This window comes from Xiphophorus maculatus, chromosome 3, assembly GCF_002775205.1.
Source record: "Xiphophorus maculatus strain JP 163 A chromosome 3, X_maculatus-5.0-male, whole genome shotgun sequence".
In the NCBI taxonomy this organism is placed as follows: Eukaryota; Metazoa; Chordata; class Actinopteri; order Cyprinodontiformes; family Poeciliidae; genus Xiphophorus; species Xiphophorus maculatus.
The window spans coordinates 8,501,386-8,631,200 of NC_036445.1; the positions used below are offsets into that span (position 1 = coordinate 8,501,386).

Genomic DNA, 129,815 nt, shown 5'->3' on the forward strand with positions numbered 1-129,815 from the left:
TTCGTTTTGCTTAGTTTAGTGTATTAGTTTATTTAAAACATTAATAAAAGTTGCTTTGCACCAGATTTAGTTTAAGCTAGTTTCCATTTGTAGTACTTTAGCAGGTGAGTTAATGAAAAATAGCAAACAAATATAAAGTGCTACAATAATTTCATTTAAACATGCTGCCACTTCAAGTTCATAACTTGTAAAATAACATTGTTGTTATTATCATCTGAGTGACACTTTGCTGCAGCGAGGCAGAGCGGGCCTCCGTCGCCGCGGCGGCGCGATGGGCGCCGGCGCGATGGGCGCCAGCACGTTCTGGTGGCCGTGCAACAGTATTTTACAGGCTGCCATCCTTCTGTTCGCAGAGCATCTGAAGAAAGCAAACTGCACTGTTGCTCACACTCCCCGATCCCGTTGTTGTCATTGGCCGGCAGCCACCAGTCGCGAGCCAACTGAGTTAACAGACACTTCCGCTCAGCACATAAGGAACCATCTGTTTTAAAAAGCCAGAAAGAAAGAAATAAAGAGCCTCTCTTTTTCGCTGTCGCTGTTTTTCTCTCCCCCCGTTACTCTTTGTACCGCAGGTCTTCAATATAGGGCTCCACTATTATCTTTCACCTTGCTCGCCGTGATTTGCAATCTACAGCTAGCCAGCAAAATTACTGCTGTGACTACTCTCAATCTCTACTAGGCTTTATTGGCCTCTCAAATTGAGTCAAAATGGAAAAGTAACCAATTTCTTATTTCAGAAAACTATTTTATTTCATCAGTTTTCCTGGTAAATAATAAACCTGTTGATTTGTTTTCTGCTCTGACTACCAGCTCATAATGCTTCATCAGAAGCGGCACTGGAGCAGTCATTACAGAGACACACAACTCATTTGCGATTTATTGGATATTAGCAAGGTCAGCATCATATTGGAGCCTGATGTTTGCAACATCTTGAAAATCACGCTTGCATGCACCGTCTTGGCTGCGCGGGCTCCTCAGACGTGCCAGCTTGTAGCTAAATAAAAATTGGCGGAGGGACGTTTGAAAAAACATATTGTCCTGGCTCAGCGCTCGCTCCCCCTGCACTCTGTTTGCCAAAACAAGACGCCAGGGGTCCGGAGTGAATCTCCTCGCACATGAGCGGTTTGGTGGTGGTCAGCTTGCTGCCACGGCCTGACCCTGCAGCCTTTGTGTCTCTGCATTAGCTCAGATTGTAGCTCATTTCCTCGACTCGTCCTTGCAGCCGATGCTGGAAGCGAGCCACTTGCGCTATCACACTACGCCTTTGTTTCTCAGGAGGCTTATGAGGAAAAAGGAGCGCTTGTTTTGCAGGTTTTGTGGAGTGACAGAGATATCTTTGTCACTCCTATTTATTACATGTTTGGAAAGGCAGATCTAAATATGACTGTTTACCGCAGCAAGGTCTATTTTTTTCTTTCTGGAAAACAGTTTTCTTTTTGTTGTTGTTTGGTTTGATTGAAAGCCGCAGTACGTAACTTAAAATTATCACAATGTCCTGATAGTGAGAAAATCAATCTCCTCTGCCTTTTCTCTTTGGTCTGATATGAACAAATACTCAGCTCTGTCAGAAACAATCAGAGCCAGGAGGAGGGGCTTAGTGCTGTCAATCATGCTCTTGTACAGCTTCCTCCTTTCTTTTTGTGAACATTATTTTTATTTGAATTTTCACACATTTGTTATATTCTTAATGATTGAGATAAAAAGCAGACATATTACACACACATATTTGTACCTGAATAAACGTATGATCTAAATATTTAGTCAGGAAAAGTTGCTAACATTCGTCTAATCCAGCCTCCTTCGTTCTTTCTGCCATGCTACAGCTAGCGTCAGGCTAGTTACCATGACCACCAATGATGGCGGATAAAGTTTTCCTGCAACAGTGAGTTGATCAGCGCATACACTATCATGACTGACAGTACTAAGCCGCTTCTCCTGGATCTGATTGGTTGTTTTTTAATAATTTCTGCAGACTGAAATAACAGCACTGGGAGGTGCAGGATCTCGATCTTTTCACAGATTATCTGCCTCATATCAAACTGTCACAACATAAAATCAGTTTTAATATGTAAAAAACAATTTTTTTGCAAAAGTTATAGACTTACTGCTTTTACAGTATTATTAAAACAACTTTTCCCAGAAGCTTTTCATGTGGATCCAAATATTAAAAATGTTTTGATAAAGATGTAACAAAAATGCTAATGTTAGCATGCTACAGCTAACAAGCTACCATTATACCATTGCTACTTTCTGTGATTCCCTCATTATTTTAACTCTTAAGCAACCGCTCTCCTCCCCCTTTTAGATGACAACTGTTAACGATTCTTTTCTTAATATTAGCTTAATTTAAGATTGGCAAGATTATCAGGAACAAACTACAATAATGCTTAAACTCTGTTTGATACATTTATAGTCTTGAGAGTAAACATGAACAAAGTGCAATTACATGTTATTACAATGCTACTACATGTCATTACAATAAAACAAAGTAAGGATATTTTTAACCAAACATGAATTATTTGCAAAACTTCTTCTGGAAATGATTTGTGTATGAATACTGATGAGCTAATGCTAACAGTCGTAGCTAATTTGTCCTATTCATTCACATTCACACAGCAAGTTGTGATGCTCAATTCTGACTTTTTGCTGAAATATTTTCTCTTATTTTTGCATGATTGTCTCAGATTCTCATTTGATTTATTATCATTTATGAAAATGACACAAATCTGATTTGTTTTGGGTGGTTGAAGAGATAACTGGGCCGTTCAGACTACCATGATAAAAAACAGATATGGGTCAAAAATGGCGGCTTTTTTAACGTAGCCTATTTACTTAAAACCATATTTTAGCATTTTTTAAGTTTACTCTTCAAACATTTCAAAGGCATTGAAAGATGACACATGCTACGACTGAGAAAACTTACAGTAAGCCTTAAATATTGAATAGCTTTTATGGGAATAATCTGATTTAATATAATTACTGCTGCAGGCCATAAATGTGTATATGGTTACAGAGCAAAAACATGCGTAAAAATTAATGTTGTGTCATCCAATTTAATGTGTTATCTGATTTTATCCCTCCAGCAGCCATATTGGATTTCTAAGTCAGGGTTTGTGAGAAACCTTCAGCTCCTTGGTTTATTATTCTGATTTCAAGAGCTTAGGAAGTTCAAGCTGTTTTTTTTTATTTACTTGAAACTCAAAATGTCATAAAGCAACCACAATGTGAAAGTAGAGCGACTTTATAATCCAACTGCAGTGGACTTTATAACTTTATAATCCAAAAACACCCCAAACATTTCAGAATAAATGAGTGAATAGTTGCATCCCAAACAATTCTTGCTAATCTCATTTATAATCACACAACTCTTTTGCATACTTTCAACCTTTATTAACTTGTGCAGGGAGACACAATACCACAAAACAAACTATAACAGGAATAAATGATATATATATATTAATATACATAACTGCCTGTTTTAAATAAACCAGCAAGAACTTAGTGAATTTCCCTTTCCTTATGAAATTAAGGTGTGCAGTAACAGGTGCATTATTTAGTAGATTTGACATGGCTGCCACATATTCGCAGAGAAGGAATTAATATGCCTGTGGAAAGGAAAGCAAGGAAAAAAGGATCTTCTGCAAGTAATTAATTATTAGATACTATTTCTAGTCTTCTTCTTAAGCCTATTTAAAGGGCATTAGGTATTATGAATGTGAGGTAGTCTAAATTTACCCTGTGATATCTGTCTTCATCTACATTGGTATTCTTCTTATTTAAACCTCATTTGCTTTTCTTTCCCTCCATTTTGCACATTTTTCTTCTAATCTAGAATAATCTAACACAGCAGCAAACCTTAAAGAATATAAACTCAAGTATTTGCTAAGCTGTAAGTGACAAATAGTTAGAGATAAATTATGTATATATGCCAAAGAGAACTCATTTGGGAATTAAGTAGGATAAGTAGGGGTCCATTTTGTGCCTGTGAGGGACCCGTTTGGAGCGTCGTTGGCTGCATTAGGGAGAGCTAATGGGCTCCAGGAGGGGGTTGAAGGGGCGGCTGGGTGGGGCGGGGTTGGGCCCTCTTTCGCCGCACAAGGTTTCTGGGCCCTGGCGACAGATGGTTGGCCAGCTCTCTGGGTGGCTGTGGCTATGAGGTCTGTGGTGAGGCTGATCCGTGGCGCCGACAGCAATCGGCGAGATCAAACGACATTGTGGAAGGTGAAGAGACGGGTGGTGTGGTGGCGTGCCAGACCAGAAGTCCAGGAGCAGAGCTGGGGCTCGGACATTAGCTTAATGCTTAAAAAATATGTTTTTAGAGTGCAGTGAATCACTTCAAAACGTTTTCTATGAAAAGAATGGCATTTATCATGCAGAATTGGACTGGAAAATATAAAAAATAAAAAAGTAAAATGAAAATGACGCACCAAAATATCCCCACAACTAACGTTTCAAGAGGACCTTTTATGCTAAATTCACATTTTGCACTTTTTCATATTTCCATTTGGATCTCTACTGCTTCTAAAAACAGACACCCAGATGTTATTTTCATATTGAGTTCATGTTTTTTGCTGTCTGGAAAATGAGCTGTTTCAAAAACCTCGGGAATCTAACATCACATTTGTCTGGCCTGTGCCGTTACCTAGCAACCGCAGTGGAGTTCCATCTGTTACCTAGCAACCGCAGTGGAGTTCCATCTCTTCCCTAGCAACCGTTCGCTGCCGAGTGTGAAGCGGCCGGGATAAGGATCGGTGCATCCAAATCCGAGGCCATGGTCTTGAGCCGGAAAAGGGTAGAGTGCCTTCTCCGGGTCGGGGGGTGGGGGTGGGGGGGGTGGGGGGGTGGGGGGTGGGGGGGGTGGGGGGTGGGGGGGGGGGTGTCCTGCCCCAAGTGGAGGAGTTCAAGTATCTCGGGGTCTTGTTCACGAATGAGGGAAGAAGGGAGCGGGAGGTCGCCAGGCGGATTGGCGCAAAGTCTGCCATCAAGCGGGCGCTGCACCGGTAAAGAGAGAGCTGAGCCAAAAAGCGAAGCTCTCGATTTACCGGTCGATCTACGTTCCCACCCTCATCCTTGTCATGAGCTTTGGGTCGTGACCGAAAGAATGAGATCGCGGATACAAGCGGCCGAAATGGGTTTTCTCCGTAGGGTGTATGGGCTCTCCCTTAAAGATAGGGTGAGAAGCTCAGTCATCCGGGAGTCACTAAGAGTCGAGCCGCTCCTCCTTCACGTTGAGAGGAGCCAGTTGAGGGGCATCTGGTCAGGATGCCTCCTGGACGCCTCCCTGGTGAGGTGCTCCGGGCACGTCCCACCGGGAGGAGGCCCTGGGGAAGACCCAGGACACGCTGGAGGGACTATGTCTCGGCTGGCCTGGGAACGCCTCGGGATTCCCCCGGAAGAGCTGGAAGAAGTGGCCGGGGAGAGGGAAGTCTGGGCCTCCCTTCTGAAGCTGCTACCCCCGCGACCCGACCTCGGATAGGCGGAAGAAGATGGATGGATGGACCTAGCAACCCAAGCTGAATTCCAGGATGTTGGCTCATTTTACCACTGTATGTGCTGTACAATAATTAATTTTAGTTGTTGCTTTGATTATTTATGTTGGTTATTTAAAATGCTTTCCAGCTCCAATGTTAAATATTTGTTAGTATTTAAAGTTTATTGATCTTTGAGAATGTGTTCTTGCATTACTATTAGCATTATATTACTTAAAAATGGTCTCAAAACAACAATGTTATTGTTTATTGCCATAACTTCTTCTGGGACAGTTTATTGTCCAGCAAAGTTTGCTATCATGACAGACCTAATTGTGCTATTATGACCCAGATATATTAATATTTGGAGAAGGATGATGTATTAATATGTTCCAGTGAGTCTGGGTGTAACTAAGGACCCGTTCATAAAAGAACCTGGCATCAGCTCCTACGCCGGCCAGTGGGTAAAAGAGACGCGGCCTGTTAGGCGATTAGCCCATCTAACATTCCCGGTGATCGGATTAGACGATTCCCACAGTCTAGTCTGAAGCTACTCCCGACCCGCAGCTCCGGAGAGCATCTCAATATCCAATTTCACAGCTTTCTAAACCTGGACCAGAGAGGCTATTTATTACTGTCACTGTCTGTGTTGAGAAGGAGGGAAAGCAAAATAAAGTATGATTCAGAACAACTGGTACCACCTTAAACCTTAAAAAAACCCAAAGTTATTCAAACACTGGCAGATTTAGATGGAAAATTTATTTAATTCAAGAAAGAAGAGGCAGGTAGCCATGAAAAGATGAATAAACAAATAATTTTGGTCTAGTTTCTGGTGCAAATATCTTACTACACTTGAAATCAGACAAAACTAGCTTACAAATAATTTTTCAACAAAATATTGGATCCTGTTTTAAGTCAATAATCACTTAATATTGATTAATAAGTGCTTGTTTCATTGGTGGATTATTTCACCTTAATAAAAACATTTTCCCATGTTATAAGTGAAATAATGAACCAATTGAACAAGTGCTTTTTGATCAGTATTAAGGAATAATTTACGTAAGACAAGCTCTTGCGTCTTGCTGACAAGTTACTTATGAGTTAGCTTAGTTTTATTTTAAGTGAACTGAGATATTTGCGCTAGAAACTGCTTGGCAAGAATTTGTGTTTTTGCAGTTAATTTAGTTTTTTCTTAAATCTGCAAAAAATGCAAGCTACTTTAATCTTTAGCTCCTTCCACAGAGAAACATTAATACTTCAGAAGAAAAAAGATGAAAGATTATTAAAAGAAGCTTTTAATAAACCTTGGGTTTAACTACTAGGTAAACTTTAATCAGTTTTTGCTGCAGTAGGCTGACCTGAGCTAGCTTTGAAATTTCAGTCTAACCATCAAAAAGAAGAGATGAAAAAGGGAAACGTGTTGAACATAGGTATACGTCTGGAAGTTTTTCATTACAGAGGCGCATTTTGTCAGATTTCGCAAACATAGAGCGTTGTAAATTATAAAAATCATTCCCCTCTCCATCTTAAACTGGAGCAGCAGCAGCAGTAATAGGCGCCTCCATTATCGTAGCGTTATAATTTCCCTGCTCTTGCCTCCTGGAAGCCATGTTGTTTCTCTGAATTACCTCTGAATGATTTATGCCCACTGGCCCGGCCACTGATAAACCCCGGCAACGCAGATAGAAACACACTCAGGGCTTTTTGGTGTGTAAACACGGAGCTCAAAAAAGGCGACTTATTTCAAACAGCCAAACACATTTGGGGCAGCGCGGACGGCTTGGTGTGGTTTTGCCTGTCAAACACCGCCGTGTCACAGCCAATCAGGGGACACCGAGGGCAACACAAGCCATTTAACCCGAGCAAACACAGTGTGTCACAAAGCCCGAGGATGACTTAAGAGCCTGAGCAAACACTGGCGAGGGCCATCGGGCACGAATCAGGGCGGCCTGGCCGAGGACGAGTCGCTCTCGTAATGGGTTTGTGATGACTCAAGAATCGAGTGGCCATCTGTTTGCTACAGTGGGGGAGAACCACAATTCACAGCTACAGATACACAGAATATTAGCTGGGAGTGCAGAAGAGGTGGGAAGGGTTTGGCCGGTGGCGCAGGATGTAAAACATATGTCCATAAATGGTGAATATGTTGAAGGCCTAGGCCCTGATTTCCTGAGCGGGGGCCAGATAACAGGATTTGCATGGTGATTTTCGGCCTTGGCGACAGATCGCCTTTAAAAGGTGTAAGACAAGTAATCCTGCAAGTGACCTTCAGGCTGTTCGGCGCGCTGCAGAGGTGGCCGGGGCGGCAGCTCACACGGAGAAGCCACCGCATATTTAAAGCACCGACATATTTGCATCAGATTTCAATGACTGGCATTTGAATTTATACCACAGTCATTTGTGTCTGGTCCGAAACCGTGAAGCTCATTTAAACAGCAGACGTCAAACCGCAGGCAAGCCTCCGAGGCAAACAGTGAAAGATCCTCCAGTAAAACATTTCTATCTGTTCTTAACAAAAAAGGGACTCATAAAAACTACTGACATTTGAAAACATATCAGGAAAATCTCTTTGAGGGTCAATTCACAGATAAACATTTTTAATAAACAATTTGAAACTAATTTATTATTGTTTTAGGTATTATTAAAGTAGGTTTAAAAATAGTCAAAGAAGATAAAAACAGGAAAAAGCTGTAAAATACAGATTTGGATGAAGTGTACTCCATTTACAGTTAGATGGATGTTTAAATTTTTAATTTTATGTTACAGTTTAGGTTTTAAAACGCAATTTAGTTCCGAAATCACTAAAATATTCTCCCTGTAAATATTTTACAATTCCTTATCAGACAACTTTAAAAACATCTAAAACAGTAAAAAGTCTTGAAAAAGAAATCCCATCCATTTTGAAATATAACACAAACCACCTGGGAAATTATTATCTTTTACTCAAGGTAGTCTAATTTAAAATAAAAACTTATCATTTGGAGTTTCTTTTATTTTATTCCATAAAAATATTCATTTTGTGGGTGAATTCACAGAGGTAATGTAAAACTAAAATAAATGTCTGATTTAATTTAATGCATCTTGAAAATTGTGCAAAAAAATTACACTGCATTGTTAATTCTTATAAAACAAGTGCTATCTGTCAAATTATCAGTCAATTAATTCTACGTTTTGTTTTTATATAACACATATATACTGTTATTTTTTATACTACAGTTTTTTTTATCTAGATTATTGTATTTTTTAAGGGAAAAAAATCACATTGATCATATTAAAAGCTGCTCAGCTGTTTTCTTGTGTGTATATGTCAGATTAGATGTTAAATATCCTGAGGGAAGCAATCAGGTGTTTAAGTTAAGGCCAATTCCCAACACTACAGACAATCAATAAATAAGTCCAAGAGAAGAGACTGTAATGGGGTTGGCTTGTAACCTGCTCTGACAAATTAAGGCAAGTAGGTTTTTTTCATTACTTACACATCCGTTTTCATTTTTCCCATCAGTGGAAGCAATTAAACAATGCTTCCTTAAATTAGTCATTGATTTTTAGCAATAGTGACACTTTCAAGAAGGAAATAATAACTTTAAGGCAGTGTTTTTGTGTGTGTGTGTGAGAAACAAAAGACAGAAACAATTCACCTACATGAAAAAGTGGTGTCTTAAATTAGGCATTGATTTTCTTCAGGTGTCATTTTGGTTAAATGCTTTGTGCTTTTTATTTATTTTTCCTCCCAGACTAAATTAGAAATTAGGAAAGAAGCCGTGATCTGTTAGTCGTCACATTTTAGTTTCCTTCACAATGAAACTCGGAAACCCAAACTTTATTTTGTAAGTCATTAATAATTGTTAATGAGAGATAAAATGTCTTAACAAACTTAAATCTTATTTGATATACATAAAATCCTTCTGTTTTTAATCTCTGTGAAGCATTTTGCGTTACTCCATGTTATATAATATGATTTAATTAATTATTAAATACAAAACATTTAACATTCAAGTAAGCACAAGTTTGTGTTTTCAGCAGTTCCCATGTGTAAAGCTTACATGTGACTGCTAAATGAAGTTAGTTGCTACTAGCTTTAAAGCACAGAAGCTAATGCTAACGCACTAACTTCAGTTCAAATTATGCCCTTGAAAGACTACATGAATTTATTTTAACATAATTAACCTTTTCTACGGTATTAATGTTTATATATTGTGCATGTTTTATTTTGTTGTTGTATTTTTATTGTTTGAAATAAAGTTGTTAGGGAAAAAGAAACGGAGAGAACGTGAGAGGAGGAAATGGAACTGGGGTGTAAATCGCCACTTCAAAATAAGAGCATGAACATAAACGTCTAACTACGTGGCAACCGAAACTTCAACAGAAAAATTATTTATTTGACTGAATGTTTACAAAACAGCCAAGTAAATTATTACTTTAAATACTTTTAGTTTTTCCAGACATACTTTTGAAGTTATTTAAGGGAAAGTAACTGCATTAAAAGTTTTCAAAGTTAGCAAAAAACCATTATCGTATTAGTTAATTAGCATTAGCTAATATTTGTTTTCAGAAGACTTTGTCCTTATCTAAAAGTGAATTTTAAGCAGTAATTTATCCAGTTTTCCCCCTAAACAAATTTTCTGGATGACATGGGGAGGGCAGGCAGGTAAATTTCCTTGATTTGGTCAGTGTAGTTTTGTAGGAATTCAAATCACAGAAACAGTATGATGGAAAAATTTACTTTTAAATCATATCCTTTAAAACTGTGACATATTTTAAAACCAGAAACCAAATGATGCCTATATCAAACAAAGCACAAAAATCTTTTGACAAAACCTTTCATGTGATTGTTTAATTATGTAAGCATTAACAAGTGGACATAATTGAGTTTTTTTTTTACTATTTTATTACAGAACATTCCTATTGCCAATCTCATCCCACATATGTAAATCTGTAAAACAGACAGACCAGACGTTTTTTTTCTGGATGCATGGATGTAAAAAAAAACAACAAATAAAAAAAAAACAAACAAAAAAACAAAACAAATCCAGAGCAGCAGGCCAAAGTTGCGAAACGCTTTCAGTTTTTTGATTTCCTTTTACCTTGACTAGAAAATACACTTACAATTTGAAGCAGCAACAAAATGTGCATGTACCTGATTATACAACATTATAATATAACACGACTTCCTTTATTTCACCACATTATAAACTTCTAAATAGCTCTTTTTGTTTTACCAAAAAGCAAACTAATGATGGCAAAGCAACTTTTATTTTATTTTTTCAGAAACAAAGACATTGCGTTCACCTGGAACTGAACTGAAAAAATGTAAAGGAAAATATTTAAAAAATGTTTTTCTTTTGCTGATTAAATCCACTTATTGAAATTTGGGGATGCAATAGGTATTCTGAATTAATTTTAACTGTACATAGAAGTCACCTGTTTTTCACTGAAAAACTGAACACCTGAATGAAAAATGAATACAAATCAGTTTTTTTTTCTCTTTTTCTTTTACACAGCGACCGAGTTCTCTGATGATTATCCTAAAAGATTCCAGTGCATCCTTGTAGCTGTGACCCACAAGGTTTTTTTTTTTTAGTTGATGAGGAACTTATGTTGTTACAGCAAAAACATCTACATGATGAAGATCTACAGTTTGGTTGGAGTCATGGCAGAGAGCTGGGTCAGCCTGGAGGGGAGCAAGTTCCCACCTAAACGGCTAAAAATGTCCTTTTTTTCACCACTGCGTCAGTCTTTCAAAGAACAATCTCGTCTCCGTGGAAGCATTGTTAGATTTCCAGTACAAGATGTTTGCATTAGGACAAAACAAGAGTTTTTCCTTCTTCTATTTGCTTCACATGTGCAGAGACGAGTTCCTTTTGCAGGAAACCGAAGTTCCAGCCTCATGCTCAAAATGATAATAAAAAATAAAGATAAACAGAATGCGTTCAGCTGTAATGTACAAACATAAACGGGTAAATCGCCAAACACACAGACTCTGGTGCTGTTCCTGTCCATAAAGTGCACTCTCTGGACGCCAGAAAGACAAGAGCAAAGATGAGTGAGTGTGTTGATGTTGGGCAGATTGAGGGAAGTGCCACTCTGTGTGTGTTCAGTCTTTTTCCCCGAGCGACTGTGAATCAGAGGACATGACAGTCTCAGGTGTACGGAGGAGGGGGGCGGCACGGCGGAGTGAAGGTGCGCGTGTCGCTAATAAACATAGCCTTCGCTGTAGGGGTGCGGCTGGCAGTAGGGCCCCTCCTGAACGTACGCCATGTTTTCGTCAAAGTGCGACAGCGGCACAGTGTCCTCCTCGTTGATCTGACGCTCCATGTCCGTCTTCAGCACCGGCCGCTGGTTGTCGGGGAACGCCATCGAGAACAAGGCCTCCGGGTCGCACACAAACTTGTAGACGTATCTCTCCCCGGCAACCTGGTCGATCAAAAAACACAAGCGTTTTTTTCCCTGTTTGATGTCGAGACAAATGCTTGTGTTACACTGCAAAACACAAAATCCTACCAATTATATTTGTCTCGTTTCTAGAACTAATATTTTAGTACACTTGAAATAAGACAAAAACTAACTTAAATGTAACTTACTCAGCATGATATAGCAGCTTGTTTTAAATCAATAAATCCTCAATATTGATTTAAAAAAGTCTTGGTTCCACTGGCAGGTTATTTCACTTACGGGTTATAATTAAATAATTACAACTGAGACATTTTTTTCATTTTCTTTAATACTCACTCACCCAATTCTCTTCAAAATGGGAATAACAAGGGTACATGCCAACTGAGTGGTGATATCAATATATCAGGAAAAGGTTACGAAAAAAATAAAAATAGTGGAATTTATAATTAGTTGGGGTATCAATGAGTTTGATAGTTAAATTAAAGGTAAAACATTCTACAGATTATCATTAAAAAAAAAAAAAAATATATATATATATATATATATATATATATATATATATATATATATATATTCTCTGCATATGAAGACTTTCTTTTACCTTTTGCATGATTCCCTTTTCGTAGTAATAGCGAAGCGACCGGCTGAGTTTGTCATAATTCATCGCTGGCCGGTTCTTCTGGATCCCCCACCGACGCGCCACCTTTACCAAGCAAGAAACCAAAACAAAAATAAACAGTCTGAACGCCAAAATGAAAACAATCCCAGACATTCAGAGATGGTTTCCCTCACATGAAGCCAGCAGCAGCAGCAGCGGCAGCGGCTGAAATGTTAAACAAACTTATTAATCTGTATTGTCCTAATAATGGTAATTATTCTGCGTCCAGACTGAGCAGACCTGACCAGGGATGTGTTCATTAGCAGCCTGTCAACACGGCCAGCTGAGGAGGCAGCAGATGTTACAGCACCTGTCTAGCAGACCACCCACCATCCGGCATCGCGTCCAAACTCACACCACCACTCGCTCCATCTTCTCTCATTCCAGCTTTACTGCTCTCAAAATATTACCAGGTATTTTTGGTCTAGTTTCTAGTGAAAATGTCTTAATACACTTAAAATAAAACAAAACTAACTTATAAGTAACTTATCAGCAATATATAGCAGCTTGTTCAGAGCCAATAATTCCTTTAATATTGATGAAAAACGAATAGTTCCATTTACTTCACAATCAACCTGCATTGCGCCGTTACCTAGCAACCCCAGCCAAGCCCAACCCGTTACCTAGCAACCCAGTGTTAGTTCCACTGGCAGATTATAACCTGGTGAAAATGTCTTATTATAAGTGAAATAATCTGCCAATGGAACTAGTACGTTTATAAAATAAATATTAAGGAATTATTGACTTAAAAGAAGCTCATAATTCTCGCTGAAGATTTACATATGAGTTAATTTTATTTTATTTAAACTGTTCTAAGTATTCACACTAGAAGCCATACCAATAGTACTTGGTAAGATTTTGTGTTTTGCACAAAAACATAAAAATCTTACCAAGTATTATTGGTTCTTTGTACCAATAACACCATACCAAGTTCTAGTTGCTAGATTATTTTACTTTTAACATGAGAAAAATGTCTTGTTAAGAAATTATTGACTTTTCTTGCTGAAAAGTTGCCTGCAAGTCAGTTTGGTCTTATTTCAAGTGAACTAAGATATTTGCATTAGAAACCAAAAATAGTTGGTAAGATTTCTGCGGTGCTCCATGTATCTGTTTTTATCCTACACCTGTAAAGCCAGGTGCTATTAGCTAGCGTTTGTCTGCTACGTCACCTGATGGTATGAATGGACCCCCTGGTGGCTGCGGCTGGCCCGCACCTCCACACACTGCCGGGCTCCGTGGACCGCTGCCACCTGCTCATCTGTCTCCTGCTTCCTACACTCCCACCCGCTGATCAACCCCCCACAGCAGTAACTGAGGCCCACTGTGGGCAAGCACAGATCCAGACTTAACCACCAGCTAGAGCTGCGCCTTTAGGAAAATGTCTTTTGAAAATTGACTGATTTATAATTTAATATTGTCTGATTTTGCTTTTAAATTCTCATTTTGACCTTATGATATTATAACAAAACATCTTGGGCAGCTATTATTCTATTTCACAAAAGCCGTTACACAAAAGAAGAGAAACAAGTGAATACGTCTGTCACAATAACAAATTTTGCTAGATGATAAATTGTCCCTATAGTTATTGTGATAAATGATAATATTGCTTGTTTTGAGACAATTTTCTGTATAATGGCAATAATGACATAATAATGTAAGAACAAAGATCAATAGACTTTAAATTCTAATGAACATTTAACACTGGAACTGGAAGACATTTTAAATATCCAAAATAAATAAACAGAACAACAGAAATGACAAATAAAATTAATTATGAAGTCTCTGTAAAGAGAACTGGCCTAGTTGAGACCAAAATACTAGACTGAAGACTTTTGACATCCAGTTTTTGGAAAAAAGAGAAAAACAATAAATCTTGCAAATGGAAATTAGAGTAAAGAGGTTTACATAAACGTAGACAGACTTTGTTGTCTATGTCTATGTTTAGACATAGACATTTAAAAACCACATATCTACATTTAAAACCTACATATCAAGTGAGATTTAACTTAAACTACCATGAATTCTTGTCGCTTCAAATCCAAATAAGCTCCTTCTGGTCAGGCCTCCCAACTCAATTTTTACACTCGCATATGAAAATGGCTGCAACCATATGTCACTGAAAAGCAGAAGTGGATCCTCCTACACAACCAACAAGAACACAGCAAGTGGTTTCTGAACAGTAAATCAACAACAAAACACTTGTCTTTTCCAGCAGCCATTGTACAGCGCATACAGTGGAAAAACTAGCTGAACAAACATGCTGGAGCTCCACTAGGGCTCCACTTGCCTGGGGTTGCTAGGTAACAGGAAGTGCCCCTCAATTCTGACTTAACAATCAGGACGTTTTTGAAATGGCTCATTTTCTAGGCATTAATAAACATGAGGTTATTGCTAAAATAAAATGTGTTTTTTTAAGCACTTTGCCTGTTTTGGATGGAGTTGTGACCCAAATGGAAATATAAAAATGTGCAAAATGTGAATTTTGCATAAAATGTCAATTTAAGGTCAACAAGGCCAATCTTTTGGAGTGGCCACCACTTAATCTCAGGCCCTCAGGAAATTGATAGGCAGTGGTAAAAATGTGTGTGAATAATTTGACCTAAAAATCTGGCTCAGTTACATCACGTCTGTCAGGAGGAAAGGAACCAAATTACAGCAAACTATTGAGAGAAGCTTGAGGAAGGAAACCCAAAACATATGACCAAAGTTATACAACTTAAAAAACAATTCTAGAAAATACTGAGAAAATGTGTGTTAACTTAAAGAGTAAAAATCCTGTAATCCTGACATAAAACAGAGAAAATTCAGCTTAATTTAATGTCAGACATGAGAAAAGACGGTAATATGTCTTTTTATATGATGTATGTAAATATCTGGTTTGAAAATACATCCAATACACAAATTAGAAAAAACCATCAGTCATTTCCATAAAAGACAAAATAACCAATAAAAAAACCTTCAGTTCTCAGTAATTTATTACAAAATGTTATGTACTTATGTAGACTGGCAGTTTAAACACTATAAAAAATGTAAACATTTTGCAACATTAAAGTTTGAGCATCTTTCAAATTTCTACGAACTGTATGAACCCAGAAGATTCCTCAACTGATTCATAAAAAATATTAAAGTCTCAGACCTTTAATTTCACAGCAAAATCACAATTATTGTCCGAAAATCAGATTTTTCATTCAAACACATAAACCTGTTTTATATAATATTAGAAATGTATTAAATTATGCTAAATAACAAATAATCCAGTTGCTTTATTAAGTGACAAAGTAAACATTTTATTGTATAAAATGCAATAAGACAACATTCCTTTCACGAACGATTGATCATTTGTTGCAAACGATGCGTCTGCAGTCAGCAAATGGCCTTTTTATGAGTCTGTATACTCAAGTTAACAACTAATCGATTACTAAATTAGTTGATGATTATTTCAATAATCAAAATTAATCATTTCAGGCCTAAATCAGAGCAAAGTGTGCTTCCTGTCACAAGGAGTAAATAAATATTAGTGGCAAAAATCTCAGTTTTCAACCATAATGTTTAGTAAAATCTACTAAAAACCTTATGAAGAAACCATTTCCTATCAAATATAACATAAATATTTAGTATTTCTGAGGTTTTTACCTCTTCTGGCTCGATGAGTTTGAACTCCATGCCACGGCCGGTCCAGGCGATGAAGTGTGAGTTGGACGGATCGTCCAGAAGAGCCACCAGGAACTGCCAGAGCTGCAGCGAGCCTCGGCGCTGATAGGACGGGCCCTCGCGGTACAGGGCCGCCTCCTGCTTGATGTCACCTACGGAAAACAGAATAAATTCACCATTTTACACACCTTAACACTAAAAACAGATCAGATATGCTAAGAAATGTCCACTGACTCACCTTCGACTTTTTCAGGTACGACGCAGGTGTCGTCGTAGAAGTGCCTCACCACTTTGTCAAACATACAACCTTAAATAAAAACAGATATTAGATCAATTTAATGTAACATTGAGAGGGGAAACGTCACATGAAGCAGCATTACGACATCAGCAGGCGTCTTTGTTAGTACCTTCAGTCCTGTTAGTGTGAGCCAGATAGCCGTCTTGCCGTAAGTAGACAGAATGGCAGCTAGGCACTTCTGCTGAAAGCCAGGCAAGAACAAGAGCGGGTGTTAAAGGGCCCAAAGGCTGCAATAAGAACACGATCTCAGCTTTCTGAGAGCAGCCTGTTCCATCAATGCACCAGCGGCACTGATTAAAGAAAATGCCCTCCAGCAGCGGCATTGTAACGCCTTGCAGCCACAGGCGAGCGAACTGTATCTCCCTGTGAATGCTGGCCCTGGGCCTCTCCACTGGTTCATCACACAATATCCAAACACGTGTTGATATGATGTAAGGTTTTCATAACGTGGGGACAGAAAATGCCGCTACAGTTTTATTTTATTTGGAACAAACCTGCTGGTGCTAGCGTCTGTTTTTTACTAAACGAAACCTGTGCAATGGCGGACATTAACCGAAGAAAATGGTTGAAGAAAAGCCACTTCACATCGTCAGCTGCTTTCTGATATTGTTTCCACGTTTTACTTTATAACCACTTATCAGGACTGCAGGTGTTTCTTTCTTTAACAACAATTGTACCATGTAAGCTAAAGCTAATATGATATTTGTTGGTCACATACCTTCTGAAAATCATTTGATATCATTTTTTCATATTTGACTCTCACAAACACCTCCACCCCATTTAAAGAACAAAAAAAGCAAGATGACCTGGTGAAAGGTCGGATTTTACAAAACATCGTACTATGGTAGCAGATGAGCTAAAGTTTGAGCTAACAGCTAACTCACCAGACCATGAGTGGCCATTTTATTTGAAAGCTAAATATAATTAATGTTTATTATTCTAAAACTATTTCTAACCAGTTTAATCAAATTTGATTAATAGAAGTTAGTTTATTTCTTTTACAGAAAATTATTTTAGCACTTCTTTTGCCAAAGCTAACGTAGCAACACAGTGATTCAAAAAAAAAAAAAAAAACTGTGTGAAATTACTCATTAATTTATTATAAATGCCATTCCACAATCTTATTTGGACAAAATAAGCTATCAGATCACATTGTATTATATTCTGTATTTTCCTGATGCAGCAAGTTAGCTAAGGCGCTACACTAGCTGAAGCTGAAGTTAGTTAAATCTACCATTACATAACATGGATAGATTAAATTTTTATTTATCCAGTTTAACACATTTATTATTTCACTGTCCTATTGAGAAAATATTCAAAAACTGGTCCAAGATAAACATTGCACTGTTGCAATAATGTTCTAGTTATTACACATCAAACCCAGAAAAGTTAAAGAATGTTTCAAGGTAAATGACTACATAGAAATTACTTATAATTATCCTTTTTATATATAAAACCACAAAATTAAAGCAGCATTTTCATTTAAACTGGTCTTATCTTAGCATATTTGACATCAAAAGCAAACAAAACAGTGTATTTATCTATTGCGATGTATTGTATCTCTATTTAGTAGAGACAACCTGATAACAATGAATTCTTCTTTTATCCATCCACACAAGATAAGGAAGCAAATATACTAACAAATGGGAACATTTTGACTTTTACATTTGCTTAAGACTTATCTTTTCAGAACAAACTTTGTAAAATGTTTCACAAATACCCATGACCATCTTTAGTTTCCAAACCAAAACCATGTTTTCAATGTATTTTAGTGATTTGAAATAAATGCCAAAAGGCTAAATAGTGAATAGTGAAACACTCACATGTTAGCTGAAGCTGTAAACTACGGCTCCTCTGATCTACATTAATAATAAAAATTTACCTAATCAGTAACTTTAATGCTCCTGCTTTCAACATGAGAAGGAAAATATAACAAAACTTAGAAATCCAAATATTTTATTAGCAATAACTGGGATATAACACAATATATCTTTGCATTTAATATTTAGTATATTAGTAGTATTTTTCTAGTTTCTTGTGCAAACATATTAGTACACTTGAAATAAGACAAAACTAACTTACAAGTAACTTTTCAAAAAGAAATATGAGCTTATTTTAAGTCAATAATTCCTTAATATCGATAAAAAACACAGGAAAAATGTTATAAGTGAAGTAATCTGTCAGTGGAAATAGTACGTTTTCATCAATATTACTAAAGACAAGCTCCTACTTCTTGCTGAAAAGCTACTTGTGAGTTAATTTGGTCTTATTTCAAGAAAAAGATGTTTGCAGCAGAAACTAGACCAAAAACATTTGGTAAACTTTTGTGTTTTTGCAGTGAAGCTGTTGTTTAAGTTTCAAACACACTTTTAATACGTAGTAAAATAAAAGCCGAGCATGAAAAAAAAATCAGAAATGTTATATTTGATATCTTCAACAAAAATCAAATGTTCCAAACGACAACAATGTAATCACAAAATATTTCTGTATCAAACACTTTCAAAATGTTTTATCCATTTTCTAAAGTTGCTGCGCTGAAGAAAGCAGCCGAACATGCAGCAGAGCGAATGTTCAATAAACGCACTGAGGCCCTTCATTTAGGCCCATAAACATTTCTCTGAGCTCCATCAAAGTAATGGGCCTGTAGAGGAAATTGCTGCTAATGAAATTACAATTCCCCTCCCATCCTCTCCGACAGGCCTGCTGCTGTCAACATGCTGAACGGCGGCTGCTAATAAACACACCCTCATCCTCCATCCTGCCTCTGCACTGCAGCTGGAGACGTTTTTACACCAAAATTACGCTTTCAATGGGTTTATTTTTATTCATCATGTGATGTTTGATGTTGTTTGACTGTACTATTACAAGTTTTTTTTATTGTTTTTACCATTTACAAAGTAAAAGGAATGTAGAAAGTTGTTGGGAAATCTAGCAATTTGTAGTCCTGGGAATTGATTCAAATTGCTCAAAAATTGATTTAAAAATATGTTTAAGTTTTGTTCTTACTGCTTCATTTGCATATCGCTATCGCTATCAATAATGCATATTGGACCCACCCTGGGTCCAATCACCCAGGGTGGGTATTTTTAAACATTTCTTTATGTAATACAATTTATTTGCTTTTTAGCTCAGTGTATTGAACAGGCACACTAACATTATAACAAGGTTTTAATTACAAAGTTTTGATAATTATTGAGTCAGTAAGTTATATATTTAATTAAACTGAGATAAGAAGTAGGATTAAATAAGTGTGGTAAGTAGTAGTAAATAAATTATTTTGTTCTTGGTTATGTGTGCACATGTTTTCTCTGTTCTGATTGCTTTTTTTCTTCTTTTCAAAAATTTGTTTGAAAAAAAATTGTTTGGTATTTTTTTAATTTAAGAAAAAGGCAGGCGGCTAAACTAACCTAATACTAGTAATTTAATTTCATTTTATGCACAACCTATTTTTCTTTAAATACAGTTTATTTTCCTTTTTTAATTTAAACAGAATCTGTAAACTGCTAGAATAGAACAATTGGTTTTTGATTGAAAAATATTTTCTGGATCAAGATTTGAATCGTGACCCTAAAAATCAGAACCAACATTAAAAAATTAGCATCTCTAGCAGATGGAGATCTGTAGTTTTAGGTAATTTTAGGTACTTTAGTAAGTAGGAATGCACCGATCCACTTTTAAAATTTCTGATACCGATACAGATATCTGAGGTTTAGTATTGACCAGAACTGATCCGATACAGAAAAACATTGCTGCATTGATTTAAAATGTTTCCTTTTTTTAAAACAAAGACATAAATATTCTGAATTTGTTAACTCTACACCAGTACACCTCAATTAAACTCACCAATAGCTTCACAAACCTGGTGAAACTTGTAAAAACAACTTTAATTTGTTCAATAAAGCGAGTGAAACTCACATAAACAATTGGTCAAACGTCTAAAAATAAATCTTCTTTCAAATGGTTCAGAGAGTGTAATTAGAAATCCTAAAGATAATGTAAAATAAATAATAAAGAATGACGTCACTGCATAGATCGGGCACATTGTCAATATCAGAACCGATACAGATATTAATATCAGATCGGTTCATCTCTAATTATTATTTAATGTTTTTGTTTGTTTTTTAAGTTTTTATATGTGATCCAGACTTCTTTCATTATGTTGTTAAATTTAAGAAAAATAATTGATTAAAAGATTCAGATCAGTTGATTGTGAGAATAACAGCGCTGACAACGGGCCAGAAACAACCAAGTAGCTACTAAGAGAGTGTCTGTCGAGACGTAGGACGTCTTAGCAGAGCAGCCATGTGTTTCTTCTGGCATTATCCAGTGGTGTTAATTGGTATTTAGAAGCCACACAGTTGTGAAACCTGGTGAGCGCATCTATTGTACCGAGGAGCGAGAAAACACCAAGAATTCACAGTTATCTGGTTTTTCAATAAAAAGAAAAACAGCTACTGCGGCTGGTCGACACACAGATGGAGTCGCAGCAGAGAAGATATGAGTTTCTTTTCTTGAACTCATCTCATCGATGTTTTTTTCTCCTGACTGGACACAGCTCTGTCTCTCCTTGTGAATGAACCCAACGGTCCAGCAGATGTTCATTCATGGTGTGGTGCCGCCTCCTGACCAGCTCCCTTTAGTGTCCAACCAGAAGGAGCTAACATGAGTGGGAGGACTGAAACCAACCCTTCTGAAACCAACCAAAGAATCTTCTTTCCTTTTCTCCATTAAAGCTCTACAGGAAGTGGTGAACAACGCGGACCCCGACCAGAACCCCGCCTCTACTGTAATAGCAGGCAAACTCAATAGACGACGCCCCCTCTCATAACGTCTCCTCTCAGCAGGGTTAGGACAGCTTTTGGGTTTCATTAAAGGTTTCATTTGTTTTGTTTGTCTAATTCAGTTAGTTTTTAAAATGTTAAATGTTTAGTTTAGTTTTTAGTAGTTACAGTAGTGATTTTAGTTTTTTCATACTTTGGTTGATTTATAGGTGCAAAATTGAAACGATCAAACTATTGGTATTGGATTTAGGTAATAAATCAATTAATCGATAAATTAAAATGAGCTCAATAATTTAAATTTGCATGATTTATTGTCTCTTTTTACCAAAAACCGAATGATAAAATTCTTCACTGGTCACTTGGTCTCAACTAATTTTCTTTGCAGAGACTTCATAATTAATTTTATTTGCTGTTTTGGTTGTTTCCTTTATTTATTTTGGATATTTAAAATGTCTTCCAGCTCCAGTGTTAAATGTTTATTGATCTTTGAGGATGGATTCTTCCATTATTATGCCATTAAATTACCTGGAAACGCTCTAAAAACAACAATAGTATCGTTTATCGCGATAACTTCTGGGACAATTTATCATCCAGCACAATCTGTTATTGTGACAGGCCTAATTGTATTGTGATTATGCATTGGGAAATCAATACTCAACACAAGATAGCATTTTAAAAATGTTTTCAATTATCGCTGATCAACCAGCTGACTGGTGTTTTATCACAACGTTCGCTGTCACCATTTGACAGACTGGCGTTAGCGCCGTAATTTGCCGACAGCTGAAGTAAACTGTTTGTGTGAGGGGAAGAAAAAAATCTTTTTCACATCAGTTTGAAATTCTAATAAATAGATTCATGAACAAAAACAAAGGATATTATGCCAATTTCAACATGTTAGTAGTTACTTTAATAAACACTCAATGTAATTCCAGTTAGCTATAGTTTCTCCCCATTAATTACCCTTAATTATTTATTACTAATTCATTTATTTAAACAAAAATACAAAAATATTTAGTCAATTTCTTCCCTCTCACTGAACCTGTCATGATAACAAATCTTGCTGGATGATCAATTGTCCCAAAAGTTATTGCGATAAACAATAAAATTTGTTTTTTAAAGACCATTTTCAAGTAACGTAAAGGTGATGACATAATAATGTCCAAATAAAATTGTTTTAACCTTTTTGAAATCTGCACCTTTAAATCAACTTACGTGTGAAAAACTGAAACTACCACTATAACTAAATAAAAACTAATCTGAAACTAAACATTTAACATTTAAAAACCAGCAAACACACACTCAAAGAACTAATAAAAACTAACTGAATTACACAAACAATGAGAAACGCAAATTAATTGATCAATTGATTTATTGCTTATTACCTCTCACCGCTAAAATGAATCTTCTGCAGGTGAAAAAAGTGAAATCAAATCGTTAACTTGTTCTCGCCTCTCACCTGAGTCGTAGGTGAAGTCCCTGGGCTCCTGCTTGATCATCATGCTGGCTGGGTAGGCGTGGGGCAGCGGCGCTCCCATCATGGCCGGGTGTTCGAACAGGGGGTCCGGGTACTCCTGCTTGAAGCCTTGAGGGGGGAAGGGGATGCTGGGCTCCGACAGCTGCCGGTGGTAGATGGGCCGGCTGTCCCGGGCCATCGTCGGCGGGGAGGGAAACGAGTGACACGGCTCAGAGAGCTGACGTCGAAATCTGGAAAAGCAGTCACCAGACACATTAGGCACACAATAATAGAATAAGGAAATGGGAGAAATAATAAAAGAGAAAGGAAAATAACACTTTTTCTATAAGCAATTAATTATTTTAGGTATTTTTCAACACTGTTAAGTTGTAGGGGGGTAAGAAAGCCAAAAGTACTCAAATTCAAAGATACTAAACCCAAATTAACTCATATTCTTAGTGATAGTGATGGCTGTTGGCAGGAAAGATGTCCTGTAGCTGCCTATTGCATGGATATGTGGCTGTAATGCAGCAAATTTGAAGAAGCCTCTGACTGAAGATGCTGCTAGAAGTTTGACCAAAAACAGCAAATTTTTCCCTCAGAAAGGCAGGAATGAAAGTTTGTAAAAGCAAAAATCTCAGTGAAAGTACAGAGCAACTCCAAAATGCTCCCATTTTTAAGGGCTTCTTTTTAAAGTATCTTTTTACACTTCAAAAACACAGAATCTTAACAGGTTCCTTAATATTGACGAAAAATAGTTTCACAGTCAGATTATTTCACTTACAACAAGACAACGTCACCATGTTATAAGTGAAATAATCTGCCAATGGAATTAATACTGGGATGCTAGGTAACGGCCTGGGCTTGGCTGGGGTTGCTAGGCAACGGCGCAATTAATGGAGCTAGTACGTTTTCATGAAAACCAAGGAATTATTTACATAACACAAGGTTCTATATTTTCCTGATAAGTTACTTTTATGTTAGTTTTGTCTTAATTCAAGTGTAGTAACATATTTGCAGTAGAAACTAGAAAACAAATACTTCCTAAATTTGTGTGTTTTGCTATTAACTAGTGTTAATAGTAAAATAATGTTCTGCCAAAGTTGTTTTCCCCTCTGGCCAATTAATAAATTCATAAACACACTGGCACCATTACAGTCAGTTGTCAGGGCAACCAGTGAGTTAATGGTGACGTTGCGGCGGTACCTGTGGTCCATGGAGTAGGCGCTGTCCGGGAGAGGCTGCGAGGGCGGGATGTGGGCGTAAGTCCGGTCCGGTTTGGGTGTGGGCGAGCCATGGTGAAGGGGGGACACCGGGGTGCTGCAGGGGGGCGTCACTGGGCTGGAGGGCTTCATTCCTGTGTGGTGCTTCTGCTCATAGGCACTGCGGCAACAAAACAATCCAGATGTCAGGGTACTGAGTCTAGAGCGACACAAATGAGTTGAAATAGGTTAATGTAGCCAAGCTGGGTAAGTTACAACAATACATGTTTTGGTGACACTTTATTTGAAAAGATGTGCAAAAGATATAACACCTTTTTATAAACATGAAGGAGTTTTTATGAACGTATATGACGGTTGCCATGAAGTGTCAATCAGTAAATAATGACACCTTTAATGCAAAGTTGCATTAAAAAATGCATTAAAATCAAAGGTGGGCAGAGTACCCAAACATTGTACTCAGGTAAATAGTAGCCATCCAAGAAATTACTCAGAGTAAAAAAGTATTTTGTATAAAGTCTGATCAAACTATCAATCATTTAATATATAAAAATTACATCATTAGACGACTAAAATGGAAAGTTAAGTGAAAATGTTGGTATTTTAAAGACAAAAATAACAATAGTTTATAGAAGTAACAAAAACCCCTCCAACAAAATCAAGCAAAAGAAATATATATTTATATATATATTTTTTAAAAGTTATTCAAATGTAATTGATTAAATGTAACTATTTATCACTAAGTCTGTCGTGATAAAAAATTTTGCTGGATGATAAATAATCTCAGAAATTATCGCAATAAATGATAATGTTGTTGTTTTGTGACCATTTTCAGGTAATATAGCGGTAATAACGCAAGAACAAAACTTCAAATTCTAATGAACATTTAACCCAATTTAAATATCCGAAATAAATAAACAAAACAGCAGAAACAACAACTAAAATGAATCATGAAGTTTCTGTAAACAAAATTTTCTAGTTCAGACCGAAACATCAGACTGAAGACGTCAGTCAAAAATATTTAGGTAGAAACAGAGAAAAACATGCAAATGGAAATTATTGAGCTAATCTTAATGTATCATACGAGTAACTGATTTATTGTCATTACTACCCAACTCTGATTAAAAGTTAATTAAAAGTGTAAACTCTGCATTACGAGTGTCATTATTCACCAAATAATAACTCTTTATTTGGTAATTTTACTAAATAAAGTGTTAGTATTTGGTTTGTTTACCAAATAACAGTTGGTAAATATTCATAACAGCAGTCACAAACATCCATGAACACTCCTCCATGTTAGTAACGGTTTTCATCTCAGCGTCTTGTGCACAGCCCTTCAGATGAAGCGTCGGCCATGTTTTAACCGGGCCCGGTGAAGCGCGCGGCAGGCCACCTGATGCTGTACGGACACTTCTCTCCATACTGGAGCTTGAAGGGCCGCTCCTGACTGCAGTTGGAGCTCAGCTCTGAGCACGGGCTGTGCAGCTCCCGCTTGATCTTCAGCTGCAGTCCGTGGAAAGCCACTGCAGCGCCGAGACAAAGAGACAAACACACCTGAATCACCCCGGGGTCCAATGACACATTTCACATCAACTTTAATATTAAAGGTACATCTCTAAGGAAAAATAAACTCATGCACTGCAAAAACACAAGATCTTGCCAACTAAGTTTGGCCTAGTTTCTAGTGCAGATATCTTGTTTCATTTAAAATAAGACAAATGAACTTAAAAGTAACTTTTCAGCAAGATATAGAAGCTTGTTTTAACTAAATAATTCTTTAATATTGATGGAAAAAGTTTTTGTTCTATTGGCAGATAAAATAACTTCAAACATGGGAAAAATTTATTGTTAGAAGCTAAATAATCTGCCAATAGAACTAGCACTTTTTCATCAATATTAAGGAATTATTTACTTAGAACAAGCTTCTACACCTTACAAAAAAGTTACTAGTAAGTTAGTTTTGTCTTATTTGCACAGGAAACTAGACCTAAATTACTTGGTAAGATTTTGTGTTTTTGCAGTGTAATTTACACACAGAACAAAACAAAAACAAACAATTATTACGTTATTTTTCTAGATTCTAGTGCAAATATCTGATTAAGACAAAACTCATGTAAAAGTAACTCATCAGCAAGATGTAGGAGCTTATTTTAAGTAAATAATTCCTTAACATTGGTGAAAAAGTTAAAGTTCCACTGGTAGAATATTTCACTTATAACACAGGAAAAATATCTTGCTACAAGTAAATTTATCTGCCAATGGAACCAGAACTTTTTAATCAATATTAAATAACTATTGACCTAAAACAAAGACAATAAATTCTTGATTAAAGTCTTAATTATGATTGTAAAAAAACCCATAAACTCCCAGTATTACGGACTGGAAAGACAGAATTAAATTAAGATTTAATTATGAAAAAAACAACTTTAATTTCGATCTAAATGGATCCATATTGAAACACCTGTATTTACTTATATATCTTTTCAATTTATTTTGTACAATTGGTATTACTGTTACTTTCATTTTAATTTTTCCTATGTCTATTGTCGTTATTCTCACCCTAATTATGTTCATGGACGTATTTGATGAATATTACACTGCAAAAAAGAATCTGTAAAATTTATGGTAAAATACCAACAGTCATGACAGCTGCCAGTAAATTTTACAGATTTTTTTTTTTTTACAGTGTAGCCTTTCTTAATGGGATAAATGTTTATCTGAGAGAAATGTATTTTTGTTTTCTTTTTCCTTCATCAGAAAAATAAACATCTTTTCACCAATTTACGGTAATTTATTGTTAAAGTGATATATAAATAAGTTTGACTCGGACATCGGTCGTCTCCAGATTTAAACAACATCTATACTTATCGCAGGTTAAATGTCTAAAATGAAGGTTTGTATGAATAAAATGTCAATGAACTGGGACAAAGTTGGACCTGTGTTTACGTCTGTATCAGACCGTTATTGGGAAATAAATAAAACGATACTTTTGAGTTAGTTTTGTCTTATTTTGTGCGTCGAAAGGTAAGATTTTGTGTTTTTGCAGTGAAATACACCAACACCGACTCCATCTGTCCTCCATTTTGACGTCTCAGGCCGTCACTGACACAAACAGCTCACTTCAAATCTCATTTGTTTTTCCTGGTGGGGGCTCTGCTGGTGAAATATGACAATCATAAAACGGGCTCCTGTAAATACTTTATCTGCTTTCAGCAGGCTGTCAATACGTTCCAGACGACAACAACGGGCGCATTGATCCGACGGGCCGGGCGGGGCCGGGGGGCCTGCAGCCCCCACCGTGAGCCCGGTCCATCTGAGAGGCTGTTAAGTGCCTGATCAGTCCTGATTAACATCCCATCATCTCGAGTCGTGATCAACGCTAATCTAATCGACTGCGTCTCTGAAGGAAAGCCCAGTCGGTCGGTCAGAATGAAGCCGGGCTCGGGTTGCCTGGCCGATCGGCGTCTCGCTGCGAGTCGGCCCACGCTGCGCTGACAGGGGATCGGTTCTGACTCTGGAGTTGAGAGCAAAAATGAAGGACTCTTCAAAAAATAACACAAATCATACCAAGTATTTTGGTATTTTGAGGTTAAAGTCATAATTATGAGAAAAGAAAGTCAAAATTCTGAGATTAAACTCAGAATTATGAGAAAGAGGTTCAGTTCTGACTCTTTAGTTGAAAGCAAACGCAACACGTTGCAAAAAAAACAAAACAAAATCATACCAAGTATTTTTGGTATTTTGAGATTAATGTCAAAATTATAATAAAAAGTCAGAATTCTGATAGTAAAGACAGAATAAAAGAGTAAAGTAAAGAGATCTGAGATTAAACATAATTCAAGAAAATAATCTGAGATTAAACCCCAGAATTCTCAGAAAATAATTAAAATTTTGAGATTAAATTCAGAACTATGAGGAAGGGGATCGGTTCTGACTCTTGAGTTGAACCGATCCCACACTTAAAAAAAAAAGACAAAATCATACCAAGCATTTTGAGATTAAAGTTGAAATAATGAGAAAAATTTCAGAATTCTAAGATTAAGATCAGAATTCTGAGAAACAAAATATGAGATTAAAGTTAAAATTCTCTGAAAATAATCACAATTTTGATATTAAAGTGAGACCGCAGAGAAAAAAATCTGAGATTAAATTCAGAATTTTGAGATTAAATTCAGAATTCTGAGATTAAACTGAGATTTCTGAGAAAGGGAATTGATTCTGACTCGAGTTTAAGCAAACACAACACACGTTAAAACACACTATGTCATACTAAGAATCTTTTTAGTATTTTGAGATTAAATTCAGAATCCTAACGGTTTTTGGTATTTCGGTCTTCGTCAATGGTCCAAACGTTTTGGCCTGGGGGTCAAAAATGTCGAGTTGAAAGAACCACAAAGTTTTAACAGCAAACTATTTTCTTTTATTATTCTTACTTCTTAAATAAACTAAACACACATTAAAGCAGTCAGATTTATGTAAATTGTATATTTAAAACATGGTTTGCCAGAAACAGCAAACCATGCACTAACCTAAAATATTTTAACTAATCTTTATTATTAAAAGAAATTAAATTCAAAGCAAAAACCCAGATGAATGTTTTGTTTTGCATCAGTGAAAACGTCCCTGATGTTTTTAAATCTGCATCAACAGCCTGAACGGTGATCCAGGGCCGCACAGAATTGTTCCGAGGGCCGCAAATGGCTCCCAAGCCACACTTTGGACACCCCTGCGCTACGTTTTAGTATAAATATCTTAATACACCTGAAATAAAGCAAAACTAACTTAGAGAAAGTTTTCAGGAGCTTGTTTTAAGTTACAAATCCTTAATATTGATTTTCTTAACAGTACTAATTCCATTAGCAGATTATTTTATTTATTACAAAACATTTTTCCAGTTAATCCTAAATAATCCAGGTATTCCAGGCAGGTTCAGAGGTTACCTGCCTCCATCCGTTCAGGCTCCTCCCATCTGGATGAAGACATTTCATCCAAAAATGTAAAAATAACTAGAATTATAAAATCAGTTTCCAGTTGCCATAAGCTTCCAAAATTGAACTTAGCATAGTATTAATATTATTTTATTTTATTAATATTTTTAAAATGTCCTAATAAGGATACCGTATTTAAAGATCCTCTTTTTTTATTTCTTTATTGTTTTTATGGTTTCTAATATTTATTAGTGTTGGAATTTGAATCATGTAATATTTATATTTATTGTTGTTTCGATGTAAAGTTTCTTGCCTGGAAACAAAGCTGACACTGTAACCAAATCTACCCAGAGTTATTAATAAAGCTGATTGATTGATTGATTGAATTCTATGTTATAATGTAATAAGTACTTAATTATCAATGTTAAGGAATTATTGACTTTATAATCTCCTATATGTTGGTGAAAAGTTGCTTGTAAGCTCGTTTTGTCTTATTTAAAGTGCACTAGGATATTTTAACTACAAACTAAACAGAAAATACTTGGTAAGATTTTGTATTTTTTCAGCATTAACAGATTTTAGTGAAGAAAATTTATAATTTTGTTTGATTATTGAGAACATTCTGGAAGGTTCAGTTGGTAAAGATAAAACTGACTGAGACTTTGAGTTTTTGCAGTGTTATGCTGGCACACAGGTGGAGTTAATTAACTAATTAAGTGACTTCTAAAAGCAATTTGGTTTCAGTGGATTTTAAATTGGGATATTAGGAAAAAAACAGGGAAACTAGACAAAAGCACTTGGTGATATTTTGTGTTTTTGCAGTGCAGAATGCATGAGCAGACAGAGAGATGAAAACTTGATGAACTGTCAGTGAATCTGCAGATCAAACATTGAAATCCAGCAGCTGTTTTGGGTTTTTCTCTCCACCGACTGACATCTGCTGCGTGTGCAGGGGTCTGTCCGCCGAACGCCTGGGGGCCCAGCCGCACGGCCCCGCATGCCGGCGGGCCCCAGGGGTTGTTCGCAGCCCTCGCTGGGGGTCTGACCTTTCCAGGTCATCGATCGGAGGTCAAAAAGACACTTCCTGAGGAGAGACCTTTTGACGGTGCTCGTTTAGACGTTACAGAGTCAGAATGACATCTGAGTTTCGATCGTAACGATTAAAATCGTTATCGGTTTGATTATCAACCGATACGGAAGACGATTGCAGCCACTTGGGAAAAAAAAGAAATCTAATTGTGAGAAAGAGTCTGATATAAAAGTCAGAATTTGTTTATTTTCAGTCACCTAACGGTTTGAGAAAAATAAATATATATACATTTAACTCAGTTTTAATTTTCACACAACGACTGTATGGTTGTTTATTGAGACCAAAAATGTACCTCAGCTGCTGAATTTGCTTTTCTTCAACACATAGAAAAAGCAGTAGGCTCCTCCCAGCCAGCTGACCCGCAATGTGCAGCAACAGGTGGAGGAGGGGAAGGACGGGACCCACAATTCTACGCTACAAACATTCAGGGAAACATGTTGGACATGTCTGTAATCTCATTTAAAGGATTTTAATCTGTATAACAGAAACCTTTTAGTCGTTTTGGTGGAAAATACAAGTTGTGAGTTGAACTGGAGTAAATAATCCTCTCAGTTTAATTTACATAAAGATAAAAAAACTATTAAATCTGTTTTATAGGTCATGACAGAAAAGCTAAACAGCTAAATGACATCAGTGCTAGTTGCTAACACAGAAGCTAAACTTTAAAGCACTACCACTGAGGAAGATGAACAAAATGTCTCCAAAAGAAATCTATAAAGTAATTTCTAATACTATGGATCAAACAATGTGTAAATGTGACACAAGATATTAAAAATGAAAGCAAATAAACAAAATAAGTTAGACAAATATTTAGATTACACAGGAGTTTGTAATTTAAATGATAATTCAAAATGAAAGGATAGTCAACTGATAAAATAAAATACCTTGTAAGTATAATGTAGTTCAGACACAACGGCAAAAATCTAAACACTGCAGTATTATTAATCTAGTATTTCTAGTATTTTAGATCTAGTTTCTACTGCAAATATCTTCGCTCACTTAAAATAAGACAAAACTAATTTACAGCTACTAATTTAAATTTCAGTAAGAAATAGGAGTTTGTTTTAAGCGAAAAATCCTGAATATTAAAGAAAAGTTCTAGTTCCATATGCAGATTATTTCACTTATAACAAAACATTTTTACCATGTTACAAGTGAAACAACGTATCTAATACTGGGTTGCCAGGTAACGGGCTGGGCTTGGCTGGGGTTGCTAGGTAACGGCGCAACACCCGTTGATTATGAAATAAATGGAACAAGAACTTTTTCATCAATATTAACAAACTATTGTCTCAAAACAAGCTGCTGTATTTTGCTAAAGTTACTCATAAGTTAGTTTTGTTTTATTACCAGTGAACTGAGAAATGGTAATTTTTCCACTAGAAACTAGACCAAAAATACTTGGTAAGATTTTGTGTTTTTGCAGTGTATGTACTGAAATTTAAAAAGTAATAGAAAACAATGTAAATTTAATAAGGTTTTATATTTTTTGTGATCTAAAATCTTCTGATATGATCGTTTATCTTGTCTGTCATTATATTTGAGCACTGAAATGCTTATTTTACGCTTTTATTGTATCAAACTCTGCAGACGTTGAAACCATAAGTGGATTTTCCCAAAACAGGACGTGAGCAGCAAACACAAAAAATAAACAATTTAGCAATTTCCAACCCAGCAGGGGCCAAAACTCTATTTCTAATTTCTTCATTTAATTAAAGTTAAGTGGTCAAAGTCACTCAGTTTAAGCGTGAGAGTCCCTGAGAAAAAACTCGGCTGAGCGCCGCATCAGGTCGTAACAATGGCTTCACATGTGCAGCAGCACAGGGTCTTAAATTAGAAATGGAAATGTCACAATAGATTTCGTCAGCAGGGTGCCAAGGTACACAAATCAATAGCGAGGGCATCGCCTCTGACTGAAGCAGAGACTTCCTTTTTAGTCCAGAATGTCATGCCCATCATGGCTTGATTGCTCTCATTATCTACATATTGATTAATCAAGATGGAAAGGAGAGAGGTAGTTAGAGCAATTATCAGGCCTATTTTTAATGCAAATGTTTTTGTGCCATTCTCTTAAACATTTATTAGTTTTCTCAGATCTTTGCTGTGTGGATAGTAATCAGGTTTTAAAAACATTTATTGTCAAAAACCCTTAAGCCTCTTTGATCCAGTTCATGTTGTTCTGAACAGTATTTTGTACTGATTAGTAGATATCATTTTACACAATTTGATGTATTTTTTTTATCATAAGAAGCATTCATTTATGTTTTGCTTTTAAATATTTGGTAATAATAGTAAAATATATTGGTAGTATTGCAAGTAAACATCATTACCAAATAAACTTGATGTTCTAATAGTTAGATAAAAAGTGTGAGTTATAAAATCTCCTTTACACAGCTTTTATCATTTTTATTATTTTTCACAACTATTTACATTTCTTTATCTGGATTTTGCTTTTCTATAGAGAATGTTTGAATATAAATGCAAAAACAAATTATGCTGGACAATAAATTGTCCCAGAAATTATTGTAATTATATTAATGAACAATAATATTGTTGTTTTGAGACCATTTTCAAGAAATACAATGGCATAAATAATGCAGGAACACATTCTCAAAGATCAATAAACTTTAAATTCTAACAAACGTTTGACAAAACATCCAAAATAAATAAACAAAACAACAAAGAAAAATGAGTTAAAAAGGGACCAAAGTGAAGATCAGTTTTGGTAGAAAGAAAAACTCTAATTGATGCAAATAGAAATTATTGAGCTTGTTTTAATCGAACTGATTGATTTACTGTTTATTTTTCACAACTACCTACATTTCTTAACGTGGATCTTGCTTTCCTGTGGAGAATGTTTAAATAAAAACACAAGTGAACCTGCCACAAAGAGGAAAAACGAGAGACGGGAATTACTGAGCTCGTTTTAGTCAACCACTTCATGGTGACGGATCTGTTGGCCCAAACTGCTGTGAACTCTTAGGAGCAAATTGTGAATTTTGGCAGAACCGGAGCCGACGTTTGGCAGATATTTCTCCGGTCCATTCATAAAAAAGTTCAGGTCTTTTGGCAGCGGTGAAAAACCTCCCATTCCATTTTCACCTGCTGCAGGCGCTCGGCTCTGCTGTTAAATGATGGCGGCTCGTTTGTGCCGGCAACGTGTGGCCTCATTTTACACCTCCTCTCCTCCTTCGTTCCCTGCTAAGTTATGCTAATGGTAAGCATCTGTGTTGGAGTTTGAGACAAAGAAATTTCTCCCGATTCTCCTTCAGCTTTGTGACACTTTTGCTTCGCATGCTGGTTGATCGGCGGAGAGCAGAAAGTTGACATTGAGGAAGGCCGTCCTGCTTGTTCGACATGCAAAGGTCATGAAATTAAAGGTGGAAAAACACAAAATGAACCAAAAGTTTACTGGATCGTTTAGGACATTATTACAATTTACACCAATGCAAACTGGTTCAATCAATCAATCAATTCAGTTGATCACAAATTAAATCAAGCTCAATAATTATATTTATATTTTGACTTATAGTTTTTCCTCTTTTTTTCTTTCTAAGCTGATCTGCAATCTTTTATTTTGGTCTCAACTATACCTTTTTGTGAAGGACAATTTTGTTTATAATGAATTCTTTAGTTGTTTCTGTTGTTTTGTTTGTTTATTTTGGATATTTAGTGTTAAATGTTCATTAGAAAATAAAGTTTATTGACCTTTGAGAATGTGTTCTTTCATTATTTACGGCATAAACTTTACATTACTTCAAAATGGTCTCAAAACAATATTATCGTTTATCGCAATATCTTCTGGAACCATTTATCGTCCAGCAAAATTTGTTTATCTGACTGGTTTATTTGTACGTTTATTTACACATTCTCTATAGAAAAGCAAAATCCAGAGTAAGAAATCTTATAAAAGTGGTAACCGCAGTTTAAATGTGATTTCTTTTTAATTCTTATTTTTGATGGTCATTAACTAACTGAAAAAGGCTGATGTGTCAAATATGATACAAATACAAACAACAGAAAGCCAGGTGATATTTGACATTCACAGAAATCAAAAAACAGTTTAATTTTGAGATAATATGATTTTTTTCTTTTAACAGTTGAACAAATCACAAAAATCACTGATTGTCAAATTTCTGATCAAGACGTCTTGATATGAACAAATATCCAAACTGTAATCCAATTGTTGTGGATTTTATTCCATATTTAGTTATCTAACTTTAATGATAACCTTTTAAAAATTAGTAAAAGTGCATAATTTCTTAATGACTGTTGATGAGAATCAGTAATTGCCAGGCATTATTTCTTATAAAAACGTTGAAACCAAACTTAAGTATCAATAGCTGTTCTATCAATTTAAACATTTTCATCACTCAGTTCGTCTGTCACAAAGAAACAGATTAACGTGGCTTTCTATGTCTAAAACCATGTTCACCGGTCATTGATTTTAAGTTGACCATTTTCAGGACTTCATAGGAATATTGTTTTTAATATTCATACACATTAAACCCCCATTTAGCTTTTGACTTTCAATAGGCAACAACAAACCAAAATGGTTAAAGTGAGATAATACTTCGATTTCAATTCTGATGTTTCCCAAATTAACATGTATGACGAAACTTTCAGGTGATGGAAATGTTAATTATTAATTGTTATTTTTATACATTCTTTTAAAGAAAAAGGTGGCTAATAAACTGCGAAAGACTGGAGTTTTACCATTATTGTCAAATATCCAAAAGCAAAATTTAAATTAATGCTTCTTATGATAAAACACATCACATTGTGTAAAATTATATCAACTAAGCTGTACAAAATACTTTTATAAACTCATTTGTTCTTTGAGTTTATTTGTTCTTTTATAAACTCCTTTGTTCGTTGCTATTGCTAACTGATTTGCATATGCGGTATGTAGCTAGCCACGTAGCAAGCTAGCCAAATATTCATCTTATATTTTCAGACAAACTAAACACTAGTTTATTTATTTTATGTATCGATCAATAGTACACAGATTTTTCTAATGTTAATGTTTCATACTAGCAAAAATGATTAGCATTAGCTACTAGTTTGCCACATACCAAGCTAGCAAAAGAAATGTTTAACAATCCCGTCACAATCTAAATTTCAGACAAAATTAATGAGTAGATCGTATTTTTATACTGTAAAACAAATTTTCCCCTTAGAAACGCTAATAATTTTTAGCAACAAGCTAGAAACGTAGCTAGCCAGCTAATTAAGTATTTATTCAAACATGAATATTTTCAGAATAAATGTGTCGCTGTCATTTGGATTTATGGAATCTAATATATTTATTCATACTTTAAATCTAAACCAAAAAAATGTTTTGAGTCGACATGTTCTGTCATAAAGAACAGATTGACAGGACAGCGAATAAACTGTTGCTAATGGTTTTCAAATACGTGACATAAAACGGGTACGTGAGTTTTAACTGAGTCAAAACATTTAAAGCCTTTATATGGATGGCTAAACCACATCAACAGAGGGCAAAGTTATCTTTTCTATGTATTTTAGAATATATTTTCTCACAGTTCTATCATTTGAATGTTGGATTACTGAAAAAATAAATACATTTGATTTCACTGCAAAACCACAAAATCTTATCAAGTATTTTTGTCCTAGTTTCTAGTGCGAATTTCTTGTTACACTTGAAATAAGACAAAAATAATTAACTTTTTAGCAAGATATAGAAGCTTGTTTTAGGTAAATAATTCCTTAATATTGATGATAAAGAACTTGCTCTATTGGCAGATAAATTAACTCATAACATAGGAAAAATGTCTTGTTATAAGTTAAGTAATTTGCCAAAGGAACTGGAACCTTTTCGTCAATATTAAGCAATTGTAAAACAAGCTCCTGTATCTTGCAGAAAAGTTACTTTTAATTTAATTTGACTTATTTCAAGTGAACTAAGATTACAAACTAGACCAAAAATACTTGGTAAGATTTTGTGTTGTTGCAGTGGAATAAAAAAATCTGCACTATTCAGTCTCATTGAGTGTTTATGGACGTCACCAACAAAGACACCTACTGGGTATTTTTACAAACAAAATGGCCGCTTTCCTTCCAGTTCATTCTGTTCAGTGTCTCCACCTCCACCTCAGCGGCCGCGCCTCCGTCTCTCGGACCGGTGAAACCCATATGGGATCGCTGCCGGCTGGGATGCCTGCTCAAGCGCCCGGCCCCGCGCGGCGCCCTCACCCCCCCGCCATCTGTTAGTGCCCCTCCAGTCTGCGGCAGGTTTGCCAACAGGACAATTCAGATGGTCAGCAGCCTCCTGCCATCATGGCCGCCCACCCCAGCTACCTCTGAAGGACAACGGGACAGTTTTGGTGACCTCTGGTTCTGAACTCATCATTGGGTAATTTACACACACGACTTTGAAATGCTTTTTTTTCTTTCTTTCAAAGCAAAAACACAAAATCAAAAAAGATTCTAGTGGAAATATATCAGTTCACTTAAAATAAGACTAAAATAACTCACAAGTAACTTTTCAGTAAGATATATTTAGAGTTAATAATTCCTTTAATATTGATGAAGAAGTTCTAGTTCCATTTAGTTCACAATCATCCGGCGTGGCGCCGTTACCTAGCAACCCCATCCAAGCCCAGCCCGTTACCTAGCAACGCAGTGTTGATACATTGGCAGATTATTTAGCTTATAACATGGGAAAAACAGCTCATTGTAAGTGAAATAATCTGCCAGTAGAGGTAGTACATTTTCTTTAATATTAAAGAATTATTTATAGGCCTGTTAGATAAATAATAAATCAATAAATCACATGATAAATTAGAACGAGCTCAATAATTTCAATTGATCTTTTCTCTAGTTTTATTGTTTATTTGTGCAGCACGTTTCAGCACCAAGGCATTTCACATCACAAAAAACACACAAATCCAAAGTCATAGAGCAACAATTGAAACGTTAAATTTACCAAAAACTGGATGATAAAAATCTTTAGTCTCAACTGGAGAATTTAGTTTACAGAGATTTTATAATTCGTTTTATTTGTTGTTTCTGTTTATTTATTTTGGAAATTTAAAATCCAGTTCCAGTATTAAATGTTCATTTGAATTTGAAGTTTATTGATCTTTCACGGTGTTATTTTTACAATATTATTGTGATATTACTTGAAAAGTGTCTCAAATCAACAATATTATCGTTTATCGCGATAATTTATCGTCCAGGATCATCTGTTAATGTGACAGGTCTTATTATTTACGGAAAAAAGGCTACTTCTTGCTGAAAAGTTACTTTAAAGACATTTACACTAAAAACTAGACTAAAATAACTTGGTAACATTTTGTTTTTGCAGTGCAGCTGCTCACACTATTTGCAAATTAGGTAAAAGTGACGATTTTCTATGCAACTTATTATATAAAATGAGGTTCTGAAAATATGTATTATCAAAATTGATGATGAAATTTCCAACTTAACCATGTTTAACACCTTTAAACCTACAAACTTTGTTCAGATGTTGCTCTTGAGGTTAAAGGGTGATGGAAATCATGGCGTGGGCGCACACTTTTGTGCTTTTTCTCACAGTTTCATGCGTATTTTGGCTCATCTGAAAGACATGTGCTCGATCCGAGTCCCACTGAGCTCCACTCTCTCAATTTCTGTCCCCACCTTGGCTTCACTTCCTCCAGAGACGGAGCGTGCCAAGCCTCCATGTGAAACCAACGTTCACAACCAGGTGATGTTTATGCGCTCTCCTTATCGCTGAGTGCACAAAATCAGACATCAGCAACACTTCTGCAAGTATTATTAGAAACTTTATTTAATATTCAATGGGACAAATTGTGTAAAAAAAAAAAAAAAGGGTTGCAGCTGTTTTTATTCTGCAAGACGAGCCGACCCTCCAGTAAAAAAGATAAATGTAGTAACTAATTTTACCGTGCCTTATTTAGAAAACGTAACCACACTGGATGGTTTATGCAGAAGCCCTTTGAGAAAAGGTTACCGTGGGAGATTTAAAAAAAGAAAACGTCACTTAAAAGGCGTTTGGGAGATAAAAATATCAGCTTAAAAAAAGTCTGCCTCAAGATTTTGATGTTTTCCTTATGCAAATTAACCACCAAGAGAAAGAGGTAAACAGATCGTGAAAAACTCTAGTTTCCGTACGTCTATCTGTTGCAAATAAAAAGCAAAGACGAACGAACCGAGAGACACACAATGTTTAAAATAAATTTAAAAGAAAGAGGTGGATTTTCACACCAACTACGAGACAGAGCGGCGATGTTTCTTACTTACAGTTTTCTGTCTGGAAGTCTGGGACAAACTGCTCGTCATTGTCGGGAACTTGAGCTAAACACACAAAGAGAAGAGAAAAAACGGAGCAGAGGATTTTTCTCTCACGTTCAGACGGATCTCTGCAAAACCGAGTCGCTTTATATCCACTTCTTCTGGTTACATTTCAAACTCATGAAGAAAATCTATGAAATATATTTTAATCCTCATGCCCACCATAAGCATTTTTTAAAAATGTAACAATCATTAAACCAATTTCTGTAAAATCTGCTTGATTCTTTTAAAAAAATGTTGGCAGATAATTGAATTGTAGTTTTTACTCTTAAATATACATTTTACAAACTTAACTTGTTTTATGTTATTGATGTTGAAATGTATTAAAAACTGTGATTATATCATCATATATCTGTTTTTTCTAAATCTCAATTAATTGCAGTTTTATTGGCAAAAATATTTGTAAAATTGAGGCGATCATATGATTTTAAACAAAAAAAAGAATTACTTTTAAAATATTTTTTGCATTTTTAATGTTTAAATGTTAGTTCTGTTGCATTTATTATCAAACCTAAATTGTTTTTTAAAGAATTTGTTCTCATTTTGATGATTATTTAATCAAATCTAAATATATGTATATATATATATATATATACAGCTCTGGAAAAACATAAGAGACCACTTAAAATGATCAAATTCTCTGATTTTACTGTTTATTGGTATATTTTTGAGTAAAATGAACATTGTTCTTTTATTCTACGAGCTACTGACAACATGTGTGAAATTCAAAGCAAAAATTTTGTATTTATTTAAGGAAATGGTCAAAATAAGGACAAAGATGCAGAGCTTTCAAACCTCAAATAATGCAAAGAGAACAAGTTCATGTTCATTTAGAAACAACAATATTGATGTTTTAACTCAGGAAGAGTTCAGGAATAAATATTTGGTGGAATAACCAGGAGGTTTTCAATGGAGTGAGCTCTTCATTTTTTCCATAGCTGTGTATAAAATGATTTTTGATTCAAATTAAGATATAAATCGACCCTAACTGACTTGCACTGACATGCTTGCTGCAGATTTTTCCATTTTTTTCCGTCTGGCTCCCTCTCCGCCTCCCAGATCCACTTCCGGAGGACGCCCCGTCCATTGACTGCGCCGCATCCTCGGCTTTCCCATCGTTTGCCAGCAGCCAATCACTCATTGTTACCAGTATCTAATTGGCTTCCTCCCCACTGGTAGATCCACCTGTACCTACCGAGTCAGGTCTGTTCCAACCCAAACCCAGCGAACGCCTCACCTGCACCCGGCTAATGCTAAAATAATGAAGCCTGCTCCGCTCCAGCTCCAATTAGGCATGCACATATTTATCTCCAGAGTGTTTACACTCGCTGACAGCTTCCCCGCAACCCTCAAGTTTGACTCTCTGCAGCAAAAAGACATATTAAATGTGTCATTAGCACTTCTATTTATACCCACAAAGAGGTGAATCCTCATTATCACACGACCAGTAGCGTGTCTTGACGTGTCTGGAGGTCTTCGAAATGAAAAAAAACAGACATTTTTCCACTTTTATCACTCTTGATGTGGTCAGGGTCTGTTATTCCCTCTCATCAGAAGTGTGAACAGAGGAGAGTAAACAATTAACAGATAAAGAGGAGAAAATGCACATGCAATAAAATCTTAAAAACATAAAAAAAAAGCATAAAAAAAAGGGTTAAAAGTTGGTTTGTAGCATGAAAAAGGGTAGCAGCACGCGGTGGAGTGTGGGGGTTTGAAAGGAAGTAGAGGATGGGTGAGTCAGTCTGTGAATGGGCCAACAAACTCCCGGGGAGAACGGCAGAGCTGGAAATCATTCACAAAAACCAGAACAGCAAACAGGCTGCAAAACTAAACCCAGAAACTATTTAAAGGGATTTTAAAACTGCCGAGGATTTACTAAAACTAGAGATGAGTGAAATAGGAGGGAAAAAGCTATAAAAATGTATATGTTTCTTTTGTTGTTTTGTTTTAAATAAAGAGCTTCTGGACGAGTTACAGAGGAAGTAGAGGGACAGGTGGAGGTGGCGGAGGGGGTCAGGCGTTTATCCGTCATTTGACAAACCTTCAACTTCTCCGTCTTCGGAGTCGGAAATTTAACCCGCCCCTCATAATTCCACATCTTCTTCCCATTACCTGAACCGATAAATCTTAAAAATGGGAAGGTATTCCTTTTCATCTTAATGGACAGGAAGTCATTCATTAAATCCACAGTCCTGAACCGTACATCATCACATCGGCCCATGACAGGCAGAACTGTAATCCTGAACACGAACACCTTTTTTCTGCGGCCGCCGTTTCATTCCATCACTTTGGTTATTAAATATTAAAAACACGTCTTTTACTCTTTTACTGCTAATTCTGCCTCAGAGTCGTTTAAATATCCCAGGATCCGTAACAAAGAATACTTCCCATTTTTTAAAAGATTCTGGTTGAAGAATAAATGGGACTCTATAAATGATTGAGTCCATTTTGTCGAGAGAATTTACTTTTCTACGACTCAATCGGGTTTTAAAAAAGACTGAGAGTAAACGCAGGTTTCCACTGGAGTTAAATCTGCGCAACTTAGAAAAATATTGGAGCAGAAATCACAAACTTTTAGGTTTTTAACTAAAAATATAATAAATATATAATCATATTCTATTTTTATATTCTGAAATAAAACACTTTAATAATTAATTTGAACCTTAAATGTACTTTTAAACAAAATTTAAATACAAATAAAATTTATTAAACAATGCATTGCACAATTTGCCGCAATCTCAAAAATATTTGTGCTTTTTTATATTATTTTATGGTGAATATTAATGCAGAACTGCCGTTTAGAAATTTAGCATTTTTACACTAAATTTTTGTTTTTTACAAAATATATTTAGTTTAATTTTGGAATAAATCTGAAAGTACAGCAACTCTTATGTTGCAAAACATTTTCAATAATTCAGCTCCTAAAGATGGAACTTTTTCTCTAACTACGACAAAAACTGAGATAAAATTATTATGTTGCATCTTAAAGTCCAACATGCACAAATAGAAATAAAATCTTTACCAAAAGTTCGGTGCTGCAGACACGACGGAAAGAGGACGCTCGCGCTTAAATCCTGAAGCATCCCGTCTCAGTTAGACCACCATGAGCAAGTGTTGCCATTAGAAAAAAAAATAAAAATATGCAAAAAGACGATTAAAAAAAAAACAAACTTATTGCCTCTCTGAGAGACGGGTTTGTTTGGGAAGTTTGAGAGAAAAAAAAAATTATAGATCCATTTTTTTTTCTTTTTCTATGCCACCAAGAAGTGAAATTCAAGAAGACAAGGTGATAGTAAAGTACAGCTGTAGAAGATAAAGAGACGAGTGCTGAGAGGAAGCAACGGGGAGAGAAAAAGAGAGAGAGAGAGAGAAGCAGAGAGAGAGAGAGAGTTGGTGGGCTGCAGCGGAGCTGTGGCGGCGGCGGCTGGCGCGCAGCGTGTTGGCTGCTGCCAAAAGCAGGAGAGACAGCGAGCGTCTCCTTCTCCTGGTAATCTGTGATGACACTCTCCGGGTAGCGCCTCCTCGGTCTCCCTCCAGACCCCTCGCTCGCTCACAGTCTCTAATGTATGCATGACACACAAGGTGCCTCTTCCACACAGGCTTTTAATTGGACTGCGACGCAAGGCATGCAACTCTAGCCTGCTTCCTTTCTTTCTTTCTCCTCACTGTATCACCACCACAACCTCTCAACCTCTCCTGCTTCCCTCCTTGAGGGCTGAAGCACTCACCTTCTGCCAGCCATGCCTCCTGCAGCTGACGGAGGTCCTGGAAAAGCTCTGAGGGGAGAAAAGGCAGAAGAAAGACAAAACAAAGTGTCAGAAACAACCGAGTTCATTATGACTGGCTGCAGCTCAGAGTGTGCAGCTAATAACGAGTCAATTTGTGAGTCTGACCGCTGACAGAGGCTTGTGAGGACCATCACAGGCCGCTGTGCTGTAATTGAGATTCTGTAGTTAGCGGCGGCGCAGGTGGCCGCGAGCCAATTGAATTTTGCTAAATGTTTAGAAGCCGTGAAATTAACTTCTCCCTCCGTCTTGCACCCACCTTCAGTGTCCAGAGCCAGGTCGGACTTAATGAATTTTCTTTTTCTGTCGTCTGCTGGACTCTCATGGCAAGATGTCTTCTTCTGCAGCGTCTGGTGGGGAAAAAAAGAGATTTTTATTTATTTTGTGAGTAAAAGCAACTGAATTGGTCATTCACTGAAGCCTCACTGCTTCACTGCTACTTCACAGGGTGAAATCTTTGGATTATTGATTTTAAACACTTATATTACTAGAAATTCTCAATTCTCAGGTAATTTTCTGGACAACTTTTCCACCTAAAATTGTCTGAGCAATAATGTGTTTGTTCAATATTGCTTATTTACAAAATGTAATTTAAATGAAAATGCAACAAATAGCATCACATCACTGAAGCAAAGCTGCAGCGACCAATACAGTCTCTCTGTCTCTGAATTCATCTTAAATGTTGCAAAAGCTTTTAGTTTGTTTTGAAAAATACAAATTTTGAAGAGAATATCCAAATATTTATAAATGAATTCAACAAAATTCCAGGTTTAGATGAACAGATTGCAGAAGTCGAACAAGGAAAGTGGCAAAAAATCATGCATATAATTGTTTTTTTTTGATACATCTGAAATTAAAACAAAAATACACATTTGATTACTTGCACAACTGTAGTTAGATGCATAATTTTTAATTTCTTAAGAGTGAAAAGTTTGAAAAGAAACAAAAATCATAAATCTAATCTGAAAGCTGCTCAAATCAAGATAAAACTGCATTTACTAACTGAGTAGTTTGGGCCAGTGGGAACAGAAGAGTTAGTTTTATATGAACTTTTTAAAGTTTAGTTCTGGTTACTTACTGTAGAGTTACAGTAAGGCACTTGCTGGTCGTGATTTCCATCCATTCTCCACGATCTCAGGTCTGCAAAGCGTCGCTTAAAATAAAAGAGACAGAAAGACAGAAGTTAATTACATTCCTGCTTCAGCCTCTTTCTAAAACGCAGTTTCTCTAAAGAATAATCGAATATTCGGTGTTAATAGAAAGTAACGGTATCAATCAGAAAGCAGGAAAAGGGAGCGCACGGAGCTAGAGGGCGCGCCAAAAAGCAGGAGGAGACGCGGGGGAGATTTGCTCACCTTTCCCCTTCGCGTCGTGTTCATCCGCGCACAGAAAGCCACGCAGCGGCCGGCAGGATCGGCTCCAGCTCCGGCGACTGTCTGCGCCTCTCCCCGCGCACTGGGCTTCTTCCTGGCGGCTTGGCATCGCCTCCCGGGGCCTCCCATGGAAACGAGACGCGCTCCTCCGCCTCCTATTGGATGTCAAAGCCTTTCAGTGGATCAGATAGCTGCTGGCAGTCAAACGGCGCGTACGCGGCTCCGGTATCAGCAGTACGTAAGTAAGTAAGTAAGTAAGTAAGTAAGTAAGTAAGTAAGTAAGTAAGTAAGTAAGTAAGTAAGTAAGTAAGTAAGTAAGTGAGTGAGTAAGTGAGTAAGTGAGTGAGTAAGTGAGTGAGTGAGTGAGTGAGTGAGTGAGTGAGTGAGTGAGTGAGTGAGTGAGTGAGTGAGTGAGTGAGTGAGTGAGTGAGTGAGTGAGTAAGTAAGTAAGTAAGTAAGTAAGTAAGTAAGTAAGTATGGCCTTTTTTCAGATTATCTGGAATAACTTCGCTCCAGACTTGGATAATATTTCAAAAACAGACATTCTGCACCTCTCCTCTGGTCTCACTCACAGTTTTCATTCCTCCTGGGCTCCATTCACATACAGTGTGTCCACACAAACACGCCACTCACTTCTCTACCCGGTCCAGTTCGTGGCCATGGTAACGGTGTTTTGAAGAGCCTCCAGAGAGACTCGCTTTAGCGCCAGCGCGTCCCTCTCCTGTAAAGGGATACATTGTTGAGAGCGCCGGAGACTCAGGAGGCGCTGACCTGGAAGTGATGCGCAGGTCACCGGGTAAAACTGCTCCAGGAACTCAGTGGGACGATTTTATTTTCATTTATTTTATGGGCAAATTCAGCAACAATGTTCTGCAGGAATAAAAGTACGGGTTTAAACATGTAATCTGAGGTTTTAGCAAGTTTAATCCACGGTGGATTACAGTACCTCAGAAAGTCAGACATTTTCTAGAAAAAAAAAAATCCAAGTTCTGTGAAAAGTAGAAAATTTCCAAGAAAAATGGCTGAATTTGCTAATATGTTATTGCTGATTTTACCCAAATCTCCCCTGATAAATCTTTGAGGAAATACTAATTTAGAAAGTGTGAGATTAATCTCAGATATTTTTCAGAAAAAAACTTAGAAATTTCAGAGAAAATAAATTCAGTGAAATTCTGAGATTGAGCTCAGAAATTTCCTACAAAAAGTCATAAGGTTCTGAGTTAGAAAAGTCAAAAATTTCTCATAAAATCTCCGAAGTTTTTTCTCAAAAATTATTTTCCAATATCACGTTCAACAAATTTATGTGGAAAACTAAAAAAAAAATCACAGATTGATCTCAGAAATTCACCAGAAAAAAGTTCAAATTTCTGACTTTGAAAAGTTGAAAATTTCTGAGAAAAAGCTTTCGAGTTTTTTTTCTTAGAAATTATAATTGCTGAAATTGCCTTCTTACACACATTTCTGAAAGAAAAATAACAGAAATTATGAGATTAATCTGAGAATTTCTGAGTTTTTTTCTCAGAAGTTTACTCCTCTTTTTTTCTACAATGGCCCCAACACGTCGTTATGCTAGTTTAATGGAAAACAAATGTCTGTGGGTTACTTTAATAGTTAGTTGTTATACTTGCAAAAATGGCGCCTGGAGCCAAATTTGCATTTTGATTGTTGTCCTCAATGAGACAATCAACATACAAAAAATCTCATTTAGCATATTTTGTGCAGCAGCTTTTCTATCTTCTTGTTGATGCTAGCTGTGCTGGATTTGTAACATCTTGGTAGATAAACATCAACACATTTATATTTTATTTATATATATTCTCCTGTAAAAATGCTACAGTTAAGTCAACGTTCTGAAAACAAAATAAAAGGAAAAATTTACTGCAGCTTTTCTATAAGGGCACATTTTTCTTCTGTTGGTAAAATATAATGTTTAATTTTTATTATATTTATGCTTATTTAAACCGACTTAAGAAATGTGCTGCTTGGTTTCTAGAACTAACTAAAAGAAATTACTAGTATTTAATATATTACTGCCTTTCCTCCCAACATTCAAAGAGCATACATTGAAATTTAATCTAATAGAAACTTCTTCTTTTTTTTGCATAATTTGTCCTTTCCCGTTTATTTTGCCTGTAAACTTCCAGTTGAACTAACAGAATAGTTTGAGGTGAAATCCCTGAAAGTAAAGTTTACCACTGAGGGAAACTCTTGACAGAAAGACGGACGTGTCGGCCGTCAGCAGCGGTCACGCCGGTGCCATCTTGGATCCATTACCAGGCAGGTGAAGCTGATGTGAAGAGAAACGCGGTGCCACTCCTGCTGAACTCCACCGACGACGGAGAAACGCAGGTCAAGTGCTGCTGCCCACCCGGCTGGCTCCCAGAAGTGGCTCATATCTCTGAGAAAACGCTGGCGGGAGAACGCAGATTACAGCAAAACTACCAGAAAACAGCAATAACGTCTGTGACACCTGGGAATAGTTGATGGTTTTTACAATCAAGACGCAGCGATAAAAATCCGAGCTGCGTTTTCACACCAAATCCTGCAGCCCAGATAAAACCAGATACCAACTTTGGAAGCTCAGCAGCTGTTAAATTTGTTTTTTAGTCTTTAATGTAATTTTCATCACCAGTTTTCAGTATTTTTTTATATTTTCCTCAGTAATGTAATGCCAAATAACCAAAAATAATAAATGGTTAATATTAACAAAAAAATAAACACTACACTGAGCTGCTGCTTTTCTATCTTCCTGTTGATGCTAGCTGTGCTGCATTTTGACATATTTGTACATCAACAGGAACACATTTAATGATATATTTTAGTTACATATGTCCTCCTATAAAAGTTAAAGGTGCAGTTTGTAACTTTTATTTGAAAAAAAAATGTGACAGTAAAATGTGAGATAATTTGAAAACATCGATCCCTCCCTCTTTTCTGAGCTATTATTGCCGTCAGAAGAAATACGCCACTCCTGATCAAAGACAACCAATCAGAGCCAGGAGGAGGGTCTTAGCACTGTCAATCAACCTCATGTACTCACTGCTACATGTACTAATGACAGAGAAACAATTTATGGTTATAGGAAAACCGTTTATGACCTCATGCTACCTAGCCTGAACAATCATAACAGGCTGTGCTGGCTACAGAGTAGCAGAGATCAAGGGGCAGAAGCACCACACAGAGGGTGATTGACAGCGCCAAGAACCGCCTCCTGGCTCTGATTGGTTGTTTCTACTTAGCACTGGGAGAGGGCATATTTTTTTCATATTATCAGTCTCATACCATATTGTGATGACATAGTGACAGTTTCAACAAATATGTAAATAAATATATTTATATCTAAGTTAAATACTGCAGCTTTAAGAACCTTTTTTTGTTTTTATGATGCATCGACAGCCACAGCTAAAATCTGTAAGACTCCCTCTGAAAATGCTTACGACTGGCTAATCTAATAGTTCAAACACCAAATGTATCTTAATACGCATTAAAATGTCCAGTGGAAACCCTTTGGCATTATTAGGAGTACAGCCAATCAGTGCATTAAAATGAATGGCACGCCTGGATTGACTGCTGTGCAAACGCCAGTCAATAGTGTGCTAAGTAGCATTGCACCGACTAGGTATTTATTTGCAATATTTTAGGTATTTGCTACAATATTCCATAAATTGTGCAAAAACGCAACTTTTCTATGAATAATTTGGAAGATTCAATGAACTCTGAACTGGTTCCACTGCATTCCTTCTGAATGCCTAACAGTGTTTGTCTCAAGATCTCCAAAAATGTTTACAAAATAAAAATTTTAACTATCAACAATCAAATTGTCACATATTGTTTTGCAGAACATAAAAGAGTAAAAATGGTACTTTTACTGCAAAATACAAGACAAACAGAAGACTGTGTCAAACAGCTAAAGCCTTTAATTGTTTCTATCGCTTTTCTCGGTCAGTGCTAGCAGACGTAAGTTGTTTGTGGGCAACAACAACAGAGCGAGAGAGCCAGAGTGAAGCAGGAGGCGGAAAAATAAATCATACTGTGTACAAAAATACAACCTCACTGTACAAATGCTGCACTTTACAAAGCACAAGAAAGTAGTGAGACTCTGATCTCAGTCTCCACATCACGGATGGCACTTTTAGAGGAACAGCCAGTCCAAAGGTCATTCTCAGAAAAACATGCATTTTTAAAAAAACAAGGCTCTTACAGTAAATCAGAAAAACATCCAGAACAGTTTATGCTTTTGGTGCAAGTGAAGGCGATACGCAGAAATGAATAACTATCAGTGCCAGTAAGAGTGCTTTTATGGATTAAATGGCTCAAACACGGCAAAAACACAAAATTATGCCAAGTATTTTTTTGGTTTAGTTTCCAGAGCAAATATTTATTAAACTTAAAATAAGACAAAACTAACTCATGAGTAACTTTTCAGCAAGATATAGCATCTTGTTTAGAGTAAATAATTCCTTTAACATTGATGAAAAAGTTCTATTACCGTGTACTTCATAATCAGGTTACCTAGCAACCCCAGCCAAGCCCAACCCGTTACCTAGCAACCCAGTTTTAGATGCACTGGTTGATTATTTCACTTATAACTTGGTGAAAATGTCTTATAAGTTAAATTAATCTGCCCAATGGAACTAGTATATTTATTAAATAAATATTAAGGAATTACTGACTTAAAAAAGCTCATAATTCCAGCTGAAGAGTTACTTATGAGTTAGTTTTATTTTATTTAAACTGTATTCGCATTAGAAACTAGACCAATAATACTTGGTAAGATTTTGTGTTTTTGGCAGAATATAATAGCAAATCACAAAGACATAGTTACCGTTTTTAGCTGAAACATAACAAATTGTGAGTGAAAGTTATAAGTTTACATGGCGTGATTATTTTAGCAAGCAACTGTGTCATGAAAGTCCAGGCAAATTTTACTACACTGCAAAAGACAAAATACTCACAAGTAGTTTTGGTCTAGTTTCTAGTGAAAATGTTTTATTACACTTGAAATAAGACAAAATTAACATGGGGAAAATGTCTCGTTATGAGTGAAATCATCTGCCAGTGGAACAAGTATTTTTTCATCAATATTAAAAAATAATCTACTTAAAAAAACACCTATATCTTGCTTAAAACTTATTTGTAAGTAAGTTTGGTCTCATTTTAAGTGTAATAACATATTTGCACCAGAATCTAGACCAAAAATATTTGGTAATATTTTGTGTTTTTGCATGAAAGACAATTTAAAAAGCCTCTGGACAACTGTAAATGTTGGCTGTACGAATGTAACGCACTATAAACACAGTAAGTAATCTTATTTTGAGACCTTGGTGTTTAATTCATGCTTCCAAGAGAACCAAACATGTTGTTGTGATTTTACACACTTGGCTGTTGTATTTGCTCTATGATTTATGGCAAGTTTCTACCAAAATTCATTCATCTCAATGATAAAACTAAAGATGAGTGCTTCAAAGCCTAGATTTAAAAAATGCCCACAATATTTTCAAACTTGTAGCTTTTCTCATGCAACAGCAAATGTACACAGAATTGGCGAAACTTCCTTGAAATCTCCCAGCATACAACAAAAAGGAGCATGCATGTTTTATGAATAACCAATAAGTGTTTCCCACTTAAAGAGTAGCATAAAAACCGGACAACTCATAAGGAAAATATTGCAAATGAATCTGAAGCATTCATGAGTGAAATACAGATTTTACACCTTACAGTCATTAGCAACCGTTTTTACTTTCCATGGTGCATCAGGTGAATGCAGAAATACATGAAAATAAGCATAAATAACAAAAAATTATTAAATTAATAAATGCATAATTTATCCATTTGGTTGTTCAAATTGGCACAGTGGACAACAGCAAAAAAATAAAATACATTTTTACAGAAAATAGAACAAGAACAGAGGTGGACTTCCAGAAATAACTGGGGTATTTTTGGAGCTCACTGAAGATCAAACTCTGTTCGGATCACAGCTTATTTTGGATTCAATCTCAGAGACATCTTCATGCTGCAGGCAACACAAACCGAAGCTACAGCGCGCTACCGGCCGCTGGGCTATCAAACAGAGTCCCTTCCTCAACTGGACCACTGGGTCTTGATGAAACTTTCCCACAGCTGCTTCTGCAGGAGCTTGAAACGACTTGGATCCGACGACGGTTTAGTCTTTGCTTTCAGAGCGCGTTCGTCTGAGGATTGAAGAGAAGAAGCTGCGGCCTTGCGGCGCTCCCATCAGCATGTGAGCCTGGTTCTTATGGACGATCTGAATCTGGAAGAAGAGGAAAGGAGAGAGAAAGCTCGTTTGGGCAGCCTCGAAAACACAGAAATTAATTTTAAAGCGCAGCAGGTCTGGATGTTCAATCTGATTTTTTCAGATTTCAGACTTCAGTATCAACGGTTTACGACACCGAAGCGACTCGCATCTGCAGAAGAAGAACGCAGACGTCACAGAGCAGCGCAAAAACTGCGCGCGGTCTGGCTTAAACTGGAGTGAATCAGGCTTGAGATTTAAATAAAATAGTTTTTACAGGACTTGAGCAAAGTTTCCCTCCACACAACCGTCTTCAAATTAAACAAAACTGGTGTCAACGTTTGTGCAGCAAATTATTTTGCTGGTACTGCAATCATTTCAAAGATATTACTAAATATTCCAGCAGGTCAAAGGTCAACCAGCCAGTCCAAGTTTACAAAATCAAACAAATTATGGTGACAATCCAATGTGCTATCTGTGCTGCAATTATTTCAAAGATATTAAGAAATGTTTCAAAGGTCAAGAAGACAGTCCACATTTTCAAAATGAAAGAAAATATAGTGTCACACAACCATGCTTCACTTGTGCAGCAAAAATTATACTTTGTGCCGCTATCATTTTTAAGATTGAAAAAAAAACAAGATTATCCTGCCCCCCGCTTCACATTAAAAAATATAAATACATTTTATGACGTTTGTGCAGCTAAAATTTTAGTATCACCGTTGTTTGACACCAAATTTGTTTGGTTTTCTAAATGTGTGGGGAACTGGTTGACCTTTGATGACCTCTGAAGGCACCTATAAAATGATAGCGGCACAAGCAATAATTTCTACTGCACAAATGTTTGACACCGGTTTTGTTTAATTTGGATTATTACTCAAAACTGGGGGTTATAAGTTGTAAGGATCATTTTGTTGGCAGTGAAAGCAGAAATTTGTTGCAGCAGAAAAACACAAACCTCCTGATATACCTGGTAGTAAAATCCTCAAAAATGGTATCGCAGACAAACTTCCACTCTTCTGCACAGAAAAAGAAGCTGTAGCCAAAAATGCCACATTCCTATTTTTTCCCAAACTTAGAAGTTTAACAAAAATTTTTACTGGCAACAAAAGTCTCAAATATTTTAATAGCAATATTCACACCAGTTTGCAGAAGATCTTACAATGTTTCCAAAGCAGACAAATAATACTTTAAAGTGAATTTCTACTTTTCTTTTAAACGCATCGCTTATCTTGATATATAACAACCTATGCTTCATTTCATACACTGTCATCTACATGCAGATATGAATTCAGTAATGCATCACCAACAGAAGCAATCTCCCATATGGGTTCTTGTCAAATGGTTTATAAATGCACATCTATGAGCTTTAATACGACACAGTTTGAGAATCGCTCGGATGCATGACTCTGACATCAAATGGTAACATATGTGCATCATAATTTATAGTAAAATTTTGGCTTCATAGACCAACAAAGTCTGAATTAGCAATGATGCTACATGATCTTATGAAATTTTTGATGGAGCAACTCGGATCAACCATCAAGGGTTATCGGCTTCGGAGCATCATTAGAGACTCAATGCGAAGCTTCCATCTGCATTTAAAGGAGCGCCTCACCTTCAAAGGGAAGCTGCCATTTATTAGAGTTGAACTCTGACTTTGTGGTCGCTACGGGCCTTTTATAGACTCACTTTCATCGTTAAACAAGAACTTGGCGCTTCTGATTTTCCTTACGATGCACCTTTTGACGCAAGACACTGGCCACAAAAGGAGGGGAGGATCAGAAGGAAGAACTCAAATGAAGTCATACTGAATTAAAGATGCAACATGAAAGTTTTAAAAACATAACAGCATTGATAGATAATAAGAAATGACTGGAGTCAATACTCCCATCAGAAACAAACACCGGAAATAAAGCAGAAATTTACATTTATGACGGTTATGTCAGAGCTAGATATCAGTGATACATGTTGTATGTGGCATCAAAATGCAAATGAACCGATGGTGTAAATATATCATGCATGCAGAAGAACTGAGGTGTGTTTGCATACATGCTGTTGTTGTTAATAATTAGTGAAATTCAAGCGAAACTGAGATGTTTTTAAAAGTATTTCACAGGTTGAAGGGTTGAAGTCACCTCCGACAGGATGAAAAAGCTGCTGTTTATTTGTGATACCCCATTAATTAAGGTGGAGCAAAGCGAAATCTTTGTGCTTGAGAAATAGTGAATACATGTCATGACTTACAGTGCAGGGAGTCTGCATCCACGGCTCACCATCAATCTGCATCGGTAGGGACTTAGTGGTTCTGCAGGTTACAAACACAGCACTGTAAAAAGTCCTGTTGCACCTGATAGGCTTTTAAATTAACAAATAATCAAAGATTTATGTAGTACCTCTAACAGAGGTGGGTAGAGTATCCAAAAATGTACTCCAGAGTACATATTTTCATTCAAATAAAAGTAAAAAGTAACCATCCAGGAAATTACTCAGTAAAAAAGTCTACTTTTTACACCAAAAAGTAAAATAGAATATAAAATGTAATTATATTATAACCTTCTCAGTTTTTTTTTTCATAGATTTAAATCAGGAAGAGGATTAGGGACACTGAAATAAAGCTGAATTTCATCATATAATTCTGAGTTCATAGTAAAAAAACAAAATGTTTAATCTCAAAATTCTGAATTTTTTTCAGAATTCTGGCTTTAAATTTTAGAATTTTGAGTTTTTCTCAGAATTAAACTTTTAAAGTTAAAAAAATATCTGAGTTTAACCTCAAAATACTGACTTCAGAGTTTTGAATTAAAACATATTTCTGACTTTTTCTCAAACTATTGTTGAAAAACAAAAACCTGTTTTTTTTTTTCTTAAATTATTAGCTTGAACCAAAATTCAAAAACAATTTCTGATTTTCATTGTTAAATTTTATTATTGCTTTATTTCAGTGACCATTGTGGGTTTTTGGTCATCAACATGAGGCACGCCAACAATTTTGTCCATGTTGTCAACAAATATATTCCATTTAAAAGTAAACCAGAAAGTCAGCAACTGCTTTACTTTCTCTTCTGTAACTCAGAATATAAACACATCGCTCCCAGGACTCTGAATGTTATTCTCTAATATTACGCCTCCATTTCCTGTCAAAGTGGTTCTTTCTTGCTCGGAGTTGGTGCTGACAAAAACAAAACATTTTTCTAGAGGCCAGAGTTTCCTTTGGTGAACTAGCTTTGGTTTGATGGAAAAACTGCAATTGGATCACTTTAATAAAAAATAAAAGATATATATTTTTTACAAGGTTACGAATAAGTACAGCGTGTGAAATACTGACCTGATGGTTACAGAGGAGCACTGGGCCAGCCGTCTACCGGCGCTCTTCAGGCCCGTGTAGATCTGACCCATTTCCATGGCTCCTTCAAGCCCCACCACCTCCAGAAGCTGGTCAGACAGGTCTGACACACAGAAAGGAAAAGCTCAAAAAGGTCACAGGAATATCCTGCAAACTGTTTTCTATAAATAAATACAGAGCAGAGATTGTAGGAATGAAGACGTGAGAGAGGAAAGAGGAAGCAGGTGAAGGCTAATAAAAGAGACGCCGAGTTCCTCACTTCATGTTTTTGCTTCCGAAACGCGCAACATTCACAGTTTCCCATGAAAAAAATGAAAAAAGGAAAAGAGGCAACAAGCTACAAACAAAACAGCAATTAATTAGATTGCACCGGCAATGCAGAGCAATCTTGTGATAATATAATTATTAATTTCTGTGCTGTTTTTCAGTTATGAGCATTGATTTTGACCCTGCTGGAAGCTCAGCGTCACGCAGGGCCCATCTGTTCTAGGGGCCCGCTCCGTCGACTCGTCCCTCCACAGATTAGGAAGCCGCTGCAGCGCTGTTGGGAGGATCCAGATACTAATTGAAACAAAGAGCCGTTTTCAGGCGCGCGGTGTGTGAGAGCGCGTTAGCTCGCTGTCACGCCGCGGAGCTCGGCGGCTGTCGTGTTCGCGGGAGTCGGGTTGGTTTCCTGGAGGAGTGTCGCAGCCGATGTCGCTGCTCGGGTGAGATGTTGATGCTGCTGCCGAGCTCTGGTGTCCAGTTGTCACCATGGTGATGGACAGGCGTCTGCCCCGATCTGAGAGCGCAGCGGTGAGTGCGGAGCTTTCTAGGGTCAGAGTGGGAGAGTTTGTGTACACACAGTCCACGGCAGGTTGACCTCCTGGCTCTGGGCTTTACGGCCGATCCTCCCATTGAGACTCAAACTCAAAGCGTAGAATGGAAAGCATCACCATACAGTCACAGAACACGCAAATTTGACCCAAATCTGCTTTTCTTTTTTTCAAAACGCGACATATAATCTGCTTTTTTGTGGCAGTCTTAACGGCCCAGTTCCGATCTTTTTCCCGAAAAACTCCCCAAGTCTCATACCGATAGATGTCAAAGATCGCAAAGACTTTTCTTTTCATCTGTTCTTAAATTTCTGTTAGACCAGTGCATGATTTGTAGTGTTTTTAAATGTTTTAGCTTCTTTTACTTCATGTTGTCAGACAGGTTTGCGCCTCCCCACTCAGCTCCTTCAGACTAGCCAGCAGCAATTAGCAAACACCAGGTGGAACTGTGCATCTGCTGAGCTCATTATAGGAGCTACTTCTCAGTGAAACAGTGATAAAAACACTGTTAAAGGGTTAATAGAGGAGCCATGTTGTGATAACTTCCTGAATGTGGACCTTCAGAAAGAGGAGTGTAAATGTCTTTTAAGTCATATTTGCGATATAAAGCACTTTATAACATCTGTAGGTAACATAGTTACTTGATTGTGTTATAAAATGGCATTACATTTCTTGACTCCACAGGTCAGGCAGCAATCAGGCCAAATTAAATGGATCCAAAACAATGTAGGTTATGACATGATTTAGTAAAAACGCCAATTACTTTTTCACATAGAACCTGGTTGGACTTGCTGCAAAAACACAAAATCTTACCAAGTATCTTTGGTCTAGTTTCTAGTGCAAATATCTTTTTTCACTTACAATAAGACAAAATTAGCTTAAAAGTAAATTTTTAGCAAGATATTGATGAAAACGTACTTGTTTCATTGGCAGAAAAATTAACTTATAACATGGGAAAAATGCTTTGTTGTAAGACAAATAATCTGCCGGTGGAACTAGAACTGGGTTGCTAGGTGATGGACTGGGCTTCGCTGGCGTTGCTAGGTAACAATTATGAAATAAGGGAAATAATGTGCCTGGGGAAGTACTTTTTAGTCAATATTAAGCACCTATGTCTTGCTTAGAAGTTATTTGTAATGTTAGTTTTGTCTTATTTCAGGTGAACTAAGATATTTGTACCAGAAGATTTTGAGTTTTTGCAGTGTTGTTTTGCCCTTTTCCCCTTTAATAAATAAAAAGTGTTACAAAAGTTTTACATTTGCTGTATACGAAGATAATCAGATCTTACATTATATGCCTCATTCAACTCCTGATTATCTGCATGGGCAAAAATAAAACAGATTTAGCGTGAGTAGAGACGGAGTTCTTGTCGGTGGCGGCTCTGACACATGTGGAGCGACGGGCTGGGGGCAGCGGTGGAGCGGCGCTGGACCAGATCAGCTGAACGTAAAACTAAAGAGGAGTGGCGGGACGAAGAGGGAGGGGGCGATCCTCCGACGCAAGCTTCATGAGGGTTGTCAGGGGGGATCAGTCCTCGACGTCAACCCCCTTCCACCCACACATGAACCCTCCCTCCCTTTTCGCGAAACCTCAGTCCCATTCTAAATAATTCACTCTGCAGCCATTCCCTTCCACCTGAGGGGCTTGTCTCCTGGCGTCACCAGCGGGACGATTTAACAGCTCCCGAAAGGTCACATTTTATTTATTTATTTATTTATTTTTAGCCACCCACCAGTCGCCAATCCACACACACACACACGCCGTTTCACCAGATAAAATCCCTCCCAACAGTTTGATCTGTGGATGGTGCTCGGCGGGGCCCCAGTGGGCCGAGCCGCTCCTTTGTTTACCTATAAATACGGCGTTCTCTTGATCTGACAAGTTAGGCCGCTCTCCTTGAGGGCACCTTCCACAAGGGCATCCATTCTCACATATGAAGCACAAGTGGATAAATACACACATCAATAGACTCAGACAGAGCGAAACAAACACAGCTTTGAACGCAGAGCAAATACACACACTCCTCGCTCACGCTAAGAGCCTTCCCAGGTTCGGACTCCTCCAACGCTGCAACGATTGATTTTTATTCAAGATTTAATGGAGTGTTCATTGTTGCAGGTTTGGCCTTGAACTGATCAAACTTACAGAAAAAAACCCCATATTAAATAAAGAAGAAGCAACCCAACACTTTGTTACTAATACATGGAAGCTAATGCTAACACGCTAACACCAGGTCAAATTATATCTGCGCTTTAAAGTCTACAAACCTCGAGCATGAATTTAATTTATACATCAATAACTTACATGTTTGATGAACGTTTGTGTATAAATAATTGTACATGTAAGGATGAGAAAGTGAGATTTACGTGTCATAAAATGTGGAAATAATTAAAGTTTATCTGGAGATTTAAATGTTTGTGGATTGATGAGTATGAGAAGAGCAGGAAATCATAAGATCGTGTTTCTTCTACCTGCTCCTTCTCGAACAGATAATGTAAAATTATATGTCAACTGGGCATTTTTTCATGTTTTTAATTTTTGTCTGTTTGAATTTAACTGAAAGTTTACAAAACAGCCAAGTTAATTTGTGCTTTTGAATTTATCTGGGGAAGCTAAGTGTGCTAAATGTTTCCAGAGTTAGTGTAAGTGCTAGATGAAAAATTAGCTCCAATTATTCGCCAACTATCGGTACACTGCCTTCAAAAACTGATCAAACCCCTAAATGTTTGTCATATTTTGTCCTTAGTGTATTTATTTGTGATTTAGAGGTTAAACTCTATTCAATTAAAAGAATATATAATTTTCAGACTTTTAACTGTTTGCCACAAAATATGACAGAAAACATCTGGAAGGTCAGATTAGACTAAAACAGAAGCTTTAAATTGTTAAATGTACCTGAAAAAATAGATTATCTAGGTGTGCAAAACCAGCCCAAAAACCGGCAGCGATAATTGTAGCTAAAGTTGATTTTAAAAAGAAGTGTTGATCCTTAAAGGCGTAATCCAAACACAAGCCACACTTTTCAGATTTTTAACTGTAAAGGACTTGGAGCCGTTTCATTTTCCTAACTTGTGTTGATCTATCATTTAAAATCTCACTAAAATACATTGTTTGGCACAAAAAGTGGAAAAATTACAGGGCTATAAATAGTTCTCTACATGTTTCCTGTTTCATCAGTTTCTGCTTTGATTTAGAGCATTTTATATTTTTCTGTAAGCTTGTTTATTGATATTTGATAGTGCAGCTGCTGAAATGCACATATTTTAGCAAGCTCTGAAGGCACAATACCACCAGAGAAATCAAAGATAATAATCCAAAAACTCAACGGAAAACAAACAAAAACATGGGAATAAAGGTTCGTAGGCGTCTTCACAGAGATCAGTTTCTCTACCAATCATGTTCGGACCAGTGAAGTCTCACTGGGGATCACCTGCAGCCATGTTTGCAGAGCCTCGCCGACTCGTCAGCGCTGATTTTAACATCCACAACCAGACACACCCAGCACAGCAGGAAGCCTTCACAACATGCAGCACATCACTTTCACACCAGCCATCAGAGATGAACACAAAACAAACAACCAAATATAAAATGTATTAAACTGGTAAATTAAAAAGAAAAACCTCCATAAGTGATGAGTGATGGAAAATGAATCAAATGTATTCCATCCATGAGTGATGGAAAATGAATCAGGATTTCTTCCACTGATAAAGCATTAAAATAAACAGTTCATCCCTCTTTTCTTAGTGTTAAGCGCATTTTATTCTCCTACTGTCTGCTTGACTAAAAATTTTATTTTATTATCAGTATATTCAGTAACTGCCCACCAAATATGATTTACACAGTAAAAAGATAAGAAATAAAAGATAACTTTTGTTACCTATTCCAAAAATCAGGACATAATTTAAGTCAAAATCCTGCTGAGAAACCACTCAAACTTCATTTTTTTGCTTTTGAAACTAGAGTTGGCAATCATCATTCTCACCTTGTATTGGACAGCAGTGGGAAAATGTCCACACATAATCCAAAGGTGGCAAAGTTAAAATACCCAGAATACTGATGAGGACAGACATAGGCCAGTAAGGGGCTCTTCGAAGGAAATATGTTGAAGTTTTATGTTTATAATGAGCGTTAAAGTCACCATGCACAAATGTTTGATTTCACTCTTGAATTTAAATGAACTGAACTCAAATCTTGCTTGAAATGTGGCATTTTCCATGAGATCAAGGCTCTAGAAACCAGACCACAAATACTTGGTAAGATTTTGTGTTTTAGAAATAAAAGAGCTAAATTCCTACTTATCTCTTTCCCAATAACTCCCTTTGGTGATTGTAGCCATTTCTCCACCTAACACAGAGTGGCTGACTCTTTCTGTTTTGTTCATTCATATGTTATCGTTGATGGGTTTCCTTTTGACGTAAATGGATTCAAGGGTTTGCCCAACACCTTACTCAGTCCGCTCCCATTAGCTGCGCCTGTCCACTGCCGCCTACACAGGCCATTAATACCCAAGTGACAGTTCCACACAGTGACATGGTTGTACCTTTTCTTTGCAAACAAAACCTGCTGTCTGTGATTCAACTTGTCATGGGTGAAATATTAATGTACAATGGAAAAGTTTAGCTAAAAGTTTAGTCTTTGATCTATTTGAAAGGAGCAAGGACACAAACTGACTGAGTCTGAAGGAGGATACTGCGGAAAAGACAAACATTTTAGCTCCACTACCACAATAAGTAGTGGCAGCGACTTTTATTTTTCCAGATTTGTGTGTGATTTTGTGCCAGTGAGCTTTTTATTTGCAGAATTTAACTAAGAAGCCTCTGAGACAAATAAATGTATGACGTTGAAAAGCTACCTTGAACAGCAAACATGAGCTCTTTGGGGTCGACCACTGGTGTCCGTTTTTCTTGACTCTTCTTTCCCGCCTTGCGCTGACCTCGCCTCTTCTTGCTCTCGCCCCAAAGATTGGAGCCGCCATGCATGCTGGGAATGTTGAGGATAGCAATGCCTTCTAAGGAGATACTGCTGAGGTCCAGGGTGACGCCATCACACTGTTGCAGACGAGAAGGAAAACAGAAGGGAAGATGAAATTAGCATGTTATGTATAACTGCTAACTTATTAGTAATGGACCAATAAGGAAAATGTTTCTTACTGGTGTATATTTTTTTTCCACTTGTGAAAAGTGGCTGATACAGCAAAGTTTGATCTAATATGACATACTGTAAAGTGTCATTAGATCCAGTATAATTATTTCAGAGAATCACAAAGTTTGTCCAGTGCTTATGAATGCTAATGCTAACATAAACATGCTAACGCCCAGAATAGTTAGTTTGCTAATGCTAACTTCAGCAAGCTGATGAGCAACTATAGGCGCTTTTCCACTGGCAAGTCAAGCTCTAACCGGTTAATGTGCGGTTCGGTTCTGTAGAAATCTTTGCTGGCCCAAACACAATGCTAAAGGTTCAAGTCAGCTGATTATTTCACAATTACTTTCCAGCACTTTATGTTTTAAAAGATGTAAACCAACAGTCATGCATTAACTTCATTATTATTTTTTAATCCAAATGAAAAAAATTTAATTCACATCACAAGTTAATATTATGTAGTTCTGGTGTTTCACACAGTCGATGCAAACAGCAGCTCGGTCAGAAAACTGACCACAGCGGCACGGTTTCTCTCTTCGTTATTGCTGTCTGCATGTCAGAGCATGTCAGTTAGCTGCTAGCAGCGCTGCTAATTCACTATCATTCTGCTGCAAAAGTTACCACATGCAATCCTGCGCTGCTCCTGATTATTCTCATAATAAAACGAAATGTTGTTTTTTTGTAGTTTTCTCTGACATAATTTGCGAGCCAATCAATGAATGTGATAAGCTGTCGATCAAATCGTTTCAGTGGCTGCCAAGTACGACTCTGTATAATTCATGTTATGTGACACTGATGTTCACAGTTTATTATCATGCCGCTTCAAAACTTTAGCAATGCTGACAAACCTCACTAGCTAACAACTGTGTTAACTAATTAACTTGGTAATGTAAATATTAGCTTATCCTAGCATCCACAGATAATAAGCTTTTCTGGTTATACTGACCAACTCATAGAGCATCACACTAATGTGTAAAGTACTTCAAGTGGTCAGTATGGCTAGAAAAGTGTTATATAAATTAAATTTACCATTTAAAGCCACATTATAAGCTAAGTTAAGCTAAGAAAAGAGCATTGTAAGTGTCCTCTGTTAAGTCTAAAAAGCAGAATCCTGCAGAGTGGATTTTAACACATCTGATCGGCTCTCATCTACTTACTTGCAGCTCAATAGTATTGCAGTTACTTATAGAGCGCTAATTGATGAAGACCTCTACACTGTGTGGATAGCTCTGTGAAGATGGAAGATGAATTGTATAGACACCAGCTTCATTATCACTCAATATCGCACACAGCAGGGTCACGTTGGGCTAATTACCTGAGTGTTGAACTGGGGATCTATGAAAAGCAGGCGGGGAGCTGCAGAGATAGCCCTCGCACGTCAACACATTTTCTGAAGCTGAAACTAGCATATTTATGGAACAGAGGATGACCAGAATATTCTTTAGCTGTGCAATCATTCTTACCTTAAGGCCAGTTTAATATTTCCATTAATGCAGAGAAGATTAGTTTTTCAATTCAGAGTTCATAAAAAAGGAAGATAAAAGCAGGAACTTTTATGATGTTTTTCTTTGCTTTTGTTCCTTTTCTAGCATGGCACAAACAGAATAGTTTGATTTACCTCCACCTCCAAGAAGTCATGGAGCTTCTTACACGTGGCCGAAAACGTCTCCGAAGTGCCGAACTCAAAGTACCACAGCTTATTCTTTGTTCTGAAAAAAAAGAAAAGAAGCAGGAACTGTAAAGGGACCAGGAATAAAAGGTAAGCGGAAACATGGGGGTGTTTTCTTCACATCAAAATCTCAACCTTATGCACTTTACTGTCTCAAGTCTACTGTATATGAAGAAAAATACATACCGGTGCATCAATATTGATTCCAACTTTAAACGGATTTGGATTTGCACCTTTAAACCACTGACTCATCGTTCTGAAGGATGCATAATGTGTTTCAGTAATTACATATTGAATCATAATGATAATCTGTGGTTAAGGGGGCATTTGACACATTATGCAAACCTAGAGATGCAGGCCCAACAATGAGGCACAGGGTGGAGCATGAGAGTTTAATCTACCTGCTCCAGCAATTAACAGAGGACTGGGGTGCTGCACCCCGGGCTTCCTGCAGCACACACTCCCAGCTGCTAATGCTGATGATCAATGACCTTGCAGGGGTGAGCCACCATCTGTCTGCATGCTGGTGTGATGCTTTCTCATGACACCAATCAAATGTCAGGACTTGAGCTTTTTAAAATGATTTTCTTATACACAACTTACTCCACTCCTTAAAACATTTTTAATGTTACCCTTGTTATCTTTTGACATACGTTTGATGTACATTATCTCCAAAAAATCTACAACAGTCCAGACATATAGGACTCAACAGTAAAAAATAGCTTTCTCTTAGTTGGATTTAAAGCACTACAAGCAAAACGTATTAGTATACGCAGAGTAACAATCATTGAACTATTGATTTCCTCATTAGGACTTTTGTCAGAACCATTTAGCCACTTTATAAATGAGTTTTCATTAGGGTACTTGCAAGGTAGCCCCACTCTGGGTTGATTTATAACATGCAACATGGTCAATATCAGTGGGGGTGTGGGGAACACAAACTGAAGTGGTTAAAAGCCAGAGAGTGACGATGGATGTCACTGTACCATCCGTATAATCTTAACAATCAAAAGAAAGCCAGGAGAGGCAGGAACACAGGCTGGAGCAGGTTTGCAAATAAGCAAATGAAGGTGACTGCTCTGAAAAACATATTCAAAGCTAGTGGTTAACAGCAAGAAGAAAGGCGAACACATTACAAGCACTTTTTGTCTTCGGTTGAAGCCGACCCGATGCGTTTAAGGGCTGATGAAGATATGATGATTGTGGTAAATTCACTAGTTTTCAATTTGTGGTGGAGTTCAGAACAAGTGGTGATTATATGTTCTTCAAAAAGAAACACTCTTCATATGACCTAGCGCATCATTTTTGGGTTTGATTACAGGCTTTGCTTCATTATTTTTCATAACACAAGTCGATGAAAATCTTAGCCATAATTCCTTTCAATTACACAAGATCTAAACCTTTTCACTTCTCAAAACATTTCAGTGTGAAAAAACTGAGGTATTACGGTTAAGTAGCCTATGTGGATTCAAAATTGTTTATTCATGGAAACAAAATTAACTTGGGTTGGGTCTAACTGACAATGTATTTGTAAGAAATGGGTTTATAATCTGAAGCAGGATCATCCAGAAGCTTTAGATATTAATAAACCAGAACGTAGAGAGGGTGACTTTAAAAAATAAATGTTTTATTTTTATTTTATCTACTTATTTTTTGTAGTATTTTTTCTCTCTTTTCATCAACATATCCTATTGTGTTATCGTTTGTGACCAGCACTTTGGTGCAGTTTTAAACCTGCTTCTAAAATAAATGTAAAATTTATGGATAAATTTGACATTGACATTTATATTAGCCTTTCTGGATATTCCTTCACTTTATGCTTTACAATATCAAGTGAAGGCTGGTGCCTTAAGTAAAGCATAAAAACATTTTTTTTATTCCTGTGCACAACCTGCTGCTGGCAGGGAGTTTGCAAATGTAAACTAGAAGATTTAAACAATACATTAACACTTTCTAACCCTTCTAACACTTTTCCCCAACCATTATAGTTGGACAATGCAGTTGTTATAATTTCTACTTAATTTGAGTTATATGATTTCCAACTTTGTCTTCTGACGTATTTAAAAAGAATCAGAGTTGGTGCACCAATCTTATGGTTCTTTAAAAGTTTTAAGAATTTAAAATGTATTCTTAATCAGCTGCCTTTTAGTCATAATTGTAATGAAACTATAGGGAAAAAAATATGTCAATCAGTTTCATTGAGAGTTAGGCTAAGTTGAAATGCAGTACTTGAGAGCAAACAGGAGAGAAATAAACTGATGTAGATACAGTTAGCAAAGGCTGCTGCATGTTCTTTGATGCGCTTTGTTTTCATAACTCAAATAAAACTAACTTCATATCAACCACTAAAAGTCTGACTGGAGCATCTCTATTTATAGGTTTTTTATATGTTTTTTTTATTTATATGAAAACCTGTATCAGAAGAAACTGGGTTGGGATGTGAGATTGCTGCGTCTCCTGAGCTACACATATTTTAACCAATTAATTTAATAAACTAGATGTGACTGTGTTGTATAATAACTTGGAATGTTTCAATCTGTTCCTATAATTGGATTGCAAAGATTAATTTAATTTAATGCTTCTGGTATGAATTGGGTCTGTTTGTCAGGTAAATTGTCCTAAGACAGCATTTGTTGCAAATTAGTCCCAAATAAACAAATTGAGTTTGAAATTGTTAAATAGAACAAAATAGCCACCAAGTGCATGACCACACTATAAATTTCACGCAGAGGACATAAAATTTCTTTATTTGCAGTCAAATGATTTTATTTTAGCAAAGTCAGAATAATATAAAGGTCGTCTCATGACTCTCAAATGTTGGTACAAATTTGAGCCAAATCTCGGTGTAAGAAGAAATGCAGTGAAAGACAACAACGGACCATCCTATTGATTCTCACCACTTAACCTAACAAGGACACCATGGCAACAAATCACTCCATGTGCATGTTCATTAGGTAATTAGGAGCATCTCATTGGCTGGATCAGATTGTCGTTTGTTTTCTGTCGACTGATGCCAAACACCGGACTCATCTGATTTGAGAGAGAGGAGAGTCTTCGACAGTGGCCGGCTTGTCTTTGTGGGACAGATTAATAGGGAGGCAATTAGAGTCAGATGATACTTTTAAGGTGGATTAGGAGGCCCCTATTTTATGGTAGGTGTAATGAAGGTGAACATAAAGTGTCCATTTACTTAAACCGCTGGCAGACATTAGAGTCCTGCATCTTTCCAGGACATTTCAAAAGTTTATTTGTTATTTTGCTTTCTGAGAACAACTGAGCGAAGACATGAGAAGCGTAACGTGTGTTTCCAATTGTCAGAGTGGCCTCTGTGTCTTTGTTGTGATTATATCTGCAGAGTATCGATGCAAAGCATGCTGCAGTAATAACTTTAGCGGTCTGCATGCGAGATCAGATGGAGTCGGCCCCAAACACAACAGTGACTCGGGTTTCCAGCGACAGTGAGGTGTTATTTATTTGCACAAACAAATTTGTAAAACAAAACCGAAAAAGAGAGGGATAAATTCAAACTTTGTGGCTCGGATAAAACAACAGAAAGCTCATAAGAGGATATCAAGCTTTAGGGAAAACGGCAGCATACAAGAAACAGGAGAGCTGTTTAAGAGAAGGAAGATGTTCTTCAGGCTTATGGTGCTTGGTCACCATATTAAAGGATGTCAGAGACAATAAACTCCAGTGTAGCATCGCTGTCCTGCGGCCACAGCACCTTCAGATGTACTTTCCACTGGCCACTCCAACCAAGCAGGACATACCCATTGATTTATTTCCCCCTCTGACACTTAATCTAACCCACAGTGATCTACGACCTTATTTTCACACTAATTTCTTCTTGATCAGAGGTGATAAATATCGCATTGACATAACCAAGTCTTTGTGCATTGCATCAATGCACCGTTTTGTTTAACATGACACCGCCTAGAGCTCTCTGACTCGAATGGCAGTTTGAGAAATGACTTGAGCTGTGTTGTCTTGCCTTAAGAGATTCAGCAAGCATCTTGAAAAATGTAGTTCTCGCTGTTGCACTGCAATGATTACGACACTTTCTTAAACAAACAATACATAAATTCTTTAGAAGGCTTAGGGAACTTCTTTATCTTTGCAAAATCAGCCAAGGAAGAATTTTCTTGGGCAATAAACAGTTTAAGGCAGAACAACAGCAAACCATATTTTGAAGATGCAGATTGAGGTTAATGCTGATCATTGTGAACATAATTCTCCAGTGGTTTGGTGAAACTAAAATTGAAGTATTTGAACGTAATGACAGTTTCAACACTGACTGGAAAAGGGGAGAAACTTTAGCACCATGGAATAAATTGTTTCATGAGAAAACAACCAAGTTAAACATTGGACACAAACTGATCTTCCTAATGAACGATGGCGATAGGTATTGCAACCAAATTCGCCAGGTCAGACAAGGTCAACATTTGGGATCCATCTCAAAGCTCTGATCTAAGTCCCACAAAAAAAAAGGGTTGAAATATGACCCGGTTTCACCAGTTTGGTCAGGAGAAACGGCCCAGAAACCCAGCAAACTGTTGTGAGAAATTTGAGGAAGAAAAAAACAAAAAGTCAAACATATGTTCAAAGGCAATGCAACCAAATACTGAGGAAATGTATGTCAACTTCTGATTTTGAAGGAGTAAACAATTCTCCTCATAATCCCAATATTAATAAAACTGACAGGGCCTCTTGTCACTTAAAATCCAAATAAGTTGCTGTTGGTCACGGCCCCGACTTATTGTTTTCACCCTCACATGGCTTCAAACAGATGCACAATTATACAAGTGTTCGTTTTTGAAAAGCATTAATAGAGCTTTCTGCACAACCAATAAGAAAGCAGCAAGTGGTTTCTGGATGGCACGTCGACAACAAAACACACGTCTTTTCCAGCAGCCATTGTATAGCGAATACAGCATTAAAACCAGCTGAGCAAACGTGCTGGAGCTTCACTTAGGTAGCTAGGTGACGAGGGGAGCTCTGCTGGGTTGCTAAGTAACAGACTGGGCTTCGCTGGTGTTGCTAGGTGAGGTGCAGTCCCTGCTGGTTTGTGATTCTACATTGAGAAGGCTTTTGAAATAGCTCATTTTCAAGACATAAAACCCCCAAAAAGCAACTGGGTGATGTCTCTTTAGGCACTTTGACTGTTTGAGAACCAAATGGAAATACAGAAACGTGCAAAAGAAGAATTCTAAATGTAATTTAATGTCGGACAGTAAATAGAAAAAAAATATTTTTCTGTACAGTGCATATAAATTTTGGCTTCAGCTATATATGCTAATAAACACTCTTCAGATTTAATGTGTCAATCACCGTTTTGAATGATCGTCAGATGCTCCGGGCAATGCCTGATAACCCTCGCTTTCCATGTGATATGACCACTAGTGCCCTCTGGTGGTCATTCCAGACCGGCCCTCTTTCATGCATAACAAATATTCAACACATCTATCACTGGTCTGCATGTAAACGAAAAAAAAAAAAAAAAAGTCACGTATAGGTGTAAAACTTAGCTTTTGTTACTGATTGTATTCTGTTTTTCTTTTTATCCTTGAATTTTGCATAAATACTGTAAAACATTTCAGCCACATTTAGTTGTGTACTATTTTCTACTCTTTAAGTTGAATAAATTCAGCGAGTTTTAGAATTTGAACCTAAATGTGTGAGTTTGTGAAAGATAAATTTACAGCAGTAAGTTGTGTTAACTTTTTATTAATTTCGTCAAACCTCCAAGAGTTGAATAAACTAGAATTTTTAGGTTAGCACTTAAAAACCTGAAAGAAGAAAAAGACAGGAGTGTGAACTATTTCCCAGAATGCTTAGCGGCATGTTTCTGTATCCTGAGATGGAAGAGCGTTACATTGATCTGGCTCTTGTGTTTTATTAAGGCAAATGTTTATTTTAAAGCTTGAGGGTAACACACTAAATGTTTTTGAGCAGAACTGAATAAAATTCATTATCAGATCAGAAATTTTATTCATTCAATTTGAAACAAGAATTTAAATTATTCTAAAGTCAAGTAAGTAGTTATTTTAACTTGATAATGTGATTAAATATTGAAATCTGGCTCTTTAACGAGGTGAAGACAGTTTTTTTCTTGCATTTTGTAAAATTATTATTTGGTTTAAATCACAGCTTTCAGTTAAAACTCACAATTCAAGATTAATGAACTTAAAAAACAATGTTTAAAGAACTTCTCTCTTGTTGTTAAATCAACTTCATGAACTTTAATTTCTGAGTTAAAACTAAAAGAATTTTCTTGTTGACTTAAGTTGATTTTTCAAGGCAGCAGGTGGACTTTCATTTTCAAGTAAAACCACCTTCAAATGTTTTACAGTGTAGTCTTGCCTGTACCAGCTCTCTCTTGGGCTCATTTATGTTTGCGTCGGTGTGCGTGTGTGTGCGTGCTCCCACTGAGCTGGGGACAGGGCCACAGGTGAGATCCCTCTAAATTACACACAAGTGGTCATTAATTATAAATGACACTTTGGTCACATAAACGATTTCATCCTCAAATGAGGTCTGAGGGCGGCGGCTGCAGAGGTCCACCATGCAAACCTCTCTCTGTGTGAGGGTGCGTGCGTGGGTGTGTGTGTGCATGTGTAATATAAAGTGCTATCACCTGTGGCCCTGTTCTCAGCTCAGCACGAAACACACACACATTTGCATGGGCGTGTTTGTGTGTGTTAGTGGATCGGGCTGCCCCAACCAGCACATGGCGGGGCTTTGATGAACATACTCATTATGCTAAAGACAGCTTCATGCCTGGGCTTCCCTGTGCCTCCAGGAAAGGTTAACGCAGGATGGTTACACAGCACAGCGAGAGCCTGTGGGCGCACGGGGGCAGAGAGGCTCCAGAGGAGAGCGCTGACAGTGTTAGAAGTCTCAGGACCAAAAATAGACCTGGGTATGCATAGCAAATATCAGGGGAACATCAAGGAGCGGCGATGGAGGCCACAGAATAAACAAACGCTTCAGGTGAAGCCACACACATCTGACATTGTTTGATTAGTGTGAAATATGCAGCCAGGTTTGTTTTCAAACAAAACTAGAAATGATTCAGATCCCAGGAGGGAAAAAGTGAAGCATTCTGAGAGAAATCTGGCTAATTATTACCTACTTATAGTTGTCATTCGGGTCTTTGAGCTCATCTACAGGTGGGCTGAGTTATGCAGTACGAACAAATTAATCGCTTCACATCAGCCCTGCCCAGCCAAATTACAGTCATTCGGGATGCTTTGAAACCTCCTCCATCTCATCAGAAAGCACCTTATTCTGGAGGAAGATGAATGTAATTGTGCCAATTAAGTTTTTCCACCATGTTATTACCAGTACCATCACGGAAAAGTATTTCACAGATGCTGAATTAAAAATTACACAAGTAGCTGAGAAGTAAACATATATAAAGTAGAGTGTTACACTGGAGCCACCGAAGGATAAATTCATATACTTTGAGGGTTGTGGATAAAATAACATGATTATTTATCAAGAATTGAAAGCAGAAAGGGAAATTTTGTGTGTGGAAAAACTAAGTACACCTCTTGATTCAACAGCCTAAAGAATCGTAAGCAGCAGTCATTTTCATTAAAGACTTTCTGATCGGAGAATGTTTGGCCCGCTTTTCTTTCAAACACTGGTTCAACTCACTGAGGTTGAGACAACAAAAATTAGGTTGAGGTCTGGACTTTGACTAGGCCATTAAAACAGTGTGATTATTTTATTTTTTAGCCATCCTGTGTCAGGTTTGGATAATTCTCCTGTTGAGTTGAGAATCTGCTGTCAGACAGATGGACTCACATTTGAAAATGACCTATTAAGTTACAATAGTTGTATGGGCTACATAAAACATGTTCATTACATTTTTTGCACAAAATCTTTCTTAGATAATCAGATGTTAGCCTGGTTAGTTGAGCTCCTTTCAGAATGAGCTGTTTCAGGGAGTGTTGTCACTTTAAATCCAAATAAGCTGCTGCCGGCCACGCCCCCCAATTCAATGTTTATATTCGTACATGAAAATACTTGCAAACAGATGCGGAATTATACAACCCTACATCCCTGAAAAGCAGTAGTAGAGCCTCCTGCACAACCAACAAGTATGCAGTAAGTGGTTTCTGAACAGCAAGTCAATAACAAAACCCTTGTCTTTTCCTGCAGCCATTGTACAGCACAAACCGAGGTAAAACCAATTGACCAAACGTGCTGGAGTTCTGATTGGGTTGCTAGGTGATGGGCTGAGCTTGGCTGCGGTTGCTAGGTAACAGCCCTGTTGATTGTGACTTAAAATCGTGAGGTTTTCAAAACGGCTCATATTCCAAACACCAAAAAACCTGATTAACATTATTTTAAAAGGCATGGGTGTTTTTTATTAAGCTCTTGGGTTGTTATTAGAAACATTCGAGACCCAAATGGAAATACAAAAATGTGATGGGTCCCATTTAACAACCCAAAACAGCCAAAACACTGAATGCCTTTAAATCTAGACTAAGAACCCACCTGTTTAGAGTTGCTTTTGAAACATTAGAAATTAAACATTAATCAATAATGTGAAGTGTAATGACGGCAAAATTAAATGCTACAATTGTAGACTGTGCGTTCTATGACTTTCGTGTTTTTATGATGTAAAGCACTTTGAACTGCCTTGTTGCTGAAATGTGCTATACAAACAAACTTGAATTAAAGTACAATGCAACTATAAAAATATAAAACGTAAATGTAATGGTTCATTTTGAAGCTTTCAGTTTAATTCAGAGTCAAATAAAGATCATAACTTAGTTCACTTTTATCTGTACCACCTGGACTTTAACCTGTAATATTAAGTGAATTCCAATAAACACGGTTAGGTAGAGAAAAACAACATCAAAGTGTCTTAATTTTCTCTAACAACTTTTTCTCTTGCTTTTCTCTTTCCCTGTTTATCTCACTATTTCCCTCTGAGTCGGAGATTAGCATGTAATTACACGAGAGATGATAAAAAGAGTGGGGTGGATGGGTGGGAACGGAGTATTTCAACAAGCCGGTCGAGGAGGAGGAGGAGCAGGGAGGGAAGAGGGAGCAGCCTTCGTCACGGCCCGACTGATTGTCTACTTTTAATCCTCGACCTCATTATCACCTCCAGGTCCGGCAGTGGCAGTAAATGAATCTATCTGCCAAGTGTCAAATCTTCACACCTTCGCCATGGTAATCACCCCAAGGTGCAAATACAGAAGACGGATAGAATAGGAGAAATGAAGTGAGGCCGAGAGAGAAAACGCATGTGACCCTTTCGTTTCATCAACAATACTCCACCTTCACGTTGAGGGTTGTTGCTTAATTTTGCTACTTACTCTGTAATTTAAGATGATCAAATATTTAGCTCAGAGGAAACAGAGGCTAATTTCAAGGAGTGAAATGTTAAGCAAAGTTAAATTTGTTTCAAGTTATTTTTGATGTAGACAGCATTCTCATAAGGTAAGTTACTTCATTACTTCACTGGCTGAAAACACATAACACCTGCCTTTAGGTGCAGTAGAGAATCCATGATGATGTGGGCCTGTTTCTACACTGTATACTAACATGAACCTTCTTTAAAACTCTGGTGGCGTGTGCTGGTAATATGGAGTCATAACCTGGTCTTTTAGCAGCATAACGATCCAAATCAAATGGAAAAATTCAACACAGAAATGGACACACATCCATCACCGTCTCAGTTCTAAGAGCTAAATCCTATTGAAAACTTGAATGCAGAGCAGGAAAAGGAGAGACCCAGGAATGTGGATGATTAAGAGAGATTGTGTGTAGAATAATGCTGAAAGATCCTTCTCTCTGAGAGAAATACCACAGGAAAAGACTGGAGGTATTTTCACACCTGGTAATCCAGTAGACTTGGTTTGATTTGTTACATTTTCAGATGGTGAGATTTGCTTTCACACTGAACTGTGTCAAACTAACTAAACTGTTTGAAAAACCTGTTCCCCTCCTTACCTGTGGAGGTGCTGCATCAACAACTACAGAAGGAATCAACACAAAGACCTCAGAAGAAGGCATGAGTACAATTTCCTTCTTCACAAAATGTAAATAAAAATGGAGTAACAACAGATTTTAGAGGTTGTAGGATTCTTCTTTTGTCTTCCGTAAGAAACAACGAGCCACTTCTCCCTCTAGCACGTTTGTTTTGGTTGTGTTTACTCAGAATGACTTATGTTATTGTTCTCTTCCTGCTTTTGGTGCAGGCTCCAGTCCACTTGGCATTACATCAATTAGTTCTGTTTGCATCGCTGCAGATTTTAAATTCAGCATATAGGAACTCCAGAAAAGTTTCTTAGGTTTATTATGTTAAACAGATCTCTATAGGAATTTATTTAATTTTGCAGTCTACCTGTACTAATTTCTAGCTAACTCATCTGCCAAGGCCATTCTTAAATTGTCAGAGAGTTTTCTGAGGCAGAGCTTCGAGCTGCAGGAAAATGACTGTGGTAAGTTTGATTAAACTTCCAATGGACATGAAGCCCTTTGGACAAATCTAACAAAATCTCTGCTACCTTGAAAAACTATAATCATGCATTATTGAATTGGCAAGGATAGTGTGTAATAGAGAGATCCTAAACTCATTCCCCCTGCGTGAATTATTAATTGAATTCAAATAACAGACAGAATAATTTTCTTAAAATATCTCAATCATTTTTCACATTGGGCCAACCGGGATGCAGAGAACCTGGATCCAGACACCAAGAACTGTATTTACCAACATCTGTACTATAAAGTAAACTCTATAACAGTTGCAGCGCCTTGTTTTAATCAGAACATTTTTGCTGATTTATCATTTCCCTGCTCGCTGTCTTTTTCTTTTATCCAACCATTGGTAACCATTAATGCAGGGGTGTCCAAGCTGTGGCCCAGGAGCCATTTGCAGCCCCCTTGTGGCCCTTTGTCTTGATCACAGAACAAGAATAACCTAAAAATGTGTTTGTTGGTTCAGGAATTTGATGCAGATCCAGATTTTCACTGATGCCAGGATGTTAAAAAAACAAAAAAAAAAACAGAAAAAAAGATAGACGTTTAAAATGTTCAAATGGAAAATGAGCAACAGAGAGTATAAAAATTTTGGATATGGTTTCCCTTCTACAAAGAACAGCAGAAATCTGACTGCTTTGCTTATTTCATTAAAATATGGTGTTTAGTTTATTTATGTAGCAAGTAAAAATACTACAATTAAATAGTTTTCGCATTTAGAAATACTAAAAAACTCTTTAAAGGCATCCATAAAGTTTGGACGCCTCTGCATTAAAGGACAATCTAGTGTTTATTCCAAGCACCATTCTCTTCCACTGAAACCATTTCTCAGGCTCATGTTCGAAATGGAGAGGAAAAGCTGGCTATATGAATGTTGTACTAAGACCAGAGTAAAATATGATAATGAGTACAAATGGGATTATTAGGAGCCAGTGTGTCATCAGTCTGACTGATCCACGACGTCAAACTAGCCAAGCAAATTCAATTAGGCCTGCAATTACTCCCTGGCGTAAGTGGAGACGTATTGGATGATGTTAAATATTGATGAAAACACAGACGCCACATTTGTTCATCTCCAAAAGGTGAACACATCTCATCGAGATAATCACAAATGCTAAATATGTTGCCTGTCCACAAAGAGCAAATATGAAGCATGTTGTCATGAACACATCCTGCAAATGAATTGCAGGTATATTTACACCGTACCTGGTTGCTGAGACATTTTATTTTTAGTTTGATTTAAATGAAAACTTTCAGTTTGAAATTGTCAATCTTGCATGTGTGTCATTGAAAAAGCCTCATTTCAATCTAAAAATAATCTGCAGCTGAAGAAAATGAGTGTAGTCCTTGTTTACTGGGAATGAAGGAAGATAAGCAAATGTTAACTTTGAATGACTTTATAATTCTTGAATCTGTTGACCTTTAGCAACTACGTCACTAAATCATTTGAGGCACCATAATGGACGTCAGAAGTGAGGGATGGGAGTATTGAACAGAGCGACTGAAATTATTTTCCAACGTGGTTTTGCCAGTTTATTCGTGGCTTCTATTGTTGGAGTCGAGCTCATTTGTCTGTGAACGTAACACACCTGGTTGGGGCTCATAGACAGCGGTATTTACAACAGTTGGATATAACTAGCTTAGAAACTGACCCATACCTCCTCCCTGATGACATGTTGGTCAAATTACTGACTTTACCTGAATTAACAGGACATGATTTATGTCATAAACAGCGTTTCTCCTTAAACCGGAGCAACATTAAAAACGTACTAAAGACCAGATGCTAACCAGTTTTTTCCGTACATGCCAGGTTACATGATGGTGCAGCGTTGTCTCCATGGTTACTAACGGTTAGACACATACCGTCTCCATAATGCAACATTTTGTATCTTTCTAATCATACTTATAAAGTATATGAAGGTTAATCTTCTTACCTTGTAAAAAGTGTTTACTGCAAATCTGTCATTACACCCCTTGTGTAATGGCTTATTACGTTCAGAAAACGTAATAAGCAAGGGAAAGCCAATTAAACAGATAGAAAACAGCTATTGATACAATTTAAAAATATTTTTAAAATGACTAGAACCATCTTTAATAAATACTATCAGGGAGAGTTGTTGCCAAACTTTGGAAATGTTCGATATATGACTGCAAGAATGTTAGGGTTGTGTAGTTAAAGTTTGCCATTAGTAATTACTTCAAATTAACTTATTACACTACAGCCCTGTTAAGGTGTCTATGCTTTATGTTAAATTATTCTGTATACATCTGTATGGTAAACTTATTGTCAGTAAATTGGTTTTCATAGATTTAAGAATAAATCATACATTTTCTATAATTTGCTTGGACTGGTGGGGTTTGTAATCGAAAGGAGAAAAAAAACAGTGGCTGGTGAAATGTCTGAATGGCCGGTAAAAAATTCACTTTCCACCTCTGAATTAGTCTATGATAATGATGCTATCGCTAACAACAAACTAACCTGTGTTATTTTTATGAGCTTGGATCTCCTGGTAAATAATTTATTTAGCTTCTGTAAACCCAAATTTATGCTGGAGTTGTATGTTAATGTTGAGTCACTGTAGGACACTGAATTCAGGTCCAATGTAGGCCAACGATTCGCTCTGATCTACAGAAACCTCATGTTCATGTCTGTCACAAAGCATGTGGGGTAACAGTCAGCTCACTGTGACTGTATGGCTGGGTAGGTTATATTTAATTTATTTAGCTTTTTTTAGAATGAAAGTCCTGCTGAATAAACATTATATTTTCTATCCGTGGCTCGGCACTGAGCTAGCTGCTAACAACATTAGCACTCTGAGGACAACCACGCCAGGGCATAAAGATAATATATCTTACCTTACATATGAATGCTTGTCCTTCTAAGTAACTACTGTCCAATAAAATATCTGAAAATACAATTTAAACGATGCGGTCGTTACCTGTTAGAAGGTGGTCGCTACAAACTCTGGCCTTGTTAGTTTCTGCACCTCCTGTTTTTAGCTGTAGATTGTTGATCCACTTTTCTCCTCTTTTTTTGGTAAGTTTTTTTAAATTAACTCCCTTCTGACCAACTACCTTCGAAACACGAAAATAACGTTTATCTTTCTCTCTATTAGAACGGTTGCAACAACCGTACAGGACACAAACTCTAGACATTTTGGTGCTGGATCAACAGAAACGAATGGGCTGCATTTACTTCCGGCCCTCCACCTGCATTGGGAGACGTTGGTGCTACGTCATCTGAAACCCAGCAATATCCAAGTTTACTCTCAATAAACTCAAAAATTGGTTTTTACAACTTTTAAAGAACCAAGGTTACTCTAAGAAGCTTAATTTCAACCTTTTGTCATTATGCTTCTTATCTTGTGTCTTCACTATTGTAATTTAGTTAAATGCGGAAAAATGTTTACAAGGTCAAATGGCATCAACGTACCTGCTGTTAAATTTCTCAGGGTGCTTTTCTCTCATCACATGGAAACGATGTGCAATAGATGCATCCTGAAAGAGAGACAAGAATTTGGTGATGGTACTTTAAACAAACCTCGCTTGTATGAAAAAGTGACCTTGTAAAATTATTAATTAACTGTAAATTGGTTTAACTTTATTACAACAGATCTAATTGACTGAAATAGACGCGAGTTTCTAATGGAGCCAATCTGACAACTCCATGTTACCTAAAAAAAAAAACCCCGGAAAAAACATTTCTCTTTGACAATAAACATTTGTGTGGGTATCTGATACATTAAACAGAAGAAACAAGAAAACATTCATATCACTATGTGAAAATATTGCTTCTTTTATTTAGGACTAATTCAAAAAGTATCAAATGACAACAAAAAGTCTTACTGACGGGTTGAGTAGCATCCTAACTAACCAGGTTTTCATTGTTTGTGCTTCTATAGGATGAAGGGTCTGAAGATCCATTATAGACAGCACATTGTCTCCATACGGGTTAATTAATTTAACACATGTTGTGAGTAATCACAGATCCCAACTAAGCTTACAGGATGCTGTTATCGCCCTGCCGACCAAATTGTTTACCATCCTTCTTCCTGTAAGTTACTCTCCACCTCCCCCATCCTCCGCTTCTCGTTCTCTGTAACCTGAGGCAATAAATGCAATCAGAGACATTTCATATGTTGGAGGTTGAGATATTTTTTGTTATATTTATTTTGGGGCGAAAAGACACCCCATCATAAGTTTTGTAAAGGTTGTTGTATTCAAGTTTTGATTTGCATGACGTTTTTCTTCAACAGAAAAGTAAAAAGGATCAGAATCAATCCGACTGAGCTTGTAGCATTTTGGAAAGAACCAAAAATTTTACTTTCTAGAAACGTACTCTAAAATATCTGCAGCTAGGTTGGAATTGATACAAACACACAGATTTTCATTCACAAAAATAAGAATTAAGTTTCATTTTCCATCTTCCTTACAGCTATTCACTGCTCTCATGTGGTCTCTGACATAAAATCCCAAACAAATACATTGACATTTGTGGTACTAATGTAAAAATAAAACATTGAAACATTCAAGAAGGATAAATGCTTTAGCATGGCACTGTAAAAATTAAAATAAACAATGCATAAATATGTAAAATATCTATAATGACTCCTCAAGCTTGGTCACTTTGTTGATCAAACTTCTTGATCCTTGCTGGTTGTGTAGTTTTTTCTAATGCACGTTTTCCTTCCACTTAACTTTCAATTGACATATTTGCAAACAGCTTTCTGAGTTTTGATAGTGGATGGAGGAGCACAAAGCAGATAAAGGACAAACTTGATTGTAAAATAAATATTATACTTATTACCAAAATAAGAAAAATATTAAATATAAACATGAACTGCTGAACCCCGCCTCTCGTAAGCTGGAGATAGGCACCAGCACTCCTTTACAGACAAGGGTGTTAGAAAATGGATGGATGGGTGAATGGATGAACTGCTGATATTACTCAGGAGCATGAGAGATGAAAACCCTATGTATATATATATGTTGACCCTTTGCCCGTGACATCACGCTCTCCAGAACTCCGCCCAGTCCGTCATGATGGACGTCAAAACAACCAAGCCACAAAAAACTGGCAAAAACAACTTCGCTCTGTTCAAACACTTCTTAGGAGCCTTAAAAGTTTGTACACACAAACTCACAGCGTCTGTGAGTGGAAACAAGGAGTCAGCCACATAAAATGGAAAAACTGCAGTTTATTTAATTCATAAGAAGCCCACAACAGTGTGAAACCAAATATAATGAGCTTGAAGGAGGTAATACCAGAAATTTCCTTTAATTCACACTTCTAAGTCCATGTCAGCAGAAAAACTCTGGCACAGCCTTTTGTGGAAAACCGAATGGAGCAAACTTGTTCAAGGTAGAGCGAATAAAAAAAGTTCCTGTAAACTTTTCGGTCTTTTTTTTTTTTTTATTTCCCTCTCCCCCCTCTGCTAAAGCAATCTGTTTTGACCCGCTCCGTTTTGAGTGGCACTATTGAAACTGCACCTACAGGGAGGACCCCCTGCTAGCTCTCTGTACAGAAATTCAGGAGAAGCCAAAAGAGAAAAATCAATGGCGTCTCTTGATGTCTTTTCAAGACGCTGTTAGCAGAAGACCAAAAGATTTCTTCAAGATCCCTGCAGACTCGCCTCGCGCTTCCAACGCGAGCCAGAAGGGTGAAGTGATGGATGTATCTGAGAGATTGTAACTCGATTTTCTTACAAACAGGACAATAGCTGCAAACAAGAGAGCAAAAGCTTGGAGAGGATGTCTCCCCTTTGGTTTAAGGTCTATTATCTGAGATGTGTACAAGCAGAGCTGTGGCTCTGCAGCAGGGCTCACTGATTTTAACCACTGATTTTGTCATCTCACTGCGCTTTTGAGGTAAATTAATAAACAAAATGTCACGAGAGAAAAAATAACTAAAAAATACCTGTAATTTACAGTAGCATTTAGAAATATAGCATTTATAAATGTGTGTTTATGCAATAAATTGCAAAAATGAGTGATAACTTTTCTGCGTTTTCTGCTAATTTGGTTTTAAATTCAGAAACAAATACAAATATTTCAACAATAGATACCAAAAAGCAAATACAGATCCACAGATACAGTTTATGAAGAGCTACTAATGTAGTAACTTATATTAATTGATTAATATAAGGATGATTTGTTTATCATCCTATGACACATACAGATTATATAATTAAAAAAGATTAAATACAAATGAACCATAACAGAAACTTTAGCACACACACACACCCATATATATATATATATATATATATATATATATATATATATATATAAACACAATCAAATTGTGACTTAAATAAATCTACGGTAATTAATTGTGGATAAATAGATGATTTAATAACTAACTAAATATATGTCAGACTGACTTGAACTTAAGATCTTCATTAAGGAAAATACTGAATTTAATCAAATTAAGATTGGGGAATATCTAATCAATAAAAGAATAAATAAATTGTACAACAGAAAATACAGTTTTCTGTTGTACACACATTTGTAAAACACAAAGCTAAGTTAATTTCAATGCATTAACTTACACATAGTGATGGGACAATTAATATGTAAGTAAATAAATAGATAAACTTGGAAATATACTTAGTTGTACTCAAAATATTTTTTTTTCTGTTCAAGTACAAATTATTAAATTTAAACTTAGAAAATGATCGTAAATAAATAAAGAATTTAAATACAGAAAACATACAATTTGATCAAAACCTTTGTCACAGTCCAGTGAGTCAATTTTAAAATAGTTTGTAAAATTATAGCGTGTTATATTTATCCACTCTGGACTCCACCTCAGCTCCAGCAGGGCCGTAGTGAGACGTCAGAATCTCACTCATTCACTCAAATAATTACCAATGTAAAGATCTGGCACCCAAATTAATACAGGACATGTGTAATGTCCTCTCATAGCTCAAAGTTTAGTCCAATTATGAGTGGGCCCCAGCGGTTTGATGTGCCTTTCACCACAGAGGAGAGTAATGGCTTTGACAGGAGAGCCGCGGTCATTAGGGGCCTGACTGCATTATGGTAGCGGAGCGCGCTCAGTGATTAGTTCTGTCTCTCACCCCTGGCCCTGATTGAGATCATTACACTTCACGTCACTTCCACATCCTCCCAAAGGGATGGCGCCATTAATTCCCCGTCCCATTGGGCTGTGGCAGGTTGGGGTGAAGGAATTTACATAAAGGAGACAAAAAAGAAAAAAAAGACGGTTCTCCGTATGAAAGAAACGTGGTGCACTGTAAAACATTTGAGCCGCTTTTAGCTGTGTCTTCTGCCTTCTACTCTTTAAGTCAAAGTTTTAGATTCTGAACCTGAATTTGTGAGTTTGTGAAAGATAAACTCACAGCAGTAAGTTGTGTTAACTTTTTATTAGCGTTGAATAAACTAGAGTTTTCAGGTTAGCACTTAAAAAAATTGAAAGAAGAAATAGAGAGTGGGAACTATTTCCCAGAATGCTTAGCGGCATGTGTTTGTATACTGAGACGGAAGTGCGTTACATTGATCTGACTCTTGTGCTGTATTAAGGCAAATGTTTATTTTAGAATTATTTTCATGTTTAATAAAATTCATTATCAGGTCAGAATTTTTGAAACAAGAATTTTAATTATTCTAAAGTAAAATAAGTAGTTATTTTAACTTGATATTGTGAGTAAAATAATAGAGAAATGCGGCTCTCTAACTAGGTTAGGACAGTTTTTTTCTTCCATATTGTCAAATTTAATTATTTGGTTTAAATTGCAGCATTAATTTATGGGAAGAAATGACTTCCCATAAATTAATAGGAAGTTATGGAATTATCATTAATCTTGTATCATTAATCATACAAGATTAACGATAATCATGTATTGTGATTATTATTAATCATAATACAAGATTAATGAAGTTAAAAAACAATGTTTAGACAACTTATCTCTTGTTGTTAAATCAACTTCATGAACTTTAATTTCTGAGTTAAAACCAAAACGAATTTCTAATTGCATTTTCAAGTTAAATCACCTTCAAATGTTTTACAGTGTGTGAGACTGAAATCAGTTCACCAAACTGGAAACCTTCGGCGTCCATGTTGGCTGGTTCTGCTGATGTGTTGAAATCCAGCAGAAGCAATTCTCTCTTCATCTGCATAATCTCCAAAGTAATTACTAGCTTCACTTGCCTCATAATCTTTATTGTAGTCTTTTTCACATTCAATAAAAAGGAGAAAATTTGATGCATAGAAAATATTATATCACACCCAAATCCATAGAGAGCTCAAAGTCTCCTTAATCCCCCGCAAACAACTTCATTTGTCATCATTACGCCTGCTGGGTACTGATCCACAAACACAAAGTCTCGTTTCTGATCTAGTTTTGGTGCAAATATCTCAGTACATATGAAATAAAACAAAACTAACTTACAAGCAACTTTTCAGTGATATATAGGAGCTTGTTTTAAGTAAATATTGATAAAATGGTACAGATTATTTCACTTCTAACAAGACATTTTTCCCAGGTTATAAATTAATAATCTACCAATGGATCTAGTACTTTTTCATCAATATGAATAAATTACTCATTTAGTTTAGAAAGCCTTTATGAGCCAGAGAGACCGGCGTAATTTGACCTTTAACCTACATGAGCTCTTTTTTTAACCAAATCCTTTCCCTGGAGTTCAAATTCAATCAAAACAGTCTCACGAGTTTCACTCACTAAAGAAAATAATGAGTCTTTTCTTTACCTTCTAGCTGTTATTTACATGAAAGCTGCCAGCAGATTTAAAAGGGAATCTTCAGATATTAAAATTTAAATATTTTATTAAAGTTAATAATCATATTTTTTTAATTTAAAAATTCAGACTACTTTAAAATAATTTTTAAAATAACTAAGAATTACATCATTAATTTCACTGGTCAACAGCCAAAATATTGTCAGGGGTTTTTCAACTGTTTTAAGGTAATTTTGATGTGCTGAATCCAAAAATCACATTGGTTTTGCTCAATCAGATTAACTTTCTGAACTATGAATGCAAAATGCACCACTTGTGATTGGTTTCCTGAGAATCTGGACCAATGAGTGACGAGCACGGGGAGAGATGAAGATGAAATGTTTAATTTACATGTACTTACCCTCATCAGTGTTTATTACTCAATTTACAGAAATCCAAGTTAGTAATATTTAACTAAATAAATGTTAGAAAACAATTTTCCATTCTAAAACCTTTTTTTTGGATGAGAAATATTAACGGAAATGAACTGATAATGTAAAAAAAAAAAAAAATCAATTTAGTCAGAAGATCTGATTTCTCTAAATCAAATTAGAATAAAAACCTGGTCATATATAAAGATTATTGAGGTGCAATGTAAAGTTAGATGGTATGTGAGGTTTTGTTAAATGGGTTAAGTGGACCTGAACACGTTTGAGAAACACTGTTTTAAATTAACTTTTAGTGCTAATAAGGTACGTATTTTCTAATGTTAAAAAAAGTAAAATCTAATATTTTCAATCTGTAGTTGGTTGATGCCCTTTCTCTTCTCCAGTTGAACCACCTTTTTCATTCACGTCAACCATTTACTGTAAAGTGCAGTCAAAAATGAGTAACTTTTGGCATTTACAGGAGGAAATTATTGCAATAAAACCTCAGAAAATGCTGTAAACACTTCCCCCCTGCAGACACCACCATATGTTTCCTTCCTAAGACAGATTGGAACCATTGGTCTCCTCTATCACAATGTTAACTAGACCTGTCCTTTATTATCCTCAAACATGGTCATTAGTGGACCCGGGATGGAGGTGTTATTCAACTAACATTTGTGAGGCCATGAATCACTTATGTCTCTGCCACAGTCCGTACAAATCTCACAACCCCCAGTGGATCCATTCAGACACCTGCAAATGTCAATTACCATATTTCCCCCTGACATTTATGGGTAATGGCTAACATGAGCTACGTGAAATCAGAGTCATTATCCCAGAGATGGACAGAGGAGGTGCCGACGGCTCCGTAACCCCACGCAGATGCAACACAAGGCTTATTTATCGATCAGAGGTGGTTACAGCTTGAGCACATCTCAATAAAGGCCTAACCACGTGCTAACCATGTGCTCAAAACAAATAAATTAAATGATTATGCTGTTGCTGTGTGTGCGCTGCGATGTATTACTTTTTAAATTCTACCTTTAATAGCAGATGCAAATATTGATGGAGGTGTTTTTATATTTTATTTTACAAATGTTTGCTTTGGTTACACTTCTGCAGAGCACCCCGACACCCACACCCACACACCCCCACCTGCACATACACACCTTGACCTTTCACCTATAAGATGTCTATAAAGGCATTGTTGGACTTTATATTCAGCAAAAACTGTCATTCTCAATGTTAGACTATTTTACAAACTAATGTGTTTTTATCACCTTGGTTGTTGTTCAAATTATTGCATTTAAAAAAAACATCCCATCCCTAATTATAGGTGATATTGACATTTTTTTGTCTCTCTCAGATCTAAAAAATGTCACATCATCCTAAAGATGTGCAAACAAAATTATAGGAATCAGTCTTGAAAAGCTGATATTTGCACATTTTAGCTAAACCAGGAAGATAGAGCACATCACCCCAGTTCTAAAGTCTCTACACGGGCTCCCTGTATCTCAGAGAATAGACTTTGAAATACTGTTAGTTTATAAATCACCAAACAGCTTTGCACCACAATTCACCACAAAGATTAGGCGTGCACCGACTGCAGTTTTTTGGTATATCACTGATAACCGATCTTTAAAAAGCCTGGCCTGCTGATTCCGATTTTGGCTGACACCCAATTTTTGTCTGAAATGTTGCTAATTATAGCAAAAAAGTTGCTGAATTGGTAAGAGTGGGGTAACTGTTAACTGCAAATGTGCAGACATGACCTCTTCTGTCAGTAAAACTTCTCTCACAGCAGAGCAGAAGAGGACAGTAGCTGATTTTCAGACTTGCAGAGGGAGAAAAGATCGGCTTCACATGTAAGTATCGGCTGATCACCGATCTCTCAAACTTAAGGAAAAAGGCGCCGATAAATTGGTGCTTCCCTATTAAAGATCCGCTGTTATTGTATCAACCTTCCAGACCTTTCAGGTCCTCTGGTTCTGGTTCTGCTCTGCATCCAGATCCAGAACCAGAACCAAAGGTGGAGAAATAGCATTCAGCTTCTATGCACCAAAAATCTGGACCAAACTTCAAGAAAACTGTAAAACAGCTGAAAATCTGAGTTCCTTTGAGTCAAGACTAATAACCCACCTGATCAGAGTTGCTTTTGTGCTACAATAATTGAAAAAGCTGACCAACATTTTGATGTGTAATGACGGCACTTGGAAAAATATAATGTTTCAATTGTGGTTTTTTGTGTTTTTGTGATGTAAAGCACTTTGACCTGCCTTGTTACTGAAACCAGGAAGATAGAGGTGTTACTGAAACAAGGCAGGTCAAAGTGAAATGTGCTGGACAAATAAAATTCAATTTGATTTGAAACACAGGTTTTAGTGTAAATATCAAAAACTTCCAAGTCTGAAACAGTTCTTCAGGTTTGACACAAATTTTTAGGAGATCAATTATTTCTTTTTCATCCAGGATCACTTTTCATTCTCACCCGTCAAAAACTAAATTAATCTCAATCAAAAACCACAGATTATCTGATTTTTATCATAATTTTCTTGTGGAACTTGTTAAAATAAAACGTATGTACAGTCTGAGTGTCAAGACCCACCACTCCTATGGAGAAGTAGTTGTTCATAATGCTGTAAGGCACCGGGTCCCCTCGCTCCTCCTTGTCAGCAGATGTCACATCGATCTTCCAGCGATCCAGCATCACCTCTGTGCTGTTCTCAATGTCCCGAAGGATCTTCAGGAGGTTTTCGCCCTCATAGCCTCAGAGAAGCACAAGACAGACGAGAAATTAAAACAGGTAAAGGAACATTTTCACATGTTATGGATGCATTTTATCAGGACCTTATGTGAAAGAGCATCTTATAGTAGTGCATAAATGTGAAATGAAAGAAAAAAAGACACAACTTTTAACAAAAATAACTCAGAGCTTTTCTGCCCATTTGTATTTAACCTCCTTTTATCAGATGCAGCTAAGTAAAATCCAGTGCAGTCAACTGCCTTCAGAAATAAAAACACTCTCCGTAATTTAGTCCAGCTGTTCTGTGTTGGCTTTAGAGGCTTGTTAGAAAAAAATTAAAGAACAAACACTAAGGAACGCAGCAGACAGACAGGGTTAAAGAAAGGTTACTGTCCTAAATATACAGTCAGCAATGCAACTGAATGGTGTTAGAATGGCCCAGTCAAAGTCCAAGACTAAAAAACTGATGTTTAAAGATGTTGCCCATCCAATCTGACTAAGCTTGAACGACTTTGCAAACATAAAATCAAGTTTCTAGATGCACAAAGCTGTATGAGACTCATCACTGTGGTAACAGTAAGAACAAGTGTTGACTCAGAAAGGGCAGAATGCAAACAGTTGCCACACTTTTCACATTTTTATTTTGTTTAATTCCGGTTCAGATTTTTGCACTACTTTGTGTTTTTCTATTAAATAAAAACCAGATAAAATACATTAAAGTGTGATTTTAATGTGAGAAAATGTGAAAACTTCCAAAGAGTATGACTAAAATTAAATGCTTCGTGTAAGAGGGACTAACAAGCATCTCGCTCATAAACACTCGCATTTTAATTAATAAATTGCAAAACTGATTTAAAATATTCATACAAGATAATTGTTCAAGTGATAATTACATTTTTAAGTGACCTAAATGGTCAGACATTTCTGCATAAATCAACAAAACACATCTATAATTATCAGGTTATGACTGATCAGTGCATGACAGAAAGTTTTAATTTCTTAAATGCTGCACTCCGTTAGGTTTTTTTTGTATTTCCTGATCTCTGAACTTTTTTTTCCTAACATCCTTATATGATAAATCAAGAGTACAAATCTCTCCTCTATTTAAAAAAGTGCATTAGGCGAAACCAAAGCAAATTATTCCCTGATATGTGTCCAGTACCTCCTCCCCATCGCAGACATCTCGCCAGGTCATTGCCCGTGCCAAGAGGAAGTATACATACAGGGGGGTTCCTGTCCAGGTTGGCCTTATCTGGAGCAGTGGGACAAAAATCACAACAGTGTGTCAAACAAGAGGTCAAACCCAGAGGGCAAATTCACAACACAAACTTGTAACGAACAAATCAAATCCATTTTGCACCTTTGCTTGTAAAAACAAGTCAATATGGACTTCCAGTTGTGCAGCCAATTTCAAAAACCACATTTTGCCTGACGGTTATTACCTACCATTGTTTTGATTGATAAAAAAAAATTGAGGCAATTTTTAGAGAGAATGAAGAAGTAACACACCTTCAAGTACAAACAGAGGAGAGATTTTTTTTTTCTAAGTGATGACTAATATGTCGTTTTCCCTCTTTCACGTAATCATCCTATTTGGCCACCACTGACAGCACAGAGCTCGTTCAAGGTGTTTATATACGACCAATAAATGATGGTTTACCATTGAAGGCTGAGCAACGGAGACTCCAAAAACCAATAAAAATAAATGAAATTTGTCTAATAAAGGAAATGGACAGTTGTTTTGCTATTGTTTCATAGATTACTACACATTCTTATAGAAATGTAAGGCAAATTCAAGTATAAGGTGCATTATTTTCACCGTGAATAATTGTCAAGTGTTTTTTTTAATCAATTAAGTATATTTACTTTAAGTAATAAAAACACAAAATTACAAAGTTATATAAAAAAAACATACAGTGTGTGCTGTACTTGAACATTTACATGTTACTAAACTCGTAAATGTTTAGTACCAGAATGTCCGACAACATTCTGGTAAGAATTCTGTTTATATTCATGCTCTTATTTTGAAGGGGGCGAAGAATGTTCCGTTTCAGCAGTTCCGTTTCCTCTCTTTACGTGCTCTCTTTTTTTCACCAATAACTTTATTTCAAACAAGAACCATGCAGGGACAACATAAAACATGGGCAGTACTGAACAAGATGTGAAGGTAAATACAACATCTACGCGAATAACATGACAAATAAATTACGTCAAAACTAAATTGGTGCTTGACGGTTGTAATCTTTCGAGGACAAATAAAATCTGAATAGATAGAATAGACTTTAGTCTAGCGCTAGAATTTAGCAGTTAGCATATTTCAGCTAAATGTCATAATGTTTATGAAAAGTGCTTTATGGTCAGAGCAACTCATTTTTCTAGTTATCGGTGTCCACAATAGTTAAATATACACTTATGCTGTGAAAAATAGAGCTCAAAATTCAGTCAATGGTTTTCATTTCTGTACAACTATATTTGGACACAAGCACAATGTGAAACAAAAGTTAATATCAGGCCAACTTTTTGAACTACAACATATTTAAAGATTAAGCATTCCTTTTCCACTATAACGACAATTTACCAATATTTCTTGTGTTCCCCCAAATCACAGAAAATGCTTGAAAGAAAATGTTCTGTGGATTTTCAACAAAATATTTGAAAATAAGTAATTTGTACCAATAAAGTCCAGGATCCAGCCCACAGTGCCGTCTCCTCCGCAGGTCAATACTCTAAAATCAGGAACATCTCGGAAGAAGTTCAAACTGCAATGATAAAAGTTGATGTTTTTGAAACAGAAATTTATATTGCCCTCTAAAAAATGTTGTCCTCTATTTTTTAGAGGACGAGTGTCCTTTTATTAGAGGACACTCTAAAAAATTGTCCTCTAATTTTTAGAAGACAAAGTGGTAAACTGAACCTAATCTTTTTATTTCGGTGATTAGCAGGAAAGTAATTTTTTTACATTAAAGAATGATTCAAAATTCCTAAGATTTCTTCCATTAACATCTTAGTTTTTCTTACAGTTTCTTGTATTTGAGATTTTAAACAACATATTTTTTTAAATAGCATATTACTTTACTGTAAACTGAACCTAATCTCACTAAAAAAAAAAGAAAAAAAAAACACATGTCGCATTGATATTATTCATTCAGTGAGGTACACTGTCTGTTCAGGGACTAATTGGATCATGACAGGCAATGTTCAGTCCAACTTCCTCCGTTCCTTCACAATAACAAAGCCCTAACTGAATGAGCCAGCCTCACTGCCTCGTATGGCGGGTAAATGACTCGCTCAATTACTCTCCAACTGGGGCCACAAACCACATTAGACACAAAAACAGACGGCCGTGAACATGAAAGGCAACTTTGGGGATATTTAAATACCAAGAAACAAACACTTAATTTGCTGTAATTTGATTAGAAAGGCAGCTAATTGACAGCAGTGTACGCGGCTGCCTGGGCTGCAGTGTCCGATGGTGACTGCTCACCCTGCTAATGTGAGCTGCGGTGAGTTCACTTGGCAAAATATTAACTAGGTTATAACTGGGGAAGGTCATCGCGTATGCTGTCAGGATCTCTGCATCCAGAACCAGATGATGCTTTTGGTTCTCATCAGAGGAAAATTAACAAAATGAAACTGCTGGTGCTGAAAACTCGGCTGTCTTCTCATACATGCAGTTCAAGCCTCTTGGATCCTTTTGTAAGCAGCGGTGTGCTGCTGTTTATTTATTTTTTATGAATCTAAAAGATGCTGTTTTTCAGGTCTAATCAAAGCCAAACAACATGGTAGCACGGCGGCGAGAAATTCCTGCGTGTCCCGAATGCTGCTGGACGCAGGCGGCAAAGTGAAGGAGCCTCTTGCATATAAATGATCCATTCATTTTCTTAATCACAAACGTGAACTGTAGGGGACCCGGCGCCGTCCACACCACCGGGCTGTGGCGAGCTGCGTGTCTGCATGCGTGATCACATGTTGTGTGGCAAGAGCTTCACCCACTCTGCATCCGTCAGTCATTTGTGTCATGAGCTCTCATATAGTCTTATGCATACAGAGCCGCTACTTGTCTGCGGATCCGGCTCGGTACGGTCGTCTCCAGGATGTGTTATATGTGAACTCACCTCATTTGGGTGTGTGAGGGAGGAGAAACTGGAGGCTGTAATGCTAAAGGCCTCTCTTGCATGTGATGGGATCATTATATGTGAGCAACAACAGAGAGTAAGCAGAATGACAAATGGATTGTCTTTTTTTTTTTTTTTTTTAGTTAAATGCAATCCATTTCTGTTAAGATTACAAATATATATTTTTAAAATGTGTCATTTCTCCAAATATAATTAGTTAGGCCTCTCAGTACAACAAATTTTGCTGGACAATAAATTATCCCATTAGTTATTGCAATAAATGATAATGTTATTTTGAGACCATTTTAAAGTAATTTAATGGTAATGGCATAATTATGCACGCATTCTTAAAGATCAATAAACTTGAAATTTTCAAAATCATGTGGATGATTTTGAAAATCATCCAACTGGAATCATCCTGGAACTGGAAGACATTTTATATATCCACAATAAATAAACAAAACAACAGAAACAACAAATAAAATGACTTATGAAGTGTCTGTAAACAAAATTGACCTAAAAAATGGCTAAAACACCAGACTGAGGAATTTTGTCATCCAGTTTTTGGTAGAAAGAGAAAAACAATAAGTTATGCAAATAAACATCATACGATTAATTGATTTATTGTTTATTGTGACAGGCCTGTAAGGAGTCTTTGTTTATCATTTATAATATTAAAATGGGATTTGCATCAACATTTAAGGACAATACTGCAAAAACACAAAATGTTACCAGGTTTTTACTGCAGATATCTTAGTACAGTGGAAATAAGACAAAAATAGCTTACAAGTAACATCTTAGCAAGATATGAAAACTTGTTCTAAATTAGTAATTCCTTAATATTGATGAAAAATACTGGCAGATTATTTAACTTATAACATGAGGAGAATGTCTTGTTAAGTCAAATAATCTGCCAATGGAACTAGTTCTTTTTCATCAATATTATTGTGGACTTAAGTCCAGCTCCAACATCTTGCTTAAAGTTACTTATAAGCTAGTTTGTCGTATTTCAAGTGTACCAAGACGTTTTGATAAGAACCTAGACCAAAAATACTTAAGATTTTGTGTTCTTGCAGTGTAAAATCCACCTATATCTGCCTACTTTATTAGTTGAAACATCAAATATACCTTAATATCCATTAATACACACAGAGAAAATCATCTTAGCACTACATCATAAGCTAACATCCACCGACTTCCTTATCTCTCTCTTGGGAATGTAGCCAATCAGTGTCAAAAAAAAGTAATGGCGCTCCTGGACTGGTTGCTGTGCAAACACCAACCAATAGCAATTAAAATCTGCATTAGCATTAACCTCAGAGTTAGTCCCACAATGCCTTCTTTTTGCCAGAATGGAAATGAATATAAACGCTAATTGATTTAGCACAAGGTTTTTTCCAACGTACCCCGACAATGGTCCATTCTTGGCCAGGTTGTACACTTGTCTCGGGTTCAGGAGATACTGGAACTTTCTATAAATTCTAATAGAAAAGAAAAAGAAAATCAGGAAACAAAGCAGTGAGAAAGTGTAATAGCTGACTCCGTCACATGCTGACTTGGTGAATGGGGGGAAACACAGAGCTTCTCTGATCAGACCCACACCCCGGAGGACTGGGCAGCAAGGCGGAAAAATGTCTAAAGTCCCCTTGAGGAGAAACCATTAGAAAGACTAATTCATTTTAATTTCAATTTCATTATATCAACTGGCTGAAGTCATATTTTGATCTCATAATTTAAACAGATGAGGGCCGGCATAATAAGAAGTGAATGAATATGTTTCAGTAATAACCCAATTAGCCTTGGGTTACAGAAAGGGACTGAAGCCGGCAGTGAGAGGAGTTTCTCTCCGAGGCGGCCGGCACTTTAGGTAAATCAGATTGTGTTTTTATTTGACTAAGTCAAAAAGCAGCCGTCAGCCCCGTGGCCATGCTGCTTCCTCCCCTCTGTAGCTGCTTCAGAGGCCCCTTGTAGCATGTTGAGACAGGTTGTGTACTTACCTCTCCCCCTGCTTGCCCCCGCTCTTTGGATTGACAAACACCAGCAGAGGATGAGTGCCCTCTATTGTTGTGATCTGTGTGGAAGATGTCAAAACAAAGCCTCGGTGTTTGGAGACTGCAGGATGCTTCACAGGAATTCACTTTCAAGCCGTATCCCTCAGACATTTTATCAAGTATATATGGCACTTCCAAGTGCTGCACTGCCTGCCTGCATTCTGCACAGATTTCCTGTGAACCGGTCCAGCCCGGGAGCGGGAGCGCTCTATAGTCTTCTATGTGGAAACCTAAACTTTTCCCTTGAAATGTTATTTATACAGTCCATTTAAAAGAGAAAGAGGGTTTTAAAAGTTGTCAATGGGTTTTAGGTTAAGCTCAAAAGAATTAATCTTAATACAAACCTTTTGAAAATGGAAAATGTTGCATAAATGCAACACCCTGACCCACAAACATTACTGTATTTTATATGTTTAATATTGATATTGTATTAAAAGGATATAAAAACCTATAAGAGTTCCTCTCAGCCTCTTGCAGATTTTTTTTACACATTTCATCCTGGAAATGTGTAACAGGCAGAAGTTGTGAATCTCTGCAGCTCCTCCAGACTTACCATGGAGCTCTTGGTTGTCCAGTCTGTCAGTTTAGGTGGATGCATATGACTTGGTAGGTTTCTACTTGTGCAATACTCGATTTTTGTATGACGGCTAAAATTCTTTTATTTATTCAGAGTTTGGGAAATAATTTTAGAATCAATCTGCTCCCTGCTGTGTTTCTAAGTCTCTGTGATGTTGTTTGTCCCCTGATGTTCACAAAACATCTGGAATAATACAAATATTAAAGGGGGCTTATTAGGCAAAATTCACATTTTTGTACATTATGTTATTCTACTGCTTCTAAAAACAGTCAAAGTGCTTAAAAAATAGTTAATGTTTTCTGGTGAGTGGAAATCGAATCGTTTCCTAAACCTCCTGATCGTTGAGTCAGATTCGCCGTGACCTAGCAACCAGAGCAGAGCTCCAGCACGTTTGGTCAGCTGATTTTACCTTTGTATGCACTGTACAATGGTGCTAGAAAAGATAAGTTTTTTGTTGTTGACTTACTATTCATGTTGGTTGTGCAGGAGGCTCCAGTTCTGCCCCCCAACATTGAGTTGGGGGGCATGGAAAGCAGCAGCAGCAGATTATTTGGATTTAAAGTGACAAGAGGCTCTAAAACACCTCATTCTGAAAGGAGCTCAAAAAGGACAGAACTGATTAGATTAAAATCTCACTATCTAAGAATGATTTTGTGTAAAAAAAAAAAAGTATTGTATAGCCTAAACTATGTTTTGTATAGCCTATAGACCACATGTGTCAAACTTGAGGCCCCTGGGCCAAATTCAGCCTGCAAAAGATTTTTATATGGCCCTCTAAGTTCTAAAGAAAACACTACATTTGCTTAAATGTTATGTTATCAATCAAATTAATGCAGCTTTTATCTGTCTAATGCCCAATTATATCAATCAGTCCCTCCAGTTTCTTCCTAATTATCATGGAAATCGATAAAAAATCAACAAATCCCCCTACTTTTTTGCACTAATACATAATTGGGAGTTTACTTCAGATTTTTCTCAAACATTGTCAAAAACTTTCTTACTTGTACTAAACAGCTGCCTCGGCTTGAATTGATGTCAGCTTATAGTCCATGATCTATACAATGAGTAATAAAAAGTTGCATTTACAGACATAAATAAGCGCAAATATTTCAAAATTAGTACCACAAGCACTTTGATTTTTACAAATCACAATAACAAAATAATTGTAAAATTCTGGAGAGACTGAAAAGATGCTCAATAATATTTAATTTGATAAATTATTGATTTGGCCCAAAATGTAAATGACACCCCTGATCTATAGACCCATCCTAACTTGATCAAGGAAGTTCATAGGTGAGAGGTTGTGGGTATAATGTGATGATACCTTGTCTCAAATATATGATCAGACATAATCTCCCAGTTTGCCTGAGGTTCTGGACTCGGTTTGAGCCTCGGGCCCACGCCCCGTTTGAACTGTCCTGCAACAACTTGCCCAGTGCTCTCCCTGACACAGATGAAGCACTTAACTCCCCCTGTCTGCTATCCCAGCAGGCCGAGGGTGAATTAATGAGCTCCCTGTCCCGTCCAGAGTGATCCATTACTTCCTGTAATTATAAATAATAATCTTGATTATTACGCTGGTTAGCCAGCGAGAGGCAGAGATGGATGTGGCCGGGATTTGATTCATCGTATTTCTCTTTCCTAAAGCCGCGCGCAGATGAACGCTCGCCGCAGACGGCGGCAGGGTTTCCATCGGCGGCGTGCTGGCACAGGATCAGGATGTTGATTATGGATGATGCTGATTACCAGCAGGACTGGCGGTGTTCACCAACTGCAGAGGCTCACATCAAATCTTAAGATTCGACAGGAAACTGGCTTGATATGCTGATAATTAGAGGCGATATCGCTGTCTTTACACCACCTGTAGCTTCTCTAATCTAACTGATTTAAAACTTTGTCTGGATCAGAAGTTCAATGAGTTTGGGTGACATATGATTGGTTATAAAGACGTCATCTGTTTTACACTCTTTACTCAACTTTTTGTCAGCTACCTGAATAAAGATGCATAAAATGTTAGAAATAATTTTGTGTTTAGCTGCTTTCCAGTTGCCATTTCCTGATTTAATAAGATTATCACACATAAGACTTGCTTATAAATCATGTTCCTTCCCATTTTAAAGAGTGACTGGGATCATTTCAATTACTCCACTGAAAAATTGTAAAGTATAAATTAAAAAATGCCTCGGTTACTTTATTTTATATTATTTGTGGGAATTTTTAGGGATGGAAACATTCAAGTTAGTGAGAAGAACGCTTTTTTCCCTTCCTGAAGAGCATTTTTCACAATAAAGGTTGGGTTTTTCTATATTTTTTATGTGAAAATTAAGAAGAAGAAGTAGTTTTATTTGTATAGCACTTTTTCAGCAACAAGGCAGTTAAGGTGCTGCAATGAAAGAAAGCACATTTTTCAAGACCTTACAATGAATATATACGGTGGTATTGAGTTCTAATAATCCTCATTTCCTTTGGTAAAATCTATGTTTTTTCATTTTCAACCATTTTATAACAAATTCTTGACACAATAATGAAACTAACTGATCGCCACACATTTACTGGGTGATTTTAGTGTGAATTTCTTTGTACTTATGTACTGAAATGTCAGTAAAAGCCAAGACATACAGTATGTCCGATGTGAGGCTAACCTGCAGTCCTTGGCCGTCCACTGTGACAGAGTTCGCCCTCTGCATCTTTCCTCGACTCGACTGACTGGACCTGGAGTCCTTTCTCAGAGTCGACTGCCGTTCCTGAAGTGACACAGCAAAACGGTTCGAGGTTTGACTCCAAACAGCAGCACAAAACAAGATCCAGATATCAGAACTCATTTCTGCTTCTGCTAATTCATGCCATTTCTTTTGCTGTTTTACTTTTCAACTATTTCAGATTTTATACTAATTTCTGCTTCTGCTAATTTATGCTTTTTTTTTGCTATGTTTTACTTTTCAACTTCGGTCATCCCTAATCTTTGAATCTCAGATCATCGAGCCAAAGTTGTGAAAACTTGTATTTTCCCATGGCGAAGCGCAAAATGACTAGTTAGTCTCAACACGTTAGGCGGTTCCAACACAACGCATGCGCACAGCAGCTTGGAGTCTATCAGTGACAGCTCAGGTCCTGCCAGTACGGTAGTTATAATTTTTTATACAGATTTTAGTAAAATAAACTTAAGACAATACGTGAGCATCAATGAAAAATGTACTACCTTTTACTACCTTTAGTTACTGGCCTGCATTCTTACTACCTTTTACTGGTCTTAATTGGAGCTCATTTAATTTTTTTAATCTTTTATTACCTTTCACTACTGCGTGGAAACCCTGCACAATGATGTGGAAGAGGATTAAGAGCACTAAAAAAGAAAAAAAGTTTTAAAACTCTGGATTTTTTTTTTCTCAGAATACTAACATTTCATCTTGCAAGATTAAAGTCAGAATTCTGAGAAAAAAAGTCTGAATTTTTCTGAAAAATTCTGACACATTGCTTGAAAACCATAGCAATTTATGTAAGATCACAAAGAAAAAAAATACCCCCTGATGAAAGCTGGTGGCAATATTGGTGCAGATCAAAGGATTAAAACAGACCAGAATTCAATAAAAGAAAAATAGCCACAGAAGTCAAAGAAGTTGGGCTTAATACTTTCCTCAATAAGGTGTCACATATATATTAGCAGATAATTGCCAATCAAATAAATTTCCTTAATGTTAGTCACTTCTGTGCTTGTGGCAATAAAGGTAACTGCAACCTGATATAAAAATACTATATTTGTATTTACCGATATTCAACACTTTGGATGGAGTAGCTCTCAGCGTACAAGCAATTTCCCCTTGGGGGTCAATAAAGTATATTTTATTCTATTCAAATTATTGTCAAATTCCTTCTTGCTGCTTTAGTTGAATCTGTATGAATTTAGTGTAATTTGGTTTGTGAATTGTAGTGGAAAACTTTAAGATTACTACATGATTATGAGTAAAACAATGCATAACATTATAATGATACTTGTGTAAAGCACGTGCTCATGAGAATGTCTTCTGAAGCTACTTCTTGGGCCTTGGTATTTCAATAAAGTTATTAAATTGTTTCTTCTATGCACCCTCATGATGTGCTTGACTCCCCTAGTGAAAGAAGATACGTGTGCTTGCCATCTGTTCTGTAACCAAGTAGATTATCAAACTATATGAATGGAATGAAACTCTCCCTATGAAACTGTAAGCTGTGTTCTTCTCGAGGCTCTTTCTCCTGACTGTGATCAGTGGGCAGAGACTTCGAATAAATATCAATTAAAATATATTCTTTCTCTGGTTCTTTGGATTTTGAAACAATTTTTCCTCCCTCTTTGTTAAAGAAAAATTTCCACAACAGAATCTAGTACATATTTATTGAATTAATTTTTATTTATTAATTTTTTATTTAACTTTTGTTTTTCTATTTATTATTTATTCATATTCAATCATATCGCATTATTTACATCATTCTTGTATATACATATGAATATTTTATAAACTTTATCTCTTATGGTTATATTTGTATTATTAATATTTAACACTTTAGATGGAGTTGCTTGTCAACAAATAAGTTATTTCCTCTTGGGGATTAATAAAGTCTATTCTATACCAATTTGAAGGTGAAAATCTAACTATTTTTCCTCCAAAATAAAAGAGAAATCTGCAGCTGATTAGAAAGAAAATTGTGTTATGGTGGAACACTTTTATCCACTTCAAACACACTTGTGCAATTTTCAGAATAAAGTTCTAAAAAATAAATTGCTGCCACTTCGAAGCACAGTAGGAGAACTCAGGTCTGATGATTGGATCATCAGGTCTCGAAGGCTCTCTCCGCCTCGAGGCCCGCTGACCAGAACAAGCAAAGTCTTACCAGGACGACGGGGCAGATTGAGTTTGGGGGCAGGATGTGATCCTTCAGGGGTCCGCAGTCACACTCAGGTTTGACGTGGGAAGCACACTTGTTATGGAGCTGGAGGAGGTGGAAGCTATTATTAACAACCTCAAACTAGTGGCAACAGAAATAAATATTTCAGCTGCGTTTTCAGGGTTTATTTGCAAATGCACACGTCGCCGTCTCCGTCTTATTTTCTATTATCTTAGAGCTGCAAACAAGTGTTTTCTGAGTGTAAATTGGCGAAATGACTTGTGAGGTATCAGAGGTGCCAAAATGAAAGCCTAAACAACAAGAAGCAGTGGGAATATAATGAGGAGGTGGCTGCCTCTCAGCGAGGGGTGGCTTACCGTGATTTGACACCACACACAGTGGAGCCCAGTCAGGCCCTGGTAACACTTAATGGTTTTGTGACACTTGTCACACTTGGTGGGGCAGTTCCCCTCCACCCAGAAATGATGCATTACCTGCAAAGAGGAGGAGAGACGGCATACTGGGTGGAAAAGCAGCGAGAAAAAAAACGTGGTGCAGAAAAACAAGATGTATACAAAGGTAGAAGTGACACGGCAATTAAAGAAAGCAGAAAGGAAAGAAAACAATCAGGAGGAAACGAGAAATAAAGGAGAGAAAAGGAAGACAAGAGGCCAAACGAGTAATGGTGTGTGTGTTTTAGAGTTCAAATATGATCCTGGTAATAAGCAATGCTTAATAATAGATTGAGTAATATTTGTTGCAGCAGAAGATCATTGTCAGGACTCACCTCAGTGTTTTTCTTGGATTTCACGTACGTTTTGATGCAAGAAAGTGGAGCGCGAGCCACACAGCGCTCATGGACCGTATACTTGCAAACTGATAAAAGGCAGAATAAAATAAACGATCCATAAAAATTCATACACCTCTGGAAAAAATGAAGAGCCCACTGCACTGAACCCCATTGAAAACCTCCTGGTTATTCCACCAAATATTGATTTGTGGACTCTTCCTGAGTTAAAACATTAGTGTTGTTGTTTCTAAATGAATATGAACTTATTTTCTTTGCATTATTTGAGGTCTGAAAGCACTGAATCTTTTTCCTTATTTTTCTGCAAATAAATACTAAATTTTAACAATCCAAACACACTGCTAAATCAGCACAGAAATGGCTAACTGGACATCAAAATCAACAGCTTTAGACTGGCTTGACACTGCAGCCTAAAGTGATCCAAATCCAATTTTTTATCAAATCTGATTTTTTTGGCATTGTTGTTCACACTTCCAAATACATGAGGCTTGTTTGTGTTCTCCAGTGTGAACTGCAAACAACCTAAAAGTGTCCCGCATGCGCAGTAGAGGGCGCAATAAGGTCACACATACAGAGCATGCTCAGTGTTTTACCAACCGCCAAACAAAAGAAGAAGAAGTGCTCAATGTTTGCGGAAGTAAACATGGATGCTAACGGTGGAGCGTAACTTACACATTTGAAGGTGTTGTCTGACCAGAGCCAGCAGATTAACAACTTCCTCGTTATAGCCCACCATGTTTGTTGATTTTCTTCCCGCTTGTGCGTATCAGGACGCAGAATAGTGACATTTGTAAAATATCAATGTCGTTCATGTCGGATGAATGCGACCTGACCGTTCAGATTCAGGTCACATTTGAATCAGATGCGTATTGAAAACCCAAGTGGCCTGAGTCACATTTGAAAGAAATGCGACTCATTTTTGTCTGATGAACCCCCAAAAAATGGGTTCATCAGACAGTTTTCACCAGATTGTCATGAAAAGATCAGATACAGGTTGCATTATGGCAAAACAAAAATTGGAATTGGGTCACTTTAGGCTGCAGTGCGAACGCAGCCTTAGTTCCTGTACATAAATCATTAGAAAACCTCAACAGATGAGAGAATCAGTAAGAATCCTGAACTCTGCAAACAATAATATCCAGAAATCCTTCTCTCTGTTTGATCCAACCTTGAGAAATGTTGACAAAATGAAAGCATGGTTTCATGTAAAAAATATAAATAAATAAAAAAAATCCAAACATAAATTTTCTCCTCTGAATAAACATCAGTGTGAGAATAAGCTACGGCATTAAAACATTCTGTTTTCAGATGGGAGGATTTTATTAGAAACCAAATAAGAATGTCAAAGCATCCAAACAACGGATGAGTTTGTGTATTTAGAGATGAAATGCTGAGCGTCAGGCGACAGACTCACATGAGCAGCAGAGTCCCTGCTTCCCCAGCCCAATTAGCATGTTGAGACACAGGTTACAGTAGGCGGGTTTGTTGAAGTGCTTCAGCCTCCACACGTGCTGCCCATCATCTTTTACATTCTGAACAAACAGAAACATCCATTACTTACTTTATCATGAACAACAGTAAGAGCTTTATTGCTTTTCCATGTGTTTCTTATAGTGGAAGACAGTGAATTATTATTATCATTATTTATTTATTTATTTTGCTGTAGTAGCAATGAGAAAGATTCTGTAGGAAACTGAATTCAGTTTGAGTTCAATTATTAGAAATATTTCATTCAGTCATTCATTCATAAATAAAAAAACGAGCGCTGGTTGGGACTTTAAATGAAGACAGAGAAATGCAGCCATCTAGTGGACAATGTAAGGATTGCACCCTCAGAGTTTGTATAAGAAAGTTGTTCTCTAATGCAATTTTTCTTTTTTGTACATACTTTTTATTGTATTCAAATTATTATGCAAAAGGGAAATTTAATTTATTCCAAAAATGTAACTAGTTTAAAAATTTTGTGCAAGTAATGGCAAGCAGACAACGTGTGCAGCCATAATCTTTTTAGCATGAAAATGACCTCATGTGCAGCAACTGCAGTTTCTCAAATGATCAAAAATGTGAAAGTTTCAGCTCCAATAAAGAGGCTTCAGTAAAAAACACCAGCTAGAACTGGAACCATCTTTTACTGAGAATGGTGAAGAATAACCACGATGCTATCTGACCAGGTCATTTATATTAGCAGCAGGTGTGTGTGAACTTCTGCATGCATAGAGATGAGTATCCTTTGATAAGAAAGGCAGCAAATAACCTTTTTTATAAAAAAAAAATAGCAACAACAAACTGGGATTCTGCATGAAGTGCACTATAAAACATTTGAGCCACATTTATTGTGTCTACTATCTTCTACTCTTTAAGTTGAATAAATGTAGTGAGTTTTAGATTCTGAACCTAAATGTGTGAGTTTTTGAAAGATAAACTTACAGCAGTAAGTTTTGTTAGATTTTTATTAATTTTGTTAAACCTCCAAGAGTTAAAGAAACTAGAGTTTTTTGGTTAGAACTTAAAAAACTGAAAAAAGAAAAAGACAAGAGTGGGGACTATTTCCCAGAATGCTTAGCGGCATGTTTTGTATCCTGAGATGAACGTGCGTTACATCGATGTGACTCTTGTGTTTTATTAAGGCAAATGTTTATTTTTATGTCCTGTTCACACTAAATGTTTTGAACAGAATTCATTGTGATGTTTAACAAAATTCACTATCAGATCAGAAATTTTGTTCATGCAATTTGAAGGAAGAATTTAAATTATTCTAAACTAAAACAAGCAGTTATTTTTAACTTGATATTGTGAGTGAAGATAATAGAGAAATGTGGCTCTTTAACAAGGTGACGGCTGTTTTTTTCTTGCATATTGTGAAATAATTATTTGTTTAATTTGCAGCATTAAGTTAAAACTCACAGTTCAAGATTAATGAACTTAAAAAACAATGTTGTTGTTGTTAAATCAACTTTATGAACTTTAATTTCTGAGTTAAAAACAAAACAATTTTCTTGTTGACTTAAATTGCATTTTCAAGGCAGCAGGTGGACTTTCATTTTCAAGTTAAACCACCTTCAAATGTTTTACAGTGTGCAAATTGATTTTGCACGACTGTGTGATGAATCTTCCCTCTTATTGTTAGGGAAAAGTGGAAGAAAAACAAAGCTATCTCGAAGAATTTAGCGTTGAGTTAGCAGTGAAGCTTCCTGATGCAGTTTATAGGCTTGTTTCTTATTTAAGAGTCAATTTCTTTGCAATTCCTCACCAAGAAGATTGAAGACTGAATAAAGAAACAAATTCAAACTTCATCAGGAGACCTGGAACAGTTCAGCAATGATTCTTTAATAGCTTACAGCATGATGGAGCAGGACTGAAAGTTCAAAAACTAGGCAGACACAGAAAATCACATTTGATCCGGAGAGAAATTAGAAAAGAAGTGTGTAAACTATAAATATAGACTCCTTTATGTTGCTGGAAAAAACTTTAACAGTAATAGATCATAAAGATGTGGAAAAATCCACTAAAACACCACAAACATGAAGCTACTACAACAGAAACATATGCCTAAGTGTGATTCTCTTTATTCTTCTTATTACTACTATTTACATGATGTAATTAGAGAAACGATGTGTCAAATTTAGAGTAATTAACATAATCACCTTGCCGGACGGATCTGAAATCAGGTTAAACAAAGAGGAGAGGTGAGGATAATAAAGCTAATTTACACTTGTAAGGTGTAAGACATACATATACACAAGCTCTTAAGAAAAGTGTTAAATAATTGTCTTATGAATGTGTTTTTAAAACGGTGTCAAACGTTTCACTGTTTCTTTTGTTTTTTCTTTTTTGCATTATTGAGAAAAAACAATATCTGATGTAGCTGTGGCAATAAATTAAAAGCAACAATTAAACACTGATTAAAAGGTTTGATGACACACCAAGGAGGTAATTTTCTCTTAAGCGCCCTTATGGTGTCAAATGAAAATGAGAAATGATGGAAAATTTAAGAAATTAAGCAAAACTTCAGTATGTTTGAATATTAGCTTCCATCTGATAACCAAGAAGTGGTATTTTTTTTACCTGCTTTTGCAGATTTCATTCAGGTTTTCTTTAATTTTTTCTGTGTTATCAGTGGCAGATGCAGGCGGTTTCTGTGTGACCTCACCGTCTCCAGACCCAGCAGGACCAGCAGTGGGATGGTGGTCAGGCCTCCTTGGATCCACTCCCCCAGGGACACCGTACCGTCCTGATCGTAGTCGATCTCATGCATCATTTCCTGGAGGATCTGTGACATAAAACAGTTTGGATTTTCACTTACAAACTGAAACGTCACACTTATAATTTACATTTTTGCTCCACACCTTTTGGCATTGCCACTAAAACTATGTTTAATAGTTCATATTCATCCAACGACACAGAAAGCCCCGCATTAGCCCCGCAACAAGCAGATAAACTAAAAATAATAATGAAGTATATCTTACTGAAATCCATTTGTTACACTAATTTCAATGAAAACGCCAATAATTGTGGTACATACACTGCAAAACCAAATCATACCAAGTATTTTTGATCTAGTTTCTAGTAAACTTGAAATAAGACAAAACTAACTTAGAAGTAACTTTTCAGTAAGAAATAGGAGCTTGTTTTAAGTGAAAACTTCCTTAATATTGATGAAAAAGTCCAGTTTTGTCCTCTTTCAAGGGTACTAGAAACGAGATCAAAAATACTTGGTATAATTTTGTGTTTATATAATTTTTGTAGAACACAATACAGTAATATTTTGAGTCACATTAGTTGATTTAGTGTAATTACAAACCTTACATATCATGCACATAATTTACATTTTTGATCCACACTTTTTGGAACCTCCAGTAAAAATGTTCTTAATATGTATTTAATATTTATCATATTTATCCATCGATACAGAAAACATGATATTAATTTAAGGTTCTGAGTAACTGATCAACTTTTAAAAATGTAAGTATAAGTTATTAAATTCCTTTGATTACACTAATTTAATTGAAAACGGCAGTAATTGTGGTACATGTTTTGTAGAATACAATATATACTTATTCTGGAATTGTTTTTCCAGTGAGTATATGCACAAAATTAAATGTTATATTCTTGTAAATATCAAGAATGCATGCAAAATGCAAAATTTTGCATGCATTTTCCAGAAGTGCCACAGTTTTCATCAGAATACCTCTAAATTGAAGCATGTTTTCTAATGTATTTTTCTGGCAAAACGTTGTTCTTACCGGTTTGAGCTCCGTCACGTCCCATTCCAGGTATTCTGCTACGTGCATCATCTGGGAGATAATGTGCTCCAGCTCCTGCATCACAGACGGTCATTACAGGAATAGAAATACAGTATTTACCTTCCAATATGGAGACTGATAAACAGCTGGTAATAGCAGGTTGGGAACACGTGCAGAAGAGCTGCACAGCGGGAAACAAAGGCGGTGTGGGAAGAGCTCCTCGTCTGATGGTTTAATTAAAGAGAGCCTGACATTTGTGTCTGGTGCCACACTGGATTATCAAGATGCTAAGGACAGTTTTGAGTGGAGAGAGAAGAATCACAGGTTCATGTTTTGGTAGAGTAGAATCACGGGTTCATATTTTGGTGGTAATATGGATCTTACTGGAAAAACTCTCCTATTTTATTCCCACTTCCACCAATGAGTGTTTTTAAAGACTTCCTCCTACTAACTTTACCTACAAACTTACTTTTTTTTCATTCATAAATTAGTTAGATGTCTTGTTAAATTATTTTAAGAGCAGCAACAAAGATTGAAGAACAAACTTATTCAGGTATCAAAATAGAGAATGTTTCTAAAAAGCAAATTGTTTCCAGAAATGACTTGATGAGCAGATTTTCAATATTGTAATTTATTATATTAGTCTATAAGATAGCTAACAGGAGGAAATTTCAACTTATGAAACTATTTTGTTGTAGAACTAACATGACTAAATATAGTTAGATTGATAGATAGAAAAATGCTTGTCAGTATATTGGATTCATTAAAATGCATTTACAATAAAATATCTGAACCTTTAAATACATTTAATACCACAATGTCTGGTCAAGAGAAAACAAACTGCTAAATTATTAGCTGCATGAAAATGATTGTTATAAAATAAGATTCAAGCCATTATTTTAGGAAGGTGACAATATGACATTTTACAGTACAACTACAATATATTTAACACATTTAATATATAACACAGACTTAATGTTTTTGTATGACAAAACAAATTTGAAAATTGAGAAATACGCTAAAAATACTTAAAGTTTCAGTTTTTGAATAAGAAAAGTGTTTAAAAATGTACAAGAAAATATACTGTAAAAATACAAAAAAATAACAGTTTTGTATTAACAGACATGTAAGTAAATTTAACAAAATAAACAGTTAAATTACAGTAAAAATCCCCCGACATTTTAAATTTTTTCTTTTTTTTTTCTTACACTATAGATAGAAATATACTTTGCAGAATATGGACACAATTTTTAGGCCATAATTTGTAAATAACTACATTTAAGGTTTTATTATCAAGAATGTTCTATCCATATGTGTAATGATTCCATATAATAAGAGAAACATCTTTTAATTACAATACTAAGTGTAACATATTTCTAATTTATTCATTTTGGAACACCCTTCTACATCAAATAATTGGACCAATTCAGCCTCACCGGAAGAGCAGCACAGAATTTCATCTTTTTTGCATGAGGAAAAAATAAACCAGAAAAAACTTTCTGCTTAAATGAACCAGATTTGATTTGCTTGTTGCAGCTCGGTGAAGCGTACATTTAGACCGCATTGCGCCACCTGGAGGGCGGGATCAGGTGTGTTTGTGTGGGTGTTTGGACACCTGATGCCCCTGAGCACAGGTGTGCATGCAGCAGTAGCAGGCAGTAAGGACTAAACTGAGGGGGTTGCACAATAATTGACTACAAGGCAATATGTTCTTAGGCAGTGTTTTATTAATTCACTGCATTTTCGCAGCTTCGTAATGGCATCTTAGTGATTTTGTTTGCTCTGAATGCCAACAACCTGTGTTCCTGGTAGGATTCCAGATGTTGAGTTACACTTAATGAGATTTTTACAGGCCTTTCTTTCCTTGTGCACAAATGTTTGATGATCCATACCAGCTCTTTGTTGATTGGGGGAAAAAAAAACATACAGATTTATGCGCTTGACTTGAAAGAGAAAAGAGGAAAAAATATTCACCGAGCTATCCAGCGATCCGTTTCCATCTGTGTCATAGAGCCGAAACATAACTGTGGAAATGAAAAATAAAGCAAAATATTAGTCCTAGATCAGTGTTTCTCAAACTTTTTCAGGCTGAGGACCACTTTACACATTCAACAAACACTCATGGACAACCTAACTTGAAATTCCACCGTAATAACATATTAATATATACAAACTGTGAAATGAAAATATTTTTTCTCTTAACACAATTCCACTCAGGGCATTTTGAGTCATTTATATATTGTGAAAAGTGTGGTTTTTCAATTTTATGGTTTTCTAAGCTTTCCAATTATGTCAAACACAAGAAAATCAAAAAAGAAGTTGTTCTTTACGACCAAGTGTGGTGTGCATTAATAACTTTTAGACCTATTTGTAATTTAGAAGCACAACTAAAGAAAAATAGACTTTAGTTGTCTATTTTCTTTAATTTGGCAAAAACAAAAATCCTCTTCTGTATAAAAAAATATATGCACCCATTTATTTATCTATTGTATTTCATTTAATTTAGTAATCTTCAATTAAATAAAAACAATAGCTGTTGAGGTGTGAGCAGAGCATCATAAGCAAGTAAAATCTAAAAAAAAACAACTAAGTTCTTACCGAGTCTTACCGTGAACGGCTTAGAGCCGTTCAAAAGAATCGAATCGCTCACATGCATGAAGTGCACTGTAAAACATCAAAACTCTCAGGAGGTATAACTTAGCTTCCTTCGATCATACAAGTTGTCCTAAAGTTGTTTTCTATTCAGTTTTTCTTTTGAGTGACCCGGTTTTAAGCCACTAATCCACTACTATTTTTAAACATGACGCTTTGGTAAGGTAGCTGTAGTGTCGCACTTTGAGCTGAAGTCACGACAAACAAACGGTCGTTAACATGCAGTACCTTTATGACCACCAGGGGACGCCCGCGGACCACGAGTGTTTCGGGAACCACATTTTCAGATCCAGATTCTAGAATCTAGAATCTAGACCAATGCTTTCTCCACCTCCTCAATCTTTAAAGTAAATATTTACAGGCAAACTGTGGAATAAAACATAATTTTACTCTTTGATGTTTTCTAGTGGCTTCAAATAAAAAGAAAATGACCCATAATAACTTGTAAGCTGTTTGCATTTAAATTAAACATCGACAGTAAAGTTATATTCAACATATGATTGCACCCTCCTGCATCTCTTAAAAATGGAGTAAGAAAATCTCACATATGTATTATTTTCTTATTTTTGCAAGAAGAAGTCATGTCTATTCTTTAAATGCTGTGACCCCAGTCTGTTTCTGTTATACAATCAACAAGTCGCTGTTTCCATGGTAACAAAACAGTGTGCATAGGCAGATCTGTCAGAGACGTTTATTTTAGAGAAGCTGTTGCTGTTACTCAGGTGCAGGTGCTGTCAGATTGATAAAGACATGTTTATCTGATGTGGGATGGCTGCAGAAAGACCCAAGGCTGCACATCATGTGAGCCTAAAACTGACAAACAAGAAAGATGTGTGTGTGTGTTAACACACTGCCAAAGAACAAAATCAACAGGGATGTTAGAAATGCAATAGTGAGAAGCAATTATTCACATGTAGAAAACATTAAAGTCATGTGCCAAACTTTTCAGCAAATTTTCTTTAAGATCAAAATCTTCAAAGAAGTTACCGAAAACCCTAGAAGCTCCATTTCACTCTGCATACGATAATGATTAGGTAGAATGTTACTGACAGCAAAGTTATAAAAATACTGAACAACAATGGCTGGTTTGGAAAGGTTGCCTGTTGGTGTCAATGCAACATCTACATGTTTCTGCTTTGCATTTGCATCAAATATTTATTGCATCAGCAGGACTCTGCGTAACTAGACTGCATGCTCAGGAGACAGCTGCATAACTCAATCATAAGACTTCCTTTGGACAGATGAAAGTAAAGTAGAAAATATTTTTTAATTTACCAATGGTGCCTTATTTGACAATAACACATCATAAGAATTATCAAGTGCAATAACTCACCTGCTTATATTTGGTAAGAGTAGAAAAAATGTTTCTAAAGTAAAAAAAAAAATCCTACAAACAGTACTATTATGCATAGTGGGCCCTCATCTATTTGCAGTTCAATATTTGCAAATTCATCTATTTTCAGATTTTTCTGTGGAAAATGACTCCATAATATTTATGGAAATATTTTTTCATGATCAAATATTTGAAAGAAAATGCAACTTTGGAAGCTAAAATCCCCTGATGTTATCCTAATGGACCTTACCAAGCTCCGCCCACAACCGACCCACGTGACCGCAAGTCTCACAAAGCTTCGCGGCGCCTCGTTTCTATGTAAACATGACTGATTACTGCATCATTTCTACCGGATTTTCACCATATATCAGCTACTACAATGGACAGAGGAACTAACAAGTTCATGTCATCATCTGGGAGGAGGTTACTGGTTTCTCAGTCATAAGCTGGTTGCAAACCTGAGGCCAGCAGGTGTCAGTCAGTTATGGTAGATCTGAACTTTGGTTTGATGACGTCAATATGAGAAGCTACAGACTGATAGGAGGAACCAAAGAGCTCTGTAAAGGTAAAGGCAAATCTTCTGAAGCTGGGATATAATTAATTTAATTTCACATAATTACCACGGTAGAAGCCATTTGCTGTGTATGAAATATATTTGTTCTGTTTGATGTTTGTTGTGAATGACGTAAACTCACAAACGAACGAGGTAATTAGTCCAACGTTTAGAAACTACAGCGGCTGTAATGCGCCACAGCAAAGGTAAACAAAGGTAAAATAACCCGAACAGGTGATCAACTCAAAACCACTCCTACCTTTTTACTCTCTCTCTCTCTTTGTAGTTTAAGCACACCTGTTACCATGGCAACCGCCTGCGCCCCGCAAGACGAGCAAAGACGTTCAAAACATAACATTCAGTCCGTTACGATATCAAGTTTCCAGGCTTGATATTTATTTCTCGATTATTAATCAGTGCTTCCCTGAACACAGCGACGGCTGACTGACTAGCTGTACTTGGTGCTAGACTGGCTAACACGAGTAACAGTTTAGTCCAAAGACTTTTCTGCTAAAATAAAATCTTTAGTGTATGTCAGATACAGACACATTGCATATTGATCTGTTTAGCTAACGTAAGACTGTGTAGCAGACAGGCTTCGAGGTGTAGAAGTTGTATCAGTTCTGCCATTACGCTGTACTTAGCTAACGGGAAGCTAAGTGTGTTTGTGAGACAGCCACGCACGTGACCAGGTAGAATGGACATCAGCCAATGAAAAGCGGCCCCTGTGGTAAGGTCCATTTGCAGGGGTGGGCAATCCTGGTCCTCGATGGCCGGTGTCCTGCAACTCTTAGATGTCTCTCTGGTCCAACACGCTTTGAATCCAATAGCTGAATCACCTCCTAAGTGCAGTCAAGTTCTCCAAAGTCCTGCTAATGACCTCATTATTTGACTCAGGTGTGTTGAAGTAGAGATGCATCTAAAAGTTGCCGGAGACCGGCCCTGGAGGCCTGGAGTTGCCCACCCCCGCGGCTATTGGCTGATATTTGCAAAGCAGCCAATCCAGGAGCGGCATTTATTTTTCTTGTCGCTGATTGGCTGGACCATCCAGTAGCGGAAATAAGAAATTCAGTAGCTAGCGATGTTAGCTTCTGCGGTAGCGCTAATACGGGTTTCTCTGTTTATATTAGTTGATATTAAGATATATTTGGGGTTTGAACTAATAAAATAGAGTTATAAGTGTTTTTAGAGGGGGGTCTCACACAGTTTGTTTGTTTTTAGTAAGATGGATATATTCCCGTCATAGCCGTCACTGCTCTAAACACAGAGCATTAGACATGTGGGTGTATTGCTGAGTCAAATTATAAAATTTCAAGAACAATACTTGAATTTACATGAAAATTTCATCTAATAAAAGTATAAATGAAGGTCTCCTACTGACTTATTCTGCTGAAGGTTTTTATTTTTAACATTTTTTTGTTGATGTCTGTCACTTTTTAAGTCACATCTGAGCTCACTTTTAACACAGGTGTCGCTGAAACTGTAACAAGATGACAAAGATCAGATTAAAGTATAAAAATTGTATAAATGTTATTTAAACTACCATTGAATTTGCTTAGTTTAGTAAAAATGTTTGATGCTCCAACCAGTGATCATCAGGTTTGCAAATCTATTTAAAGCACTGATATTAATTTAGGTTACAACATACCATTAAAAAAGTAAGTAAAATCTCCAGGAAGCATTTTTGCTCATTGCTTTCCCAAAAAAGTATCTGAGTAAGATTACCATGTAGTGAAAGACTGTGCTCTGTTTTACATAACAATTATCTTACGACTTAAAGGACACTTCACACTACAACAGAACAAGTGGATACTGTACATAAAAACATATATAACATAAACTGTATAAATCAGCTTAGCAGTCATCAGCAAGCCAGCAGAGGGAGCCCTCCTCCAATGAAGTAACAAGACTATAACCTCAGGTTCAATGAGATATCACTTGGAGTTGGTTTCACAACGTGTTCAGAAATAGTCATGAAGGAAGAGTGAATTAAATTATTTAGTAATCTCTATGCTTAACGAGCGCCATTCCTCTCAATTATTCAACATGCGACTGAGAATTACAGTGAAACATCACTCTAATAAAGACTCACTTCATCCCAATTAAGAAGTGTAACAGAATTCTGTTCTAAATAAACTAAATACTGGTTTATTAAAAATTTATTATATTATAAATTTAGCTCAGGTTGATTTTATTAAATGGATGTAGAACCTTATTTTTTTCTGTCTTTTATCAGATGTTTATAGTACTGAATCTGAAACAGCTGGCTTGTTTTGGCTTGCAAGGTTTGTTCAGATCAGGAAAGCTGTTGACCTGAAAAGGTCAACAGAGCTGACCTTTTCAGGTCCTTGACAATGATCTATCTGTCACGGATAGATCATTGACAGATTTTTACATTTTTGGTTGTCATTGTAAGAGTTGTTTTAATGCAGATGATCTAAACTGTAAACCATTGTTTTTACTTCGTTATTCATTGTGTTTGTACACTTCTTGAGATTTTGCTCTGTCTACTAAATGACAAAAATGTGTTTGGTTGATCTTGTTTACAGAAGGAAAAGTTGAAGCGGTCTGCTTGGATGGTCATGTGTTGAAATAGAAAAACCGCATTCCAAAGTAAGTGCTTTTCTGACTAAAACATGACTCTAGCTTAGAAGGACTGCCATTTTGTGAAACAAATCTTTATAGATCTCATAGGAAAATCAATGTTACAAGATCAGAACCTACTAACGAATGAACAAAACCAGTATAAAACACTTTAATCAGTGTGTTTTTAGCAGCAGTTCAATAACACAATTAGCTAATGAGATTAGTTTTGAACTTTTTTTGTTTAGCACAGCCATAGAAAACCCATGTTATGTCTGAAAATAATCTATTTCTTCAAATCACAAACTATTTTAGATATTCTGTAATCATTGCAGCATAATTTAGTCCAGCTTTAACTTCAATCAGGACCTGATTTAAAGTGGGAATTATTCAGTTAAGTTTTAATTAATTTATACAAATAACATTTAAAATAGAAGCACCCCTTTTTCATGCTAACTTCAGCTCTCTACAGGGTAAGAACATATTATTTTTTAGATTTCTCCAGTACAATGGTTTAAAAAATTATGTATTATGTTTAAAAATATTGCTATTTTATTATTGCTATGCACTGTAAAATAACAGATGGCTATTTTAGATAATTAGGAAGCTACTACTGGCATATGGCAATATTTTCTTGATGTTGATTGTTACCATTTTCCCTGTTTCCATGTACCAAAATGTTGCAACACATTTAAAATGGTCAGGGCTTCTTTAATGCTAATTTAGCCAAACAAAAGTCATGCTAACATAGCACTTGTAGTTAGCATGCTTTGTTAACTACAAAACCTCCTAACTAATACCTCCTAGTATTAGGTGATACATACTTTTGCTTAGAGCATTAAGTAGCCTAAAATTCCCCCACAAATTAACTTGACAAAAACTGGGAACATCTTTTAGCAACCACGGCTACAAAAGTAGCCCTAAAATAGACTTTAAATCAGTCAAAATGCTTCCCTGTGGTCCACTACAGCTTGAACATTTAACCTTATTTGTCACTGGTTCATGCAATGTACCTTTGCCTCTGACTTCATGACGATAACAGAATCAGACATAGGATGATACTAACACTCTAGTTTGTCCTCAGGTCGCCCGCCTTCCAGCAGCGAGAGGTAAAACACAATATCCTTCAGCTGCACCATATCCAGAGGACCGGGAGGGGCAGAGGTCTTCAGAGGAGTCGAGTTGCTTTTGATGAGCTTAAGGCCTGCAGGGGGACACAAATGAAAGGTCAAAACATCCTCCAAGAATGCCTCTGTTACCCCAAATACCTGCTGGTTAGGGTGTCTATCTTCACAGAACTGATCCATGGACAGAAACAGGCTAATGTGATTCCTATCTTATTGTTTTTAATGAGATAGGAGTAAAGACTGAAGAAATTATGTTAAAAGAAAAAAATTCTTAAATTTTCTCAGAACCTAGAAGGTACATTATACACTGCACAAACAAAAAAAAATTACCAAGTAATTTTGGTCTACACTCTAGTACAAATATCTTATTACACTTGGAAAAAAAGACAAACTAACTTAAAAGTAACTTTTCAACAAGATATAGGTGCTTGTTTAACTACATAGTTCCTTAATATTGATGAAAAAGTACTTGTTCTATTGGCAGATAAATTAACTTATAACATAGGAAAAATGTTTTGTGATAAGTAAAATAATCTGCCAATGGAACAACAAATTAAATATTAAGGATATTTACTTTTAACAAGCATATATATCTTGCTAAAAAGTTACTTTGCTAAAAATAAGTTTTTTTTTTTTTTTTTTTTACTTATTTCAAGTTTACAAAGATATTTACACCAGAAACTATACAAAAACATTTTGTAAGATTTTATTTTTTTGCAGAGTATAACTATCTTGGAATGAGAACTGGACAATATGTCTGAAAAACATATTAGGACATACACTAAGTGTTTCATATCAGTCAATATCAATACTTATTGATTAGGTTTTTGATCTATATATCTGAAATACTGGCAAACTGGTGATGTGGCCTTTTCCTCTCTTGTCAAGAGTTTCTGTATTTTTTTTTATTTTTAAGCAATTATGAGTCACAGTGGTGAAATCTTAAACTGCTTCTGTGCAAGTTACTCAACTGGTCGTTGCTAGGTAACCAAAGAGTGAGTGAGTTGCTAGGTTACCAAAGAGTGAGTGAGTCAGTTGATTCCACCAGCCAAAATTTTCATAATGTTCCTACCATGGATATGTAGTTTTAGAAAAAAAGTTTTAGAAAACTACATATTAAGTTCAATAAATGTTTCAGCAAAGTAAATTTCTGGAAAGTATCAGGAAAGAACCTTCTACATCCGTTGGAGGTTCCAGGACAGTTCTGAAAAAGTTTTTGAGCATATTCTCTAAATATCTGCAAAGCACTCCCTATATTTTGAGGACGTACAAGCTACATTATGTAGTTTTACAAAAACGTTTCTTATTCATGGAAAAAATGACCACAAAAGAACAAATAAACCTAAATTGTTAGAGGCGGAACAACATTTCTTTCCAGCAAGGATTTGACAAAGAATTGGGATAATTATTAATACTAGAGAAAGCTACTTAATGCAAAAGCTGGTGGGATTTTAGGACATAACAGATGTTTGTATTTCACAGAGTCCAAGGTGAGAGAAGTTGGACAGTTAAAGAGGCGGAATAGCAGTTGTTGATGATTTTGTAGAAACCCAAATGAAAGTACCAAAATGTTCAAAATGTAAATTTTGCATAATACGTCCCGTTTAAGGCAAAAGAAATCCTCAAAAGTGAAAACAAATAGTTTTTTGTTTCTTTTTATAATGTCAAAGTTAAGTTTGTTTATTAGCACACTTCAGCAACAAGGCAGTTCAAAGTGCTAATTATGAAAAAAAGCAATAAACATCACAATATGGCAATCATCAATCTAATGTACATCAAATATGCTGATCAATGTTCCACTTTCCACTAATCAAAGGAAATCATTTTACCGTTGCTTTTTAATAGGCAAGGCAGCTACTTTGGATTTTTTCTTCATATTTTCTACTTCACAAACAAAATATCCCACATACAGTCTAACAACAAAACTACATGTTAGTTCTTGAAATTATTGCCTCAGTTTTCCTGCAGTGACTTTCTGGAGCCTCGGTTTTGTAACATGAACAAGCAGGATCGTTGTACAGAGAGATTTGACAATGTTGCTAAATATCTCAAGGGCACAACTGCTTGGTAACACTTCAGCACCGTAGCAAAGATGTCACCCAAAGTGTAAAATACAAACAGTAAATATGTTAATAAATGAAATGCATAATAAATTAAACTTAAACCAATGTAGGTAATAAACTAATAAAGAAAATACCAATAGAAATCTCTGACTTTAGAAATATTAAAAAGTCAGAGTGTGAAAAGAATGTAAATACCAGTAATAAAAAAAACTAACATGATTTGCTTCCTCCCAAAATTTCTTGGGTTTTTGCTTTTTTGCCACAATTAAATGTTTTTAGATCATCAAACAAATGTTCAGACAAATATAGCTTGAGTTAATGCAAAGAGAAGATTTTAAACAAATATAAATAATAAAGCTATCCAAACAAATATGGCTCAATGTAAAAAAGAATATTGCCATCTTGTTGTCATCCAGATTAACCTGCCACCACCCTGTTCGATTATTGGTATAATGATTAATCGTTTTATAAAATTCTCTCTAAGTTTTATGCCAGTCTGTGACGGTCCCTCTATCACACCATACTGACACACAAATCATTATTTGTTTCTTCTCCGTTGAGGACAAATTGGACAATTTCCCCTCAAATAGTTGGACAAATAAAATCCTGGACTCCTTATTCAATGTGTATCAGTTGGACTTTGTGCTGACCGGTGTCATTTAGTGGAGAAATCTGTGACTGAACACATTGTGCACATCTATCTTGAAAGTTAACTGTAGTATTTGTGTTTATTTTATGGGTTAATCTATGTACTGTATGTTTTATTTTTGTGGTGTTCACTTTATTCGTTTTTCTACATATACGGTACTAGAAGCAATCATTCATGGCATTGTTTTTAATAAATACTGACATTAGATCCAGTAGTCGTCCCTAGTCTTTAACATCTAGTCTTTAGTACCCTAATCACTGCTACAATTACAATTGAGATTTCGCTTATTTTTTACTCACCATAAAAATTTGCAGCTAATTCAGCCTCTACATCAAGTGTGAGCCAGTCATTTTGACACTACAAAACAACCGGTACCTGCTGTAATGTGTTATGGTTCCATTTTGCCGTCTTTTTGGCATTATTACGCTAAACAAATTTAGTGTAAATGCTAAAAACAAACAGAGCCCCTGCCAAGGGAATTGGCAGACTCTACGATTTGCATTTCATGCCACCTGGCTGGATGCTGCAGCAGAATTATAACATCTGATTACAAATATACGAGTATCTACGTAACACCAACATCTGCTGTGTTTACAACTGACTGTTTGCCTTGGGAGGTGGAGAGAGGTTTCTTTCTACACTTACCAGAGACTCTGGGCTTGTCAGCAGATGAGGGACTGGGTCTGGGTCCCTTGTTGCTAAACGACATGAAGAGATGTTGACAGAACTCCTCAGGGAGTTCACTCTCCAGGAAAGTCTGCATGAAGACCTTGAAACCTTCAAAGTCAATCTCCTAAAGCCAAGACAGAAACAGATGAATGGTCAGGATCCTTCCACAATCAAGTCTCAATCAATCAGTCAAGTTTATTTGTACAGCACATTTCAGAAACAAGGAAGTTCAAGGTGCTTTATGTTATAAAAATACAAAAATTAACAACTGAAGCATTATAAGTGCTGTCATTACAATCAAAACGTTGATTAATGTTTCCTTTATTATGGTTCAAAAGCAACTCTAAACAGCTGGGTCTTTAGTCTAGTCTAGATCTAAAGGAACTCAGTGTTTCTGCTGTTTTGCAGTTTTCTGTAAGTTTGTTTCAGATTTATAGAACACAGAACCTGATTGCTTCTGGTTCCACAGAGTGATGAACCTCCTTAGTACACTCCGTTGTAGAGCCAGTGGGTATCGGTCTATGACTTGGTACTGATTGTTCATATTCCTTAAATGATTCAGATCTGAATATCTGATATTTGTTTATTTATTTGGATCGCCAAGCCATTTCCGTAACAATGGCTACTGTTCCTGGTGTCCGTGTCATAAAAAAGCATTTGTTACATAAACAATTACACACACTTAACATAATATTAAAAACATTATTAAAAACAAAAACAACAAAGTATAACACTTTAAGTAAATTTGGTAATTCTAACTAAGCTAAAACAAGAAAAGTTTGGTCTGATTTAACTTTATACAGTGAGAACAAACGTGTTTGTGCAAAAATCTGGTTTCAACTCTATATATAAATTTAATAAATTATAACATTTTTACCTGACTGAGGATTTCCTGCTTCTTTAAACGGAAGCATGAGGAAGAGATAAGTCAAGTTTAAATTACATTTTTATAATACATTTGTATACAGCAACCATTCACATAAACATACAGAAAGACACTTTCATTGTTTTAACTGGAGTCGAACGTGAGACACATCAGAGTTTTGACTTTATACCGTCTTCGGTTTAATTGGTGTCACTTCAGTGTTTGTTTAAAATTCCTCACCTAAATAACTTACCCATGTTAGGATTTTATTTTCAGCACATGGAGAAGAAACTACACTATAAACGATTGGTTATGTAATGCAGTGTAAAGTCAACACACACCTCCTCTGGGTTGTATTTAGCCAACACTCCGTCTCCATGGAACTCCTGCAACACATCCTTCAGCTTCTTGGTAGAGTCTGAGGGAGAAATGTTTACAACATGTCACCACTTTCAGCTTCATTTATAGCCAAACTTACATCTGTTTTCACACTCTGCATTAAGGGCTTTTACACAGCTTTGTGTTGAAGAATTTAAGCAGATTATTTCTTTTTGAATTGCTACAGAAAATCTGCGTTTCAGGCGGCCATTGCTGCAGATGTTTTGATCTCTATTGGGAACTTGTGAGGAGTAATGAGAGGTTTATAAGCTCTATAATTGCATAAAAAGAGGTCATATATATGGATTAGAGACAGGAAGGATGAGTGGTATTAGCAGGGCTCTATGTTGTAACATTAATTTTTATTAACCTGATGCTACAACAAAAGAAATGCCTCTTAAAGATCTGTGTTATTATAATTATAAGAGCTGCTAAGATTTCTAACTCTGCTGCCTCTTTTTTGTCTCCTGCACTAATTGCTCTGAATCTTTTCTTTAATCCAAATCCATTTCACCAACAGTGAAAATAAATAAATGCCTCACAGTGGACTTTGTGCCATTAGTACTGACCATCTTTATTAATGCACCATCGACGCAAGAAACATTTAGGAGCAAGCAGAGTGATAATAAATCCACTAATTACCGGTCTGCCACACTCTCCAGGCACAACTAAATAGTAATTTACAATTAAGTCATGGTCAGGATTTAGGTTCATAAACACAGGCTATTTTCTTCAACTATAAAAGCAACCTAAATCCGTCTCTATTGAATAGCATATTGCGAATGTTCACATAAGCAATTATATTGCTGAAAGGGTAACTCTAATTGTTGTCAGACCTGGTGAGGCACACAGCTATTAAAATGTTATGAAAGTGTGCACAGCTCGCTTTAATGAGGGGAAAGGGAGATGCAGAGGAGAGGAGATGGAGGATGAAATGCCTATTGTTACCAAACAGGAGGTTTTATAACCAGGAGCTGCAGAGCGCATGCAGAGCAGCCAGGAGCTTCTGGAAACATGATTATCTGAAATCTGTCAGCTGTGCATCTTTGCTCCACATGCACAGCAACACAGATTAGTTCTCCTCTAACTATTGTTGCTATTTAAACTTGTACTTCTTCATTACAGTTACATGCAATATATTTGCACTTAAAGCTGCAGTATGTAACATTTACCAAAATATTGTTTATATATTTGTTGAAACTGCCATGTCATGACAGCATGCTATGAGACAGATTATCTGGGGAAAAAATAAATAAATTGAGCTCCGCTCTTCTCACAGTGGTAATTAGAAACAACCAATCGGAGCCAGGAGGAGGGTCTTAGCGCTGTCAATCACTCTCTGAGTGGTGCTGCTCATCATCTCTTCCCCCTGCCCTCATCGCTCTCTGTTAGCAACTAATACACTGCAAAAATGCAAAATCTTACCAAGTAATTTTGGTCTACTTTCTAATGCAAATATCTAATAATGTTGGCAGATAAATTAACCTATACAATCGGAAAAATGTCTTGTTATAAGTAAAATAATCTGCCAATTATTGACTTAAAACAAGCCTATATAGCTTGATAAAAAGTTACTGTTAAGTTAGTTTTGTCTTATTTTAAGTTAACTAAGACATTTGCACTAGAAAGTAGACCAAAACTAATTAGTAAGATTTTATGTGTTTGATGTAGCCTGTTATGGATGCTAGAACTAGTTAGCAAGGCCACAGATGATGGCAGATAAACAGATTTTCTGTAACAGTAATTCTTTGTCTGCCATTAGCACATTGAGCAGCGAGTACATTAAGTAGATTGACAGCACTAAGACACTCCTGGCTCTGATTGGTTGTTTCTGGTCAAGAGTTTAGGGAGAAAGTGGAGGAAATGTATCTTTTCACAGATTATCAGCCTCATAACATGGTTACAATTTAACAAATATGTAAAAAAAAAAAACTAAAAAACTTTTTTGTATAAAAGTTACAGACTGCACTTTTAATTCAGAGTTAGTAAAACCAAGTGCTAGACCAATTTTTACAAACATGAATAAAAACAACTTGAAACTGGAAATGATTTTATAGTATATAGTACGAGTTGAGTTCCCTTGTCTGTTTATTGGTCCAGATTTGTATTCAATTCGAGAACAAAGTTGTTATTTTCAACACAAATAACTACAAGGCATTTATGGTGACAAACATTCATTATTCAGATTCACTGTGTGTGCTCTGAATAGTAAATAAAGATAATGGCTCAAACATCTGTGAGTTGTATTATGTACCATTGAAAGTGCATTGTAATCATTTTAAATGCAACCCTGAGGCAGCAACAAAAGATTTGTAGTCCAGTGCTGGAAATTTACCCAACCTTCTTTCTGTTCAAAGAACATTGTTTTGTCTTTCTACGGAAACGTTTCAGTCAGCGCTACAATTTAAATATTTTAACAGATATTACCATTAATGTTACGGCTGTCAGCTAAAAAGAATCACTGCATGCTCACGTAATAAAGGATATAGAGCAGAATTCGGACTGAAGCACCAAACTGGATGGTCAATCCAGAACCAGTGTGTGTGCAGTGACCGTTTGTTGAAATCTTTTATGGTTTGTTATGAAAATGATGGACTATGCCAACACCTCAAAGCATAATATAAACATCCAGAGAAGGAAAATAACATTATGTGCAGGAAATTAATCTGCAAATTAACCTGTCCTTTTGGAGTAAGCCGTGTCAAAATCCTTACCAAACATTATGTTGTGGTGTTACCACAGTGATAACACTTTTGTTTTAGTTACATCCATGCTTTGATGCTATCACAGGAGCTTTGTTTATGCTTGTGGTGCAGCGACCTCCGTAAATGTTTTGTTTTACTATGGAGGATTAGCAATCACAGCGAAGCAGAAATCCTGCCAACTTTCCACTAATAAAACAGTGATTGAGTTAAGCACCCATCAAACACCTTGCTTTCCTGCCGAGATTTCTTTGTCAACTTGAAGCAGTTCCATTTTTTTCATTTATGACGTTATAAGTCAGCTAGGGAGATTGTTTTCAAGAAGGTATTCTTAATCTTCTCTAATCTTAACTACTGATCATGTTTCGTGATCAAGAACCTGTTATATCAGACAGTTATAGAAAAAATGCTAAGTACAACCTTGGTGTTTCAACATAATTTCATAAATAAAGCAAATCAGCAGGTGTGACCACCTGGAGAGCAGTGGTGTGTTTTAACCCAATTCTAAAATACATCACCAATAACACAATGCTGCATTTCCACTGATTGGTATGGATAGGGTGGAGCTACTGTCATCAAAGTAGCTCCACCCTCCATTGATTAGGAGACAGAAAATATCATTTAAAGGATAAAGAAATGATTAATTAATAGTTAAAAAGCGTTATATTAGACACTATACTAAGTACCTGAAAGACCATGGGCAAAGACTGGTATAGATTTGTTTCACTTCAGAGGTGCAGAGAACCTACTGTGTGTGGATTATTTTTCAAAGTTTCCGGAGATCATCAAATCGAATGCAACACCAAGCTAACATGTAATCACTGGACTAAAGTCTGTATTCGCACGACACGGTGTGCCGGATGAATTGGTCTCTGATAATGGCAGACAGCTGGTGAGCCAAGAGATGGTGGACTTTAGGAAGAATTGGGTTTTAAACATACAACCTCAAGTCTTTTTATCCTCAGTCAAATGGACAAGTTGAGAAAGCTGTTCAGACAATAAAAAACTTACTAAAAAAAACACAGGACAGCGTTATTCTACTCATTAAAAGTCCTAAACTAAAATGACAAGTTTGGTTTACACTTTTGTCTGTGCAGCCGACCACGCAGCATCCCATCACCATTTTTAAAGTCAAATCAACTAAATAAAAATGACGTTAGGTTAGGCTACAAACATGTCCGTTTTTTGACGGGCTTTATCTGAGCCCATAGGTTGTTTGACATCAGCAATGGCTGTGACGTCACGTGCAAAAGTTACATGTGAGGATTATATCAGTAAGACTGCCCTGAACTCAGACAAATTAAGATGAGAGCATAAATTACTCACACTGAGTGTATTCTTGCAGCAGGGCAAACTCTGCCGGGGTCAGTGTGACCCATTTGTCCTGACCGCTCATTGTGCTCGGTCCTTGTCGGTACGTTCTTCAAGCCTTCCCTGGACGTCACACGTCAGACGGTCAGGTCCATCACCGGCTGCAGTCACCTTCTTACCCTTCTGCTTTGCTTCCTTTGAAGAAAAGGTCAGAGAAAATGGCTGAGCAGGTCAGATGCAGCTTCTCTTTGGCTTTGTTCAGCCCACAGAAAGGAGCATACTTTCTACATTTTTCCTTCTGCTGCATCCATTTCTGCCAGATTTTGCTAATATTCATCAACCTTTTTGCCAGGAGAAAACAAAGAAGAGAACTTTTAATTATAGGTTAAATTTCTTAGCCAAATTAATTAAAATGAATGAGACAGCATTAGTGTGACAATAAATTAGATAACCTGATGTGACATCCGTCCCTGGAAGTGTTTCCTGGTAGTCACACCAGGTCCAAACTGTTAAATTTCCAGTGTATTTATCACAATATAAGCGTTACATATCAGTCAATAATTGTCGATAATTATTATTTTAAAAGTTTTTCTTTAGGAAGGTTGCTGTAAATAACTGAGATAGTGCCAAACTGGCACCTTTCTGTTTTATCCAGAGTTTTAACACTTTTAAGAAGTTATGAGACACTTATGGCAAAAAGCCTTAAACTGCTGCTGCGCCAGTTACTCGGCAGGCTGTTGCTAGGTAACCGTAGTTGGGGCAAGGGGAACTTGGAACTGCTTCTAACACAGCAAGTTGTTGCTAGGTAACCAAAGAGTGAGTGAATGTGTAGATTCCACTAACATAGCTTCCTTTGCCTACATTTCCCAGAATGCTGTGTAGTTCTGGATTGGAGTTCGGTTAATTTTATATATATTGAATATTAAATATTTTATCAGATGTATTAGCTATTGATTTAGATCACGTGTCTATCATGATATATATTGTTATGGATTTATTGTGCAGCCTTAAGTGTATTAATATTTAATAGGTTTGAATTAAATTATAGATATTCTAAGTCATATTATAGGACCATTATAGATAATATAGGTAATATAAGCCTCCATGTGGGTGGTGTCAGCTCAGGGTGTTTATAAGCCTTTTGATTCCTGAAGAGGTTTATGAAAACACATTTATCTCCAGGTTCATCTAAAAAATGTGAATATCGTGGAAAAGTTAAATGTTTTTGCTACGTATTATATAGATTCATTCATTCTGTATGTTTTCTCCATACGGTACGGGGAAAACATTTCTGGTCTTTATTTTATGATTCACAGATGATGAAAGCCTAAAATTCAGTGTGAAAAAATGTCAAAATTGCTTCAGACCAATAAAAAGGATATTTTTAAACAAAAATGTCAGGCGTCTGAAACGTTGATTGGGGCTCCTTTTACGAGAAATACTGCATCAATGCGTCACAGATGCAGTAAAAATACAAAATATAATTGATACATGAGCATTTTAGAAAGTCAAACTCATGTATTAATAACCGTCTTTCTGATCTACCCGCTGTGATCCTTGATGTTTTTGTTCACTAATGTTCTGTAAATAACCTCTGTGGCATTCAAAGGACTACATTTAAGCTGAGATTAAACAAAACACATATTGACCGTTTGCTTAGGAATCGGATGCAGTTAGCGGCATTAGATTTTATTTTGGGGCATTGCAGTAAAAAGGCCTAAATGTAAAAACAGACCACTTTTGTCTGATGTATCTTTCTAGAAATATTTGAAAGCTATGTTTCATCTCTCAAGCATTGCTTTGTAGTGATCTATTAAATAAAATACCAACAAAATAATTTAAATCTTATTCCTGTGTAGTGGTAAAATGTATAAAAGTTTAAGGAGTATGAAAATATTTGGACTGTGAACATTTTTCCTGGAAATGGATGGATGGATGCATTTGTGTTAGAAATGCTAACAACTCTTGGACTCCATCATTTTTTCCTTTTGTTCACGTTACACGATTAATTGCTTTACTTAATGTGAAGGGAAAAGATTAATGACAACAATTTCTGGTTTTAGCCAGTGTTTCGGTTTTGCATCATGTTTGAAATGCATCCGTGGTCGATGTGTTTATATTTCTGAGTGTTTGGTTTGTATTTTTTAAAAAGAATACAAGTTAAAAACCAAAACACGAAAACACCTGTTTGGTTCAGATTTTTACATGCGGCATTTCTGCAGCATGTAAAAAAATTCCTTGTTGAGAAAAAAACAATCTTTGAAAGCTGCTTTTGTGTTTTTCATAATCAGCACGACTGGTTGCTTGATTCAGTTCAGGAACAAAAAAAACCCCCAAAAAACTTTTTAGCTGTTATTTTAAAACAAAGAAAGATCCAACATCCAGCGACTCACTAAAGGACGCTAAAATTTTTAGTGATGGATCTGGATAATTTTGGGGTGTCCAGTAATGCAATACAGGATGATGCATTTTTAGAAAAAAGAGGCTCAGATTCTGAACTAAAACCTTAAAATTAATACATTTCAGGGGGGGGTTTCTACATCTGGATAAACTTAAAGAACTTACCACCATGAGTCAGCCATCACAGTTTAGCTCCTTTTGCTGACAGAACCTTGTTTTCTCTCTGTTTTGTGTTTTCATTGAACATTTGTTGTATGAATCATATCTATATTGGTCCTGAAGCTCTGACCCATTTAGTCGTAACTGAAATCCTGGATCAACAAGTGGATGTTCAGTCATGTGAAGGCTAATTTCAAATGACTGAAATCTGTTTGAGTCGCTGCGAATACAAACACTGTACGTTGGTGTGTTGTTTTATTACCATTTTATTGGGTCGTTAATAGATTTTGATTTGTTTTTGACCCGTCTGTGGGTGTGTTTGTTCTCTGACGTGTGTGTGCAGAAATTCCCTGAACAATTAACCGAACATCATCCAAATTACAGAGACGATGACAGAGAGTTACAGAATGCATCAGAGCTGGATGTGTGGGAACCAAAAACTTCAATCTGCAAAAACTGAGCCGCAGAAGAAGAAGAAGAAGCCGAGTGAGAGATGTTACATAAAACTGCTTCTCTGAGTGTATTCCTGCTGTGCACTGCGATCATTCGCTCCCTCTTTCTGCAGTGCAACCAGCTCTGCAAATGTCACAGCAGTGCTGCTGCTCCAGTGGTGCAGTAAAAAAAAAAACAGCATCACGATCATCAAGCAGGAGACTCAGTAGGTGTTGAATGAGAATCAATACGGTGACACATTTAGATGCTGCTCACCTGCTGCAGGGCTGAGGAGGAAAACAGATGTCTGGAAATGAAGCTCCTGAGTCAGATTTCTGGCTTTGCTCCTGACTGGATCCTCTCTGAGGTTGTAATGTTTCTCTGTGTATGCAGCAGCAGCAGCCGCCCTCTGTGCTGCATGTCACTGCTAGCGCGGATGAATGGTGGAGTGATTGTTTTTTTCCCCTCTGGTCAGAAGACGATCAAAGATGTGGAGTAGTGACACGCTGAGTGAAGGAAAAGCGGAGGTTGAGAGAGAGAGAAAGAGAGAGAGAGAGGAATTATCCAGTGTTGGGTTTTCCATACTCCCGCTCGCTCACGTCACATCCCTCCTGCCCTCCCCTTCCTCACGCTGCCGCTCATCTTTAACCCCCTCCTCCTAAAAACCCTCAGGTCTTCTCATCCACCGCTTCCACACTGCCTCCCTCGTTTTCTCACACCTCTTTTCTCTCTTCATCCCACCTCCAACCTGTTTTCAGCTGCTCACGTCGGCCAGCTGAGCGTAACAACCTGAGGGATTTCAGAAAGAGAAATAAGGCATGTTTTTATATGAACATTTACTTCAAAGCACTTTACTGGGATTTCATGGGAAAAATAAACTGAAAGCAGCAAATAATGATCAAACAGAATAAAAAAACAGCAATGTTTACAAATAAATGCACTGTAAAACATTTGAGCTGCGTTCAGTTGTGTCTACTGTCTTCTGCTCTTTAAGTCAAATAAATTAAGCCAGTTTTTGATTTTGAACCTAAATGTGAGTTTGTGAAAGATAAAACTTACAGTAGTAAATTTTGTTAGCTTTTTATTAATTTTGTCAAACCTCCAAGAGTTGAATAAACTAGAGTTTTTAGGTTAGCACTTAAAAAACTGAAAAAAGAAAAAGACAGGAGTGGGAACTATTTCCCAGGATGCTTAGCGGCATGTTTTTGTATCCTGAGATGAACGTGCGTTACATCGATCTGACTCTTGTGTTTTATTAAGGCAAATATTTATTTTTATGTCCTGTTCACACTAAATGTTTTGAACAGAATTCATTGTGATGCTTAACAAAATTCACTATCAGAACAGAAATTTGGTTCATGTAATTTGAAGCAAGAATTTAAATTATTCTGAAGTAAAATAAGTAGTTATTTTTAACTTGATATTGTGAGTAAAATGTGAGAAATTTGGCTCTTTAATGAGGTGAGGGCAGTTTTTTTTGTCTTGCATATTGTGAAATAATTATTTGGATTAAATCACAGCTTTAATTTAAAACGCACATTCAAGATTAATGAACTTAAAAAACAATGTTTATACAACTTGTCTCTTGTTCTTAAATTAACTTCATGAACTTTAATTTCTGAGTTAAAACCAAAACAATTTTCTTGTTCGCATTTCCTGCAGGTGGACTTTCATTTTCAAGTTAAACCACCTTCAAATGTTTTACAGTGTACCTTCAAATGTGACGATATTTTTTCCCACTTTTTTAAGAAAAATAGTTCGATCAGATGAGACGATGAGACATTTTAACTTAGTAGAGTAATTTTTTTTGGTTTGTTTTTACTGGAGCAGTGTTAAGATATAATGTCTGTGTATTATTGATTTCTATATTAAACCAGTAGCCATGTGCTGTTTTGAACCAAACACAATACACTGCAGGAAAAGTAAAGATTTCAGAAGGGCACTGTCCTGTCCTGAGGAATAAAGGCTAGTGCTTTATTTAAGCATTTCTCTGACTGTGAAGACCAGTTTCATGTCTTGTCACAGATTCTCAGCTAAAAGGTATGCTTGAACTTTGACTAGGCCATTCCTTTTGAATCTCTTCCTGTATGTTTAGTGTTGTTGCTTTTGTAAAACAATCAAAAACATGTTTGTTTGTTTTTTCCCTTCACAGCTGTATGCTAGTTTGAGTCGGTGTCTCATAATTTCTCACTAAAATAAATTGTGACACAACATTAAAGAGTATGAATATTTTTCAGCCATATTTATCTTGTTGCCTTATATTTGCGTGTTTTTAATCCAGGATTCCCACATCTGTGTGACATTTCTAACAATGCAAAGCCTCTGCAGCAGCAGCTAAATGTCAGTCGCACTGTTCACGCAGAGCGAAAGGCCATCCTGTGCCCCGCAGTCACCGTGTGTCGGTCACATGTGAGGGACATATCAATACTTCAGCTGCCTCTCCCACTCTGGATGTAAACGCCCACCTGACCTACACAGACAGCCTAGAGGCAGCGCTACATCACGAACCACGCCGGGCTGCCCGCATTTGGGTCGGTGATCTTTGATGAAACTCGATTCATGCTGCGGTTTGTTGGTTGGACTAACCGTCGCTTCCGGTGGAGCGAAGCCTCTAAAAGGCGTCAGTAAAGGGAAGGTTAGCTTAAGGTTCAGATGAAGACGTGATGATTATTCCTGGAAACGACGTGTCAAAAGGTTCTGTTCGGAAAAGCAGAACAGAGACAGCCTTTTACGTCTCCTGCAGAAAGAGTTTGTTGTGTGAGATTTAGCTGGATGTTGCAGTTTGGGCTCAGTAGAAAATGGCCGTTAAATAGCAGCGACCATGAGATCTACCGACCGGAAGAACAAGATATAGCCGAGCCCAGATATAGGGTGTCTGGGTTCTGCTCTAGAAGATTTATAAACCTTAAAGGTTCAGCAAAGCAGAAAATGGGAACAAGTCGGATTGTTTGATATCAACATCTGAAATTAGTAGTTTTAATCAAATGATGTGAAGAAAACAATTTTTTAAATGAAAAATTCATGACAAAAGTCAGATTTTTGCATTTAAGCTACATCATGAATTACAAATATTTCATGTCCCACCTTTAAGCTTCCTGTTTGCACACAGAGAACCTGTCATAAAGCAAGTCAGTTTTTGAAATTGGTCACATTTAGAGAAAAAAAAGTAATGTTTCTGTTCATGGACATCATTCACTGATTGCTTTTCCCCCAACTTCAGAAATTCTTGCTGTTTTGTCATGATGAATTCAATATGTTTATAAATTGATAGCATAATAAAGCTAGTAGACCAGAAAAAAATGTTTACAGACTTCTGTGAAATGACAAGAAACGATGAGTCAAAAGTTGAGGAATGCTAGAAACTGAAAATAGTTTCCATGTTCATCTTAGCAAAATGGCTGAATCTAACTGAAATATTCATACCCCTTAAACTGTTTCACTTTTGTCAGATTAGAACCCCAAAAAATAATTCATTTTATTTTGAAATTATGATAGACACCAACTCAAACTAGAGCTAGAGACTGAAAATAGCTTCCACATTCCTCTTAGCAAAATAACTGAAGCTGATGCAGACCCTCCTTAAAGAAAACTTCTAAATTTTTAGTAAATAAATCAAACGAAGCATGACTTTCCACTTTCAGGATCTGCAGAGGTGGAAAGAGTAAATGGGTTATGGTAATGTTTGTCTTTAAAAATGTAATTTCAGAGAGTCATACCCTCCAGGATTGTGTGTCATTAGCCTTCAAAGAAGCAATTTGTGTGGTCAGTGCTACTTAAGGATAGGCTTAAATTATTAAAATCTATGCTTGATATTGTTAGGTTTTAAAGTGTAGCTGCAATGGAAAAGATTAATGCTGAATCTGTCTTTTTAGACTGTCCAATTTCCTTAATCGTAGTAAAACAAGAGCTTTTAACTCTGGCTACCAGCACAACACCCCACCCAGCTGTGCAGAGCACATATATCAATTCTACCCCATTTTCTACCCACAGGGCTATAAATAGCAGCGAGTGGGTGGGCGTGTGTGTGTGTGCGTGGAGCCTGGGGTAGAACGCTGTGTATCATGATGGAACCATTACATGAGTGTCTGTGCAAGAAATCTTTGATATTTAATACATCTATAGCTGAAACTGATTTAAAATTAGCCTCACTAAGAGTTTCATCTTTCAGCGCAACTCGCCTGCGTTGTCACTCTTTCCAATTCAGTACAGAAATACGTCAGTTATCCCAAAGTGAGATTAAAGGTTGTCATAACTCATATCATCCAAGGATCTTCATAGAGTTGTTTCAGATGGTGATGCTGTTGGCAGGAGGGATTTCCAGTAGCAGTCAGTCTTACAACAATTCTGAAGAAGCCTCTGACTGTAAACTGTTGCTGTATGACAGTAATGACACATGAACAGCTAAATTTCCAAGGAACAGAAATGATATACCACAGTAAAATGATCTGGATTATGCTACTGCTCAACCTCATTTGTTTCTGTTGCTCCTCTTTAAATCTCTGTCTAGCTTGAACAGGTTAGGATAGGTCTATTGGCTGTACAAAACATGTTCGTTACATTTTTTTTTACACAAAATTATTCTCAGATAATGAGATTTTAGTTTGATCAGCTCAGCCTATGTTGAGCTCCTTTCAGAATGAGCTTTTTGTCACTTTACATCCTAATGAGTTGCTGCTGGCCTCGCCTCCCAACTCAACGTTTAACACTCGCACATGAAAATGGCTGAAAACAGATGCCAAATTATACAACCGTAACATCTTTGAAAAGTAAAAATAGAACCCTCTGCACGACCAATAAGAATGCAGCGGATGGTTTCTGGATGTTAAGTCGACGACAAAATATTCATCATTTCCAGCAGCCTCTGTGCAGCGCCTACAGCGATAATAGGAAATCTTTCCTGCCAACAGCCATCACCAGCTTCAGTAACTCTCTACAACAGCATTTAATTCCCCTTTAGGATGAAGAAAGAATTTTTGAATTTGAATTTTGAATTTGAAAACCAGCTGCTCAAACATTCTGGAGCTCTGCTTCAGTTGCTAGGCAACATGCTGGGCATAGCTGAGGTTGCTAGGTAACGGGTAGCGCCTGCTAATTTGTGACGTTACATTCCGGAGGTTTTTGAAACGACTATACTTCCAGATACCAAAAAACACAAACTTACTGCCAAAAAAAACTGAGGTTTTTTTAAGAGCTTCGGCTTTTTTTTTAGAAGCAGCTAAGACCCAAATGAAAGTGCTAAAACGTGCAAGATATGAATTTTAGTATTTTTAATTATTAACACATGACTGACAAGAATAAAAATAATTGACTGAATAATCCAACCTGTGCATTTTAGATGTGTGTTTGATTCCAGTTGAATTTTCTACATAAATAACCGATAAAAAGGATATTTAATGTTTCCACTTCGCTCCTCCTGCCTGTGATGACGTTAAAATTCAGCCTGCTAACCGTCTTGTGCTGTCACATGTTCTCTCTGTGCTCATACACAGTAGTGCTGTGTTGCAGGATTTCTTTGTATGATAATGAACATGAAAGGATGAGTCACTGGACCAATCTGTGGACCGGAGGAGGCTGCTCACATTTGTTCCCATCTGCCATGTGATGGATTAAATGCTCATCTAATATGATCAGGCGAGCGCTTCAAGCCTTAGACAAGCACTTAGTGTCGATGTGGCATTGACACCTTGACTGATCAAGTATTTAAGTCAAATTGCTGCAATTAAAGATACAAATCTACAGTAGCTTTTCACATACAGGCTGACATTTCTGCTCACTGTTCTTTGAAAACTCAGTTCAACTGAGAACAACCATTTTTGGGTCTTGCAACAGATTCTCAGTTTGATTCATGTTTGAACTTTGACATAATTTTACCACAACCTAATTTGTGGAGTAATTTTCTTTAATTTCTTTGGATTATCCGAGTAGTTGTGGACATTTGATGTGAATTACATGTCTATGGTCCCATTAGAAATATTTAAGTTACCTGCTGGATTGGCTTCTCCATCCAGAGACGAGCAACCTGCAGAAATTACTGCCTTGCTTGAAATAGATTTTGTAAAAATGTGTGGAAACATGAACAGAATCCAATAACTGACCAGATGTAAGTTTATTGAGTTGTGTCAAACTAATATTTAGAGGCATATATTCTACAGTTCAGGCATTTAATGGATAAAGTATGAATTGGACATACTTGACTGAGTAACTGGGAGGACAAACAGGAAGTACTGCAGAAACAGGACATGAAGGATTATCCCATTAGATTCCTTTCAGAAGCTCAAACTTCAGCAAACTGTAATTTTTGGAGTTGTAACCGTGGAGGAAAGAAGTTTGTCTGTTTACCCAGGATTGTTTCACCCGCAGCACCAAACAGAAGAGAAGCTCTAAAGGCTGGAAACTTGAAATGATGATGTCGTAAAGCGAGGAAACGCCAGCATTGAGGTAAACACACAAATACTTTTTAAACACATTATAACTATTTGTTTTATTCAACATTGATCTACTAAATTGGCAAATTTAGTTTGGTTAAATATATCAAATGTTTTTAATTTGTTTAATTTTTCCATTCTGTGTTTTAAATGTATAGTCATTTACTAATTAATTTTCCAAAAATGATTTGATTTCTTCGTTTCTTTCATAAAGTTTGACGTCTTTATACATATTTTTGACCAGATTAAAACATTTTATTTTATTTTTTTTATAAACGCTTGTGGACTGCAGAGTTTGTATTTTTTTCCCATGTGGCAAAACGGTTGGACACCACTAGTTTGGTTGAAATGTATTTACTAGACACATACTGCCATTTTATAACACAGTCAAGTAATTATTTTATAAAAATGATATATATATGAAATAAGACTTAAAAGGAATTTGACTTTGTAATTTAGTGCCTTGAAATTGGGCCTCTGTCTCTTTAAGAAACTCCTGCTCCGACATGCTGCCTTCAGGAAGTAATCACAATGTCACTCCTCTATAAATCCTTTAAAATCATCCTTACCAGCATAACATAATAGCATAAAATAAAGCCCAAAAAGTCTATTTTAAATAATACTACCCCTTTAAGGCCTTAATGGCATTTCCTTATTCTTTGTTACTCTATCAAGTGAGGCAGATTTCCCTCCTCTTCGTCGGTGAAGTCCGCACTAAACGCCAATCAATATGTCAGGTCAATAGCCTGTTGATAAATCACTTTAATAAGCCAACAAGTGATTAAAAAACAAATTAACTGCACAGAGAAGCATTTGTATCTGTCAAAGAGCATTTTATTTTCAAATTAAGCTCTTCTGTAAAGATAAACTGTTTAAATGTAAATTTATTGGACTCATTCAGTTTTTTAGAAAGCATTTACCTATACATAAACATCAACAATGTTGCCTTTTTTTAAGCTCTTTTTAAAATATATTGTGAGGTTTTGTAGTCATGTAGAGATCAGGGTGAGGATAAACATGATTTATATTGGTCAATTTTCTAAATAATAAGGTATTTCTCCTGTTGATGCAGTCTAAAAATGCCATATTTATTTTCACTTCGATGAGAAATGTATTCCTAACTTACTGAAATAATATCCATAAAGCCAAAAAAGATCTGCAGTCACTTTACACTGCAGAGGGAAAAAAGCACCAAGCAGAAAACTATGTCAGCATTGATTTTTAGGATCCTGAATGTAAAAAACAAGCTGAATGTGATCTTCAGTCATCACCAGGCAACAGCAAGCAGGTTTCTAAATACAGGGATTCATATGCAACACTAAAACAAGAAAATACTAAATACAACTCCTTCCTTTCACTTCAATGAGAAATGTATTGATTTATTGATTTTAGTGCTACTTTGTTGGTAAAAAGATAGAAGGTAAAGTTATCTTCATTGTCTTGCCATGCAAACATGGAGAAAAAACAACTTGTTGGCACAAGAATGATAAACTTTTTAATCATAATTTGTGTTAATCTCATGTAATTGCTTTAAAGTGCAAATCCAGAACCTTTCTTTGTAATTCTGTGCTACTTAAAATCATTTTAGATTATATTTATTGATGATGTGGTTTTTGATTTCACAGTTTTCCTGCAGCTGCCTTTCCACTAAAAATGTATGCAAAGAAATTGTTCCGTTATCGTTGAAAGACACAAGTTTGCAATTGCAATGTAACGCAATTGAATTCAAGTAAAAAAAAAAAAAAAATATATATATATATATATATATATATATATATATCTCATGCTGCCATTATCCTCCTCCCACAATGTCCGGCTGTTGGTCACATGACGATGCAGTTTTCTATACATACGGAAAAACTACCTCATTCTCGAGGGCCGCTGTCCTGCAACTTTTAGATGCACCACACCTGAGTAGAATAATTAGGTCATTAAGGCTCTGGAGAACTTATCTACACAAGAAGGAAGTAATGAAGTTGTTTCATTCCAGTGTTTTGTACCTGTGGCACATCTAAAAACTGCAGGACAGCTGCCCTCGAGGACTGAAGTTTGAGACCCCTAGCGCAAAAGCTTTTAATTGAAAAGAGTTCGTTTTTTCTTAATTGGTGTGTTTCCATTCTTAATTCCAATTTGCAATTTTATGGTTAATGGAAACGTAGCTTACGGATCAAGAGCTAAGAGTAACACATTATATGGAAACAATCCTAAAACGTTTACATAAAATTGCAATAAAATGATGCAAAAAAAATTGTACAGTAATTGTAAGGCAGTGGCTTAAATATGTCAGCAGAAGCCACCAAGATGTTATATTTGTGCCGTGGGCTCTGGTGGTTGGTGCACCATGTCCCTTAATGAACACCGTACTTTGAAACCATGACAGCGCATGTACATCCATCCAGTTATCATTGAAAATAATTTATTTACTTACTTTTGTCGTATCTTGTCGCGTATTTTAAACATTTTTTTAAAATCTTGTCGGGTATGCTGGACTGACAGCTCCTCTAAATGTCGCAGACCTCTTAATGCGCATGCGCACGCATGCGTACGATGCTCTTGAGTTAAGCTACACTGATCGCTAGCTCCTCACTATAGCCAAATATTCGGTTTAATGACTTAGTTTTGTATGTTTTTTAATATGTGCTGTATTTGAAAAAACAAAACAAACAAACAAAAACAAAAAAACAACACTGCTTTAATAAGAGTTGTGTTAACACGTAGTGTTCGCTTGTGGTTCGGAAGGTGAAGCCGCTGTCAATAAACTTCACGGTCTCAACCAGGACCTGGACCGCCGTGTGTCCGACTCCCGCCTCAACCTGAACTCCGACAAAAACCTGTAAAATGCAACAC

The 129,815-nt window shown here is 36.5% G+C and overlaps 2 protein-coding genes across 6 annotated transcripts; both read right to left on the reverse strand.

Annotated features, from left to right (window-relative positions):
* Positions 1 to 10,287: 10,287 nt before the first annotated feature.
* etv1 (ETS variant 1) lies at positions 10,288 to 43,644 on the reverse strand. Of its 4 annotated transcripts, none has more exons than XM_023331305.1 (13): positions 43,400 to 43,644; positions 43,123 to 43,197; positions 42,304 to 42,394; positions 41,988 to 42,035; positions 38,209 to 38,262; positions 25,316 to 25,445; positions 23,909 to 24,085; positions 22,706 to 22,953; positions 16,578 to 16,646; positions 16,409 to 16,477; positions 16,153 to 16,322; positions 12,463 to 12,564; positions 10,288 to 11,882 (listed from the first exon to the last, which is right to left on the reverse strand). In XM_023331305.1, exons 1-13 carry the CDS (start codon positions 43,544 to 43,546, stop codon positions 11,661 to 11,663), a joined length of 1,602 nt encoding a protein of 533 aa, XP_023187073.1. In that variant the 5' UTR covers positions 43,547 to 43,644; the 3' UTR covers positions 10,288 to 11,660. The 4 variants fall into 4 exon arrangements, with proteins under 4 accessions (XP_023187073.1, XP_014324395.1, XP_023187074.1 ...); XM_014468909.2 differs by having other exon boundaries at positions 16,578 to 16,649; XM_023331306.1 differs by lacking the exons at positions 41,988 to 42,035; positions 42,304 to 42,394; positions 43,123 to 43,197; positions 43,400 to 43,644 and adding an exon at positions 41,282 to 41,883 and having other exon boundaries at positions 16,578 to 16,649.
* A 4,808-nt stretch (positions 43,645 to 48,452) lies between these two features.
* dgkb (diacylglycerol kinase beta) lies at positions 48,453 to 121,158 on the reverse strand. 2 transcript variants are annotated; one of them, XM_005799434.2, is made up of 25 exons: positions 120,820 to 121,157; positions 117,568 to 117,747; positions 113,503 to 113,579; positions 113,174 to 113,194; positions 112,273 to 112,420; positions 108,855 to 108,992; positions 102,642 to 102,691; positions 100,668 to 100,742; positions 99,575 to 99,694; positions 96,839 to 96,956; positions 95,404 to 95,492; positions 94,994 to 95,110; positions 94,623 to 94,721; positions 92,399 to 92,500; positions 89,126 to 89,199; positions 88,535 to 88,609; positions 85,687 to 85,772; positions 84,176 to 84,265; positions 82,876 to 83,036; positions 74,576 to 74,640; positions 60,592 to 60,682; positions 58,684 to 58,879; positions 52,999 to 53,119; positions 51,918 to 51,978; positions 48,453 to 49,688 (listed from the first exon to the last, which is right to left on the reverse strand). In XM_005799434.2, exons 2-25 carry the CDS (start codon positions 117,635 to 117,637, stop codon positions 49,581 to 49,583), a joined length of 2,352 nt encoding a protein of 783 aa, XP_005799491.1. In that variant the 5' UTR covers positions 117,638 to 117,747; positions 120,820 to 121,157; the 3' UTR covers positions 48,453 to 49,580. The 2 variants fall into 2 exon arrangements, with proteins under 2 accessions (XP_005799491.1, XP_023187205.1); XM_023331437.1 differs by lacking the exon at positions 113,174 to 113,194 and having other exon boundaries at positions 120,820 to 121,158.
* Between the last annotated feature and the right edge of the window lie 8,657 nt (positions 121,159 to 129,815).

Excerpts from the sequence above, each read along its gene's own strand:
- etv1 (XM_014468909.2), bottom strand. The coding sequence starts at position 43,546 with ATGGGAGGCCCCGGGAGGCGATGCCAAGCCGCCAGGAAGAAGCCCAGT. Across the intron at positions 42,395-43,122 it reads TGCCTTACTGTAACTCTACA|ACGCTGCAGAAGAAGACATC; the intron begins GTAAGTAACCAG and ends TTTCCCCACCAG. Across the intron at positions 16,323-16,408 it reads CGTACCTGAAAAAGTCGAAG|GTGACATCAAGCAGGAGGCG; the intron begins GTGAGTCAGTGG and ends TGTTTTCCGTAG.
- dgkb (XM_005799434.2), bottom strand. The coding sequence starts at position 117,637 with ATGAGCGGTCAGGACAAATGGGTCACACTGACCCCGGCAGAGTTTGCC. Across the intron at positions 112,421-113,173 it reads AGCAGGAAATCCTCAGTCAG|GAGATTGACTTTGAAGGTTT; the intron begins GTAAAAATGTTA and ends TCTTGGCTTTAG. Across the intron at positions 85,773-88,534 it reads AAGAATGGACCATTGTCGGG|TTTGAACTTCTTCCGAGATG; the intron begins GTACGTTGGAAA and ends TTATCATTGCAG.